This window comes from Corvus moneduloides, chromosome 26 (assembly GCF_009650955.1).
Source record: "Corvus moneduloides isolate bCorMon1 chromosome 26, bCorMon1.pri, whole genome shotgun sequence".
Classification (NCBI taxonomy): domain Eukaryota; kingdom Metazoa; phylum Chordata; class Aves; order Passeriformes; family Corvidae; genus Corvus; species Corvus moneduloides.
This window is the reverse complement of record NC_045501.1, coordinates 3,394,289-3,519,547: the sequence shown is the minus strand read 5'-3', so window position 1 is coordinate 3,519,547 and position 125,259 is coordinate 3,394,289. Positions and strand designations below refer to the sequence as shown.

Genomic DNA, 125,259 nt, shown 5'->3' with positions numbered 1-125,259 from the left:
ATTAATTGTTTTAATTAATCATAAGCAGTGTAATTTTCCACTGTCATATGCCACTGGAGTCAACATTTAGCAAGGTTTGTCATAAGCTGCTACAGTGGGAACGCAGCTTGGGAAAACTCCTGAAGCTTCAAGTTTTGCTAAAACAATTGTAATCAACCTTGATCTGCTTCAATGATCTCAGACCTGGAAGAGACATATATTGCTGAAGCTGGACACAAGGAATTTATGAACCACAAGCCCAATTTGCAGAACCCTGAGATAAGGAGGAAACTAACACAGACAATTCAGCAATTGCACCATAATCCCATTGTCCTGGGTTCAGCTAGGGTAAAGTTAATTTCTTCTCAGTAGCTGTTCCAGTGCTGTGGTTTGGATTCAGAATGAGAACGGTGTTGATAACACACTGAAGTTTTGGGTTCTGCTGTCATGTTTATCTTAAGTCAAGGAATGTTTTTTTCCTTGTCTTCTGCTCTGCCAGTGAGGAGGTTCACAAAAGAACCTGGGAGGAAGCACAGCTGGGACAGGTGACCTGAGCTGACCAAAGGGATGTCCCACATCACAGAACATCATGCCTGGTATATAAACTGGGAGGAGCTGCCTAGAAGGGCAGCTGATCTTGGCTGGGGAAGGGGGCTCTGGCATCGGTCAGCAGGTGGTATGCAACTGCATTGTGCATCACTTGTTTGGTTCCTTTTCATTATCATTATTAATTACTACTATTGTTGCATTTAACTTTATTTTCAATTATTAAACAGTTCTTAATTCAACATACAACTTTTACTTCAAATCTCCTCCCCATTCCACCAGTGAGGGGAGAAGAAGAGGTGGTTGAGCAAGCAGCTGCGTGGTGCTTAATTTCCATCTGGGTTTAAACCACAATACCTCTCTATCTGGGAAAAAGATAATAAAAAGACTGAAAATGTGGACTAATTAGCATGAGAAGCAAGAAGTCAATAACCAATAGAAGACAGAAAACTAATTAATGAAGAGCATTATGCAATTTATAGCCAATGAACATTAATTTCTTTGCTAAAATGTATAAATAGTGCAAAGTTTTGAAAGAGTGTGTGCATGTTTAGAGGAGCCCTGTAATAAAGTAATGCCTGCTTTCTAATACTAAAAGTAGTATTAGAGAGCTTGATTTATCCTGATGTTTTCAGTGACAATGGTGGGTATGACAGTTTGGTCAAGCTGGTCTCAGCATTCTTTAACACTAAAAACAGGAGACCCTCCTTGCTCAAGCTATTACTGGTAAAGTGTAAACAAGCCACAGTTGGAGCTGCTGTATCCCTGCTTAGGCAGAGTGTCCTGCTCCAGCTGGCCCAGCTCCCCGAGCAGCACAGTCCATCACTTTAGACTGTAAAATGGGACAGACTTTGTCTTGGGGTGACCTTATATCACTGCCTATGCCCAGAAATTAATTTTTGTGCCTTTCTATGCCTCCAAACTGAGCCTGAGAGGAGGAAGGAAAAAAACTGAGCAAAACTTTCTCAAAGCAGTTTGCAGCTTGTTCAAGGTCACATAAAGATAGCAGGGTTTTTTTTCCCCAGCTGGGGCGGGGGGAGCGAGGAAGCACCCGGCTGGCTGCTTTCCAGTCAGCTTTTGGCCAGTTTTTTTCCAGTTTCTTGTTCTCCGGAGAGAGACTGACAGTTGAACTTTTCCTTCTCTGGAATTTCGGATTTTCTCCCTTTTCTACTGGACTGCTTGATTGCTGTAACATCAGAGCACATCGGGAGGACTTTCCACCGGGCACAGAGGGCCTGGCCCTGGCCCAAGCCCCAGCTCTGAGGAGACCAAAGGGAGGACTCTAACGCTTTCCCAGGTTTTTCCTCTACAGCAAAAGATTTTACCATTTAACATTATTTTCCTTCCCATGTGTTTGGTAAATAAATAGTTTTATCTTCTTCACTTTCCTTTGAGGAAAATTTATTTTTTCCCGAACCTGGTGGGGGAGGGGTGGTTGTGCCTTCTCTCAGAGGATATATTTCTAAATTTGGCCAAACCGGAACAGACTTCTAACACCCCCCTTCCCCGAGTGTGTGTGGACATTCCTCCCCTGAGTGGGAACACCCAGCAAGGTTTCGCCGTGAGAAAAAGAGACTTGTCCAGGGCTGTTGGCAAGGGTCTCTACTTAATATTTATTTTCTAGCTTTAATACAATTGCTTCAATATTGCTTCCAAATACTGTACTATATTAGCAGCTATAACCATCTACACTGTGGAATAAAGAATTCTAACTAAAGCCTTTTAGTCTAATCACTAGCATCATCATCCATTTAAATAAGTTGTTCCCTCATGTCTGAGAAGGCGTGTAAGTTTGAGAAAACAAGGGCACCTTTGCTAAAAAATGCAGTGCTAATCTTCCATTCTGCTTCAGCCAGGGCCATAACCCCCCAGAGTGCCCTGAGCACTTGTTTGACATGGATCTCTGGGGCATGGAAACCCTCCTCTTCCTCCGTGAAGGGTGGTGGTCTGTGCACTGCACAAACCGTCTGCGGAGATCGTAGCCCCACTGTGAGGATCTTCTCCGCTCTGTCCACCTTGGTTGGGTTTGCTGCCGACCAGCCCTGAGCATGGGAGGCCGCCTGAAGCTGGTGTTGGAGGGCCCTGGAACTGCATTATCCACTGGGGCTTCGTCACAGTGTGGAGGACTTGTTCTCCCCCTCTTCCTCTTGCTCAGTGAGGGCTGGTGGTCTGTGCACTGCATGAACTGGCTGCGGCCATCACAGCCCTGCTGTGGGAATCTTCTCTGCTCTCTTGGTCGGGTTTGCTCCCGAGCAGCCCTGAGCATGGGAGGCTGCCTGAAGCTGGTGTTGGAGGGCCCTGGAACTGCCCTAGGGGTTTGGTCACAACATGGAGAACTTGTTCTCTGCCTCTTCCTGTTCCTTGATGAGGGGTCATAGTCTGTGTGTCGCACCAAGCGGCTGCGGAGGTCGTAGTCCCGCCGCATGGATCTGCTCATCTCTCTCTGCCTCAGCTGGGCTTGCTCCTGAGCAGCCCTGAGGGGAGCAGCCCACTGGAAGCTCCTGTTGGAAGGTCCTGAAGCTGCACCATCCCTGGGAGCACGGCCACAGCTTGGAGGGCCAGTTCTCCTCCCTGCGGAGTGGTCACAGTCCGTGGTGTCCACAAACGAGCTGTGGACATTCCTGCCCCACAGCGAGGATCTGCTCCGGGCCTGCTCCCTGCCAGTGTCTTCCATGCCCAGCGCCACATCCTGCAAAGAGAGCTGTGGAGAGTTCCTGCCCTTTCCTCCTGAAAGGACCAGAGTCACTGGGGAACCCCCAGAAGTTCTGGGAGGGGACATTTCACTGGAGGGCTGCCAAGGCCAAAGGGCCAAAGGCACACAAATAGGATGGAACCAGGTGGGATGGTTTGAGAGGAAGCAGCATTGTGGCTGTGAAGAATGCTGCAGTGTGGGAGGGAAAAGGAGAAATGTTGAGATCCTAGAAAGAAATCAACTGCTCCTCTGGTGCCCTGACCACCTCCCCAGAGTTACCTTAGTCCTACCAGGCAAACCCTGTGGTCCAATAGAAGCCACCTGGCTGCTGGCTGCCCACTGCCTGAGGAAGGAAGGGGCATATGGTGGTGCCAGCGAGGAAGAAGCCCTTTCTCCAATTTTCAGATCAGAGCATCTGGAGAAAAAAAGAGTGATCTCTGTTTTGGGCTGTTGTTGCAGCCTCCTCTGGGGTTCAGTCATTTTCTTGGAGAGGTTTCTATGACAAAGAGAAGACTTAACCAAGGCCACTAATAGAAAATTCAGCTTCCCACCCAGTCTTCCCACTCAGCCTGCTCCTATCCCAGCAAAACCTCATCTTTATACCTTCTACAGCCTCCATTTCATAAATCCACACACTTGTTTGGGTTGGAAGGGACCTTAAAGCTCATTTTGTTCCACCCCCCTGTCATGGGCAGGAATACCCTACAGTAGACCAGGTTTCTCCAAGCCCTGTCCAACCTGGCCTTGAATACTTCCAGGGCCAGGGCACCCCAGCTTCTTCTGGCAGCCTGTGCCAGGGCCTCACCACCCTTCAACTGAAGCATTTCTTCCTAATATCTAATGTAAACCTGCCCTGGCTCAGCTGAAAACTGATACCCTTCATCCTGGCCAACGCTCCCCGATAAAGAGTCCCTCCCCATCTTTCCTGGCGAGCCCCTTTAAGTTCTCTCCCTCTTCTCTACATAAGTCCAGCATAAGAAAGCAGACAAGTAGCAGGTTACATCAGGGCAGCAGCCTGAAGGACAGATACGGGGCAGTACAGATTTTGAATGGTGCAGGTAGCAATTGCATTCAATGAGGAAAACACTCAGGAGTGTGAGAAGCAAAACAATAAACAGGGAAAAGGAAACGTCTTCTGAATGCTGGTTATTACCTGGCATAAAACAGCAGGTAGGCTTGCTGCCTGAGAGCTGTGTCAATGCAACGAAGCTCCACAGACTCATCATCCATCTGGTACCACAGTCCGTCGCTGGCCTGTAAAAAAATAGGCAAGGATGTCTGCATGGTTTCTCTCTGAAAACACAGGCAGAAAATTACCAAAGAGTATGTCAAAACAAATCCAGTCCAGTCCCTAAGGAAACCTTCTGCCCCAAAACCTTGTCTGTCAGTAACACTAATGGGGAAGTTTATCTTCCCCAGCCCACATTTTTCCCCATTGGAAAGGAAGGAAGTTGCTCTTTACCTTTGTGTAGCAGAAATAGTGTCCTCCATAGCAGCTGACCCCACTGTGCACCAGGACGGCGTATAAGGAGTAATGGAGGGGCTCCCCATCTGCCTGAGACATGTATGGGCGAAGATCCAAGTACTCGGGGTACTGCACAACCTACAGAGACACCGAGGGGGCTCAGAAGTGATCCTGATCCGTCACATGAAATAGCCTGCCAAGTCCAGGGGCCACAGGTGTGTAAATACATCTTTGGGGCTCATGAACAGCTGGTTTTCCATAAAGTTTGCGTGGCAGGAAACTGTTCTTGGCCAAAGCAGCTCTGCTGGAGAAGAGCGCTTGCCTGTCTTCCCAAGGGAATTTTTCTCTCCCCAGAAGGGAACACGACTAACCCAACACGAGTGGCTTGTGACAAGGGTACTGCTCTAGGAAATCTGCTCCAGGAAGAGAAAGCTGCACACCAGCTGTGTACACACCTTGCTGATCTTCCCGCCGGTGAAACAGTCAAACCTTTTCAGACACACCGTGAGAACCTTGGGTGCACAATGGATTGTGAACCTCTTGGAGGCGGCAACATTCTTCTTACACCTTGAAACAAAGCACAGAGCCCAGTGCTGAAATGCACCCAATCCTCCCCCAAGGTGGCCAGGCAACCTTTCCTGTCTCACACAGCTTTTGCTATCCTAAGGTACTCACTGCCATATTTTAAAAAAGCTGCATCTCATTTGTGTGCAGTAAACCTCCATGAGAAGATGCCTTCTCCCCAGTGACATGCAGCCCCCTCCCACAGGACCTCATGTTAATATGTTCTTAGTAATCATCTTACTTGCTACATTTAAAGCAGTTTTCACCATCCAGGTGCTCGGGAGTCACAAAGTCCTCCAGAGCTCCAGTGAGGGACGAGGCTGCCTGGAGGAGTGAGAAATGAGCGCACTGAGCTGTGGGAAATGCCCTCACCCAAACGTTTCCCAGGAGTTCACAAGAAGACCTCTGTAGCTGATGCTGAAGAGACCCACCATGAACCTGCAAGCAGTGTTCAGAAGGAGGCAGAAGGAGAGTGGGATGCTGAACATTTCCCTGTGTCCCAGGGGCTCCTAGAGCCGTCAGGAGCTGCCTCCCTGTCCCACTGCTCAGTTCAACTAATGACAGTGTGCAGGGCCATCAGTGGTGCAAACAATCCAATCCATCAGTCTGGGAGCCAGACAGGTGTTTAGGAGGGCAAAGGGAAGAAGGATGAGGATATATCAAGGGTGCAGAGAGAATAATGCTGCTTGTTGAGCTTAGAGACAGCACCCACGGCCTCTGCAGGAGGACACCACCCATTTCCCTTCCCACCCACCACCAAGATCTCTTATGTTCACAGTCTACATTTTCGTAGACTACATGTGTTGTAGCCTACATGTGTTGACTCTGGAAAGCTACAGGGGCCTTGGGATGTCTTGAAGCACAATTGCAAAGCCTCTTACTTTGATATCCAAAGGGACATCCAGGAACGCCTCGTAGGAATCAGAAACGGCTTTGCAGCTGAAGCAGGTGACTGGAAGGAAAAATCCAAATGCTGAGCAATGGGGAGCTGACTGACATTGCCCATTTACACGTGTTTTACCTGTCCCACCTGTCCCAGGACCAACTGTAAGGCACAGGCAGACAGAAGGGCACAGGCAATGTTTAAGAGAGCAATATTTGTGGAAACGTACCTCTGGATCTCAGAAAGCCCCCAAATATTTGATGGACAATGGTAGTAGACTGAGAAGAGATGTCCAAGCTGGAAACAAGTGGTAAGACAGAGCATTATCTCCTCCAAGAATTTTGCTTTGCCTGAAAGCCCTTGGTTTAGGTTTTCCTTGATGGGAGCCCATCAAGCAGTCCAAAGGGCTCAGAACTTTGTAAGGGTAATTTGCTTGTGCTTACTCGCTGCTTGCACTCAGACAAGCTGTCTGCATGGCATTGACAGTACAGCATAAGAAGTCATGGGCATCTTCCTCCCTGCCAAGCTGAAAATGTTCTCCTATGCCTAAGAAAGAAGTTTGTAGTTCTCTCATACAAGAAGGGAACAAAACCTGTCAAAGCACCTGGAATGACTTACGTCTGAACACCTTGAGGACAGCCAGAGGCAGGATGGCATTGACAGAGGAATGCAAGACCTTGTTAACATGTGTTTCCATGATGCACATCATGCAGAAACCTTGCTGGTGACCTGAAGAGAGAAGGAGGGAAGGTCCTCAGGTTAGCAAAATACCCATAGCAGTGGGATACTCCTCCTCTTCCACTCCCACTCCAGTGCAATACTCCACTCCTCCCAATGTCCCAACGATCCCAGGGCATTTTAGCGTGCAGAAAATGTTCTTAAGAGGGATGCTAAACTGACAGAAGTTTTCTGTGCAATAAGCCAAGAGGGTTTAACTTGCAGGAATGTGTGCAGAGACCTGGAGCTAGAAAGAGGTGCCTTCATGAAGAGTACGACAGCTGCATAGGACAAGTGCCTTCTAGGCTTGAGTGTTCAAAGAACATAAACTCATGGGGATGAAAAAGGGCTGCTGTTCTCCTAAATCAAATTCCAGATTCCGGGAATCTTTGGGATTTAATTATTAGATTGGCAAGGAGATGTTCCTAAAAGCACTCACAGGCCTGGCTGTGCTCTCGGGAGAGCAGGTAGTTGGCCAGTGGGGGGGTGTAGGTCAAGCACTGCAGGACAGCATTGAGGAAGCATGTGTTGCCCACGTTGAGGAGTCCTGCTCCAGCACTCTGTCTCTGCTGCCAGACCATGCAAATCTTCTCCGGTGGAAAGAGGATTCTTTTTGGAGGAGCCATTCCCTCAGCAATGACTGCAGAGAAATTCCATTTGAAAAGAGATGAGATGAAGAACGAAAGCATATTTAAACTTTGAGCTCTCTACACAAGCACTCAGGACAACCAGGTCAAACCTTCAACTCAATATCAGGGGAAGCCTGGCACTGCCATTGAAATTTACTGGCTTGGAGAAGTCTGTCCCCCTGTTTACTTTGCCAAGAGTCCAACAAACCCAGATCTGATTTCTTGGCCTCAGGCTACCTTCCTTTCTCACTAGAGCAATAGACTGGATTATCAGGTCAAGCTTTCCCTTTTCCTGATTGTAACTTATTGAAAACAAGCAAGTACTGAACACAGAAGGTGACTCAAAGGATGTCAGACCTCTCTATGAGCAATGATGTTTCAAAGCCTTGTACATAGTGGCAAAAGAGAGACAAAAGGTGTTTTCCTGTGACTAATCATAAAGTCAAAAATCACCCGGGTCAGTCTGGCTGCTCTCAGGAAACATCCCAGAGTTCACTCTAGATTGTGAGCACATCATTCTGGGATCTGACCACCAGCCATGTCAGCTGGCTGTGGGAATTCAGAAAGTCCAAGCATGCTGGTGAAGTTGATACTCACAGGAATTGTTCCCTGTTGTGGCCATTGCCTCTCTCAGGAACAGAGGACAAAGCTCTGGATGACCAAGGACGTCAGGACACGCTCCAGAAAGAGATCAGTGTCAATCCCACCACCTGATTGCAAATAAATTACTGTAGCTCACCAAAAGTGTGAAAACTCCAAATAAACACAACCTATAGAACAGCAAATGCCATCAAGTGTTTCAGAGGTGCTCATACTGCTGCCGAACTGCAGGCTCACACCTTCATGATCAGTGCCAGAGCCCCAGTTCACAGCAGCTTCAAAGGTCCTTTTGAAGTGCTCCAGTACATGTTACCTTCTCTGAAGAGGCCCTGCTGCTGCTCTCCTGCCACTGCATCAGCAGCAGAGCTCTCTGGCTTTCCCACCTCCTATGCAGGAGTTACCAGCTTTCAGCCACTAATTTAACTACTGCCTTTGCTGCTCTCCTTTTCCTGTCTCGCTCCCTCCTGCAGCAGGCAAGGTGGGCTTTTTGGGTTGACTCTAGGCTGAGTCCAGCCCCTCAGACTACAGTCACCCCCTACTTACCTATCCGAGGCTATAGTAAAAAAACAAGAATCAGCAAATAGGAACTCTACCCTAGCCCATATCTGGTCAGCCTATAAAGGTGTAACAGCTCAGCCTACAGCTAGGAAGGTATAAACCAGCCTAGACTTCTATCCCATATCTCCTTCCTCTGTGATCTATCCCAAGAGTCAAATCATAATCACCTTTGGGAGGATGAAAGGTGAGGGGGACAGTAAACAACAAATTTGTTTAAAAGACAGGCACACGAGCAGCAGAGGAAGAAGCCGAGTGATCCTGAAGGCCAGCCTGCTTTCAGGACACCAAGCACTGGGCAGGTGAGGTCACAATCACTGGAGAGGTGCCACATCTCTGCCCCTCTGTGACACGAGGCCATAGAACCACATGGTTCCCAAGCACACAAAAATCCACATGGCTCCTCTCACAGGTGGAAGTCACCAGGACTCCCCTGTGCTGCTGATGAAGAGCTGCTCATCTGCTGGCATGAGTAAAACGTAGTCAGTAAAAGCCTGCCAAGACTAACGAGTAAAGGCCCCCGAGAGCTGTCACAAGCCTGGTCACAGTTTTGTGTGGTGCACAGGGTGCTGGGGATTTCTGTCCCACTCCTCCCAGGCACAGTCCTGTGCCTGTGAGACTCGTGCAGCAAAGCACCCAAGGTTCATTTCCAATGAATTTTATCTGCCCTCAAGGTACACCCACGGGCTGACCCTGGACTGGCACCACCAAAGGGACCCTTCAGAGGCTGCGCTGGGTGAACCTTGGCTGGCTGCCCCCACCCAGCTGCTGTCTCTCCTGGGCAGGTTTTTAGCACCTTGACATTTACTCCTTCCTCCAGGCTTGGTTAGGTTTTGATCAGACACAGCTTTAGCCATGTTGGAACCCAAAGTGCAGGGAGTGTTTCTCTGCCTATCCTGAGGGATCCATCCCCCCAGGGAAACGCTCTTTTTAACCTTCATCCATGGAGAGAGCTGCCAAGGCTTTGGGATGAATTAGAATCTACAAGGGTGTGAGTTAGATTATAGTACAATATATAGTTTGTCACAGGGTGAAAAATTTAAAGTTGTAGGTTTATTAGTATGGTAAGTGGATGAAGACAAAATGGAGGATCCCTGTGGTTTTTCAGGTCTCTTCCTTCTTCTTTACCTACTCCATTTTCTGCAGTGTTGGTAGCACAGGATGATTGGTTAGGAAATGCCACAGCACAGGCCACAAGATGGACAGTTCATTAGGCATTGGTAGAACAGTCAAAAGAATGTACATTCTTAGTGACAATTGGGTGATTTATCTTTAAAAAGGCCTTGAGTTTCCTGCATTTTGTCTTTTGGTACTTGCTCTGCTTCATGCTATTCAGCAGCATGTAAGTTACTGATAAGATACAACAAACAACCTGAAGACCAAGAAGATCCAAAAGTCCCGTTCATCTCTTACTCCTGGCAAGGACTTTCTCCTCCATCCGGGGAGGACACGCAGGGGTTGAGAACTGCCACAAGCCAGATTCCCACTCAGGGTGGCTGCAGGCAGTTTTGTTCCTGCTGCATTTAACACAGTTTTGGGCTCTCCTCTGGACACCTGGAGTTCTGACCAGCTCTGCCCAGCAGGCAGTTGGTGTTTCTTGTGCTCCAAGGAGGCAGCTGGTTGCTGTTCACCCCCACTTGACCTGGCTGCTTTGGGCCCTGCACAGCCTGGGCCAGCAAGTTCCACCCATTTCTGCTCAGGGCAGGTGGTTTTACCCAGCTCAGCACAGTTCAGCTGGCTCCCCCTCCAGTCATGGGGTTCCTTTTTTATGGCTTGGGCCATCCAGTTGGGGCACAGCCTTGCTCAGATGGCTTTTTTCATCGTGTCTTGCAATGGCTGGTTTCCCCCATCCTTTTTTTGCCCCTTACCCAGACAGGGGCTCTGGATTTACTCCTGCATTACACCTGCTCAGGTGACTCTTTGTGCCCCTGCCCTAAGCTGCTGTTTGGGTCCTGCATTGTTGCCCTCGCAGCAGCACTTTGGGAACTCTGATGGAGGCAATTAATGATGGCACCTGTGACCACTGCCCCGCTCATATGGGGGCACGGTAGTTTTTGAAATTATATAACTTTAAAAATTAACTTTTAATTATTTTTAATTACCTTTTAAATAATTATTTAATTAATCATAGCCAGCATATTAATCATAAGCAGTGTGTTAGCTTTAATTCACTTTTAGCCAGCATTTAGCAAAGCTGCTATTGTGGGAACAGAGTTTGGGAAAATTACTGACATTTTAAAGTTTTGCTAAACTAACCCTGATATGCCTCGATGAGCACAGTCTGGAGAGAGAGATGTATTGCTGAAATTGGACACAAGGGATGCAGAATTTATAGGCCACAAGGACATTCTGCAGAAACCAGAAGACAAAGAAGAGACCAACAAAGACCATCCAGCACATAACAGAAAACGCTGCTATATTGTGATTGTTGTATCGATATGCCAAGCCAAGGATTAAGATTTTCCCCAGCCTGCAGAGGGTCCAGGGGATGAAGCACCATAATAAAACTGCTCCCACCAGAGGTTTGGTCTGCTCCCTCGGAGCTGGGGGGAAGCTGCAGCTTTATGGAAGCAGGTCTGCTTTCTACACTTCATGTTGATGCCTCATCAAAACCACTGCAAGATTTAGACACAAATCAAAGGGTAAGCGACAAAGAAGGCTCCTGACTGCCTTAACAAAACAGACTTTGTATCCTGATTGCTCCCTTTAGGCTGCAGCACTTCCATGGTCAGAAAGCTGCTCGGCCTGCCTGAGGCCAGACACAGCCCAGCGAGAGCTCGGCCCTGCTGATTTACCAAGATATGAATATCGATCTAATATTGGTATCCAACTGAGATGGACAAAAACTCTCTAACAGTTTAGAGTTAGAAAGTGCATGTTTTATTTGGCACCGGGCACTGCGTGGGATAGCTCCCTAAGACGCAGGGCCCCGATCCAAGCAAACACAGTACCTTTTATTCCCAAATATTATGAATATCCAAAATACAAATGCATATTCATAACATTAACACCTCCCATTCTCCGCTTCATATGGAAATGAGCTTAAATGTCATTAAGCATGCATAGTGTGTGTCCTGAATGGAGTCAGTGGTCTTGAATTGGGTCAGTGGTCCCAAAAAAGATGAAGTAACTCATCTTCCTCACTTTGACCTTTTTGCTTCTCTGAACTTTAACAATCCTAATTACTTTAGTGACCTCTAAGTTTCTTCTTGCATGACTTTTGGAGGGGTTCCTACCAAGGGAGGAAATTGGTAATTGTCCTTGTTCCCTACACCAACTTATCAATGTTTCTACTCCTCATTCTAAGCACAGCTAGGCAAACATGCAAATGACAGATCATCTGTTATTTGGTAATCAGTTACTAACATCTAAAACCCTATTTCAGGTCCAGCTCTCCCATTTTAATTAACTCTTACTGGGCCCAAGCCTACAACTGAAATCCCAAGCCTATGACTAAAACCTTTATGTTTCCTCTAAATCTATGTTTCACTGCCCTTGGTCACCGGGCACCCCAGGCTGGCACCAGGGCCCCTCTCCTCCCTGGGGGGACCCTCCCTGCGCACAAAGGAGCGAGGCCAAGGCTGGGGGGGAGACCAGGCCGGGGCGGCGTGGGCCGTTCTACTCAGGCGCTGCGCGGGCAGCCCCCGTCGCTGTGGTGACGGGGACCTTCCATGCAGGCGGCGCGCACGATGATCCCCTGGACCGTTCTAGTCAGGCGCTGCGCGGGCAGCCCCCGTCGCTGTGGTGACGGGGACCTTGGATGCGGGCGGCGCGCACGATGGCGGCCCCCGGCTGGGGAGCTCCGGTTCCCACGGGCGAACCGTGGGAGTTGTTTTGGGGCGGGTTGAGAAGGGAGGTACCAGGGTGGGGAGAGTTCTCGGCCCCGGGGCTCCACACGTGTTTGGCAGGGCGGCTCGGGAGACTGCCTCAGACCCAAAGCGCTGGAAATTTCCTGCTCTCCGTGCCCTCTTCTCTCCCCAGCCCACGGTCCCCCGCCTGCGTTAGGCAGAGCCGTCCCTGGGGCTCTGCGTGGTCAGGCCGCGTGGTTCTCCCATCTCGGGTGATTGGGCAAAGCGAGTCCTTGGTGTGGGTTTGACATTGCCCACCCAAACTGCCGCAAGAGCGCCGGGCTGTTTTGGGGAGTTGGGGGTGTTCTGAAGACGCGGCTGGAGCCTTGCTCTGAGGGACTGGGAGAGGCCCAGCAGCACGGAGCCAGCCTGGCTGGTGCAGAGGGCCACCGAGCAGGAGACAAAACCTGTTCTGGAGAGGTGCCACTGGCCGCAACAGCAAATGAGGAAATCTTCCTCTCCCGTCAGCTCAGAGGTAGCAGTGGGTGTGATCAGCGGCGTTTGATCCCCCTGTAGCGTGGAGGTGGAGATGGGAACAGCCTGTACACGGGCTGGCTGGAGCAGGGGAGGGCTGGGGCGCTGCAGTGGTCAGTGGGACGTGGGACAGGCCTGGTCAGTGCAGATCAGATGCTCTGGCACCTCTGTTTGGAGGCACGAGGCATCTCAGGGGCTGGAGGCCCAGCTGGTGTCAGGAGAGGCTGCACTCACCGGTGCCTCTGAAGTTGAGAATCCCTCTCTGATTCCCTTGCGGCTCAGGTGCCATTTCCCAAACCTGCCTCTGCCTTTAGTGTGCCTTGAGAAAGCCCAGCTCAGACCTGCTTCGTTTTCTAGTGAGGGGATTTGTCTTTCTCCCCAGGCTGCAGAACCCAGGAGCAGGGTACCACGTGTGTACAGTTGGGTGTTTTCCTTTCAAGGACCGCTGGGGCTTTGGTCCTGTGTAAATGCATGGGGCAGAGGGTGGGGGACACTGGGATCAGGTGGCAGTGCTGGCTGCTGGAATGTTTCAGGATCCTTGGCTGCAAGCTGCAGCTGAGTGCACTCTGAAATTCCTGAACCACAGATGCTCACCTGCCTCTCCCATCAAGTGGCTTTGTTTTTTGGGGTCCTGTACTTCTTTCTTGTTTCCTTTCACAAATCCAGGGAAAATCATATGCATTTTTTTTTCAGTTCCTCCCCTCACCTAATCCCCTAGCTGCTTGTTTGGAGGCCTCTTGCAGCCCCTGATACTGAAGCAGTCTTTTTGGGGTTACCCAGGGATCCTGAGAGACTGCGGGGTGAGAGCTCACAGATTCAGTGCTGCTTGTGGCCAGGGCCTAAGGGAATGGCAAGCAGCTGGCTCGCTGCAGAGAGAGATCTCATTTCTGGCTAAGTGAACCCATTTCTGGCTCTTACTCGCAAATCAAGCCCAGGCAGTTCTCTCTAGACTGCCTGCACGTGCTTGGTGAGTGCACCTGTGTCAACACCTTTAATTTTTTTTTTTTTTTTGGACTCCATTGATGATGTGCTTGATGACCTTCTGGGATCCCATGGCAAAATGAACCTTCTTTTCAGCTGCAAGGGTAGCACCTTCACTACTCCCCTTCTGCAGGAGGTGCCGCCACATCAGCCATTGACCCTCTCCAGGCGAGTGAAGCGGGGTGGACAGGAGAGCACAGCATTTCCCAGAGTCAGAGGCTGTGGAACCTGAGCTTGGGGAGGCAAAGTGGAGTTCATCTCATATTAAAAGCCTCTGTGGGCTATGGGGAGACAGCAGATCTCCCTCTGGAGAGCCTAGGTCAGGAATATGCCACAGCCCAGCCTTCCTGGGTGCACTTCAGGTAAGGTGGTGTAGGAAGGATCTTCACCCAAAGCTTTGGGTTTTCCCACTGCTTCTCCCAGATGCAGCAGGATGTCAGAAAAGGCACCAAAGCACAGAGGATTTCCAGTGAAGAAGACACTGGGAGGAGTTGGACATGTGTTCTTCCACTCCATAAAATGAGGAAAACCAGGGGCTAGAGTGAGAGCTGAGGAGCTTCTGAAGTCTGCTAATCTCTGCTGACTGCCCTCCCTGGCATGCAGGGATCCAGTGGCTCTGGCACAGACCCCAAAGCTGTGCTGCAGATGATGAAGGTGAATGTCCTGGTTCTGGCCAGGATGGGGCATGGCCAGGACCTGGAGGTTATTCTGTACCACCTCACATCCCTTTCCAGGGACAGGGGAAGAAGTCCCCTCTGGGTCACATGCTGGTGGCCTAGTCAGGTATTGCCAGGCTCTAGGGGCTGGATGGTTGCATGTGAATTGTTCCACTCCCCTGTACACTCCATTATTAATATTGGTGCTGATACTGTTCATTTTCTTATTTAATTGCTGTTTCCAGTGTATTGTTCTTGTCTCAACCCATGATCTTTACCTTTTGTGCCTCTAATTCTCCTCTCAAGGCCACTGCAGAAGAGAGGGGAAGGGGAGAGGGGAGTGAGCAGCATGTGGTTTGTAGTGTTCTGGTGGGAACGCTGGATTGGGGAATACCATTCCTAAATCACAGCAGTGAGTGCATGAACATTCCCCATCTCGGCCCCTCGTGCTCTGCAGCCACGACCCCCAGCACCAGCCTCCAAAACGAGAGGCAGTGCTGAGGCATTTGCAGTACTCACCCTGCTCCAAACATGGAAGATGTATAAAGAGGCTCACAAGGGCTTCCCTATGGCATTGAAACTGCTGTCAGCTTCTCACACACTCTGACACAGTCAGCAATTTCTGTTGCAACACTCAGGAGTTTCCCAGGTTTGTTCCATTGGCTAAGGCTCATTTGCCTTAACACATCCCCCCAAGTTGTTGGCATGTGGCATTGTTCCTTCCTGTCCTCTTCCTAGCCTTGATGTGCCAGTTTTCACCATCCTGTGGTGGCTCTGAGCACCCTCTCTGACCAAACACTCCCTTTGGAGAGACCCTCTCCCTTTGTGCCAGATTTGTCTGCCCAGGGCATTGTTTTGCAGGTGCCAGGCACGGGACTCCCTTGCCTTGCCTTGAAGGGATCTTCAAGGTCCCTTCCAACCCAAACCATTCTGTGGTTCTCTGAGGCTGTGGCCTTTCCCTGCCCTCTGAGGGCACCGTGCCCAGAACCTGGAACCAGCCACTCTGTGACATCAGCCCCGTGGCCATGGGTGCCATGGGCCCTGCAGCTGCTGCAGGCACTTGGGTCAGTGGCTGCACTGGAAGAGACAAGCTTTTGTTTCTTGAAGCTGACACACGCCACGGGCAGTGATGAATCTGCTGTACCTCTTCATCCTGCTGGCTGCGTACAGGCCTGCACAAGGCACCTGGGACACCTGCAGGTACGGCCCCGGGCTCTGGGAGGGTGCTTGTCCCCCGTTGCCACACCCCATGTCTTCCCAAACCCCTTGTGGAGCCTCCTTGCCCCAGGTGCTGGGACAAAGGCACAGCGTGAGCAGCAGCAGCCCGTGGGCAGAGCACTAATGACCTTCTGCTTACAGAGGCACCTGCGGGCTCCGGCCCATGGCTTCTGACTATGACTCCATAGCTTCTGACTACAGCATGCCACACGTCGTGGGTGCCACAGGTGCCCAGCCAGGGGCCTGGCCCTGGATTGTCAGCATCCAGGATCCCAGGAAAATAGGCACCGGGCATACATGCGGAGGGTCCCTCATCAGCCCACGATGGGTCCTTACAGCAGCCCACTGCTTCATCCGGGTCAGGTGAGGAGGAGCAAGTGATGAGGACATCCCCACAACTCAAACAGTTGCCCAGGCTGCAGCACCACATACTGCTCCCATCCCGTTTCCCTGCATTGTGCCCAGCGCCTCGGCCCTGCAGAGCCCAACTGAGGGCCTGCTCGGAAGGCTGGGCTTGTGCCACTGCTGCCCAGCAGCCTCCAGCGTGGCATTCCCGGAGCCTCAGGCATGCTAGGGCAGTCACACTCTCTGCTGCTCTGCTTTCCCCTCTGCCTCGAGAAGCAGAAGGCAGGGGGGTGCTGAGCTGCCACGGCCCAGGGCTCTGCTCCCTCTCACCCCTCTCTCTGCCTTCCAGGAATGTCACCATGTGGCGAGTGCTGATCGGGGCCACCCGGCTGACTCACCTGGGCCCCGGCGCGCAGGTGCGCCACGTGAAGCGGCTCCTGACTCACCAACACTACGCTGCTGCTTCACAGCAGAACGACATCGCCCTGCTGGAATTGGACCAGCCCGCGGAGTGCAGTGAATACGTCCAGCTTGCCTGTGTGCCCAATGCCTCGCTTACTGTGTCAGAGCTGAAAACCTGCTACATTGCTGGCTGGGGTTCTGCCAGTGCAAAAGGTGAGTTCCCAAAAGGGCCCTGTGCCCTGCAGGCAAGCTGAGCACACCGGAGAAATGGATTGGGCTTCCTGACAGCAGAGACCAAAGTCAGGCTGTAGGATGTACGCCTCTGGAGAGATGGGCCTGGCCCGCTCCCCAAAGCCAGACAGAAAGGACATGGCACTTCAACAGCTGCTCCAGGGGCAAAGCCTTAGGGAAGGACTTCACCCCCAGACCAGGGAGTAGAACCAGCAGCAAGCTCATTCCTTCCTGTGCTCACAGCTCAGGGACCAAGTGATGTCCTGCAGGAAGCCAAGGTCCGTCTCCTTGATATCCAGCTCGTTAACAGCAGCCAGTGGTACGCTGGGACCATCCACACCCACAACCTGTGTGCTGGCTACCCACGGGGTGGCATCGACACCTGCCAGGTATGAGTGTGCTGTGGGTCAGCCAGCCCCCAGCTGTACCCCCCAGTACCCCATCACCACCATGCAGGCGTAGGCCAGCATGTGCTTTGCCTGGAAAATCACTTTTCCAGCCCTGGGTTCCCTCCACTGGTGGAGTTTCCTTCCCCTTACCCGTATCTGTGGGTCCGTGCCCAGTGCCCGTGTTCCCAAGGCCTGGCACTCTGCCACAGGTCCAGATGCTGGATCATCCATGCTCTGCACATCCAGGATTACTGTGCAGATACAAGAGGGGGCACTACTTCACAGACACCCAACCTGTTCCCAGCTAAGGTTCTGGAGACTCCAGCACCTGAGCAGAGCCCTTTTGTGCTCAGAACACACCTGTGGCAGGAGCTGCAAGAGAGAAGCAAACCTCTAGCGCTGCCAGCAGCCACCCAACAGCACCCTAATCCTCTTTCATCTGCTGCAGGGCGACAGTGGAGGGCCTCTGGTGTGCAAAGATAACAGGGCCAGCTACTTCTGGCTTGTTGGAGTGACCAGCTGGGGAAAAGGTTGTGCCAGAGCAAAACGGCCTGGAGTCTACACCTCCACTCAGCACTTCTACGACTGGATCCTGGTCCAGACGGGCCTGTGCCCATCTGTAACAGCCACTCCAGCACCAGAACCAGGCTTCATCTCAGCCCCCTTTGAACAGCCAGGGCCAACACCAACAGAATTGGGCTGCTCTACGCCCACCCCACATCCACAGCCAGTTGTAACAACCACTCCAATGCCAAAGCCAACCTTCACCTCAAGCCCCTCTGAGCATCCAGGGCCAACACCAACAGAATTGGGCTGCTCTACGCCCGCTCCACATCAGCACCCAACTGTAACAGCCATGCCAACGCCAGAGGCAGCCTTCACCTCAACCCCCTTTGAGCAGCCAAGGCCAATGCCAACGCAACCTCTCCAGCTTCCATCCGCTCCACATCCATACCAGGTACTGGTGCACTTCTTAACGCGGGTGCACGAGATGCTGCAGGACCTAATGGGAAAAAAGACGTGAGCAGCAGGATGAACAGGATCCAGTGCAGGCTGCAGTGCACCGTGACCATTTCTTACTGGGGCAGTGCCTGCTGATCCAAAGACAGCCTCAGGGTCAAAGGCATCCTCTGTCCTGCCCATCTTCCTCCTCTGCATGCACACAAATGCTGAAGTTGATTTAGCTGTGGAAATAAAGTTGCCTATTGTCACTGTTAGCATGTCCTGTGCAAGGCAAGGAGTCCCTGGCCGGGCACCAGCAAAACGAAGCTGTGATGGGAGAAGGGAACACAGGTCACAGGGGCTACAGCTCTTGAGGACAGCAGCTGGGAACAGTTTTAGGCTGCCCATCAGTGGGATCCCTGGGTGTGGGACTTGAAACTGAACTCTCTCATGACTCAGGGGACGTGGTTTTAGAAAGACTCAAGGTCTGCACCAAGGACTGTGCAAGGAGCTTGATATCCAGCGGGGAGAGAAGAATCAGGGAGAATTGGACTGCGGGAAAAATGGGAAACCAACAGCACCTTCTCCTCCCACAGCGCCCCGCTGGGAGCCAGAAAAGTGCAAGAAGAGAAGCCACAAGAATCACATTCAGTAGACACACAAAATGATTAGAAGCTAGAAATTACAAAGAAGACCAGAAAGTTGACACCAGGAAAGATGAGAAAGTAGAATACAAAGCAGGCACTAAGAAGATGAATAGAAAGTAAAATAGAAAATATGTATTAGGTGAATATCAAGATATATTCACACACAGGTACCACAGCCCTGCACTCCCTTCAGTTTATTCTCTATTGTCTTGGAGGTGTCAGCTGGTTTAGTCTCAAGGGTCTTAGAGGACTAGCTGGCTTTTATATTTTTTACAATGCAGTTTGCTTTTTAACCCCTTTTTATGCTGCTTTGGGTTGTAACCTCCCTTTTTTGGAGGGGCCCTGTATGACCCACCTGCTCCCCCCCACCCACTCCTCCTCCACATCATCGCTGTCCCAGTGACACTGGGGTGCTCCCAGTGACACCCTCACCCTCCCAGGCTCCCCCATTTTTACTCACCTCCAAAAAAAGGCAAAAAATGACTTAAAACTGCCCTGGGCAGCACCTTGCTGATCTAATAATCTAATCTAATTAATGTCATTTACATCTGTACATGCCTCACCCCCACAAAGGGAGGGAAGCCCCCAAACAGGGGAAGCCCCCCCAGTTCCTGTCCCACAGCAGAGGGGGAGTGTGCCCAAGGATGGTGCCTCATCTCCTGGAGCTGCTTTGCTGTCAACATACACATGCACATTCGAGTAAAGAATGCTTGAGACCCAAGGTGGTTGGAATTTTATTTTGTAATAATTTTGGCAGTTCTGGACAGTAGGGAGAGTCATCATCATGTAAGACTTCATGCTGTCATCTAAATATTCCATACAAATACAGTTGATAAATGAAAATACAGATTTGAGCACATATGTATTGTTGAAATTCATGTTGAGAACAAATAAACAATGACAAGCAGCAAATCTTATGGCTGCACAAAACGCCATTTTCCAGTTTCACACCGTAGACAGATCAAAAGCAAGAAATAGTTATGCAAGCCAAGCCACTCCTAGCTTGGATACATCACTTTACCATCAAGGAATGCATTGCCAAACAATATGGCCACTGCCACCCCTTTTAAGTTTGACTGAATTTTGTCCACACAACAAGAGCAGAATTTGATCCTTCTATTGGAGACTGCTTTGCTGGTACTGGTGTTCTGGGGATGAACACCCTGTAAGCTGAGCTACTGAACACTGTTCACAAAACAGCCAGGTGTGTTTATACTTACTAACAACCAGGAAAGAAAAAGCCTCTCTCACAGACGGAGGTGGATTGAGCTGAATAGCAATAAATATCAAATTTACAAAATTATTGAGAATCATATATAAATGGAGAAAGCAAATGTAACAAAATGAAAATCAGCAACATCAAAGACATTACCATTAATTAGTAAAACTCTGAGATGTGTAATGACAGAGCATTATTTAGCACTTTGCTTTTATTTACTTACCATGTCTCCAAACTGAAATTTCATTTAGTTGCAGTATAAAACACACCATTAAGTTGAGCTACCAATCTCAAGTTTCCTTCACAGTGAGTGGTGATATAGTCATTAAAATTCAACACGGGATCCACCAAATCAAATGCTGAGGTCTAATTCTGGACAGGATAAATGATCATCATGTTTATGAGAGCTCATGTGAGTCCAATGACCCAAAGGTTATTGCACACTGCTTCCTCCACCTGAATGATCATGAATGAGACACTGGGAGCACAGAGCGAGCATGCCACAATCACTGGGAAAGAAGGATGCACCAGGAAGGCCACTTTGCAAAGGGGTCACTGAGAGAGAACTGAACTATGGCTGAGCAGTGTCACATACTCTTCTTGTGTTCAGCTGTTCTGTACACCAGGAACAGTCCAGGATCTGAGCTGCACAAAGCTGTGTTTCAGCTGATGTTACGCCCTTCTTGGTTCCATCTCGGAATGTTTCACTCTCTGACTAAGCATCTGATCCTGGCTTTGTGAAAAAGCCTCTGCATACATGGAAGACAGTGTGGATTTGCAATGAGCATGCTGATAAACATCATCAGGGCAGGAATCTCTTTGGCATGAAAGGGTAACCTCACTGCACCTCAAAGTCCTAGTATGCTACCTAAATTAGATCTGTACAGAACAATTATACAAAAAGGATCATTCTTCCTGAAAGTGGGAAAACCAAGTTATGACTTTACTGTGGAACAACTCTTTCAGGCCAGCAGTCTCAAATGCAGTTTATCAGCAACAGCTCCTGTTTCCTAGCTCTTGAAAGACACGATCAGAGTTCATTTTTCAAAGTTTGGCAGGAAAATTATCTTCCAACTTCACCTCTAGAGCGCCCATACTTGGAAAATCCTTCTGTGACTCAAGATCACTGGTAGACTGAGTCAGAGCCTTGGCCTTTATTTTTAAGGCTTTTAGCTGCATCCTGTCATCACTGTCTTCACCATCATAGATGGGACTCATTTCTTGAATTTTCAAGAGATCTCCAGTACTGGAAGTCTTCTCTGTGTTACTGGAACTCATTCTCGGGGCTCTTTGTGGAAGGCCTTCCTTTCTCGAGCTGATCTTCTGCAGTTTAACAGGAAGCTTGTTCTTCTCTCCTGTAGTATCAACACAGTCAAGTGGACAAACCTGTTCTCTTCTGGTTTTCTTATCAAAAGGACTATTCAAAAGAGATGACTGGGCAAGGTTTTCTTCTTGCTCTTTAACACTGTAAGGAGGAGTGGGGACTTCAAACGTGGCATGAAACTGAGAATAATCAACACGGAAAAAGCCATCTTCCAGAGACATTACTGGGAGGAACCTATGTCCCCAAAGAACTTCATCTTCTGTGTATGAGGTCCTAGCTTGACACGTCATTCCTATGGAAATGGACAAGAGCATGGCATTCTAATGTGAGCAAGCAGAACATAGAACAAAAAATACATGGTCAGGCTGGCAGATAAAAATCAATTGCTGCCAGTAAGCCAACAATTTTATAGATTATAAAATGGGGCAGTTGTTCCTAGACAATCTTCTGACAGTCAGTGGAGTGCCTCTAATTGACTGACTAGATTTTTATGCAAATACTGGATTAAATATTACAGACTTGCAACCAAGCAAAAGCAAAATGTAAAATTAGAACAGTATTAGCTTGTGTGCTGGTTTCAGCTGGGATGGAATTGATTTTCTTCACTGTGTCTAGTACTGGAAGCCTACAATTAGGTCATCCCAAGCTTCTCTTTTCCAGGCTGAACAATCCCAATTCAGCCTTGAGAGAGTAAGTGATACTGTTTCTTGGGAGAAAGAACTATTGCTTGGCAGAGGCTTACAGAATCCTTTGGCAAGGATCAGGTGTTGGGGGAGACAACACTAAATAAAAAATGTAATCTTGCATTTCTTCTGTAGGCTGTGTTACTTTTTCTCCAAACAGTATGTCAAGACAAAAGCTGTGCAGAGACACTGAAGCTGTCTTTCATGCTAAGACACAGGTGGCATTGTAAACTCATTGAAGATTTTGTTCCACTTAGTGCAAACATACATCAGTGGTAGTATTTACATGTGTGAACTCACAGCTAAAATGTGTTCTAACCAAGCAAATCTGTTACCATCTCACCACAGCAGCACTCACAATAATTTATACAAATATCCCAGGTGAGCAGAACTTTAACACTTCCTGTCATGGTAATGTCCAGAGACAGAACTAGCAATCAGTAAGCCCAAATTCTGATTTGCTCTCTGGTTACTGCTATATGGATTCTCAAGTGTAAAATGTTTCCTTTCAAATATCCAGACAGGTAACTGCATTCGGGGAGGTTATGAATACATGCTTATCTAAAATAAATGGTTCAGCTGCAGGGTAAGATGAGGCCTCTGCAGGGATCTAAAGACTGCCACACTCAGTGTGAAAGAGTGTTCTGCCCCAGAGGTTTGTGTATTTGGTTAGGGCCAGTGAGTGGAGAGTAATCAGGCAGTGAGATGACTGCACATGGCTGCACCAAAGGGACATCAGTGTTTCCAAGGCAGGAAGGAGGCAGCTGCTAACCTTGCTGAAAGGCCAAGGAAGCTCTTTGGTTAACCAAAGTTTAACAAACCCTCAAAAGAAGGAAGAAGAAGATCAGAATGCTGATGACCATACTGACTGATTTGGACTTTAGCAGTACTCATGGATCGTTGATGAAGAGCTCCTTATACAACTGGAACCCATTTTCACGGGATTCATAGAAGAATTGAGTCCTCAAAACAGAAGGGCACAAAATCAGCTGCCATCTGGACAACACCATACCCAAATTAAAAAAATTTTAAAAAGCCTTCTCACATTTGCCAATAACCACTTATGCCTACAGTTTTTGTGACTATGAGGTCTGTATTTGCACTGTAAAACTGGATTTCTTATTCTGAATTCAATTCAGTGCAAACTATGCTGAAAGAAATTTTGCAGAAATTTTGAAGTTCAACTTTGATTTCAGAGTGGTTGTCCTTAAAACAGAAGCCTCCTGAGAGCGTTGAGTTGTTCCACGTGCCATAGTCAAAGAGTGGCAGGCTGCATCTCTTGCTGGCCACTTTGGGAATTGGTAATGCAGAGCCCTGTGGGGAAGGGAGGACTTTATTGGCCAGTGAGAGCCACTGAAGCTCTGCAGCATATGGTAGGATATGCTGGAGCATCCAGGACTAACAGCTGCCTTGCTAAAAATATCAGCACTGAAAACAAAGACTGAAAATTAGAGCATGCATATTATTCTAAGTCTTACCGGTAGTCTCAACAATTCCTTCGAGGATGACAACTATTTCAAATTGCTCACTTCTCAGTGATCTTTGTGACAGACAAAAGAAGGGGCTCTCTGAGTTAATTTCATGACAGATGGTTAAAGGGGAAACTAAAAACAGCTGGTCGGCTCCAGTTCCAAATCCAACATCCAATTCACACTGGTCTAGCGGCAGAAATTCTCCCTCTGGTGTCTGTCTGGACTAAAGATAAAAAGATGATTTAGTAATCACCATGTGAGGCAAAACATGGAATCAGTGCAATAAAGTTTAAACCCACCTTCTCCATGACATTACCAGCTACATGTATTAGGTCTGGGGGCTTCATGATGGAGATATAAGTAATGCTAAATACTATGAGGCTACTTTGCAAGACCAATTTTGACTTTTCTTATTATGCCAGTAGATCTCATCACCACCTACAAACTCTACTATGACACACACATATATATATATATTTATACACTTTGACAAAAATGTCGTGTACCACACTACATGCCTTGTAATGGATGTTCAACATGAATATCCTGTGGCAAAAGCTCTGTTAACAAGACCAAAATCTGCAAGCTGGGCACATTTTGTTCTGTTGTTTGAATTCACGTTTCATTATTTTTGTATGTTACTCTCTTCTGTTTGGCAGACACTGTGATGTACTAACTCAAAGGTAAACATCATAGTAATTGCACAGTACATCTGGTAAGTGACATTTTCACAAAACCATCTGAATTGATACTGATGATGCTATCACCCCTTGCATATTCCACCAACTGGATATTGACCTTAATAATGAACTTGTTATTAAGCTAAGTGCCTCATTTTTCTTTCCATCATTTCATGGGTCCAATAAAAATACAGCTATGATAACTTCCCTCCACCCCATAGTGCTCCCTCCAAATTTTCCTGGTATTCAAAGTATAACTACAAGTTACATCAGTTGGCCAGGCAGCTCCTCACCTGATTGCTTTGAAGGTCTCTGGTGGAAATTGCCCATTAAAATTAGAAGCTTTGCACAGCTGATATAAATCCTATTTAGAATCCTTTCTGTTTATTGTTTGATTAAAAAGCACTCTTTAAGAAGCTGACTATTGATTATAAATAAATATTATTGTAAATTATATTATCGTAAATGAATAAATAAATAGTTTTAATTGTGTTGCATTTGTATTGACAAATGTACTGGTTCCACTGCTTGGAAACATCATTCATTGAGAGCAAGCCAAAGGCAACAGCTTTGCCATCAACTTAGATCTGACTAGTATTCTTTTAAGAAAGCTTCTGTCTTTAAAGAAAATCCCCAAGCAACTCGTATATCTTCATTTTGTCTCTCCTCTTCACGTGTATCCTAAAAATGCTGACTTTTTAACTGCCTGGTATTTACTGGAGATTACATAACCAGCTAGGTAGCTGCTGGAGTACAGCTCCTTATTAAATACAATGCATTATTTCATTTATATGCTATGTGTTTGTTTTGCCGTTGAGGAAAAAACATTCTTCCTATGTAAGTAACAAAGCTCTCCCCTGCACAAGAGGACAAGAATCAACTTCTCCAGTATTGATGAAAACAGAGAAAACATCAGCTGATTGCGTGTGAAAGCATTTTCACAAATTATTTATGATTTGAAACGTAAAAAGGCTATGAAATAAAAGCCATCAAAACTACTGCTGCATACCAGTGGTGACAGTCTCTGTTATATGCAAAGGGGTAAGCAACCTACTGCAAAAACATCTTTTCTCTTTTCCTGAGGCAAGCTGCAGACTACGCCACTGCTTTTGTTGCCTGGCTACTGTTCCTGCAGTGGGTGCACAAATTGATTGGCCGTGTATGAGCCTTGCTCCAAGGTAACGAGCCTCAACATGAGCTGTATGAACCAACATCTAAATCTCAAATTGTCCCCAAGTCTTATCAAATACATTTACCTGACAAAAATGTGCATATTTGCACAAACTGCTGCCTGACTGACTTAAGAACTGTTTGATCTACAAACCATTTTTCTTTGCGGAAGAGTCTTCGATCAAATCCGTTCAATAATAAACAAACCCAGCGAGGGTGATTAGAGGTAACAGATCTGGGAGAAAGCAGAAGGTTGTGTTTGAGGTATTCAGTATCTTACATACAGGATTGATTTATGCAGGGCATGGAGGATTCTTGAAAAAAACTTGTTTGTTGAATAAAAAGATGTTAACCTGAATGAAGAGAGCTTAATAGCCCCAATACATCCAGGTTCCTAGCCAGTGACCTTTGTTTTACATCTTTACTCAAAGGATCACAAAATAAGGCAGAAGACTACAAACTGCCAGCAGTAAGTCTGGAAGGAACACTTGTGATTCTTTATTTTGACCATCCACATAACACAAAGACAAGCAAATTTTGCAGATTAATACATGTTGAACAAGGGCACAATTACTTAGAAATGCCCTGGCTTGCAATTTAAATGTGGTCAGAGATGGATAATCTAAAGGTCTCAAAGAATTTCCCCAAAGGTAAATTTTTTCACAGCTAAGAAAAAAGAAAAAAAAGACTTCTGTGTCTTTAACTTTCTGCCAATGGATGTTTTGGTTTTTATTACAAGGCAGACTTCCACTGCACTTAGGCTGTTTCAGTGTCTGAACAAGCACATCACGCCCTTCAGATCTTCCCTCCTATCCTTTATTCATTCTCTTTGCTTTTCTAAACCCTGTTGTTTATGCATCTCTCTTTAAGCGGACATGATGCAGTTTTATGATTATTAACCCTCTGTCAGTTCACTCATTAGAGAACTCACATAATTATGTTTTGATATCCAGGTGAACTAATTAAGCACTGGAGCAGAAAAAGTGGGATGCAAAAGATGCAGCACCATCGAGCTTAATATTGTAGCATGTTGTAGAGAAACGAATCTAAAAAATGCTGAACTGCCCAGCTTGCAAGAAGAGTTATTGTATTTTATATTACTGGAATAACATGATCTTGTTACTTTGATATCATTGCTAAAGATTTGTGTGGAGCTTTTTGGTTGTGACCCTGTACCCGGAGCTCTACTGTAGATAATTCCTAGGATCAGTGCTACTTTTTAATGCAGTTTAGTTTCCCCATGCTGTAAATATGACCTGTGTGAGCTGGGCTTGTTCAGACCAGAGAAGAGAAGGCATAGAAGGGGATCTAACAGAAACATTCCAAAATCTGAGAGGAAGGTGATCAAGAAGACAAAGCCAGGCTTTTCACAGAGGTACCCAGCAGTAACAAGAGAGACAACAGGTGTAAGATAAAACAAGGGAAGTTTGGACTGGGTTGAAGAAAAACATTTTCATCATGACAGTCAAGCAGAAGAAAAGCTTGCCCAGCAAGGCTGTGCATTCTGTTTTCTTAGAGGTTTCCAAAATGATATTGGAAAAAGCCCAAAGTAACTTGGTTTGATCTCTTAGCTCACCACACTTTCAGCAGAAGGTTGGACCAGAGACTTCCTGAAGTTCCTTCCAATCGGAACACTTCTGTAATATTAAAAAATGTATTTTTTTGCACTTTCTGCCCTGCTTATCAATTTATTGAAATCACAATATAATGGGTCTTCTTACTTATTTCCAATGCCTGTCACCTGCCATCTGCCAACCTTCTGTCACAATTGTTTGCTTTCAGTTTATTTAAAGCTGTTAGTAAGTACAGCCTAAAGAATAGGTGCCTGCTGGTTCTAACCCAAAGCTCACTGCCTCTATGGCTATCATGCTTCACAACTGTATTTTTAAAACTATTGTTAGCACATGTTGAAAACAGGCTATGATGATTTTACATTCCTCAACTTTCTGAATCAAAATGTCCTACACTACTAGCTGAAACACTATGTAGATGACTACACACCAATACTAGTGATATCAGCACACTAGTAAGGTCCAGGAATCAACAGGCAGAAAAATACAGTTCACTGTGACGTTTAAAAATCCAGGACCTGAAACTGCACATTTTCAGCAGCTAGTTCCAAATAGCTTTTTTGCTATTTCTTACCCCAGGATTTTGCTTTTTCCAGCTTCTGTAGCACTCAATGTAACTTAGAAATATGTGGGTTTCTGGAAAAGTTTTTGCTGAAACACACAGAATTAGTCTTGTACCTGTTTTCCAAACTCTCCACAACTCAGTCAAAAAAGGGCCTCAGACTTTTGCATGGTATCACTATGCCATGCTGCAGCACAGTCCCTAGACCCAAAGAAAAGCCAGCCCAGTGTGGCAGCACCATTGTAGTCTACTGAATGTATTAGGGGAGGTATCACACTGTCAGTAATTGCCATTCAGACAGACTGAGATTAGTGTACTTTCCTTACAAAGGTAAATCCTCAGAGCTCCACTGGTCTGAGCAAAACACTACATTCACTACTAAATGTATCTCCTATCTCAAGTACGAACATGTGATGTGTTCCTTCATATTCCTTCACTGTGACACCAGCACAAAAGAAAATTCTAGCTACCTAATCAGGTGCAGCAGAAGTATGGCAAGATCAGCTGTTAGCAGCACTGCAGGGAAGTACAGGGGACAGAGCTCTAATCACAAAAAGGCAGAATTTGCTGAGGATAGCAAGTGAACTCTGGCATATTCACCACAAGTTTACAGGACACACAAAGCTACCTCAAAGCATCTGATGTAAATTCAAGGGCGATCTGAACAGCCACCACCAGCTACTAGAAAGGTGTGTCCAGTTCAGTGACGAGGATTTACAGAAAGACATGGGAACTAATACCATGCTGACTGAGGGGGCAGCTACTGCACATTCACTTTTAAATCTTCCTCTCTTCATAGCTTGTATTTGCCAAAGGTCACAAAGCAACTTGAAGATAACACATGGGCATGATGATCATACAAAAAAAAAAACCAAGAACTACTCAGTGATTCATCATCTGGCCTACAAAACAGCTATCCTAAGACACAGTGGTCATGCAGGTCCATCAAATGTCCTTGAGTTTTCTGTCCCAGTCATCTGCACACCAGCATTGTGTAGCAATAGAATTGTCAGCAGAAAGGACATCAGGTTGTATACTCAGTGTCTTATTTCAAAAGAAAATGAGTTACCCTCTCTGTAAAAACACAATGTGATACCACTTTTATTCCACTTTGACCTGCATTCCATTTTAAATGATGGAATTAAACACTTTAGAGGGGCTTTCTGCTAGAGAGCAACAAAAAACATGGTTCAGCAGGCTTTCCAATTCCTACCAAAATTGCTCCAATGTAACTCATTACAGCTTGTTCCTATACATATCTCCAACTTCTTTTTAAATCTTAGCAGATTCTCCATTTTAAGTGGTAATCTGTAGCAAGAAAAATTAACAGCTCAGTCTAGCATTTGGCACAGAACAGAAGGAAAACAGCCTTTCATATTTACCACTGCCCCGTCACCTACTGCTTCATGCTTGTTTATGCAGATTATTAAAAAGGCCAGTTGCTCCAAAGAGAGGTTTACCAGACAGAGTACAGAACATTTATAACACTCAAATATGATAGCCTGAAATTAATGTCATCACTGGGACCCGGCTTCTGACAGCTGAGGAGCTTCGGACAGAGCTCCCCACCAAGTGTGCTCCCATGACAAGACAGAGCTGCTGTGAGATGCTACATTGCTGAGTCTCAGCATGCCATACAGTGCTTTTCTTCCATTTTACTCCAGCCCAATTTATCTTCTGGACTTTCGTGCCTGCAAAATTCTTCTGTCCTCATAATTTTATTTTTTTGGTTGTTATGATCTCCTTTGAATTCCAGTTTTCTTGCATTCTGAGTTATACTGACCATTGCCAGTGATTAATAAACAGATACTGGTGACAATCAAAGGGTGTTTCCACTAAAGCACCTATACAGTTCCTCTGAAATGCTGTGAGGTCACTAGCTGGAACACTGGGATAAGGAACTGCAAGTTAAAGCTCACCAAGTTTCCCCAAGGGGAAGAAGAGGTCAAGGTTGATTTTTATCCTAGTTTAATATCACCACAAATCAATTCCTTATTCCCAGCCATCATCTGCTAAGCAGCATGCCTTAGTACCCTTCCTTGCAGCTATCCTGCATCCTGACACATCCATCCATCCTGACCAAATCCACTGAAATGCCCCTGGGAGGTCTCTGATGAGACAGTTTTCCCCTATGCCTGCTTGGCTCTTTCACGGCTCCTACTATGGACAGCTACACCAAATTCTTCCCTAGTCCTTCATACCACCCCAGTCACACCCTCTCACCCGCATGCCACGGGACCGAACAGCTGTCCCTGGGGCAGGGCAGAGCTGCCAGCAGGCAACAGCAGCAGGGGCTGCACAGGGGAAGCCTCACGCTACCTGCCCTGTGTGCACATCCCTGCACCTGCCCATATCGCCCACTGCCACTCAGGTGCCCTATGCCACCCACTGTCGTGGCAGGCCTTACCTTGATCAGCTTGCAGCGGATCTGGGCAGACACCATGTGGCTGTTGCGGAGGTTGCCGACACGAAACATGAGGCAGAGCTTGGCATCCCGCTGCGAGATGACCGCGGCACGGCTGAACATGAGGGTCTCAGCTCGCTTCTTGGGCTGGGACATCTTGATGAACATGCAGCCGATGAGGAACGCATCGACAACGGAGCCCAGCAGCGACTGGAAGAGGAAAAGCACGATGCCCTCAGGACAGCGCTCCGTAATGTAGCGGTGCCCGTAACCAATGGTGGCCTCGGTCTCTATGAAGAAGAGGAAGGCGGAGGGGAAGTTGTACACGTTGGCCACGCACGGGCTGTACGCGTCGCCGTGCGCCTGGTGCAGGTCACCCCGCAGGTAGGCGATGCCCCACCACATCGAGGCCATGACCAGCCAGGCGACCGTGTAGGTCAGCAGGAAGATGAGCAGGTTCCAGCGCCACTTGAGGTCCACCAGCGTGGTGAAGAGGTCGGAGAGGTAGCGGCTGCTCTCGCCGCCCAGGTTCCCGTGCTGCACGTTGCAGCGCCCGTTCTTGTCCACGAAGCGCTGCCGCTCTCTGCGGGCGCTGCAGCGAGCGAGGCCCACGGCCTGGTACTCGTCCCCAAACTTCCTGCGCACGGCTGACATGCTGCCGGCTGCCGAGGTGCTCCGCGGGCAGGCTGAGGATGCGGCGGGGCGGGCGGGGTGACCGCACCTCGCTGCCTGCGCGCAGCAGCCGCCGGACGCGGCCCCCAGAACACGGGGCGTGCCCGGATGCCCGCGGAGCCGGAGCGCGGCGCTGCCAGCCCTGCCCGCTCGCCAGCAGGGCAGGGGAACGGCCGGAGAAGCCGCGGCTTCAGGGGGCACACAGCAAGGACCCGGCGGAGTGAGGCGGGTGGGGCGGGGCGAGCCGAGCCGAGCTGGGGCGGGGTGAGTGGGCCGGGGCGGGGCGCGCCGGGTACCGGGGCGGGTGTAACGCCGGGTACCGGGGCGGGTGTAACGCCGGGTACCGGGGCCGGTGTAACGCCGGGTACCGGGGCCGGTGTAACGCCGGGTACCGGGGCCGGTCCAGCGTCGGGCGTGTCTGGCCGAGCCCCGGCGGGCAGGGCGGCGGGGCCTGGAGGAGGCACAGCCGGAGGTGGGTGCTGCTGCGGTCCGGGCGATGGATCGCCGGCGGCTTTTTGCTGACAGCCGCGTGCGATCAGCGCCTCGTTCCGCCTCAGGGACCCCCGGGGTGAGGCCGAAGGGTGACCGTGCACAGCTCGGTTCACCCTGACGCCCGGCAGCGCAGTTCGGGCTGCCGTCGGTGACAGTGACGATGTGCGCGGCACCGAGCCCTCCGCTGAGAGGCCGCGCTGCCGGCAGCAGTAGGAATTTTAAAGGGAAACCGTGAGGTAGGTCATCTCTTAAACAAAGAAATGCAAAGGTGCTAATCTTCGGCCCGCATTTCAGGTAAAATAAGTATTCCAAGTAAAGCATAGTCTTTACCATAGTGAAGCCTGGTCCATCGGAGTTAGACTGGAATTATGTCTAGGCATTCCTGCTTAACACAGAGAAGCTATTCTAAAGACCCTTTCCTAGATGCTTAAGCGGCTACAATGCAGCTCTCCTGTTTTTGCTGGAAATATTAAATCAGCAGTGTTAAATATTGAAGGCATTATAAGCTCAAAATGGTGCTATGCAACTGACTTGCCCCTCCACCGCATTTATTATTTTTAATGTCAAAAATAATTAGTATTTTAATTCTCAGCTGTAGATGAACAGGTTTGAACAGCTAGAATACTCTGCAAGCTAAAACTCCTCTGTTCCTAGCCTGTTTCCCAAATAATACAATTTCTTTTCTCAGAAAAAAAACCCCAACCCTACCTCTGTAGAGTCTAGCAGATACTGTGATTTTTCGTGACCCTCACTTTCTGTCTGTCCACTGGCTACCCCCTTCGTTGAGTACAGCTTTTTGTCTTCACCTTTAAGGCCTGGATCGCTTCTTGAGCATGCCCTGCCATCTGTCCTATACGGTCAGCCCGTCAGCTTCTGCTCCCTTGATTTCTGGGCACCATTTGCCCACGTATTTTTGAACACACTTCAACGCCGTGCCCCCTTGGGATGAATCCCTCTATTAAATAAAAAAAAAAAAAAAAATCGGAAACTCTCTGCAGGGTCCTCTAAGTCTTGCAAAGCCACAGCACACCTAGCAACTGCTAGCTAGTGCACTAGTCGGCGATGCACAACACTCAGTCCCCAAGGGTGACTTCACCAAAGGGGCCTCTGGAAGCCGAGGCAGCGCCCAGGTCCGCACGGCGCCCCGGCGCTCCCCCACGGAAAGCCGCGTCCGGAGCCGCCACTCCCGGTGCGAAACCCCGGAGCGGAGCTGGCAGGAGCTAAACGTGACGGTGTGCTCACGCCCCGATTTCGCTGCGAACCGCCGGCGTGCACTGCAGGACCAGACAGGCGGGCTGCACCAGCCCCGGGCAGCCCGGGCGCCGAGCAGGCGACTGGCATCTTGGGGGAGGGAGGGAGGCGTGCGTAGAACGGCTCTGAGGGCGCATGAGCGAGGCGCGCACCGGCTTACAGGGAGCTCCGCGGCCGGCCGGGGCCGCCTCCAGCGCCGCCGGAGCCCAGCCCGGGGCCCGCTCCCGCAGGTAAGGGCGGCCCGGCGGCAGCGCTGGTCCCGGGGCGCGGCGCGGTGGCCGCAGCGGCGGCCGGGGCGGCGCCATTTTGCAGCCCGGCGGCGGCGGGCCGGGCTCCGGGGCTGCCTTCGCGGCGCGGGCCCGGCGTGACGGGAGCCCGCGGGTCTGCTGGGTGTGCCTGGCGAGCTCAGTCCGAGGCCGAGGGCTTGGAGCTCTCCCTGGTGGATGTGGGTCCGGAGTGTGTTCGCCGAGTGCGGTCTCGCGGCTCGGGAAGCAGGTCAGGAGGGGCCGTCTCGCTCCTGGCGTGCGGGAGGTCCGGTCCGGAACGTAACCTCGCTCCGTGCGCGGTCGAGCTGTGAGGAGGTCTGGGCCCGCAAGTCTGGCCTCCGGCAGAGTCAGTGGGACCCGAGCTCGGTGGAGCTCACATAAAGCTCTCTCCGGGGTGGGAAAGCCCTTCTCGGGGTTGCCTCGCCGTGCTCTGCTCGTGGGGTGTCAGGCAGGACCCCAAAGCGCCGGTCGCGGGCTGCGCTGGGCCGGGAGCTGCGCCCCTGAGGTGGGGGCTCGGAGGAAGAGTCTGGCCCCGTGGTGCCCAGCAGGGAACGATGTACGATTTTCTCCGTACTTCGGTCAGCCACTGAGTAGTCTCTCTTTTCGTGCTAGAGCAGGTACGGTACTCCGAGAAAGACAGCTTCACTCAGGTTTGGACGGGAGGCGAAACCCTGTGTGGCGATCAGCTACATCAGCTATGGCCCGATTAGCATACGGATGTGTTTTCTGACAGGATCGCTAGGGCTATGAAAAATGTTAAAACTGCTGTTGCTTTCTGAAAGCAACTATAGTTTTGAGTGGTACAATCTGGATTACAGAAGCTTTATGTTGTGTTAGGTTGTGAACCACAGTAGGTTTATTTTCCAAGGTAATGGGGATATGCCAGATCATACTATGCTTCTGTTTAATCTCCTACTTTGACTCCATGGTGAGCATCAGTTCAGTTTATTTAGCCCTTTCCAAATATTAAAAGTCCTTTTCCTAGATAAGAAAGGTGCTTCAGGCATTCAGTCTTGGGAGCGGTTGGGCAAGGAGATGTGTGAAAAATTAATTAGGGTTTAGGTAGATATTTTCAAAGACAAAAAGTGTATTTGAAGCCTATTCATACTACAGTGATGAGAGGACAGATTGATGGTTTTGAGACCCATCTTGCAAAATATCTCATGCTGGGGCTGATTTTAATACCTTTGAGAGTCAGCCCTGGGTATGGAAAGCTTTTCATCCTTTGGAGTGTTCATTCCAGGCAGTCCTGTGTAACGGGATTTTTACAGAGCATGGAAGATGCCTCTAGGGGAAGCCTCCATTTTGATTGCTGTGCCTAACTCGAGTAATTCTGATGCTCCCGAGTTTGCTGTCAGGTTTTTAAGATGATAAAATGTGTGTTTTCCAGATTCCTGTGTAGGCTGCTTTTTCACCAAGAATCTGGAAAATTACTTGGCTTTTCGTGGGGTTTGGTGCTAAATAGGTTTGACTGTAGGAAGCACACGTTATTGCAAAGATAAAGCATGCAATTGAAGTTCTTTCTCTTAAAAATTTGATATTTAAATATGTGTCAAATGAAATGCCATAGTCAAGGAGCCAAAGCAGTGGAATGAGTTGCCTGTACATTTCTTTTGGCATGAAGTGTGTGTGTGTGTGTGTCAGTGAAATGTTTACTTCTTCTAAGCAATGGGTAATAAGAGTGTTTAAATAAAGGTGTGGTGTATATATAATCCACTGGAGTACAATCCATGGATTAGAGTGAAATTTCAACACTCATTTCATTTACTTAGGGAACTCCAGTTATGTTTTGATGCCCAGATGGATTAATTAATTGTAGTGGTAGAAAATACAGGGTGTAAAACACAGGTGACTGTTGAGCTTAGTATTTCACCAGGTTGTAGAGAAATTCGGGAATCTGGAAAATGCTAAATAAGTCTATGCTAATTTGCCATGCAGTACTATGGTATTTTCAGGCAGCTAGTCAAAAAAATTTGCATTGGCAGACCATCAAACTTGTTTCGTACAATCAAAATATCAGAGGCTTATCTACAAATAGAAACACAAGGAGCATCCTTTATTGTATTCAGCAAAGAGTTCGAGTATGTGTGCTGTTACGGAACTTTATTTTTATGCAAATATTAGTCTAATGGATTTTATAAGCATAAACAAGATTATAAGTGCCCTGAAACAGAATGTCTCATCTTGGACTGGCAATTATAAGCATAGATACAGTTTCGCTTTTTTTACAAATTAAAAAAAAAATTGCTCTGGAGTCATTTGCTCTCAGTGGCAAGAGAAATCTGCAGCAGAAGTATCTAAAGAAATTTCTGAGCAGTAGAAGTAGCCTTATTTTTTATAATATCCATAGTAGCTGTGCCCAAGGTTGATGGAGTGACAGTCCTGCTAGCCTCAATGAGCTGCACGTAACTGTAGCGTGGTCTTCATCAGAATCCCAGGGACATGGAGATTTCTTTGAGATGTGCTTTTAGGAAGCTCCAGAACATCTTGTCACGTGGCATCTTCCTGCATGCTCTGTTTCTGCATTTGATATTTTTCAGTGCTTTTAAACAGCCCTTCTTTTCTGTTTTTTTTTTTTCAGACAGTTATTTAGACCTGTTAAAACTATCTGTCTTGAGAGATACTCTCTTCAGCCTCAGCTTTATCCAAGATACAATATGGTTATTACATAACCTAGTATTTTTCTTTTTGTTACTTGCATAGCAGAATAACTGCAGAACTCGGCTTGATTCAGGTTAAACTGAAAACTGGAGAGAAAGAGGTTCAAGGGATTTGCTATTTTTACATGCTTGACATTTTTCTCTCATGATTGAGCTTAGGTATTATGTTTGCCCATTTCAGGACTGCCTCTGAATCGAAGTCCAGAAAGAAGAAACAATCTGTTGGTTTAAGCTGAACATTTGTCTCTAAGATTAAGAGCAAAGCCATGCCAGTGCTTTCGGAAGACTCAGGTAACTAATCTGCATGCTTTCAACAGAACAGTGACTGAAATCTTACCATATGTATTTCACACATAAAGTTAATTCAAATTGGACTAAAATATAATAGAATTAAGATAATTCAACTGGTAATTTTTAGCAATTACCTACATAAAGGAAGGTGGAGTGTAAAAGATGAAAATTAATGAAGCTGGCAGGAAACAGTTTCCTAAGAACCTTAGAGCACTTGAATATATTCTGATAGACCTGAATATATTCTGATCGACAGGCTCAAGTAGACAAACTTGGACCTCTCAGTGTAACAGTGCCTTCTACACCTGCTTAATAAAGATCAGCCCATATATATCTGCTGCTTGCTGTGTCACTTCTTAATATTTTCTGAACAGGGGTTGGTAAACTTTGTTAATATTCTTCCTTTTAACTTAAAGTAACAGTGACTTCATTCAAGGCCACTTCACTAGCTTGTCCAGTATGCTACCCAGGGTGAAGTCACGCATCCTAAATGATACTTAGCATTAAAGCAGAAGTGAGTTTGAGTCTCCTGGATCAAAATGCACTCTGAGAATAGCCACAGGAATAGATTTGAACCCCCTCCCCCTTTTTTTTTTCTTTTTTTATTTCCTGTTTTGTTTTGGTCTTGTCTTCCCAGGCATGGTTCACCAGGAAAAACCTAGCATTTGTCTGGCCCTGTGCACTGCAAAATTGGGATATTGATGATTTAAACACTTTTTCAGAAAACTAGCCACAAGCTTTGCTTCCACCACAATGAAAATCTACACCAGTCCTTTCTTCCTCTGGTCAGGCTTCTTGCAGGTGCCTCAGAGGCAGAAAGGGCAGGATAACACTTTTAAGCAAAGTTGCTGGGAAGTAGAGCTGGTACCTGTGCAACAAAGGAGGTCATTCAGTCATTTTGAGAGCCTGCTGTGGCACTAAAAATTCAAAGTTTGTAAGAGGGCTAGTTGTTTTGGAAACAAAGGGTAATAAACATGAAGTGGGAAACATGAAAGATAATGTTTTTCAAGATAAATATTGCTTTGTTAGCTTTTGCCTTGATATGATGCTGTGTTTGCCACTTAGGAAGGGAGCATTGCAAAATGAGGGGTAGGTAAACACAAGTCTCTCTGCAAACTTGATGGTCACCAGTATGGTACCCAAGTAAACGTAGTGACTGCTAAGGCTGCAGTAGAAGGTCCCATGAGAAATGCTGTGTAGAATGTTTGTGTTCTGTCCTGAACCTAAATTTAGGATTGCATGAAACTTTGGCCCTTTTGACATCTCAACTAAGACCCGATTCAAATCATAAAGAGGAAATGGGATTCCTTAGGGATGTCTTCAGTGAAAGGAGTCTCAGCTACCTGATGAAGGTAAAAGTTTACATTTATGTATGTACATTTTCCTTACAGTTTACTTTTTCTCTGTTCCCTTGATTTATCAACCATTTACTTTGCCAAATTTTTTTTTTTTTGAGAATTCTGTACCAACCAAAGCATATGTGTGTTTAAGCACAAGGATTAATAATGTTTGACAATTAGCATATTTTGTTCAGAAATAAATTTTTCTGCTCTTCTTGCTAAAATGAAGATACAGTGCCCCATAGCTAAAAAGTAGTGTGAAATGGCTTCATTTTTTCCTTTATGCTCCTAAAGTCTTAACAGATTTTCTGACTGTCTGAAACTACCATGAGCAAAAAGAAAACTAAAAGACTCCTAAACAAAACAAAAATAACCCAAAGAAAGATTATTTTCTGACACATCTCAGATAAATTATGTTCATTAAATAGAAAAATATTGCAGTGTAGGTATATTTAGAAAGTTTTGTATCTCTCTGTAGAAATATCCCTGCATAATCTTTTTTCAGATTCATGAAAAACTCCGTCATTATGAAAGACAGAGTCCAACTCCTGTTTTACATAGTGCAGCAGGATTAGTTGAAGATGTGAGTAAAAACTCTTGTCTCATAATTTTCCTGTTATTTCAGCCTGCTTTTCTAACAAATCAAAGCTTTGCAATTGTACTATATGTGAACATATTTCTCATCTTCCCCAGCTGCATTGTAATCTGTTGGCCATGATTAATCAAGGAAATGAGAGCTCGAAGATTCCAAGTTATTAAATGCCTAGTGAAGATGGACACATTCATGCAGAAGGAAAGGATTTTATTAATGGCCTTCATGAGGGAGAGGCTGCAAAAAGCATTCAGTCCTTTCTTGACAATAGGCTATCCCAGCTAAGCACTCAGTCTTGCATTCAGACTTAAAACCATTACAACCCAAGCAGCATTGCTGTTGACATAGACTGGTTTGGGTTGGAGGGACCCTGAAAGGTGATCTCATCTGACCACCCAGCCACAGGCAGGCTCACCCACCACTAGATCAGATCGATCAAAGCCCTGTCTAACCTGATTTTGAGTATTTCCAGTAGTGGGGCATCCAAAACTTCTCTGGGCAACCTTGTTCCCAGCATCTCACCACACAGATGTTCTAGCGTATCACCACCTTCATCATAAAAAAATTTCTTCCTTCTATCCAATCTCAATCTGCTCTCTTTCAATTTAAAACTGCTGCCCCATGTCCTGTCACTACAGGCCTTGGTAAAGAGCTTTTCTCTTTCTTGTAAGCCTCCTTTACGTACTGAATGACAGCTGTAAGGTCTCCCCAAAGCTTTATCTTCTCCAAGCTGAACAATCCCAACTGTCTCATCCTTTCCTCATAGGAGAGGTGTTCCAGCCCTCTGAGCATTTTCGTGATCCTCCTGTGGATGCACTCTAACAGGTCTGTGTACTGGGGACTCTGGAACTGGACACTGCTCTAGGTGAGGGGGTCTCAGGAGAACAAGAGGAGAGGGAGAGAATCACCTCCCTTGACCTGCTGGCCACACTTCTCTTCATGCAGTCTGGGATACAGTTGTCTTCCTCGACTGCAGGCACATATTCCCATTGTGTATCTGATGTTTCATCTACCGGGATCCTCAAATCATTCTCCACAGAGATGCTCTCACTCAGTTCATCCCCCAGTCTGTTCACAGAGCAGAGTTGTGTCTTAGATTTGTGTGAAACACGATGCCATGTGCCTGAAAAAGTGAAATTTATGCTGCATTTGATGACTCTTTTCTACCGTAGTATAGGAAAGGGTGGTGGAAGGTTTGGGAGCTTAAATATCTCCCTTTTCAAAGTCAGGAGACCCCAGTGCCCCATCTAAATGTGCAGCATACCCCCTCTCCCTGTTCCCAGATACAGTGCACCACCTCCACAAAAGTCTCAGCATTGCTACCAAGTCATACAAAATTTCCATCTTCAGAATAGCAGAGAAGTTTTTTATAGAACTGTATGACTTCCCTATTTAGAACCCTTAACAGGGTAAGGAAATCTCTTTTGCCTCAATGCATTTTCCCTTCCTCCTCCCTCCTCTGCTTTCTTTCTCCTCCTACCCAATCAGCCCAGTGCAGGAGTGCCTCCATTATTTCTCTAACCTTTTGTTTAAAAGGCCTGAGACTCCAGGGCATACTTTGGTATCCACGTTTTGCAGGGGAGCAAGGGAAGTGATGTTGTATGTTCCACACAGGTAATACAAAATGATTGGAGAAAGGTTTAAAGTCTTTTATCAAATAATACAAGCACAGAAGTGTTGTTTCAGGGATCATTTACGTATTCCATATAGATTTGAAAATTTCAGAAGTCACTCCTGAAATTATATTGATGGAATAACTCTTAAAATGTATGTTTAGGGATCATGATTCTGATTCCTAATGCTGTCTTCTGTACTATCTAATAAAAATAGCTGAAGAAGCTTTGGTTTCTTTCAGGTTTCATGCACTGTGGACTGGGATGGGTTTTGATCTGTGCGCACTGCTTTGATGGATGATACATGTTAGCAAACACTCGGCAGAAATGTAAATGCATGATCTTGTTCGGTGGACTCCTTTAATTTTGAGGTTGTAAATTTTTATTTTAAAGGTAATAGAAGAGTTGCAGACAGCACCAGTGAATAATGAAGAAAAAGAGCTACTTCAGCTGTTGTCAACACCACATCTCAGGGTAAAAAAACACATTGGAGACCTTAACAAAATGCCTTTGCAGAATTGCAGTAGAACATTTTGTAACAGAAAAGTTGTGTTGAAGCATCCCTAGGAGAAAGGAAAAACCTCCTTCAGAGTAGTTCTATTCCACTGGGATTTCCTGCACAGACTTTGGGATGTGAAGGAAATTGAAAAGAGACAGCATTGGCCTTTCCTGCAGAATGCACCACGCTGTCTTCCATTCCTCCCTTCCTTACTGTTTTCTGAGGGACCAGAAAGGAAAAGGATACCTTCTTGCTTTTCGTAGTCCACTTAAAATTTTTTTAGGCTGAGCTTGATTGTTGCCTGGATTTATTTTAAATAGTGACATATACCAGTATATGGTTTACATGATGGGTAAGATAATTGCTCAATCTGTTTTGGAGGATTTGTGGTGAGGGTAGAAAGGGGGAGGTTTAAGTTTGCTGTAATACTGGAACCATGAGAGCTGGGAATTGCAGTATTACTCCATTACATGACTGTTTTTTATTTCCTTTATGCAGGCAATGCTTGTAGTACATGACACTGTAGCACAGAAGAACTTTGACCCAGCCCTTCCACCTCTACCTGATAATTTTGATGATGATTTTGATGAGGAATCAGTGAAAATTGTTCGGCTAGTGAAAAATAAAGAACCCTTGGTACATATTAGATAATCCATCTCCAGTCATAAAACTTTATAGTGCAAGAGTGTTATTGTGAGTATGCAGGAGATACCTGAAGATGTCATCAAATGGCCTTCAGAAACTGGGAGTGTTCTGAAGCTCATAAAATAACATAAAAAATTTGGTAAATGCACCTTCAGAATTGTGCATTAAATGGTTTATGGGCATGGGTTTATAATGCCAGTTAGCACAGGAAACACGATGAAGGAACTGTATATTTTGAAGCAATTATGCTTATTATATGTGTTAATTCTTTTCATACTGTGGCTAACTTTCAATGACATATTCACTTGCATGAAAGTCAGTGATATATGGCAAGAGTATGTTTGATAGCTGTATGTAAGCATTATATTGTCAAGGTGCTAATTTTGTACAAATGGAAATGGAAAAATTGATTCCCTAAGAAAAAACAGTTGTGTTGGGAAAGAAATCTGCTTTTTGTGTATTGCAGTAGTAGAAGGGAGCAGTGGCTGAATTCCTGATTAAAGCTTTGTATTGCCAGCAGAGGTAGGAGGAGGAAAAAAATCTCATTACTTGGGTTTTGTTGTTTTTATATATAAAAGTGCTGACTATATTGTATAAAGACTTAGAAGAGGAAGAGAGAAAATGTGTTACAATAAGCTGTTTTGCACACTTGAGTGACTTTGATGACCACAATAATGCAGGAAGTGTAAGCACTTAGCAAAGTCAGCAGAAAGGAAGGTGTGTGCACCTTCCCATAATCACTTTGCATGGGCAAAACTTGATTAATGGTGGAGATCATCAAGGAGAAAGAGAAAATCCATAGAAGAAATTAATTCCAGTTTAAAAGACATAATAGCATACACGTTATTTCACTGGTTGCTGAATTCAGAGCAAATCTCTTACGGTTTTTTGGGTGGGGGGTATGTTTTATTTCAGGGAGCTACCATCAGAAGAGATGAACATACAGGAGCTGTGATTGTAGCAAGGATCATGAGAGGTGGTGCAGCTGATCGCAGTGGTATGATTGCAGTAGTAAATTTCTGAAGTTGCATTTGTAAACCTCTAAAGTTTCCTAAGCATGCACTTAGCATTTCTGTATCTCATCAGTAAGCTGTTAATATAATTACATACAATTTTTTTATTAAAATGGCCATTAGGAAAAAATGAAAACAGATGGAAGAAGTAGGTTTGAGCTTTAAAAGAAAGCAAAGAATGTTTTTTAATCTAGTTGGTTTATTCAGTGTATCATGTGTTGTTTTCTGTTTGCTTTACTGAGACATTCTTTTATGTCAGTTGACAGTAGCTATATATACAAGTACCACATTTCTTATTGAACTGGATAAACAAACCTAAAACTTGCAGAGCCTCTTCATGGCTTGTTAAAAAAAAATTTAGTCTAGCTTGCTTTCTGGGACTGTGTAGTATTGATCTGTCAGTTGACAGACATGTCATTCCTGCCTTTATAGGCAGCAGCGTGTCCCCTGACTTTATAAGACTTGGTCACACTCATTAAACTATTCCAGTTTTGCATGATACTTAATACTGATCCTAATAGTGATTTTCCAGAGTACACTGCCACAAGTTGCCTGTCTGCATGCTGCTCTTCTTTGAGACTGTGCTGCATGGAAAGAAAGTGCTGTAAGGAATAAAGGCAGGAGACTTCAAGGCACTCATTTCCAACAAAGGCACTTGGCTCTAGTACTAAATCCATCAGTCTGGATGAGGGAGGAGAGGAAGTACATTCTAATGACTTAGGCTCGACATCACAGGAGTGGTGCTTTCCAGTCTTTAGACCTATTTTAATTTACTTACCATCTTTTCAGGTCTTGTCCATGTTGGAGATGAACTAAGAGAAGTCAATGGTATTACTGTGCTTCACAAACGACCAGAAGAAATAAGTCAGATTTTGGTCTGCACTGATTTTCATTTCAAGATCTTTTCTGTTTGGTGATCTAGTAGTTACAGTAGATGATGAAATTTAACCATGAGTTTAAAATATAGAGCTAAAAGATGCAATCCCTGCTTGTCTTTGCATTAAGAGTTTTTCTTCTCCCAGTGGATTAGTCTTCTCCTTTTGACTTCAGAAACTTCTGCGAACTGGATTGGTACCAAGTAAGATACAAATACAAAGTTAACGTGTTGCTCTGTCAAGAACTTCCCTTTAATGCTTTGTTTATGACAAGCAAACTGCAAAGTAGAAGTACATTCCTAAAGATGATTCGTAGTGTGGTATGTTAGGAAGCTGAAGAAAGTCTTGTCCATGTGTTCAGTAGAGCTGTCAGTCTGTTCTTTACCAGCAGATTCCTGGTGACATGAACAAATTCTTGCTTCAAGCTTCTCTAACATGAACACCCACAAATCTTGGTAGAAAGTGTTGTAGCTCTTCCGCTTCTTTGTCTCTGACTTCCCTCTTGTGGCATGGTTCCCCCTTGTCTTGGTGTGGAGTGGAGTTAGGGACACAGTAAGGAGACTGGCAACACAGAAGACTGGCATCAGTTCCATCACCTAATTTCAATTTAGATCAAAATAATCCCAAATAATGACAATGACTGCATTTAACTTGGGGGGCGGGGGGTTGTTAAAACCACTTTGAAATAGTGTGTAAAGTTTTATTTATGGGGACCTTGGGATGCTATTCATCTGTCCTCTGTAATTTCTAATTACATCTGTCCCATGTGAACTAATGCCTGAAGTGTAACACTTTCCTTTCCATGGTTTATTTTTTGAAGAAAAGCTACAAATGTTTGGCTGTGTTTGCTTTTTAGTCTGTGCAGAATTGCAGGTTTATCTACAACACAGTTCATCTCATGCGAAATAAGGCGTCTAAAATAGATAAGATAAACCCATTCTAGACTTCTGAAGGACCTAGAAGTGCTTTTTAGTTCACTGTAACTAATTATTGTCATTTACTAGTAAAGATTTCTAGAGTGAAAGTAGGTGTTTCTTTTATAGATGTTTACATTTCACTCTAACCAGTTAGAGTTTTCTCCAGTTTTATGGAGAAAACACAGCAGTATTTTTCAAAGCAGCATTTTAAAATTATTAGTCTGCAATAATTTAAGTCAGTGTCGTACTAAAAGCCACAGAAGTATTTAATGTCCTGTGAACTGTAGCCCAGAAATTAATGCAGCTGCTAAAAGCAAACAAAGGAATTTTAGTGCAGGTCTTAATATGTTTTAGCCCAGTAGTTCCTGTGGATGTCTCCATGGGCAAGACACTTTTGTGGAGTCATTCAACATCATGCTAGTCTCTGTAATGCAGGTAAATAGTGGATTAGCTTGTCCTGTTAAGAGTTTTGAGAAGGAGACGTGCTTAACAGGAGCATGAATAGTCTGCATTGTATCCTTGTCCTGCTTTCAAAGTAAAAATCCATTTCTGTTTTTCTCAGGCTCAATCTCGAGGGTCAATAACATTAAAAATAATTCCAGCCATCAAAGAAGAAGATCGTCTGAAGGACAGCAAGGTATGCAGCTGAAATACTGAAGCACATCTTTACAGCCTGGCATCTCTGTAAATGCACCATTCCTGCTGTTCCAGTGGGAAGTGCCACAGACACAGAATGGAACTACAAAGATAGGAGAGTGGTTTCTTGTGCAGTACCCTTTTATTCAGTAGAATTACTTGCATGACTCTTCTCCTCTTCATCTTGGCACATGTTCTTTTATAACATTTCTGAAATCTAGCCTCTTCTTTTTGGTTCATGTAATTAAATTTGGTGTTCTGCTGTCTCCTCTTACCATGGCAGCTGCAGTCTGTCCATTATCTCTGGGCATTTTGCCACTCACTTGAGTGAAAACGGACCTCTCTGCAAACAGAGCTGCATCCATCATGTGACCCCATCAGCCCACTTCATCTGCCCTCTGTGGCCAGCAATAACTTACTGCTCAACTGCCCCTTTACAGGATTCCTCTGTCAGTCTCTCTGCTTCCCTGCTTTTGGTTGCTGAATTTTTCCCTGAAGCCCACAAATCACTTTCTAAAGTGGTTCTGCTGTTATGTGTTAAATAGTTTAAAGATACAAATCCAAAGTTGAACAGTAGATTTTGATGCATTAAAGGAACACTTTAAGGACAGTCTTTACAGCTGGGCAACTTTGCCATAAATCCATTTTTATTGTTTTCTCCCTACCCTCATTTTTTTTCAACCATTTCTTCATTGCATTTTGTACTTCATGTAGATTGTGATCTGTGTTTCTTGGGACTTTAGTCTTTTGAGTCTCATCTTCCACAATGCCAATATATAATGACTGGGTGTGTGCTGGAAAGTTAATTTATTTTTCTGCATAAGCTTGCTAGGTGTCTGTATTTTTGAGTGCTTGAAGGAGGGATAAAGAGTATATATGGTTAGCAGTGTTAACATTGGGGAAAACCTTTCAAAGGCAGTTTGAAATTCCAGATGATAGGACAAGAAGAAATGACATGTTAACTTTCTTTTAAAGGTGTTTATGAGGGCACTTTTCTGCTATAATCCCAAAGAAGACAGAGCCATTCCTTGCCAGGAAGCTGGGCTGCCGTTTAAAAGACGACACGTCCTAGAAGTTGTAAGCCAAGATGATCCCACGTGGTGGCAAGCCAAGCGTGTCGGGGATACCAACCTCAGGGCAGGCTTGATCCCATCTAAACAGTTCCAAGAAAGGTTTGTCAGCAAAGATTACAGATTTTTTTTTTTTTCTTTCACGTGGATATAGTGTCACATTGATTTTGTGCTGGGTTTTTTTCACAGAAAATGAAGGGCATGGTCATGCCAGGGTAAATACAGCTGCTTAGAGGAAAGTGCTAAAAAGCTGCATCTTCTCCAATTGTATAATAAACTTCCTAGCTTGATTTGGGTAGTTTGCCATTGACTTAATGCTTTGTAGCATGAGGACAGAAGCACTTGCTAAACAAACGTGTATAAAATGAAATGTGGAATATCAGTCTCTTAACCCTCTTGGCTTATGGAGACACTGTATTTCACAGCCTTGTACTTGCACAGATTTATTGTAACTCTCTTGAATTTATGCCTATAATAATAATAACGAAAACTTTATCTGATCTTTCTTCTGGCTCCTAAGAGAGTATTTAGCTTGGACTGGGATACCTTCTAGAGCTTGAAGTTTCTCTGTTTTCACAGCAAGATACGTGTATCTTCTAAAGCAAAAATATCCCTCAGTTCTTGTCTTTACAGTACAGAAGTCCTGTATTTGAGAAGGAATCTGTTTTAAGCCACTGGTCTCACTTTGTGATTCTTACTCCACATCACTAGATATGTCATCCTTGGATTGTGGGTGTTAAAGATGTGGGGTATCCAACAGCTGAGCACATCTGATGCTGTTGCCTGCATGCCTTCCATAAGGTTTCTAATTGAGGTCTTGGCTCCACTGCATGAAAGCTCCTTTGAAACGTTAGGCAAATTCTGCCTGAGCAGCTGTTTCCTTCTTTCTGGGCATGCATATATGTCAAAAAATGGTGCTGCACTGCTGCACTGCAGTCTTTTTATTTTTTCAGATGTTGTAAACATGTAAAAATGTGGGAATATAGAAATTGCTTCGGTGTCTGTTTCCCCTGAGTGACTGTATAAATGCCTGAGCAGCATCTTTTGTCTGTTATAAATATTGGTCTGTTGCAAAAAAACACTTTGGAAGAAATTGTGGTTCCAATTGCCAGCAGTGAGGGGTTTCTTGAGGGCTGGATTTCTGTGCTGGATTGTTGGGGTATTTTTAGTGTTGGATTTTTGGTAGGAGGTGTTGAGCAAATAGGAATTGAGATCTGCTTTGTGATTTTAACACCTAAGGAAATTTTACTTGAGACTCTGTTTGTACATTTTCATATAAGCTGGGTAACTTGGTTTGTTTACTAGTAAATAACAGAAAACTTTAAATTGTTCTGGAAAAAGGTGGATGATTTCTATGTATGCATAGCTGCAATGACTGTTCTGGCCAAAGGTTATCCACTTTTCTTAATGTTGCAAAAAAGATCATGTGGGCAAAAGGGAAATAAAAAAATTGGATTGATAAACTATTGATTTCTGTGCTCTGATATATGAAAGCATAAAATGTTTTAGAATCTTCTCTCTCATTCCCTTATCAGTAACAATCTGTGACTGTCAGTTTTAAAGAAAGTCTTTTAAGTAGTTGAATCAGAGACATTTTAATGTTTTTAAGAAAGAGCACTATTTCATTCTTTATTTTCAATGCTGTGTGTATAACATGCTATAAATCTCTATAATTCTGAGTTTACATATCTAAAATACAATGATTTTCTATTCAGACGACTGATCTACAGAAGAACAACAGGCACTCTGCAGAATTCCAGAACTCCAAAGAAACCATTATGTAAGTCTGTTGTGTTCTTTCAGTGGTGTTTTAACTGATCCTAAATTCTCAGTATTTTTCTGTTATTTCAATAATGATGTGTTTGAGTGTATTTTACCACTGATTGATATTTTGAATACAATCTGCCATTGGTTGATATGCATGGACCCAGGCTGCCACAGGGGAGGATTTGGGTTTGAGCTTTATCCAGTGTTGCTAGTGTCTGTTGTTTTCAAAAAACATAGCTGCTTCTCTTCCTGCTCTCAAGAACATGAGGCCTTATATTTAGATGCCTTAAAATTTGTTAGTGTTCACACTTTTTCTATGGTTTGAAACTTGAAAGTTTCAAGAATAACTTAATGCATACTTCTTGAAATTCTTATATAAGTGCATGAAACTACTTTAAATTCATGTGACTGCTCTAAACTCATATGACAATACAGTGTACCTTTAAAGAAGAGAAAAATCACTGGAGCTGGAAATACAATCTGTATTTCAGGATTAATGTTACAGAGGTGGTCTTAAGTAGACTTCAGAGTGAAGTCTCTGTCACTGAATTAGTCACAAAAAAAAATGCTACTTGTGAGGAAATTGCCAGTAAGTGATGGAAAGCAGAAGATGGTATGGTTATCCCAAAATGTGTTGCTGTTGCTCCTGGGTGCTTCAGCACAGGCACTCTTGATGTGGGGAGAAGCCCTGTGACTGTGTGAAACCAGGATTGTGCTAGGACTGCCACCCTCATGGAGACAAGGAATCAGGAAATTGTCCCTCTTGAGTAGTATAAGTGAATTGGTGCATGATGAGATACAGGTATTGTTACACTACAAGGAGGGAAGATGCTCAATCAAATTATAAAATAGCATTACTGATTTAAATGAAGCTTTTCCAAATTAGTTTCCATTGCATTCAAATTAGGAGGCATGTAATGAGAATTGCTGCTTAAGCTTTATCTCAGATGTTTTTGAGACAATTAGGCTGAAAACTGGTTATAATGCTAAATTCCAGCCCAAAATTCTTTAATCAGTTGATGTGGGTATTGTACTGCAGTATTTTTTTTACACTAGAAAAGCCTGTTAAGCAAATCAAACTAGAAGAACTTTCCTTTCCATTTTCTCTAATTTTGCTCAATTATTTATCCATCTTTTAATATCTTCCCAACTCTGCCTTTCATGCTAACTATAGATGATCAGTCTTCTGACAAAGGTAGGTACTCTCCTAACTCACTTTCTATCCAAATATAAACAACCAGTGTATTGTCTAAAATACTTGCTACAATTCCAAAGGGAATAGTAGATGTATTGTTCCTAGGACATTTTCTTCGTGAATTATTATTTAAACTAATCTAATTCAGATTGATGACTTTAAGTAATGATAACTTCCCAGTTTGCTTCTGATTGAAAAGATTTGTCTTCTGATACATATTTACACATTCTGAGGTTCAAAGTTAAATGCAGTCTTTCTAGCTGGTATGTTTAAAAAATAAAGAAGTATTGGGGTTTAACATTTTAGGGCACCTGTACCAATCCAAAGTGATTTGTCTTCATTGTTCATTTGGACTGCTGTGTTATTTTCATTATGAGCAACTGTGTTGGGCTTAAGCAGTTTATATGTCACTGTACCAGACCCCTTCCAAATATCAGGTATTTCCTGTTGAATTCTGTATGCTGTGATTTTTGTTTCACATTACAATTGCTTCTTGAGGTTCATATTCCAAGCATTAGTATTCCATCGCTTTGGTGAAAGTACTAATCATATTCTGTAATTAGAGTATAGCAGTCATGGCCAGCTGTCAAAGCACAAGTCTGAAAGAGCCTACCTTCAAGAGCAGAAAATAGCTCTGATCTTAGCTATGGATTGATGTTATTGCTATTTGTACTTTATCTTATGTAGGCATAATGTTTCAGGAGTACACGTTGGCATTGCTTGATTACAAACCTGCATGCAACTGTTCATTAAAAACCAAAAGCCCTCTCTTGACTGGCACCTTTTGTTAAAGGTTTAAGCTGCATATATTTTTGCTTATGGTTGGGTTTATCCCAGAACCATACACCACCACCTTAAAATGAGTAGAGTTCTGCAGATATTGCAAGGGCACAGGTGCCTAAATGTTAACAAACCAGGTACCCCTCTTTCAGGAAGTGTGAGAACTCGGCAGTTGTCTTAGGATTGCAGTGTATTTTATTGCAGCTAAATATCATGGTTTTGTTATGCACACTTTTAGGGGCCTTGGGGGTGGTTGTAATTTGAGGAGGAATAGATTGGGGATTTGAAACATGTTACTTTACATACATGCATCTGACCAGAGCATTGTATCTTTTTAATAAAGAATTAATAAGCAATGATAATTTAACTTGGTCAAAATGAAGGGGGTTAGAGTTCCTCTTTGTCATTTCTGATCCCTTTTTTTCAAGCCCAAATGATAATGAAATACCAGAAGAGGCAATTTTCTTACATAATCTACTCATTTATAAAGTTACTCATTAAAAAAAGAGTTCTGTGTTTGTGGAGTCTTCTTTTTTACCTAAGGCTGAGTATCATACTTTTACCAGCAGCACTAATCAAATGTCATGAATGCTGAAAAGCATAAACTCTGGGAACTGTAAATACCAAGATACAAAATTCTCTAGCTCAATATCAAAGTCAAGGATTTTTTCAAATACAAACCACTAGCCAAGGCAAGTATTGTTTTGGTATCAGTAATGTTTGTAGTAAAAAAGTATGTGCAAACAATGCAGGATATTAAATTTCTTTTCCTTGCCAATGAGGCAGACTTGTATCACACGCATTGTCTAAGATATCTCCCTCCTCCCTCTCACTCTCCTTTCCCCTGTCCCCTACCCTGCACTTCCTTGCTTTTTAATTTACAGAAGACTGTGACTGTGAAGGATATTTCAATGGACACTACATAGGTGAGTAACCAAAAACCCCTTACATCTTCCCTAACGCACCCACCCCAAACCAAAATGAAAACAAAAAAACCCCACCAAATAAAACGCCCCAAAAAACCCACTTCCACATTAAAAAATTAAAACTGGACTATGTCTATTAATTTCCCATTAACATTACATTAATAAACTAGATTATCACTGTGAAGAGGCATAATTGGACTTTGGCATAACCAATTCTTGACAGGTTAAGGTTATATGAGGGGTTTTTATTACAGGTTGGGTGCTTGGTTTTCTATCCCATATGCAAACATTTCTCCTCTAATATTAGCATATATGCACTGATTTGATTATAAACGAAATTTGTGGGCATAACTCATATTTGAAGACAATAACTTGTAGCTGAACAAGCTTCAAAATCTGGATAAGTGGAGACATATCAATATATCTTCTGTTTTTCTGCACAGCTGGTTTACGCAGGAGCTTTAGATTGAGTCGTAAAGAGAAGGAGAACAACGTGAATGAAGGCAAGCAAGCAGAGCAGGCAGATGGAGCTGAGTTCCTAACATATGAAGAAGTCACAAAGTATCAGCAACAGCCTGGTGAACAGCAAAGGCTGGTGGTTTTGATTGGTAAGATACCCAGTTGGTTCAAAATTTTTCATCTTTCTCCCTCTTCCCTTATCCTGCACTTCCAGAAGCTTCCTTTAGATGTTTGGTTTGGGGGTTTTTGTGGTTCTTAAATGTTTTTTCTGATTTTTGTCAGAACTCACTCTTTTATTTTAAATTACATTAAAAACAAAGAAAAAAAAACCAAGGAATCAAACTCACCAAATCCTTGTAAAAATAATGATGCAGGACTATTTCTCATTTTTCTGATTCACTTTCCTTTGGTTGTTACTCCAGCATTTAGTTAGGCTGTCAGAACTACTGATGAAGAGGTAGATGTTAGAATTATCTAACAGGATTTTGCATGCAATTTTAACTCAGCCTGGTGTTGAGCCAGCTTCCCAGGATGCCCTAGAATTCAAAGGTATCTCATAGAACCAACTGCTGAGATTACAGATTTTTTGACTTAAGTGTCTGCCAGAGGATTGTCCAGCAGTTGTTCAAGGAATTCAGTTTGTTCCTGATGATGTTCTTCAAAGCAGAGTATGGCAGACCAGGTCACGAGGTCTCTCATGAAGTGGTTTCTTCAAGCACACTCTGAATCATACTATTTGTGTGAAACTGATACATTTATTTTCTGCTGTATTTCATTTCACATAGAAATCTATCAGTCAGTTTTGTTTTATTAGGTTGCTTGGGGGCCAAGTTAAGTGAGCTCAAGCAAAAAGTTGTGTCAGAGAACCCACAGGAGTATGGTGTTGCAGTTCCACGTGAGTAAAATTTACTGACTTGTGTTTGTTGCATCTTTATTCCCTAATTGCTGTCTAATGAATGTGGTGCCATCTGCACTGATGATAAATTGTGTTCTGACTACTGATTTTATGCATATTTATGAAGTACTTCAAATTATTTTTCTCATTGTCATATACTGTGTCTGCCTTTGATAGCTGAATAAATCATTATGTAACTTGGCACACATGCATTTTGGAATTCTGTCAGCTCAGTGGGGTTTTTTTAATTGTGTTTTCCTAAGTGGGCAGATTGCATTTTGCAGGGTCTGTTAAAAGAATGAAAAACCTAATACAGGAAGAAAAAATGGAGTGTGACTTGCAGAGAGAGCTGGTGTGATAAACTAGAATCTTAAGAGTCAGCCAAAACGTTGTGTGTTTAAAAGAGGGTGATTTTTCTTGAGAATAGCATTACAGCTGCAGTTAAAAAAAAAGCAGACAGCAATAAACCAAGTCAAAATTTGGGCAAGATTTTAAGTTGTTGATTAGTATATCTAGGCTGTTCAAACAAGCCAGTCAAAGTAATAGAGAAATGAGTGATTCTTGCGTGGCTTTGTGGCTAGAGTTACACTGAGTTTCTTTTACTGGATTATTTTCTAAAAAAATAGGAATTATCAGACACACACAAAAAAAATCCATTGTTATTTGTATTCCCCAACAAGCTACTTTTTGAATCCAGAAAATTAACATTGAGGGCACTGTTTATATATTATTTAAGACCTTTAAAAAGTTTTTCAGGCAGACTTCAGTAAGTTAGCAGAAGAACTCAGATGGGTAATTCCTACTTGAATTTAAACACATACAGAAAAAGAATAGCAGACATTACTTTAATGGTCAGGCACAGATTTGTAGAATGATCATCAAAGCTTCTCCTACAGTAATAACAATTACTAAAAGAAATTACACCTATGAGAGTAAGGGACTCTCATAATTATGCAAACTTCACAGTACTTTGGGAAAACAGCCATCAATATTCTTACTGTAAATTCAAAAGCAGCATAATAGAACTTTATATATGTCCTGGTTTTGTTTTTGAGTTTTCCAAGAAAATGAGAGTCCAGAATTCCAAATAGTTAAGTTACACTGTTTTCTGTAGGATATCCTCTGCTGCATCTACCAGGTGTAAGAAGGATGCTTCCTAATTTCTTTTTGCTAGTTACAGCACTATTGGGAGCAAAACAACTTCATTTTTGGTCATACAGTATTTGAGATTGAATTTAAAACAAAATGATACGGTTTGATTTATATTTTGTTCATTTGAATTTGCCACTGTGTAACTTTCTTGTTGGAGGTCGTGAAAATGTGACTGGAACTAAGTAGAGAAAACGTTTGCAAAGGCTGATATGTCTCCCATGTCTTGCTTCCCTTCTCTTCTAGATACAACAAGGTCAAGGAAAAGTCATGAGAGAGAGGGAGTAGAATACAATTTTGTTTCTAAGCAATCATTTGAGACAGATGTGCAGCAAAACAAGTGAGTTAATTTTAAAATACTGGTATAATTGACTATTTAAAAATATTGCTTGTCCAATCTTACATCATATGAATACCAAAATCAGGTGGCCAGTTGGATTAGCTGTATTAGAAGGGTTCAGCTTTCCAACTAAAAAGCTCTTTATTGAGTCTGGACTGTTAGAGCAAACTCAAAAATTTAGCTAGAAGCCATTTAGGAATAACATTAGTAGGAGGCTCCTGAGTTAGAATTTAAACCTGCATAAGTGCTGTGATTGGTCAGAATTTATTCTAGTGAAAGTAACAGGTATTTAGTTGGGCCTGCTCACTCTCTGTTTAATATGATGGGTCAAAAGTTTTATTCACAAGTCTACTTGAAAGTGTGTGGAAGAGTGAATCTGTGGCTATACTGACCATTCTGTGAGCCTGAGTGTGTTTCCTCACAGTTCAGATTGTTACTAGTCTCCCAAAAGATGGAAGAATTGCAGTCCATTTCCTTGCCAGCTTTGTTCTATTTTCTGTGAAAAATATCCTTTCTTCTTCCCCTTTTTGTGCTGATTAGCTACTAGTGATACATGAAGAATTGCTACTAAGCAAGGAAGGGGGAAAAAAGTGGAAAAAATTTAAATCCCTACCCACCTACTCCTGATTTTCTGCCTTTCTCCTCCCTGTTTGACTACTGTGACTTCACGAAACAGCTGTTAAATGTTCTAAGTTAAATATTCTTAATATTTTTTGTAGCTGGTATTTAAAAATGTATTGACTTTTTAGATTTGTGGAACATGGAGAATACAAGGAAAATTTGTACGGTACAAGTCTGGAGGCAATCCGATCTGTGATGGCCAAAAAGAAGGTTTGTTTGGTGGATGTGGTACCTGAAGTAAGTTCTGCAGCTTATTTCAAAGAAAGCAAATATGATTTACTGCTGGCTGACAGAATAGGGCTCTTGGGAAAGCAGTGCAGTGGTTACAGTTCCTACATGTCCAGCTGGTACAGCCTGGATGTCTCTTTAGTAGTTGTCACTGTGGGACTTTTCCCTTGCTGTGGGACTGAAGTGCATCACTGTCCCAACCTGCTCAGGTCCTGGACAGAATACTTAGAAGAGAGTTGTTTTTTACATTCTAGTTCTGGTTTTTAAAAACACTGGCCAACACACACACACAACACACACCCAGGGCTCTCATTTGTAGGACCTCAAAGATACAGGAACAATTTTTGGGTGCAGATATGGAATACAGTAACATTAGGAATCACCCCAGGACACTAGCATTGTAAGCAGTGCCAGTAGACCTGCTCTTAATACCTTCATGCTGTGAGTTAATACTTGAAATTTTGATTCAGATTTTGTAACTGGGCTAGGAAAAGACTCGTGGTACTACCTCAGATGAATTCCAAGTTTAAGATTTGCAGTATTTGGCTGCTTGAGAGAAGCAAACCATAATTTGCCCATGAAGTCAGGTTTTTTTATACTTGCCTCAGTATTTTTTGCCATGTCCTCACTCCTTGGAATCACAGTGCAAAGCAAGGCAGGTGTGCTGTTAAGGCCATGTTCCATGCACACAAGAGTGTGTTAGCCACTGGCATGAACCTTTGTTTGAAGAGCAAAAGATGGCTGTGGTCAGATGTGTAGTACACAGGACTTCACAGTGTGTCAGCTTGTACCAGTGAAACTACTGAAACCAGTCTGAGTCTGTCATTGACATGCAGCAAAAAGAAGTCTGATAACAAAAAATATCTGTTCACAGGCAGTAAAGCACTTGAGGACTCCTGAGTTTAAGCCTTACGTTATCTTCGTGAAGCCTCTCATTTCAGAAAAGAAAAAACACGTCTTAAAATCTCCCATGTCAGAAGAAATCTCAGCCCCCCTTGTAAGTATTCTGATTTCTAATCTCTTCTTTTTAGACATGAAAGAAGTATTTGGGCTAGCACTTCTGTTACATGAAAGAGCTTCTCTTCCATGACAACAAGAGTTAAAGTGGGACCCTGAGTAGGTTCTGTGCACATACAGCCTTTCAGATGGAACTTTAGAATGGAATTTTTGACTCCTTATATACTCAAGTTTTAAAGTAACATGAAGCCAAGTGCCAGTCTTCCATATGGATCTGGGTACATCATCAAGGCTGCAGCAGGGGAAGTTGTTACTGAACTCAGATAAACCAGTAGTCACTTTACAGTTCTGCTGAGCAGCACCAGCAATGGTAATGCTAGCCAGCTATTTCTTATACCTCCAAAGTGACAGCCACACCAGTGTCACACAGTGTTTTAATGGTGTGCACACAAAACAGTATGTGGATGTCTTCTGAGGATCAAACCTAGATCAGCTGCAAATAGGTGATGTGTAAAACTGAACAAAAACAGAGTGCATAATGTCATTACTTTGGTAACTTGAACTTAAATTTATGTTACAGTAAGTTTTTGTGTAAGCCCTCAAAATTACTGAACTTGAGACAGTGCATGCAGCATTCCCTTTCACTTTTTGAGGAGTGTGGTTTCCATGTCTTAGGTTAGGGCAGCAACTCTGAGTACATAAAGTGCAGCATCACCATTTTATGTCCCTCCTGTAACATATTTCCCCCCTTCCCTAAGGTCTCCTGCATTTTTTGGAACAGCTACCAGTAACATACTGCTCCTTGAGCTCAGTTTCAATATCTTCAATACCTTTTCCTAATGGTAGCAGCTTTTGTTCCATGTTCTTTTCTCACAGTAATGACTCATTGTGCTAATATACTTTAAAATGCTAGTAACTAGAAAGACATGCTGTAAATGTCATACCAACATCTTGTGTTGATCAGCAGGATGAAGAGCAGCAGGAAATTATTAATTCAGCAGCATTCATTGAAGAGCAGTATGGCCATTTAATTGACACTGTACTGGTGAAAGAAGATCTCCAGAGTGCATGTAATGAGCTGAAAAGTGTGTTAGAGAAACTAAACAAGGATTCATTTTGGGTGCCAGTCAGCTGGGTTAGGTCATAGCTTGTTACCATGTTTAAGGGAAAGATTGTATAAAAATGTTTTGTAAATACTTGAAATAGAAAAGGGGAATACGTTGAATTTGCTTCAAAACTGCTGGTCTTATCCAGAAGGCAGTACATAAAGACTGTATGAGGAAAAACAACAAAGTCACAAGCTGACACTGCCTTTCTGAGTCAAAATTTTGAATAGCAGCTGTCCTTAAAGAAGTCGATACTCAGACTAAAGAAGCCAGTCCAGTCTTTAGACTGTAAATAGTGCATTTTGTTACAATGGAGTTTTGCAGAGGGTCCCACACTTCCAAAGCATTTTCGTGCTGAGACACTGTGGCTAGAAAAAAAACCTCAGAATAAAGTACCCTTTGGGAACAAGCTTTGGAAGAGTGTTCTTTGGAGAGTGGTTACACCGTGTCAGTTACTCTGAAGTTCAACTGGCCAGGAAAACATGCTTCCCTTCACACAGAAGCATTGATTGGAAATCCTTTCCAGTTAAGCACTAAAAACTAGGCCAGCTGTAGAAGGGGGTTTTGTATGTCCATCACACTTCCCAGTACTCCAAGTTGTCTTGCACCAGTGTTAGGCTGCTCATCTGTAGCTTATGCCCACTTTCCCCTTATCTTTCCACTGACACAGGACAAATGCTAAACAACTTGTGAGTGTACCTGTATGGCTGGCCAGCTCATAAAACATAGATTTTTATAGTGTACATGAAAACAACTGCATATGGTTTTAAAATAGGACATTTAAGAAGCTAAGTTTCTGCAAAACATCTTTGCCTGTGCTACCTGATGGGACACAGCCTTGACACCAGTGGAACAGCTCTAAAAAGGGCACTAAAAGGAGGAGCCTGAAGTAATAAATTGCTGTGCTACAGCTCAAAATCATCATCCTTCCAGCATTTATGACTTTTGTTCCAAATCTGGTAAAGGGTTCCAGAGTATCTGATTGGCCTGAAGAAGAAATCTTAACTGGTAAAGGATCTTGTATATATTTGAGGAGACTTGAATATACAGTATTTTTAAGTGGGTCTTAATAAGAAGATGCAGAGATGGTTCTGGAAGTAGCTGTGCTTTATAACTGGGGGATGTGAGGGGAGAGCATTGTACAGGTGCATGTTAGCTGCAACTAGTTCCTATTCTCACTTGCCTGCTGAGGTCTAATACTTCCTGTGTATTGTGCCCTTTAAACAAGACCTCTTGGTGTACCAGTCTTGTTCCTTATATCTTAACAGTATGATGTTACTCTTTAAGCAGAACTAAAAGTTGCATATTAAAAGCACATTTCTTACATACCAGTGTCACTGAATCTACATTATGTCTAGCCCAAAAAGTTGTGTAGAAGAGTCACCCCATCCATCTTCTCCACCCCTATCCATCCTCTCCAAGTGGCAGCTTTCATGGATGGTCCTGCCTGTGAGCATTGAGGTCCCATTCCCACTGCTACAAAAAAAAAAAAAAAAAAAAGAACGTTTTCCAGTCAGGTCTCTGCACTTGTCAGTGCTGCAGCCTGGTGGCCTCAGCAAATGTACAAGGACTCCTTCATGTGCAGTGGACTGTCAGCTCTGCAGCCGTGTTCCAGCAGAGCCACCAAAAGTAATTTGGCTCCTTAGAGAGGCAATTTGTGACAGATGTACCTTGAGCCTATGAAAAACTGAGTGTAATATTCTAAAAACTATTTCAGTAACAGCATTTCAAACTAAGTCATTTTATGAAAATATTAAATGGCCAGATTGATCTCATCCTCAATCTGTATTTTTATAGTCTGAAAGATTTTTATAGTCTGAAAGACATAAACATGTTTAGAAGATTCAGATTTAATTTAAATAAAGCTAAGAGTCAGAATTTATTTAAAGCAAGGTTGCTATCCTAACATCTTAAAATATTTTGAACGACTAGCAGTAAGTAAAGCTGTATGTTTGTTTTATGATCTAACAATCAAATAGTAGAAAGATGCATTAAGAGAAGCAAGGCACAAGTTACATATAAGGTACCTTAAATTTTCAGTAATTTTAATATAAGTTAGCAAAATACAATATTGCCATTAAAAGTGTAAAAGGTAAAAGTTAACTTCATAATGGGGTTGGTGACAGATTCATCCTAGTGGAAAGTCTTCCACAGGCAGCACATTTTCTATTAAACTGAGTTTTATCACTGTGGTTGCTGGAAGAGGATGAGGGTTTGGGTTTGCAGAGAACCACAATGAGTGCAAAACCCACAGCCAGGGTGTGAGGCAGCCCAAAGTGATGCTGCCTGCATTTCATCCTGATCCTTGGTGCAAAGTGTGTGAGAACAGCAGAGGGTCACCTACAGGGCATTGTACAGGAAGTGGGGATTTTCCTGACAAATGTTAGAAAATACATCCTCTTCATGACAACCCGAAAATTAACTAGTAAGAAGTCAGCTACTATCTGGGGCCATGTAGCAATTCTGACTTTTTAAAACCATTCAAAATCGGGAAACTATGTCCACTGCTCAGGGTAACTCCTGATGGCCAATCACATTAAGGGAACTTGGGTGCCTAAAAGCCTCCCATGCCAGCCCAGGGAAGAGAAGCTTTTCAGTAATATTCCAGAAGTGAATATTACCTTATTTATGCTAAGGCAGGAATTCAGCAAAAGTCCATGCTGAATGTCATAAAGCAAGAGCACAATGCTCTAAGCAGCACTATGATTAAATAGTGAAAAATCTGAGAGCTACCAGAAAAATACCTGCAGATAGCAGCAGTGCAGAAGGGGATGGAGAAACTGTATTTTGTTAATGAATAAAAATGTATTTTGCTAATGAGTTTGTGTTTTGGATCTGCACAACTGATGGCACGTCAACCATGGCACAGATGAGTGCTTGGTATCCCGCCCCCACCCCTTTGTTTTGAGTCCCCCCAGTCAGGCAGAACAGCCACCTGTACATTTAAGTAAGAGGACAGAATGCCCCACATAAGCCTTCATCCTGCTGTGCTGAAGATTCCATTAGCTGGACTCCCTGCTTCTCTGTGCTCTTATCCCAAAGACTTGGTGTCTGCAGGATCTTTATGACTAACTCCTCAAAGGCATGTTGCACTCCTTCCTGTGTCTTTGCACTGGTCTCTGGAGGAAGGGGGGGAAAAAAAATATTTTATCTTACTTGCAGGGAGTATATTCCACTTGGTAAAAATTTATTTTGGGACCACAGAGAAGATGGGAGTTTTTTAATGAGTGAGCCTCCTCTCCATTCTCTCTTATGTTGAATAGGATAAACAGGAGTGCATCCCAGTCTGAAGCATCACATTTTTCCACATAAAAAAACCCCACAGTTCCCCATTTTCTCCATGATGGAGAAATAGAAATTGTTCTCAGGTTGTGACAGTAAATCTAGAAAATAATTATTCCATAATGAAGCTGAGAAGCAAAGAATAGAGAGGGAATTATATGTTGTCCCCCTATGTGTTTCAGTTTCTCCTAGAAACCTTTTCAAGAAGCTTTCTCTGTAGAAACTCAGTTTTTCCCCCATCTTTATATCTTCACATTGTACATTTTATTGTTGCTCTAAGAATACTGTCTTTTATGTAGTTGCAACAGAAACCTGGAAATGAAAGATCAGACAAGGTCCTTGCTGACATCAATAAGGAGAAAAATTCCAGTCTTCTGGGCTCTGAATTAAAAAATCCTGTTAGTTTCAAGAAAATATGAAATTCATGTCTGTACAGTACATGCAGTAAATCTGTTTCAGAGAAAAGTGCTTCTAGTTGGAGTCAATGCAGAGCATCTCTGCAAAAAGTTGAAACCTACATCCAAGCATATGAATTACAGCAAAAGGAACCCATATTAATTAGGCATTAAACATATTAACCCATCAACCTGAAATACAATTGCACATTCGTGCTTAGCAATACCAAAATGAACATATGAACACGGAGGTTTTTGTCCCAGAGGTGCATACCTATAAAAAGCAGTGAGTGTTTCCTAGCAAACTGGAGCCCTTCTTTTCTCTCTACTTCACGATCAGGCTGCAGAGACAAATGAAGAACATGACTGAAATAAGCTACACTTGCCACTTTTTAACAAGTCCCCAGAAAAGCACCACTGCAGAAATGAGGTTTTGTTGAAAGGGAAGAATGTCTGTAAATATGTATTAATGAACTCGATTTTCCCACTCGATAGCTCACAGCCAGGCTGGCTGTTAGGGGGCCAAACTGAACAGCAGCAACATCAAACCACAGAATCACAGAATCTCCTGAGCTGGAAGGGACCCACCAGGATCAAACTCCAGCTCCTGGCCCTGCACACCACAGCCCCAAGAACCACACCATGTGCCAAATCAGCACGAAATGAACGTGTTGCTATGTTCTGACTCAACTAGAAGCAAGATACATGCCAGAAAGGCACAGCAGTTAAGTCAAAAAGGCCTACCAAAGGTTCTGAAACTGAGCACACTTGGAAGGGGGCAGAGGAGAACCCAGTTCAGAGAGCCACACTGAAAGCCTCTTGTTGCAAGGCAAGAGAAAAGCACCTCACTGGTCAATAGGCATCTAAATGTGTCAGAACACCCTAGAAACAAACAGCAAGCAGTGCAGCTCACAGCCACATCACTGCACACTCTAGAGCCATCCAAAGAGCTAAGCTCCCCTTCCCCACCACGTGTCAAAACAGAGTCTGGTCAAAAAGAAAGCAGCTGCTGTGCTGCAGTTAACTTCAGGGTTAGACAGCAGTTTTTGGGCAGACCCTTGCACCATCTTAATGCAACATCATCAATTGCATCCCTCCAGGAAAGTTTCCATTAAAATCTTTCACAATATCTGCTTCTAAAATGGTAGAAGTGGAGCCTTCCCAACTAAGTTGCCCAGTATATTGTCTCCTCACACAACAGATGTGTTACTTACAGCAGTTGTCTCACATTGACACGCTCTGATGAGTAAATAATCCGGGGCAGAATGTAAAAGGATGCATTCCCAAACTGACCTTATCAGTTTTATTGCCAACCAACATCTTCACAGTGTTGCTGTTGTACATTTCCAGCTCATTCAGCCATCCCTGTAGTCCTGTGAAAGTGTCTTTCCTTGTAACATCATACACTGAGAACAGAGGAAAAGGAGCTTTACAGCTGTAGAGTCTTGGACAATGTTTACTTCATTGTGACAGAACTTAGTCCACACTTCCTAACTATAAAAACAAAACAGTACTAGAGAATTACAGAAAGAGGCATCAACCTCCTTCTTCCCAGAGCTGGAACACACTGGGCTGTGCTCACCCAAAGTCACTTGAGGATTACAGAACACAAGCAGCTCTGCGAGTGAAAATCAGACTTACCAAGAGAAATATTCTACCTGTTGGTAGTTCTGAATTGGGCCACACGGAATATTTTAAAAGGGGTATTTTGTCACCTAATTTAATGTGTAAGTACATGCACACACTGCTGCTAAAAACATGGACTGAGTTAAAAGCTACTTTTGGGCACTGGTAACTTGATAACTGTAGCTACATAAATCACTAAGGTTTAAAAATCATAGTCAGAAAGAGTATTTTGTACAGCAGGGTAAGGGTTTCACAAGCCCTGAAATTGAGAATCCCTTTGTTTTCTAATTGCTGTTGTCACACAGAAAGGGCCTAGCTATCCATTACCTGTGTACAAACCTCAAGTGATACCATAATCACATCAAAAGTGTCTGGGGGGGAAAAAAAAAAAGTGAAAACATCATGGGGAAAAGAACACAACACAACCCCGATTAGCCTTATTACCAGAAAATAATCAAGGTAATAACTACAAAGCTAGTAATTCATCCACTCAACAGCTTGCAGCATATCTGTCTTTTTAATTTAAAATGTTTTGAAGCAGCAGTATTTCCTGCCAGTGGTTTTGCATACTCAGTATTTGAGCCAATGAGCAGTAATGTTGTAAAAACCATAATTATTTCTCAGCTGTTCTCAGACAACCTCCTTTTGTAAGAACATGCACATTTAGGAGAAATAAAGACCACGATTTCTGTAATCATGCTTTTCTTCCATTTACTTCATACCTAAAACAACTCCTTGAGCTCCTCGGTAATAGCTGGGAGTCAGAGTTCTAAAGCGCTCCTGTCCTGCTGTGTCCTAGAGAGGGAGGGGGAAAAAAATCCCAAACACACAACATCAAATACATTTAGAACAAAAAAAGGCATTTTAAACTAAACAAGATGAGCAAATTTAAAATTTTCGTGACCAGTAAGGATACATGAAACATTAAGCTACAAGAATGAGGAAAGCAGTCAAAAAACAGCAGCAGCAAATGGCTAAGGGTAGAAAAACACGGAGAGGACTTGACTGAAAGTAAAAAAGATAAGCAGCCACCTGTAACATGAGTGAGACAATAGGAAAGTTAAAAGGGACTCCAGAGAAATCCATAAAAGGCAAGCAGCCACACAGCTAGGTGTAAATGCAGCTGAAATGAAGGAGGTGAGGAGTAACTGATTTTCCAGTGACAGACTCTGCAGGAAAGGAGACAGAGAGGTTCTAAACATCTCCTGTTGCTCCTCTGCCACAAGGAAGACAAATCTAGTTAGACAGAACTACTTCAAGACTGCTACGAACCTAAACAGGTAAGAAATTTAAAATCAGTAGTTTCATTCAATTATTACTGCAGTATGTCTCACTTAAACTCATGAATAAGTAAGAATAAGCAAGGTACTAAGTACAATATAAAATTTTAAAAAAACCCTCAAAACAATAAGGAGGCAACAAATCACACAAATATTTTTGAAAAAAATTTATTTCCTTTTATGTACAGTTTACAATTGATAAACTAACAGCTATATTGTAATTTATTTATTGTTTAAAAAAAAAGAAACTGAAATTGGGAATATACGTACCTAATTCAATTCATTGTTACTAAGGAGATTGTATTTAGGCCCAATTTCTTAATTAGTAATGGCATTTTCTTTCTCGAATACCTATGAGCATACACATAAAATCTCTCCTTCCTAAGGCTCTTTCATTCCCCTCAGAAGAATTAAATATTTGTTTTATATTATAAATAACCCTGATCACACAGCTGCAATCTGATTTCAGTCCGCAGATGCTGAAAATACAGCATCAGGAAGTTCAGGACAAATGCTCGAGCTTCCCACTAAATCTGAATGAACCTTTAAAAAGTTCAAGAACAAGGGGTTCTCTGGGGTTTTTGCATGCTTTTAACCAAAATAAAGCATCTGGTGTAGTACACACACAGAGTTGCTACACAGCCCCTACAGGCAATCATCCAGCTCATTACCCAGAGCAGCACCTTCCTGCGGTTTACTCGCCTGCCGTGCTTCTGGGTCCCACAGGCATGGAACGCCCGCCTCCCTCGCATGCTAACATCTTCAGAAGTGTAACACTTCACAGAGCCTTTGAGAAACAGCAGGACGGAGTAGTCAAAGCCTCTATAAAACTGAAGGAAGTCCCAAATTTTGACTAATGAAGCCTTTAGAGTGGGGGGTTTTTTTGCCTGCAACTACTGCTGTACGATCATGACAGACGCTCATTCCACACGCATTGCAGCCTAAGTACATAATCTCGACATGCAGAAGACTTCAGCAAAGACAGAGGAGGAGAAAGAAAGAGGGAGGGGGAAAAACCCACAAAAAGAAGCTCCTGAAGCTTGTACATCTCTCAAAACCCAACATATCCCCATCTGTCCGGACCAAGACCTACCCATACGGCCAGCTGTACTGCACGGCCCTCCAGAACCATTTTCTTCACTTTAAAATCAACACCTAAGACGTAAGAAGGAGAGGCTCGTCAGCAGAACTGTCGAACGCCCGTTCTGGCCGCCGCCTCCTGCCGCCCTCCCGTCCGCACGATCCCAGCTCCCCTCGGGACCCCAACAAGAACAACCCCAGCCCGCGGGCGGACCCCGGGCTCACCGACGGTGGGTTTCAGACGCGGCTCAAAGGCGCCGTCCGTGAACCTCCGCAGGAGGCTGTGGGGAGAGAAACCGCGGGCTCAGCCCGGGAGCGCTCGGGGCCCCCCGTGCGGGCCGCGGCAGCACCTGGACTTCCCCACAGCGCTGTCTCCGACCAGCAGCAGCTTCAGGGTGAGGCCTGCAGGCTCCATCGCCGCATTGCACCGGGCCGGCAGCCGTGTCGGAGCAGCCCCCGCCAGCACTGCACGCCCGAAGCGAACCGCTCGCTCCTCTCGGCGATCCGGCCCCGGCAGCTGACGCGGCCCCGCCTATGAGGCGGCGGCCGGGGCCGGGCGGGGCGGGAGCGGGCCAGGCTGGAGCCGCAGCGCCGAGGGGCTTCTGGCTGGCGGCGGAGGCTCGGCCATGGCCGATTACCAGATTTCGGTGGAGGAGCTGAACGACCTCTTGGCTAATGGGAGCGGCTGCTACAGCCTGCCCAGCGCGCACAGCAACGAGGTGGTGCCGCGCATCCACGTGGGGAACGCGTGAGTGCGCCCGAGCGGGGCCCGGGCAGGGCGCGGTGTCCGGCAGGCGGAGGGGGCCGGGCCGGGCCGGGCCGGGCGCGGTGTCCGGCAGGCGGAGGGGGCCGGGCCGGGCCGGGCCGGGCGCGGTGTCCGGCAGGCGGAGGGGGCCGGGCCGGGCCGGGCCGGGCGCGGTGTCCGGCAGGCGGAGGGGGCCGGGCCGGGCCGGGCCGGGCCGGGCGCGGTGTCCGGCAGGCGGAGGGGGCCGGGCCGAGCCGGGCCGGGCCGGGCGCGGTGTCCGGCAGGCGGAGGGGGCCGGGCCGGGCCGGGCCGGGTGCGGTGTCCGGCAGGCGGAGGGGGCCGGGCCGGGCCGGGCCGGGCGGGCCGTGAGGCTCAGGGCGGTCACCGAGCGGCTCCTGGCGCTTTGAGCCGGGGGCGGCCAAGCTGCAGGACGGGATCTGCTGGATCTCTGCGAGCCCTGTGGGGTTTATTCTTTGCACCACATCATGATTCAATTAACTGTTCCAACCCTGTCCTATCCTGCTGATTCTCTTTTCCCTTTTTTGTCTATCTTTGTGCACTTTTTCCCAGTGAAATTTGGGATTGTTTTTTTAATACATGTGTAGTATACTGGGTTCCTGTTCTTATTTTAAGCTTGTACCTCCTAAAGAAATATAAGTCAAGATCATAGACTGTCATTAACTTCTTCCTAAGCCAAACCAAATTATATTTGTTACTGCCTGTTGATGCAGGACATGCACGTCTAGAGATGGGACTGAAATCATTCTCTCAGTAGCCAGTCTGGTGTCTGACAGCCACCATCTCCTTCATATTTGTAACAGTGACCTGGAAAAAAGCAAGTCATAGCTTAAAAGCTGATTTGCGCAGCAAATAATTACAAAATAACTTTGGAGGCAGTTAGCTACTACAGAGTCGTTTTCATTGTTCAGTAACCTATCTTAAATATAGAGTAGGGACTTCAGTATGTTCAGATGCAAGGGTGCCCAGGAACAGATAATGCATGTATAAGTTGCACAATGGAAAATCTCTATCTAGTGGAAAGCTTTACTGTTGAGAAGGACTTTTTATGTAATAACTGACAAACAAAAAATACCTGAAGCACCACTGCAGTTTGTGGCCTAAGAACAGTTCAGCTGCTAGTGGCACAAACAGACAAAGTGCAGTTGTATTGTCAGTGCTTTTAAAAGAATGCTGAAAAGTTGTGGAGGGTAGCTAAAGCAAGAAATAACTTTGTGGCTGAAAAAACTATTTCACAACAGGAACAATCTACTTAGTTTGTCAAGACTTAGGAGGCAGTAATATCTTTGAAGCATCCACAGAGAGTTAAGGTAATGCTGAGGTCTAGTTGAATAGATGGATTTCCATTAAGACTTGGGCACTGTGTGGTGAACTTTGATATTCTCAAACTGGAAATAATATTAATTCTTAAGAGGATTCTTTGTATCCAGTGGAGTTGTGGTATATACTGCACTGTAAGTAGCATTTGCTGTATTAGTCATTCTGAAAGAATATGAATCTGTTTTCACATCATTTTGAGCTTCATGCCCTGCTTTTGTACTCTTGTTGTGTGCAATACAGGGTCACGTTTAGGATAACAAGCAACAGAGATTTTATAACAATTAAAATTCACAGAGCAGCCAGAGCAAGGGGATTGGAATTTCAATACATTATATAAAAACAATATAATTTGAGCAGGAACTCACAGGAAAAAATTAAAACCTATGAGTGAGATTCAGGAACTTCTGTTGGTTACTTTTTAGAATATTTTGCACAGGGGTGCTGCTGTCTCTCCTTAAGAGTAACTCATCTTTAGGTAAAAATGACAACATAGAGACATTCAGGCCGGTGAGATTAAACTGGGTCATAGTGCAGAATAACAGTTTATCTGTCAAGTGACTTCAAGCAGGGCCAAAGTAATCAATTTTGCAGGCAATACATGAAAGTTAATGAAAATGCAGAGATAAAATGATAACATATTTTGGAAATTATGGGTTTCCACATTACCATGGGTAGTTCTAACCTCTCAAGAAGATCAGACAAAATTTGTGAAGACGAGTAAAAATGTGATATCCCTAAGACAAGAATTTTATAGGTGATAGACTAGCACAATTATATATTTTTCAAACAATAACAAAAGAACAATTTGGGATGCAGTGCAAGTGCACATCATTTTGTGTTTCTGTATAAGTGAAGATGTGTTTCAGTGTAACATTTTAATCTGACCAGAAGGGTTGGAATAATTCATTTTTGTCAGGGTTGTAGGTGACATCAGAATGGGGGCAAGAGGGAGCAGTCAGCACACTGGAGGGTGGTAGGCTTTTTATCCAGAACAACCATTCTTGTGAAAACCAGTGTTTTGCCTGAAAATGAGCAGGCTTAGATTCCTGAACTACTGACTAAGGGAATTTGTTTGTGGGGTTTTTCCTGGGAACCTGCAACGATTCTAGCCATGTCTCCATAACTGTATTTGGTAAAAATGTTCTGGTTATGCCTGCCCAATCTTAGTTTTTCTGTCTGCTTTAATGTATGTGGGTAACCCATGAAGTTGTTCTTTGTTCTTAATGTGCCACAAGTGCAGGTGTGTTGTAAGGAGTATGGAGGGGATTCGCCCAAAATTAATATTAAATTTAGTGACTCTGAGGGAAGCGTTGGTAAGAAAACAATTTTGCATGCACTGGACAGTGCAAATTAAAATGTGTTAATAGGCTGGCGTTTTTTGCCATTAAAGACTTGGTTGGTTTGTTTATAATTCCATATGCCCATAGTTCATAGCCTCATGTATCCTTAATTACTGATGAATGGTTCTCCAAAACCTATGTTTTGTGGCTGGTTAAATAATTCTTCTCTGTTCAAAGGGAACACTTCTTACTAGTGTTACTCACAGGACGAGGAACTGTAAATCTTCCATATTGAGAATGGACAAGATTCTGTGATTTTTTTTCAGGAGCCAGATGAAGCTGATGTTAGCATCTCTCTGCTATTTGAAGGAGCTAGCATTTCAACATCCAACATGATGCAGCTGTAATGAAATGTTAAGGATGAGAGAGATCCAAGGACTGTTTGAAAAGGGAGAAACAAATGGCATACAAATTCTCTCTTTTTCACCTCTAGCTATGTAAGAAAATCATCTGTAAAATCTGCAAAAATCATTCACTGGGAATGACTTTGCCTCCAGGGAAGCCTGTTGAGTCTGTTGCCAGATTCAACCATAATTTCAGAATGGGAGTTCCTGTTGATCCTGAACACTATCAGATATATGCTGATCTATATAACATTAATTAAACCATATTCTCACCCTACTAAGTGTATGCACTCGCCGCTGAATTAACACATTTTGGTTTGGCCTTGCTCTGTAGGATTTTTGTGTTGAAAGCAGAATTCTCCAGACACTGAAACTTCTCCCCTGGCACAGATGATGTCCTGCCAGATGGAAAATCTGTCAGCATTTGTTTGGGTAATGAAGTCTTACAAATACTTGGTTCATTGCCATAGTTGCTTGGCACAGACAGCAGAAAATGTAGAAGCTTCAGTCATGCATAAGTCTTCATCCGCTTACACTAGAATTTAAGGGGTGTGCAGTCATCAGGAAGAAAGGAATTCTCAGGTTATTCATGGCCTCGAATTACATCAAAATTCTGAGTGAATGGACTCAGAGATTCATATAGATGTAAATTGACTAATTTGGGTATTTATTTTAAATTTTTTGATTACCTAAGTGCCCAGCCAGAAGCCCTGGATGCGTTGCCATCTCACAGAAACTTGTCCAACATGATACTGCACAAATGCTTATCTGGAGTTCAGCTTAATATTAAGACTTCTTGTATTGGCAATTTATGAGCTGAGCTGTAGGGAGTTTTTAAAAAATACTTCTGTTTCCACATCCAGTTAGACACATACTGAAAGCTGCTTTTAAAAACAATCTGTCTAGGCTACCTCTTTTCACAAAATGAGCAGGAGCTGAGTTATCCTTCAGCTAAAGCCTTCTGTCACATTCTGCTAATGTTGACCAATGGGGCTTAGATTTTATTAGGAGACCATGTAGTGTGATAAAAGATATGGTGGGGTTTTTTTCTTCCCAGGAAAGGGAGGCAAATATTGTGACTGACATATGGAAATAATCAGACTCAGAATGAATGAAAAGTAGTGGGTTTATGGCAAAAAGGAGTCAATGCTCTCCTCATATTATTTAATGGTTAGCTCCTCTTACTATAGATTGCATTCCAGGGCACAAGCAGAGATTTGTGCATGATCAGCTGTGTTACTGAGCAGATGGATTGTTTGCCATTGTACATCCTGGAGCTTTTATCAAAGCTTATGGCATTATTACTGGATCTAATTAATTGTCATTGTCAAGCCTGAGAGGCATGATTATTGTGTAGCATCCAGCTCAATTGTTCACTAATAGGGTGGGTCGCTCTTTTAGCCACCTAAAGATGGAAGCTGGTGGTTTTGTTACAATTATTGGAAAAACTGAGGAGTTGGAAAGGACTTAGCTGACCTAAAAGTACAGAGTGCTTTCTTAAGCACTTCAGCATCTTAAACATCACTCATCTGGATTCTTTTACATTCAGATATTGATTTCAGCCAAGACACTGAAAATTGTGGTGAAAACACTGAGTCTCAAAAGTGAATTATATTTCTGTGTTGCTGGCCTCTGGATAGCCTTGACAGATCTTTCCACTACTTCAAAGGTGTTGAATAGCACAGGGCATAGGACTACACCTCTTAGTAGACCTCAGATGAGTCTTTTGAAGATGCAGTAACATTTACTCAGTTACTTTCTTCCTGTGGCCTGATAAGGAGCCAGTGCTGTTTCACAGTGCTTAAAATTGCCCCCTAAAATGTCAGTTTGTCTGGACTGTCTGCTAGAGTAGCAAGTATTGCTTATCAAGTTCTGCAACACTGGTACTTGACAGTAGAGGCTTTTTGTAACTGGTTTTTGAATTGTTTTATGTGGATAACAGTTAATCTCAGAAGTTAATGTGTTGTCATCCCCAGTATTTTCCTACTTTGGTCAGAATTTTATGTTCAGAAAGTTACAATTTTAAGCCATAGCAGAATCTAGCAGATTTCACTTCCATGTGTGCTTTCCTCGGTCATCAGCCAAGAAAGCAGCGTTCTGTCATGCACAAGCAGTCACCATGGCTCTAAATATTTTTGTGAATTTATCACCAGTAGCTAATTCACTCTTGGGCACAGTATATTTGTCATCTATTAACAGAAAAAAATCAAAGGGTTTGGTTATCAATACCTTCTGAGAACATCATAAATACTGAGATGATTCACCAAAATCTAATCATTTTCTTGACACTTTTTGTCACACAGGTTCATAGCCAAGAACATTATGAGGCTGCAGCGTCTGGGGATAACCCATGTTCTCAATGCAGCAGAGGGGAAATCATTCATGCATGTGAACACTAATGCAGAGTTCTATGAAGGCACAGGCATCAGATACCATGGCATTAAAGCTAACGATACACAGGAATTTAACCTCAGTCGCTATTTTGAGGAGGCAGCTGATTTTATTGAGAAAGCCCTTTCCCAGAAGGATGGTAAGGCAAACTGAAATATCTTTCTACCATGTTTTTTGTGCACTGCATATGTTTCTTAGCAATTTACTGTTGAAAATGGTTCTTTGCTCATATTATCAACAGAACAATCAAGTGAAAAATTCAGATAATGGCCCTGCATCAAAGACACAAGAATACCCAATGAGGCAGCTTAGTCTTCTGTTTATACATTTAGGTCTCCAGTACATGGCAAAGGGAACTCTGTCACTGCAGGGTTAACTTCGAAATGGGAAACAGCTGCTGCATCTTATTACAGTTTCTTTTGGGGAAGATATGTTTTTATTTTTCCTTAGAAGTGTTAAAGCACATTAAAAATATTTCTTAAAAAGTAAGTTCAGGGTCAAAAAGTTGTTTAAGGATATTAGAAATTTAAAGGCAGAAGTGATACAAGTAATGCAGGTGCTGAAGAGTACTCACATAACCTGTTACATGGGGTTTTTTCCAAATGTACAATAAGAATAGAGACTGTCACCTTACAGTTTTTATTACATTAAGTCATTACATTATTTTATGTGTTGATTGCCTCTTTATTTCTTAGGATTGCAGAAAAGCTGAAGGTTATATTTGCAATGTTGTTTATTGCCACATTTCTCTATAGTATGTTTCCTCAGAGCAGAAATCCTAGGACACAGTGCAGTGGGACAGATGGTGTTTGTGCTGTCTAACTATTTCAACATACCAGTTATTTCTACACATGCTTAATTTCTTTCTTGCTTCGTGACTGAGCATTAAATAGGAGTGATGAGAACTGCCACAATTCTAGAAGTTTTTCCTCTGAAATGGGCAAAGGGGTACTGGAGCTGTGATGTGGGTTTTGACAGATGAAAATAAAGTTTACATCCAGTTTGGTGGAGTATGAACAATTCTAAAAATGGAAATGCAGCTCTTGCAGTTAGCATTGTGACTCACTGGAACAGGCTGCAAGAGGAAGGAAGGGTTTGCTGTGCCTCCACTGGACCTGCTCAGTTTGATCTCAGTAGTTGCAGAGTCAATCTCAATTTGCAGCAGCTCTGTTTGCTGATTCTTTCAGTCGTAGTTGTTTTTGTCTACCTTGCCCAGCACTGTTTTCTTAACAGTGGTAAACAAAGAGGAACTTCGGAGCTGGGTGATGTTGGAGCCAGTTTTAAGATTAAATAGGCTAAAGGCTGCTGCAAATAGTTTGTTTTGTTTGACATTAAAGTGTAGAGTAAGGGTAATGAAGAGAAGAGAAGAGGGGTATAATAGTATTCTCCCTCAATTTCATTTTAGTGTTGCAGTGCATGAAGTTCTGGAAGGCAGGTCTGGTATCCTGCAGGTCTGGAAGGCAGCCCTTCAGACACTGCCTTTCACAAAGAAAGGCCAGAAACCTTTTCCTTCTGACCATTTTCAGAAAAGTCAATTCTCTTCCATGTATATAATCAAGAATCTCTAAATTTTGCTTATTTATTACTACAGGCTCTCAAGAAATGTTGAGAATTAATTGTTTTAGCTCTTTACCATGCTAGTGGTTTGCCTTGAGCTGAGAAGCTTTTGCTGTTTAAGGCAAATGTAGTAACAGGATTTCTGTTGGGGTGATTCAAAGCAAGTTGTGGTTATGATAAGAGTGGGTGTGTATGGTTCAGATGTTTTCTTGTCTCAAAAAACAGTTTACTCTGGAGAGTAGACTGGGGCCACATGTCCCACTGCATTTGGGAAGGGGGAAATTTCTGTGGCTGGAAAAGCACATCAAAGCAGAAGCAGCTGAGAAACAATAAAATCAGGTTAGATTTCTCAAAGGGAGCTGTGGCCTGCTTTTTTATTTTTGGACACCTCACTATAGGATTTACCCACGTGGTGGGTTAACCTTGGCTGGATACCAGGTGCCCACCAAGCCGTGCCAGCATGTTCCCTCCTCAGCTGGACAGGGAGAGAAAAATACAACAAAAGGCTCCAGGGTCAAGATAAGGACAGGGAGATCTCCCAGCAATTACCATCACAGGCAAAACAGAATCAACTTGAGGAAGTTAGTTTCACTTAATACCGATCAAATCAGAGTAGGATAATGAGTAACAAAACCAAACCTTAAAATACCTTCCCTCTACTCCTCCTTTCTTTCCATGTTCAGCTTCATTCCCTGTTTTCTGTACCTCCTGATCCCAAGCAGCTCAAGGGGACAGGGAGTGGGAATTGCAGTCAATGCACATTTTCACCTCTCCTTCCTCTTCATTCTCCTCCCCTGTTCCAGTCTCACCCACAGGAGACATCCAAGAGCTTCTCCATCGTGAGGCCTCCCCAGAGGCTGCAGCTTTGCATTAACTGCTGCAGTGTGGGTGCTGTCTTCCATGGGGGGCAGTCCTTCAGGAACAGGCTGCTTTAGTGCAGGTCTGCCTCAGGTTAGCACGTCCTGCCTGAAAACCTGTTCCAGCATGTGTTCCTCTATCCATGGAGCCACAGGTCCTGCCAGGAACCTGCTCCAGTGCAGGCCTCCCACGGGGTCATGGCCTCCTTTGGGTGTATCCCCCAGCTCTGGCACTGCCCGTGGGCTGCAGGGGGATGTCTGCTCTGCTGTGGCCCTGCATGGGTCACAGGGGGACAGCCTGCCTCACCACGGTCTGCCCCATGGGCTGCAGGGGAATCTTCTCCCCCGTGCCTGGAATACCTTCCCTTCTTCAGTCTTCACTGACCTAGTCTGCAGAGTTTTTTTCACATATTCTCACTCCTCTCATTCACCTGCCATTGTGCAGCAGGTTTTTTTCCCCTTCTTAAATGTGTTACCCCAGAGGTGCTACCACTATCACTGTTTGGTTTGGCTTCGGCAGGTCCATCTTGGATCCAGCTGGCTCTGGCTCTTTTGGACATAGGGGAAACCTCCAGCATCTTCTCACAGAAGGCACCCCTGTAGCCCCTCCACCACCAAAATGCTGCCATGCAAACTCAATACAACCCACCTAATATGTAGAATGAGTTCCCTAATCAATCAGCTGGAAGCATTTTGTTGGTGCTGATGAGCAGCATGGTTAGATAGTTCTGCCTCTTGTTTCTGCACAGTGGCAGCTTCATCTACTTGAGTGTTAATGTGGCTTCGTAAGTAGCTGGAGAAGTAGCTGGGTATGATGCAACATGGAGTTAGTGTAGCAGTTGGCAGCAATGCAGCAAAAAGGCTGGATGTCTTTGAAGAGATGCAGTACATGGCAAACAGCATATTTGTCTTCAGTGTATTTTAAACTTCTTTTATTCGTGCTCTTTGGTACTGGTCATCTTTAGGAGCAAAGCTTGCCTAAACCACCAAAGACTGGAGAAGTGCAGTAAATAGACACAGTTTGACTCTTGTGATATAGTAGCAAATACGTTTTAGTGAGATTGTTTGATATGCAACCTATTATTTTTTTCTTTTGCATTATCCTTGGTCACAGACTGTGTAGCTACTAACAGAGTGACAGCACCTTTCTTCCAACTTCTCCATGTCTCCTGTAGCATTTGGAATTCACAGTTCTCAAGCTGCAAAAGGACTAATATTAATACACTTCATATCCTAGCTGTTTCATATTGCTTTTCAAACATACATTCCACTATAACCCAAATTGTGACCTGTCTCCCCTGCAGGACAAGTGTTTGTGCACTGCCGTGAGGGCTACAGCCGCTCTCCCACGCTGGTCATCGCCTACCTCATGCTCCGGCAGAACATGGATGTCAAGTCTGCCCTCTGCACTGTCCGGCAGAAGCGAGAGATTGGCCCCAACGATGGCTTCCTGAGGCAGCTCTGCCAGCTCAACGAGCGATTAGTGAAGGAGGGCAAGCTCAAGCCCTAGAACAGAGCACTGCAGTATTTTTTTTTTTAAGTTTCTCAAACGTTTAGAGGATGTCTTAGGTGCTTTAGAGACCCAAATTGCAACCACCAACCTAAAGCGAGACAGAATTCCTGCTTGTCTAGTGCAAGTATCTTTCTTGAACTCGGTGACTGTCTTTCAAGATGGTACAAAATTGTGTCACTGTTTGGAGCTGTTGCCATAAAGAGATGTTTTTAGAGGGGTAACTCCAGTGATTACATCTGTCTTCACATGTATTTCAGTGCCCCTGCAGACTCCATAGCATATGTGGTTTGCATTGACATTGAATGTGATTTATTTAAGGTTTGTCTTTAATCTCACCACAGCCCCAGTTTCTGGAATCCCCAACACATCTCTTCACTCGCTCTTAATAGGAGCACTGTAATTTCTAAAGCTTCTTTTTCATACACACAGGTGCCTAAAGTTTGAATGTAGGAGCTTCAAGGAATGGAGCAGCATATATACAAATGCACAGATGCACTCACTTAGAAAATGAAGTGTATGCAGTGTTTTGTGTGGATTTATGCAATATGCAGTGTGTGATAGTAAAGCCATTCAGAGCCCATGCTTGATGCACACTGTGTTTCCAAGAACAGTTGTATGTCCTGCTGTTACAATTGACATGAATAGTCTGTTACTAAATGTACTTTCATTTTTATTTCGAAATCATACTAGAAAAAAATGTCAAGAGCAAATGCTGAGAGAAAAACTTGAACAAGGAAGAAATAATATGACTATTTAGAAGTGCTTGTGGTGGATGTATAATTAAGTCCTAAGTATCTGAATATAATGGCTTTCAAAGCTTGTATGAAACTACAGTGTCTTTATCTCTTCTTTACTATCACTGTTTAGTAACACAGAATGGAATGACCACACATGCAGATTACTTCCAGCACAGGTGTGCTTACAAAGCAGTTTGCAGAAGAACACTCTTGACTTCTTGGATTGCTTGCATGGTATCATTAAATAGAAATGAGCATTGTAATGTACCACACTGTATAGGAAATATTTACGTTCTATTAAAATAAAGGATGTCTTGATTCTGTTTGCCATGCAGATGAAATGAGTCATTGCAGTGTTGGGAGAGGGAACTTTGTTTGCACTGTGCCTAAGTGTGTAAATGTGTGCCTGTGAGTTACAGCACTGTCTTGATGCAGATGATCTCCCACTGCAAACTTGGGATTGTTGGTTAAACCATCAGAAACCGGGGTGGCTGTGTTCCATTCTTACCTGTGCTTTAATGTAGTTCTAGAATGAAAAATCTTAACACAGTTTTAAACAGAAACACTGTGTCTTAGTGACACATGATCCCAGGTCTAGTTTTGTCTGCTCAGTTTAGTAATCAGAAATCACAAAGGACGTCCATACAGTGTTTTACTTCTGTTGCTGGGGTTGTGTGGTTTGGAGATGTGGGAGTGGCAGGGGGAAGTTCTGTGTACCAAGGTAACTTTCTTGAAGTTAAACTGCATTATTCTGCTTGAGCACCAGTCTTGCTGTTGCTCCTTCCACAGGAGGGAGCTGCCACTTCAAGTAGCCTTTTCTCTATTGTGTCCTTCAAAGTGACGACTGGGGACCACTCTACACAGTGTTTCCTGTCACATCTCCACTGTCAGTCAGTATTCAGTGTTGCCTTGAATCACGATGGTTCAGTAATAAAAAGCAGTCGTCAGTTCCACTAGCTAATTACATACCTGTCTGCTTTCTCCCATTAATTCATTTAATCAGGAGTAAATGCTTCTTCAAAATTCCTGGTTGCTAATTTCATGTTGTGTGAAATAGGAGTAGTGGGTTTAGAAATAGGAATACTGGCCTTACCTTTTCTACAATACTGACTTTTCATACTGCAGTCTAATTTATAAATTACCCTTTTAAAATTTTTACTATAAACATAGATTTTTTTGGTCTTGTCTCACACCATGTATTCTTAACACCTATTTGCACTATAAGGAAAAAAAAGGGAAATTCATGTGGATGCACTTTGTCTTTCATCTGTTACTTGGAAGTCAAAATTCCAGTCCATTAAAGAGCTAAGAAACCATCAGGCATTAGACCTTTGTTACTCTTGGATAGATTGTAAGAAGGCTGGTAGTTGTCAGATTAGAACCAGAATGGTTTATTAAAATTGAGTCTGTTTATCTTATGGCTGTGTTTCTGTAGTTGTCAATATCAAGAAACACTGAAAATCAAAACAAGGGGGAATGTGTTCTTATATTTAATATAATCTTTTACTTCATGGGACACTGGTCACTTTTATGGTAACTCTGGCTCATTTGTCTTAGTAAAATAAAACTGGTTTAGCAAATGTTTTGTAATACGAGGGTGGAGAGGCATAAGTAAGACAATGTTATAAATTAGTTTGGAAGGTGAGACGATATATCGTATTTTAAATTACTGATAGGCAACTCAGTAATGAAACCATTTCTGCTTTTAGAGCAGGCTAAAAATAGTTAGAATGTCAGCCCACTGCTCTATTAATGGATCATACCCTTTCTCTTTTAGTTTTGCTCTCCAACTACAGTCACGTTCAAATTCCTCTGCCCGTTTTAGCTGGCCAAGAAGATCTTGTATGCCTCTAATCCATAGTGATATGCTGTATACTTCTAAATTTCTCCTTCTGATTGTAGAAGGAAAGATTGCATAAAACATGGGAAAGAGAGCTTTCTTTCCATGTAATATGAAATTGAGAAAGTATTGGAAGAAATAGAACTTTTTATTCCTCTGAAATTGCTGTGCACCTGCCCTTTGCTGTGAGCTGTTTCTTACAAGAACGCTAATTTAGGAAGATACATTTTAAAAGAACTGTTTGTTGCAAACAGCAACACTCTGTTTTTGGAGTTGAAACTCCTTGGCCACAGCTAAAATAGAGTCATCAGAATTTACATTAATATGTTTGTCCTGAACAGTAGTGTGGTAATTTTTGTGCAGGTAGTACCGTGGAGAAGGGATGGTGTCTCTATAAAATATGCATCTATCGTGGAATGAAGATCTCTACCTTGCCAAGTCTAGCACAGTGAAAGAAAAAGCAACAGCTTAGAGTTTTTCATTCTTAAGAGTTAGTGAAGTTAGAGAGGGGGGGAAGAGAGAGGGTGAGAAGCTACTCATACTTTACAACAAGGAACAAAGATGAAAGTTCAGATAGACAAAATGATGATCCATGTAAAACTAAATTCACTTACACTGAACTCTTTCTTAGCTGATGAATAAGTACAGGAAAGAAGTCTGTAACTAAAAATAGCAAACTAAACTAAACTAAAACTAGTGATTAAAAATCAAAAATAATAACATTTTATAGTTCTTTTTTCATCCCTTGGTCCTGCAGTGAGACTACAGTGTTGGCAAGTGTTGTACCTGGTATGCAACTCTGCACCATGGGTACTGCCAGAAACCACTTCATGAGAGAATGCTGCACTCCTGAAAAGTGAGCATTTCATTAAGTTATTTCAAACTTAGAATTAATAATATCTGAATGCAGAAGTAGCAGCCACAATATGATGTATTGTAATTCCATTTTTGGGTGCCTGTATTAAAATTGGACACCCTTTTCTTCTCCAGTAATTATGATTGGTGATGCGAGTGATGTGAGAATTAATCTTCATAAAAGGCCTTGGAGATGAAAAGCACTGTGTATAAGAGTAATGCATGCTCTCTGAGTTGAAAAACAAATTTGTGTCAAATACACTTTCCTCCTCCTCAGCAAAGAACAACAGCAGAAAGAATATTAGCAATGTTTGTTTTCATCATTCAGATACTTTCGTTGAGCTGCCTTCTGTTGTCCAGAACTAATTAAATCTCTGATGCCAGAAGTAGAAGCAGGAGTTTTTACCTTCTTTTATTTTTTATATTAGTTCTGCTAGTTTACTATGATGTTTTAGCACAGAGAGACTATCTAGTGGAATCTTTCTTAGTTTAGCACAGAGGTTTCTTCTAAAATTACTTTCTGAGCTTCAACAATGAGTAAAACCAGAAACAGAACAAGCCTGAGAGGTGTCTTTTAAGGACTTGCTGGTGAGAATTAGTGTCCTATTAATTTCTTCTGCAAATAAATCCTGGAAATTATCAAGTGTTGGTTGTGTGTTTTAATTCCAATTCCTGTGTGTCGCTGGCTGGCTGACTCACCAGATGGAGCTGTAGGCTTGTTATTCTTCCTGGAGAGTCATCACTGAGTCCCTGAACAATGCTGTTGTGTGAATCCAGTGTATTCTTATCACTGAAAAAGGCAAGCCACCAGAATGATTTATCAGTCTCTGGTAGGAGAATACTAAGAATCAGTTTGTTTTGGCTGCTTGCAGGAGATCACACCGCAGCACTCAGGCTGTTACATTCACACCGTAGTATGTGACACTGCAAAATTCTTCTGAGCTGGAAGTTGATCGGGAAAGGCTGCATCATGGAAAAATAAACAACCTGTTTGAGAAGCAAAGTTCTTGATCATGTCAAAAACTGAATTCCTGGGCAGTGTGTGAAGCATTGTCACACTGTCCGCAGGTAGCTCAGATTGCACGTGTACAGCTTCGGGCTTGGATGCTGAACAGAGCCCCCTTTGGCCCAGGTGTGGGCAGAGCAAGCACCTGAAGCTGGAAGTGACTGAACCAATTTAAGAAACTGGTTTAGATGTGCCTACCTTCGTTGTAGGGTTGCAATGCCAGCGTTTCAGGACAGATGCTTGAGCTCAGAAAGCAGCAGCAAAGGATTCAGGCTAAGTACAGGATGCCAGTTAACGCCTTGTACCTGCTCCCCTGATGTGTCTGATTCGCTCTAAGAGCAGTGTACTGGTTTTGGCTGGGGTAGGGTTAATTTTATTCCCAGTGTCTGCTAGGGGGCTGTGTTTAGGATTTGTACTGAAAACAGCGATGATCTTACAGAGATGTTTTTGTTACTGCTGAGCAGGGCTGCCACAGAGCTGAGGCCTTTTCTGCTTCTCGTAGGGCTGTGTTGGGGAGGGGGCAGGGGGTGTGGGAAACTGGGGGGAGACACACTGAGGCAGCTGAGCCCAACGGGCCAAATGGATATTCCAGACCATTTGGCACGGTGCTCAGCATATAAAGTGTGTAGTGATGGTGTTAGTCCTCCCAAGTAACAGCCACACGTGGTGGGGTCCTGCTCTCCTGGAGGTGACCGAGCACACCTGCTGCCCATAGGAGGAATTAATGCCTTACTTTGCTTTGCTGCATGCGTGGCTTTTGCTTTTCCTATTACAATGTCTTTATCTCAACCTGTTTTTAGAGCCTTTTTTTAGGTAAGAGCTTTTACCCTTGGGACTCTGTCCCCAGTCCCAGTTGGTGGGGAGTGAGCGAGCGGCAGCGTGGGCTTGGCTCCTGGCTATGGGCAAACCACAACACGTGACTGAGGATGGTATTTTTCAGCTCAGAAAACAGCAGCTCAGTTCTCAATAGAAGGGGTCCAGTATCAGTCCCACCCTGGTAGCTGAGGGCTCATTCTGAGAACACACTATCCTTGATAACTCTTTTTTTTTTTTTTTCCCTGTGCTTCATTAAGAGTACAAAAATCTTAATTTTTGTGGGGTGCTGCAGCACAGACCATATCTGCTATGCTGCAGAAAGGACTGTGAGCAGGCAAGCAGCTACAGTATGTGAAAGAATGTTTTTGTAGTTAAGGAATCTGAATCTGTGAGATTTGGGCTCTTTTCTGGCATCTATTAGGCTGCCCTCCTAGCTTATGGACAAGAAGTTTTAAGCCACAGGCTAAGTATAGCTTCTGATTTTTACATTCAGAAATTTTTTTGGTATTATTTCTCCCAGTGGATTATACAGATAAATGTTAAGACAGTTAATACAGGGGATTGTTTAAGTGCTCAAGAGAAACTACATCAAGAAAATTTTTATGTTTTATGTGACAGGTGATTAAATGAGATTCTCTCTAGAAGGCCTACACTGACAATGATAGCTTTTGGAAATATTCTTTAGGCAGATGTTACATGAAAAGAAATTAACAGAAGCTGAGCTTTGGTGGATACATATAATTCTGAAGGCATTTAAACAGGGGAGTAAATAGGTAGCAATGATTCAGTGATTACCAGTACTCACCTTTCTCCTGCTCTCCTGTTCTGCTTTTCAGCTGTGCTCTGTGATGCCACAAGCTGCCATGTCACTTTGGACAAGGTCTCTATTGGTGGATATCCACACCTGGTGGTATTCCTATCTGACAAAAATAATACCAAAATCTTTGTTTAGTTCCTGGTCCTTCAGGACTTCAAGTCCTTCACAACTTGTTCAGTTTAGCTCTAAGCTAAAAATAGATTTACTTGTAAGTAAGCAAAATTATGTTTAGAAGAACGTTTGCAGTAGATGAGAGTTTGGGTTTCCTGTATTTGTGAGACCATCATTAACTGCTTTGACAAAAGGAGGAAGTTAGTAATGAAAGAAAATCAGTGCCACTGATGATGATGATGATGATGATTATAGAGGAAAAAGAATCAGCGTATCAGAGGCAAATTACTTGACAACAGTCTGTATTAAAGAATGTATTAAGAATATAACCTGACTGGCTGAGGAGAAAAAGATCTTGTAGAAAGAAAATAGTCTGTTGTATTCCTCCATAAAAACAGAGTCATTTCTGAGGTGGTAGGATGCCTAGGATGTGGGCTGGGGAAGGGAGGAAGGGGGTCTGACTGTAAGGGCACACTGTTGCATAAAACACAATGCATGATTTCTTTTAGACATTCTTTGGTGTATTTGGAAAGGAGAGCACTTCTGAGAAGGCTGATTTCTAATTTTGAGCTGAGCAAAAGGCTAGCAATGAAACACCTTACAAGATATTCCAGATGCCACTGTTTTAGGAAAGGACCATTGCAGAGAGCAGCTGTGCTAAAGCTCAGCCTCAGTACCACCGGTGCATCTGCTGGCTGTGCCTGTGTGTGTGTGGCTGAAGAGGTGAAATGTCCCCAGGTCGTTGCTGTTGCTCATGATCAAGGGCACACCGAGGGAGAATGCACCTACAGCTTAAATTTGGTGACACCTCTTTTCTGTACCTGGTCAGGGGAATTGTCAGAATGGAATGCAAGCCATTCTGAGTGTTACAGCAATAGGGGGAAGTCAGACTGAACCATTTTTGAGTCTCTTCTACAGGAAATATTTTTGTGAGAAAGTATGTGACAAGCATGGCAGTAACACACACGTGTCCCTGTACTGCTTTAAGCAAACATTTTGTTTTCAGTAGCTGTGATAAGCTCAGTGTGATATCTAATCTTACTAAAGGCTGAGATGCTTTCTGATTAATGTATTCAGCCTAACATCATTTGCAAATCACTTGAAAGTGTATGTGGTCTTGAGACACAGAAATTATGATATTTTCACCACTATCATCTTGTTTTTGCAAGGAAGAATACCATAGATGAGATTCTAAAACATGATACATAAATACATCTTAGGCGCCTTAGACCTAAAGTCATCAGTTCTCTCTTTTTGTTGGTTATATGATGACTGGAAATCAGTCTGGCCATGTTCTTGTGTTTAAAATAAGCAAATGTCCTGTTTTCAACACTTCCACAGGATGTCAGCAGAAGTAGTAGTGTGTGATGAATTTAAAGCAAATGCAAATATGTGTAAGGGGTTTTTTTCCAAGAGTAAAAAATGTGAGAAAGAGCACATCAAAAAGTATGATGTACAACATTCTGGCTGTTTAACCTAAAAAACATATCCCAAGTAACTATTTTAAAGGAAAAGTAAACACAACTTCTCATATTGAAATGAAGCTCTTCCCTGTTTCTTCCAGTATATCTGTGAAACAAAATGTAAAGCACCTTGATTTGGAAAGGGAAAAAAAGCTACCCTAACCCTAATCATTCCCCTGCAGAGGCTGAAAAGCAGAACTCCTGAGCTACAGTTTCTAGATTTACTTACTTTATACAGCAAGCAAGGGAAGAGGAATAACAAGAGCAATAGCAAAAAGTCTGCAAAACCTTTGGAAAAGACAATAGCCAAAGTTCCAAATACGGATGGAGGCAGAAGCAGGTTTTAATTATACCATTGTTAAAAAAAAAACCTGCAGAAAGACTTGTCAGGTTGCAATTCATGGTAGTCTTGTCTATCACCATTTGCTGCCAGGCTCAAAAATTAAATGAATATGAGAAGTTTTTGCATGAAAGTTGTAAAATATTGTCACTAACCCACCCCCACACACCCATTTTATTTCACACTGACAAAAGCTGAGATGAATGAGTTGTTGTCTGGCCCTTCCCACTTTGTATAGTCATTGGCTGGCTTGGTTCTAAAAAGGATTTTAAAAAGGGGAATAATGTGCCTTTGCCTGGGATCTGAGACTGTCAGGGTGCTGAAAAGCTGATCCGTGAGCTGCCACCATGCAGATCTCTTGGGCTGTGTGCGCTGTCTGCGTCGTGACACAAATTACATTTCAGTCTGCTCAAGGGTGGCAGATGTTTAAAAATGATGCTACAGAAATCATTCCTGAGGTCCCTGAAAATACAGAAACACCGATGGAGCAGACTTTCAGCAACAACAACACAATGAATCAGGCAAAACATGGAGGAAGACACATACAACAAACTCCAGACCTGAATGGTAAGAAAAATCTCATTATTGTTTTGGATCATAGCAGAAAATTTGTGAAAGAATACTTAGTATCATATGTGTTTGTTTATTAACACTTTTGGGTGTGGCCCAATTGCTTTAAGTGGTAGGGATTTACATCTACTGTTGAAGAAGTATGAATATAAATATTCGAAAGAATATACTGGAGTTTGCTGATGAAAACATTCTCTGTTGAACATTGCTACTCTGCCCAGCTGCTCTCTGCAGACAACTCCAATACATAAAATCTGTAGTAGATATTACTAACACTTCTCTGTGTTTTGTGAGGAAATATCACAAGTCATCTTTCCCTCTTTAATATTAGGATGGAGCAATGGGTTGACAGTGGAGACAATAATATAAATTCTCAATATTTAGGAACATGCACACCAGTTGTGATTAAGATCACACATCAAAAGTGGCACACTGAGGTTGTGCTCAGTTAAATGAGAGAAGTGTGCTGCTCACTGTCCTTTGCTAACAGACAGATCTTCAGTCAGGTTCCAGCAGCCAAAAATGCTTCATGAATACATGTCACTGCACTTGACCAAATGTCTAACTTTAGCAGTGGTGCAGAACACAAGGCTTTTGAAGGAGAGACAGAGGTTGGAAAGCTAACACCAAACAGAGAAAGGTAGCTTTAAAAAAGTTTTCTGCTGGAAAATAGGGCAAGCTTGGTCCTCCAACACAAAGCATAAAGCACACAGAGCAACACAGCAACAGACCAAACTTAGAGTTTCCACAGTTGTGCATTGCAGATCTCATTGCCTCCTTTTTCTGGGGACAACTGGAAGGCAATTGTGAATTTCTGCTGCAGCTGTCAGTTAAGGCATTTAAAACCACAGGGTTAACAATATTTTAAAAGAAAAAAAAAAAAGTAATGCTTTTGAGAGTGGGACCTTAAAAGGTTCTTAAATTCCTAAGAGGGAGGGTACTCTGTTTCTCTCAGGCAGCCCCACCAACCACCTGGTCAGAGCAGGTTGGTTTTTTTGCCACATCTGAATATCTTCATTTTCTAGCCTCTTACTACTCTGACATCCACTGATGGGAACCTGCCCCTCTGCTATGTGCGTATTTTTTGAAGTGGAAAGGACATTACCTTAATAAATCGAAGAGTGAAGGAGACTGGGCAGTTGTTAAAGATCCACAATGGTCTTGAATACTTATTTTGTCATCTTTGACATAAGGAATCAAAATTGTGATCCAAAGGGGCCAGACCTTTCTGGAACACAGGACCATGAATGATTGTGCACTGTGTTCAACCTGCACACTTACAGGACAGGATATAAATGCACATAATATAACCTAGAGAGCTGAGGAAAATGCCTGGATGTTTAACTGTCTGTGCATTATGGTGGTAAAATACACCTTATTCAATGTTTGGTTTTCTTATTACAGACAGGCATCATTTTCTTAGATGCTTAGGGAACTTGGGAGTATTAGACTAAGTGCACATGGAGTTCAGTTGCCAGTATTTTTGTCACAGCTGACAAGGATTGTTTAATTTCATTAATGCAGTCCTTCAAACTTTTATAAAATGAAACCTTGCTAGCTGTACTTAGACAAATATAAATCTGAGCACTAAAAGTCCTGTTTCTGTACTTCACATTTCCTGAGGTTTTCCTACCAGAAGTTGAAATGTCTGTACAAATGCTGTTCTGTCATTAATGATTCAGGGTCAGAATTCTCTTTTGCTGAACTAAACCTTGTACACAGTGAGGAGAATGGGCCTAACAGACACAGCCTTCTCTGTGAGCTGACCTTCAAAGGCTTCCACCACAAGTAATGTTCCTGAGTTAAAACTCTCCTTTTGACTAAGAGAAGAATATTAATATGTGTTTATCTAGATTAAGTTGTTTGATAAACACTTAAAAACCAAATATTGTGTCTTCTCAACAAGTCGATTAACCAAGCATGTCATTTGGGAAAAGAGACACTTTTGGGAAAAGTTATGTTCCTATACAGTTGGAAAGTTTCTTAATACTTAATGCTTCATTTGCCTATAGTTATCCATTGAGAAAAAGGAGAGGAAAAAATCTGTAAGGTTCCTAATAGGCAGAAGGTGCCCCTAGCTGTCTGAAGGAAACTATGTGGGACATGTGGAATTATCTCAGAGAGTAGTAAACTTGGAAAAGCTGGTGCCTGGATAGTGGGAATTCCTTAGTGCTGCTGTTACCTGCAATTTCTCTAACCTGGAACACAATATGCAAGATAAAAATCACTTAAGGAACACTTTTTTTGTTGCAAAAGAATTTAAATCTGGAGTCAACATCTGAAGCCAATAGAGTTAAACGAGAGCAGTGGGGGAAAGTGTTGCTCACAGGAGAATACTGTCAAAAAATCCCAGCTGCTGCTGGGGCTGGGCTCCAGCAGCTCCATTTCCCCCCTGCACAGCACTGACATGAAAGGTACCTGGTGGATTTTATTCACCAGTTTGTACATTGTTGTTCAAGGGTCTCACAGCTAGAGCAGCCAAATAGTCAGGAACTGCAGGAGTGAGTCCTTTGAGATATTTCTCCTGAAAATCTGCTGTTCAAGACATTCAGCTTGTATCTAGCTCAGAGAGGGATCTGCTACAGAAACTGTCGTGTTTGACACTGGCCAAACACCAGGCACCCATGAAAGCCACTTGCTCACCCTGCCCTGCCACAGCTGGGCAGAGGAGAGAAAAATTAACTAAGGGTTCATGGGTTGGGATAAGGACTGGGAGAAAACACTCCAAGGGCAAAACAGGCTCAGCTTAGAGGCACAAAGCGAATTCATTACTAACAAAACCAGAGGAGGATAACGCGAAGTAAAATAAGCCTTTAAAAACACCTTTATTCCCAAAACCCCTCCCTCCTTCCCACCGACAGCGCAGGGAGACGGGGCGTGGGGGGTTTGGTGGGAGCTTTCTCAGGGATGGCAGGGAAAGCAGCCAGGCATCATTAACGCGTCCCTCCTTCGCAGATGCCTCCGACTTCAGCTGCCGGGAGATGCGCACCACGCGCTACGTGACGGACGGGCCCTGCCGCAGCCTGAAGCCCGTCAAGGAGCTGCTCTGCTCCGGCCACTGCGAGCCCTCGCACCTCCTGCCCAACTCCATCGGCAGAGGCAAGTGGTGGCGCCAGAATTCCCTGGATTACCGCTGCATCCCCGCCCACAGCCGCACGCAGCGCATCCAGATGGCCTGTCCCCACGAGGAGACTCGGACTTACAAATTCCGAGCTGTCACGTCCTGCAAGTGCAAGCGCTACACTCGCTACCACAACCAGTCTGAGCTCAAGGACTTCGGGAAGGAAGCTGCCAGGCCTCAGAAGAACAAGAAGCCCCATCTCTCCAGAGCCAGGAGCAGCAAATCTAACCAGCACGAGTTAGAAAATGCTTATTAGAAGGTGGCTCTGGGTGACACAGACTAGCAGCTCTGGATGTTTTGTAAACCATCAAAAGGCACTCAGAGGCCACAGCATGATGTTCTGACTGCAGTAGGTTCCAATTCCTTCTGCTAAGCTGGGTCAAAGGCTCACATAGGCAAAAATCTATCAGATTATGGCACTTATGGTCTGATAAGAGAATGAGATAAAGCGAGCTGGAGGTAGCTGGAGGTACCCCTTGGAGGTTCACGGGAGTTTGTGTGTGTCTTGTGCGAGTAGGAAGGCAGAGGAAAGTGAAGCTGTTATGGTGACAATCACGCTTTGCTAGAAATCATTCCACTCACTTTATGTGAAAAGAATATTGAGATCCCTTTCCCAGACAATGATGCAGGACAAGCTTGCAATTAGGGAAGCACCAGGAGAGTCAGCACTCTCTGAAGGAGCCATAGAAAGTTAGGGGTAACAGGGATTTCAAGTTATGGTGAATGAAATCAAATTGTTGGGAAATTAACACACACTATCAGATGTCCTCGTGCACCAGGTGTTTCCTCTCAAACACAGAACTCAAAATACGACACTAGTGTTCTCAAAACAGAAATAAAAGTGTGACAAATCTGTTTCATACTTTTAATTAAAAGATTATGGGGTCAACAGATTCAAAACTGAGATCTGGCAACTAAAACCATATTGATTTAGGAACAATGATTTGTTTTAGGGACAATTCAACAAATTCTAGTAAGTGGAGCAGATTTATGAAAGGGATGCTCCTCTCAAACCAGATGACCTCACTGATGTTTGTCCTGTAAACAGCTGACAATATACATAGTTTAACATAGAAGATACTGATTATTCCTTATTTCCTAGAACAGGTTCGACTTTAATATCAGCTTAGATACGTCCATTTACATTTTCTGTTCTGTAGAGTTTGAATTATCTGGCCACACACTCTGTAGCACTAAAACTGTGCAAACCAAGCTCTGTGAGTAAGGTGGTGGTTCTGCATTAAAAGTGAGCCTCTGCTAAGTCATGAATTCCTCTAGAAAAGTCTTTAGTAGATGCAGCTTTGGTAAGACTTTAGTTTGGCAGCAACTTTCCTTTACTTGGCATCTCAGCACTCAGACTAATGTTTGTGTTTTTACATTAAAGAATATTGTTAGAAAGTGAATTGTCACATAGTGTATACGTCCTGTAGAACTTATGCTGAAATAATATAAACTGTGGAAATTTGCAATGTTGATAGGTTTTTCAGTTATTTGATGTGGGACCAGAACCTAGAGAGAAAAGGTATCATTTCAGAGAGTGAATTACGTATTTATTTTTTTTCCCAGAAATTATTTATGCAATGTTTTAACTTGTAGAGAATGAGAAGTAATACTGCTTTAAAAATATTAGTCTGTTATTTTTAATTTTAAATACATTGTTAATAAAGTAGAAAGAATGATTAATTATAGAAAGACTCATTGATTTTCAGCTACAGTATAAAGCTGATTTCCTGCAAAGCCAGTGATTTACAGAACAGTCAGGGTGTCAGCTCCAGTTTCTGTGATGGAAGGTGTCGAGGTCCTTAATTCTAACAACCAACACATCCCTAAAGAAACTCCATCCCAGAACTCCCAGTTCTAGTGCATGATGTTTCTCATGGAAAAGGTCTTCCTGGGCAGATGAGTAGCTCAGAACTATTTCTGTATTCTCATTTCTGCTCGCCCTGGGGGAGTGACATTTCCTGATTCATATGTTCACAACCAGATAAAGCCACTGAAGAAAACAATAAATCTGTGAACAGTCAATCAAGATTTCTTGATTGAAATCTGATTGCTTCAGATTTCTTTCATTGAAAAAGAAAAATGTGTGGAATCCCCTTGCAAAGGCTGCCAAGCAACAGCTAAAAATTTTTAGTTTGGTATTGTAAACCTATGCTCATTTTCATTTAGTCTTTAAGAAACATCTTCCAATAAAGCCAGAGAAAACTGAGCTTGGACTGGACATAGCATGCAGGTCTTTCAACACAGATGTAAAGATGAACAGCTTTTTCAAGACAACCAGTATATAAGGTGTCCTTTTGTTACTATGATTTGATACCTCATATAAAAACCCCAAATAAACCATTGTCAGAACTGCAACAACATTTTCCTGACTTGTCTTTGACGTCATGAATTTGACACTTGGGGCTTAATTTTCAGAATTCAGTATGAGCACCTGCAACTATTGCTGAAGTGAGAAAAGCTGTTCAGTTTTCTGGGAAGGTGTTCCACAGTCTCACAAAGTCACTGGAATATTGTTTTTAAAGTGTTGGTTGTGATTAGCCAGTGAAAGAGACTTGCTCCACTTCATCTCAGACTTCATCCTAGGTTTCAGGCAATTCAGAAGCATCAGGCCTGCTTCAGATGAACCAGTAATGTCTTTCTCCCGAATATTTCACCTGGAAGAGAGCCTCTTCCTCCAGAAAAATGTGTTCTCCCACACAGTTCTTGTCTACCAAAAGTGCCAGTGTTTCCTGCTGGTAAACTGCCACTCAGAATCTTGCATTTTTCTGACTTACAATGTCAGGATTCACTCTTTGCAAGTTATAAAAGCTTTTACAAGGATCCCAGTGGACGAGGAATCCTGGGGCACTTTTACTGCTGTATTTCCTCTCAACACCCATCCCGTTTGCAGTGACTTCTCACTGTTTTACCACAGGTTAAAGGTGGATGAGATGAGCAGTCTGCAGATATGATTGGTCGTCTGTAATCTTACTCCTGAAACATTCACCTCCAACCACCACTTTTGCAATTTATGTTATCAGGAGAGGAGTAGGAAATAGTAGTGTTTTGCTAACAGCTGGAAAAATCAAAATATAGGGTGTTTCAGAGGTAGACTGCTGCTTTCTCCTCCACCCCCACACCCATGTGGGTTCTTTTCAGACAGAGAATTTGGGCTTGTTTATTCATTTATTTATTTATTTTTGCAATCACCCTCATTTTTTTAATCTCTAATATAGATGTGCATGATCTGAGAGGAGATAGCATCCCTAACTGTGGGTTTGAGAAAGTATCTGTAGGAAATCTGAGTTTCTCTTTTACACAGAATTATATCCTTTCAGTTCTTTTCAAAGAATGGACAGTGACCTGCTAGGTGCTATGTGCTCCTTCTACAAAAGCATTAGATGGTTTTTCTTCAGAACTATAAACTCTTCAAACAGGAGTGAATGTCTTCATTGTAATTTTTGCAATAAAACAGCACAACTGTGCATTGTTTAGGTGCTGCTGGGATATAAGTAGTAACAGGTCACTGCTTTTACCTTCCCTTGGCTGGAGCCAGCTGCCTGTCAGAGCTGAACAGCTCCCATAATGGGCAGTCCTCAGAAAAGCAATCAAGTCACTTTTTTTCAGACAGAATTCATGATTTCTCCAAATCTGCTTTTCCCCCCCATTTTTATTTCCAACACCTTGTGTAGACCGTGGCACATTCCCTGCAATATACTCACTGGCTTAAAATAGTCAGTGTGCTTACTTCATTTCTTTTCCTGGCAAAAATACAATTCTGCTACTATTCAGTGAAAAGTAAATCTACCAGCAGAAGAATGAGCCTGCTGGTATCCACAAGGCCCCAAAGATTTTGCACAAGGTTCATCTTTTTAATTAGAAATGGCACAATAAAGAGCATAACTTTATCCTAGGCCCAGAAAACACATTACATGTGTGTTCTGCAAGTGTGGTTGAGAAAGTCAGCATTGTGAAACACGGAAGGAATAAACATGTATTTTTTTAGCCATATGACATCAGCTTATAATTAGCTTGTTTCACTCAAATTAGTGCAGCCTATGGGCACACAGAGCAACTTTTCTATAATAAACAGCCTCGAAAGCCTTAAATTATCATATAATATATTTATGTGCAGCTGGAGTTTGGATTGAACAGACTGTGCAGCTGTAACTGGAAATTTGATAAACTGGAACTCCCCTTGACAGGCCAGTAATGGAAGTCCACTTTTAAAATAACTCAGCATTTAAAATACAGCCAGCACAAGTTGCAGAACTTGCAACACATGCAGCCAATGTTATTTAGTTACACAAAACTGCAGCTGCTCCCCTTGCAGTCCTAGAGCCATCAAAGGACAATTCAGCTCAAAGTTTTTTCAAGGGATTGACATTCCTCATCTCTTCCCAGAACTGTGGAAACAGTTTTAACACTGAATCTTGGAGAGTTGTAGCATCCAGCAGCAGAGTTTCATGGACAGGGCTCATGATGCCTCATTGCCATTTCATTGAATTAGGAACATGGGGCTTTGCTGTATTTTTTTATATTAGTCGCCAAAATGAGTTTTCCACTCGCTAGAGTGTAACAAACATGTAACAAACACAGTGTGTCTGAAGGCCAAAGGGAGGAAGCAATGCTGATTCTTCTGTCTGCCTTAACCATTTCTGATGCTGTATCCTGACCTGGTTATTTCTTTCAATCCTAAAAGCTGTCATTGTTCTTTTATGAGAACAAGTTCTTAGCATTAAAGGAGGATAATAAAACTAATCAGTAAAACCTGAACTGAGGCAAAACTCATCAGCACACGCCCTGCTAATTCTGAAGTGAAAGTATAACACAAAGAGAATCTTCAAAACATCTCACCTTTACCACATCACAGTGGACAGATAAATGGGACACTTCCAGGCATGGGGCAGCCACAGCTTCTCTGGGCAACCTGTTCCAGTGCCTCACCACCCTCACAGTGAAGAACTTCTTCCTAAAATCAAACCCTCTTCCAGTTTAAACCATTGCCCCTCAATCTATCACTCGACTCCCTGATATAGAGGCTCTGTCCATGTTTCCTGTAGACCCTGTTTAGGTGTTGGAAGACTGCTCTAAGGTCTTCTGGAGCCATAAACATCCATTTTAGCCATTCCACGTGAGGCAGTGTGTGATGTGAATCAGGGGTTTTTGCCCCATATTGGCCACTTAGATTACAACTGATACCAGTGGGCCTGTCAGGACACTTGGGAACTCACACTTCAGATTGAAATTGTGAATTTTCTTATGAACTTGTGCTGCACCCATGATGTGAACACATTGGTCTGTTCTTGGTGTCCATAAGGGTAATACCATCATTTTCATCTCAAAGGGGAGCAGCTCCAAGTCCTCAACTGAGTCCTGAGTCCCAAATCCTTGACTGAGTTACAAAGCCAAGGTCATGCACGTCCCTACTGAGGACCCCCACATCAGGCTGTTTGCAGTATTAACCCTAAGGCTCAAGCTTTCTAGTTCATGGCTTTCCAAGCAATTTAAATATACTAAAAGGGTATTTATTTCATGGTTATCAAGCCCCTAAGTTAAACAGACTTCATTATCACTCCACCAACAATTTAATGCTTGTAGCATGAGGTTATTTCAATTACGAAAACAGCTCAGCTCTGGCTAAATAAATAAGTGATGTCATTCTTCATTCAGACCTCCAGATTCTTTGGTATAAAAACTTCCCTTAGGAGAGGTTTTGGGACACCGTGGCTCCTCTGAGACTATTTACATCTCTCAATTTCTCTAATCCCTTCTTCCTTCCTTCCTCCTGTCTATTTCCTTCCCTTTCACTATAAACTGGCCAGTATTTAACTCTAATGCTTCCAGTCTGCCCAGCATGCTTTTAGAATTGGGTGGTTGTTGGTTTGTTGTTTTGTTGGGGTTTTTTTATAACCAGAAATAAGGCTTAATTTAAGGTAATTACTCTCCCATTTGGAGAGTTTTGCTATTTGCAGGAACTTATTTTTTTTCCCTAGTCAAATTAGCAGGAGAAGTTAGTTTTAAAAGTGATAGTTTTCTCCTAAAATTGTTCTTCAGATTAAGGGTGGCACTCAAAACCAGAAACTTCTCACTCATGTTGCATTTCTGCATGTCTAGAAACAAAAGTAGTGCTATCAGAAAATTATTGAGGGGAGGAAGAGGACAAACAATGACATAGACTTCCATTGAAAATACAATGTGTATTTAAGCCTGATCACCAATTATTATGGGCTTCCAAATAAATTAATCTTCAAACCAGAGGTGTCCAGAGTCCTCCTAGGAGTCAAAAATAAGTCCATTTGAAAAGATACTCTTCTCTAGAACTAGGTTTTTTCAGTAACATCTCTAATATGGTGTTGAGAGCTCACAGTCAGTCATAAGGATTGAACTTGCAGCAGAACAACAGGACTTCGTGGGATGAAAAGTGTTAATAAATGCAAATGTTCAATGGAGCACAGTCCACTGACAGGAATAAGTGAATAGGATATCCTTGGTGGGAAAACCGGCATAATTTCAGAATTCAAGCATCACGTCCTCAAACAGATCCCTTTCTCCTATTTGGAGTGCTGTCTGTCTAACCTGTAAGGATTTTAGCTAGTTTTTCATTATTTTGGGGGTCTGGAACCTCAAAGGGGCCATTGGATGTGTGTGCAACTGGTTTGCAGCACAGTTTGCATAAGAGCAGTAAACTCAGATCGTTTCAAATTTACTTTTCAGCTACACAGCCCTCAAATCTGTAATTCTGGTTTGGTCAGCAGCACCATCACTCTGTGTTCCTGAAAAACACCACTATCATTTTAAAGTAAGTATTACATATAGACATGCCAAAGGACCTTGAATTTGCTTGTATTTCTCTGCAAACAGTGGAAATACAAAATCTAATATATATTTAGAATGCTCTGCTATTTAGAATGCAGATAGAATGACACATGCCAAAGGGAATTCAAGCAAATGTTTTTTATGGGTGGTCTTTGGGGAAATGGCAGGTAGGATAAAATTTATTTGCACCTGGCTATTCAGGGAGACCTCACACACAAGTCTGGTGAAAGGCTGGCCCAGAAAACTTTAAAAAAAAACCCCAAACCAAACCCAAACCCAAAAAACCCCAATATAAGTAAGAAGAAAGTCATGCCCAAGAGATAACTGCAACTGATATGGGTTTCAGTGGAGCTGTACTGATTTTTGACATCTGGATCCTAAGACAGTATTTAAAGGAAAATCACCCAGATTGCATTTGTGCAGTTTCAAAAATGATCTTCTATGTATGAAAGGCCAAAAAAGCCATATTAATCAGACAGAACAAGTACATGTAGCAGTAATAACAGAAGGATTTTTCATATCTGCAGCCCATGGCAATTTAAAATTAGTTAATATTCAAAAAATTCACTGTAAGTTACTGGCCAGTGTATAGACAGACTTAGCTCCAAGTAGCCCAAACATAAAGGATATAGATGTGAAAGAAATAAATGAAAGTAGAATAGGATAAATATATTGCAGTTGTGTGGCAATGTGTTTGTTAAGGAAGAAAAGCAGCTGGAATATTGGCAAGGCAAATCAGGAAAGCTGAAATGGGGTCTGAGTTACTAAATCCATTTTGTTTGACTGACCAAAGCCTTGAGTCCTGTGCATTGTGGGTGTTTTGTGTCCTAAATTACAATATCTGGCAAGAAAAAAAAATCGGGTTTTGTCTTTGATCCTCAGTTAAAGCAGACTGAGAAAATCCCTTAATAATTGGTTAATAGTTCATGGGGCTAAAATTGTTGTTGTAGCACAATCTGTGGGAACAACACAGGAGAAACATTTCCTGCAGAAAGAATGCTGAAGTTTAATTACTACACATCACATGAGAGAGAATTTCAATTTTTAGGGCCCTGTGTTCAGGCAGTTACTAGGTAGCCAGCTTGTAGTGGAATATTGATGCTTTAGTCTAATCTCTGCTGTGCCAGAGAACAGTGGAGAGGCCTCATTCTCATGATGGGGTAGGAAGAATGCTACACATTTCTTAGGTCTTATCATCATGTACATTGCTATGCCAGGCAGTTTAATTAATAACTGTCGACATCTTGTCATTTATCATTACTGAAACAGGAGGTGAGGACCCTTCCATGTGCATGCTGTACAAATAAATTAAAGTTGTCTCCCCCCGTCTCACGGGTTTGCTGCTGTCACTCACTCGTGTTGTCCTTCCTGCAGTTCAAAGAATTGCATCTTATCTTGCTCCCAGGACTGGGCAGCTATTTGTGTCCTGTAAAACAAAGGCACATGCAAGCCTGGTGGATAATCAACCAGCAATATTGCCAGAGAGAATTAAATTATTGAGTTCACCGTAAGATATTTACCACTAGGTTTTAAATGGACAGCAAGGAAGACTGTTTCACAAGCAAAGAAATGCACAGAAATGCGTCCTTGAGATAGTGTGGAAACACCACAGGCAGATAATGATGTCAAAATAAGCTTTTTCACTGACTTCAGGTGTCATTAGAGCAACATCACAAAGCTAAATACTAAATAGCTCAGTATAAGTAAGTTACTCATCTTTATTTGAAATCACATGCACCATTCTGCACATGAATACTCGGAATGGCTCTGGGTACTCTACAAGATTTTGTTTCCAACAGTCAAGCCTAAAAAACTTTCTCCCTGTGATGTTTTACAGGAAAAACCAACTCCAAGTGAAATGACAGAGGTAGTGTGATGGACACACTTCTAAACACTATCCATTTTTGGTAAATAAAAATAAAAGCTTTATTAGATGTGCTCTATCTTCAGGGACACAGCATGCCGGGGACTGTACCCAGGGACACAGGAGCTCCACAGATAATTGTTATTAAAGTTTAAAAAAAACGCAAACTGAACTCCATTTACTCCGTACAATACATTGAATTGTGAGAAATGTTCATGTTAACTTGTGATTGCAGACAGAGCTTCCTGTGTCTGTCGAAGACAAATGATGGAGCATCTCAGTTTTCACTTTGCAGGCACGTCTGGCTGGCTGATGGAGCTGCCCCTTTCACGGCTGCTGAAGGGCAGCAGTAAGTGATGGACTCCTGCAGGGACTGCCAGAACCTCCCAGACAGAAGGAGGGTGCTGGCTGCCTTTAAAGAATCATATTAAGCTGCAACTCACTAAAGTATCTATTAAAGCCACTGGGATGGTTCAGACCACACTTTCACCAGGAAAACAGCTAAGAAAACTGTGGGATATGGCAGTGTGACCCTATCAAGTGTCCCAGCTCTGTCCCTTAAACTGACTCTACATTCAGGAGAGCTTCTGCAGCACTGGGTAGGATGTGTTGCTTTCAAACTATCCACTAAAATTTCATGAAGAGAAGACATGCTCAAGCAGACACTGGCACACAGGTAAGTGCAAACAAGAAAATCGTGCACCACAGCTTGTGAGATCCTCTTGTCTGAAATGTCACAGGGACAAAAAGCATGAGATGGACCAAAGGAAAGGGACCATTCACACACCAGCCTGAGCAGAAGCCCATGGCAGACCTAAAGAGCTGAACTGTGAGTGCATTTTAATAATGTGAGATGTGGTAATTCCAGCCCCTTCTGGCTGCAGTAAATTGCCCTGTTTGGCTGGAGCCAAGCTGAAATAGCACGTTGGGCATGCATCAGGAAATTACCTCAGAATATACGAAGCCTCAGCCTCTAGGTGATAAGTAAGGGCCCAACAAATTAATCTCATCATCTGCATTCATCTTTGGATGCTACTCTGTGCCAGGCCACAGTGTGTGGGCTGGAGCCTATTTTTTTTCATTTGTCTAACTTAAATGGGTAGTTTGAGTTACTATGATACAAATGTTCTATTCTGTGCTGTCTGCATCCTAGATTGTTCTTACTGAAATAGGAAGAATTATCATGTCATATTTTACAGACCTGTGGACAAATGATTATGAGCTTTCTTTTGTCAACATATTTTGAATTATACATTATGTAGGTCTGGTGAAGGGAATTTATGGACATCCTCAGTCTGTTTTCCTTTAATGGCAAGCGTCTTTATTAATAATTCTAACTTAATTATTTTTTATGCCTTTCAGAATCCACTCCCTTCTACAGTCTATCTCTGAATTGCATTCCTCACTGTATTTTCAAGATCAAAAATCACATCTAAGTGAAATGGAAAAAACACTTGCCTTACACTCATGGTTGGAATTTCGGTATGCTATTAAAAAAAAAAGAAAAAAATAGCACATTACTTCATATTATAGAGAACAACCCACCCTCCATTTCAAAGAAACACATTTCTTTTTCCAAAATATGTCAGTAAATTTTGCTTCCCTCTGAATGTTTCAGCAGCAGAAAGAACAGAATCATTACAACTCTCCCTTTTTTCCCCGACACACACAGTGACTCTATTGCAGACATAAAGAAGACAGGCAAACCTTTCTTTTGCCTGTATTCTATCTTTCTTGTGTTCATTTTAGAGATAGCAAATGGAGGATTTGGGTGTTTTCTCCAAACCTATTCTTTATTCTGAAAACTCAATGCTTTTCGGCACAGGAAGAGCAATTTGTGTGCAGAGTTTTTAGAGTTTTTAATAAATTTATGAATATGTGCTCAAAACACAAAGACCCCACAGATTACTGTGAGAAATAATCCTTTTACTGCAATATCAGTCCTTAATGATTAGTTTCTAATCCTTGGCAAATGATAAGAAGCATGACAATGACCAGAGGAGAATACATGTAATATCATCCATTTTGCCAGCTCCTTTTCTTTGTTCTGCAAACAGGAGCTAACAATCTATTTAAGAAGTCATCCCCAAATGGTGGTTACACACGATAGATGTACCAAAAGTTAATTTTCTGTTTGTCTCTACTTTCTAGAAAAGGGAAATTCTTTATTGGATGAAGTCTAAGGCATGCAGAGATGGGAGTACAGGCAGCTTTTACTGGTACAAACACGTGAATATTTCTATTGCAAGAGTATTGCTTTCATTTCTTCTGCCCTTTATATTTGGCAATAGATTCTTACTCTACAAAACCATTGAACCAAATGCCTCTCAAATAAGAACACCCTGCTGGTATAATCCCATGGAAGGAGGCTTCCAGGCAAAAGCCTGTAGCAGATAGCACAGAACAAAAAAGAGTTTTTCTTGTGCTAGTGAGTTGTAGGAGACACAGTTTGTGGAAGGATTCTTTCTGAAACGTTCCTCAATATCTAACTCTGGTAGTGCCAGCCATAGGATCTTGTATAGCTCTGCTAGACAAATACAGAATTACCTGGCTTCCAAACTGAGCTGGAGTTCTTAGATGCACTAACTGCCTAAGAAGAAACAGTAGCAGAGAAAAAATTCCATAAGAGAAAGACCCTGTTCAGCGTTAACTCTGTGGGAAAGCTAGAAGTTTGGAAAACACACCATTATCTATCATAATTTATGAAAAACCCCAACCTCCAAGGTACCTGAAGGCCTAGGACTGATTCCTTTGGTGAGAAGATGGTCCTTGGGGAGAGGTAATTCTTACTCCTGCAAACTCAGATCTAAAGTTGGTCAAGGTATGAGAAGTCATACATCTAAGATTTTTTTCTTTGCTTCTGTGGTTATAAGCAGCTTAACACTTTATACTAGGAAGAATTCTTCATGTTCTAAAGGAAATTCAATATGTTCAAGAGTATTTGGATGGCTAAAGAAGTTGAAGAATAAAATGTTCACTATTTCTTCACAGTGGGTGAGGCAAAGCTACTACCTTAAAAGTTAAAGAAAAAAATTAAAGTGACCCTTAAAATCTATACACACTAATATTCAGTCCATGATCCCCTACTGATGATACATAAACCAAACTGATTTATTCATGGCCTTCCAATGTTAGTGTGATATTGAAGGGGGATAGTTATTCCATCTATGGAAGTCCAAAGCTCTGTGGCATGGAATTCCACACTTTGTCTACAAGGCCAGAGACAACTGCATTTTTGCAAGGAAAGGGGAGAGAAAAGGTCAGAAGCCGATTAATTCATTAGCCTGTAAAAGAGCATAACACTTTGAAATTGTAACTGAAATAGCAACTGCAGCTACAGGGACTAGAATTCAAATATTAGGACAAGAAGTTTGGGTTTTAATTCTCTGGGCAAGGGAAAAATTCAGGTTTAGCTTATGCTTGCTATCCTTTTGTTTACACTTCTGTTTGCTGAAATACCCTGCACCAGCCTTGTATTGGTCTGGCTTGGTCACCTGCCTGTTACCCACTGGGGTCACCGTGACATCTCAGAGAACACCAAACTGGTGAATTCACAGTTTGCTCCTTACTCCAGGATCATGTTGGTAGAAGCCTCTACTCTCTGCATTGTTCCTCCTGCTGGGTCAGCTCCTGGGAGGGGACCAGGAGAGCCAGAGGCTTGGGGACACACCCTCAGGGCTGCTTCTCTTGAATGACAACCCAGCCAGTTTGGCTTCAGCAAAAATTCCTGTCTTCAAGCCCTAATTACTGCACTGGCACAGCACTCTGAGTGGTTTTTCTAATTGTTTGTATTTATTTGCAAAGTCTCTACTGCACAGGGTCCTGTGATAAATATAATTCCACTCATGGCTAATTCGATGCTTTTTTGGGGGTAGAAGGGAGAGTAATTTCATGGTAAACCATAATTACTAGTACAAGAAGTACCTTAATTGCCAATCCAATCTGAGGGAGTAGCTGAGGCTCGAATCAGCCTAATTAGAATTCTACTTGTTCATAATAAATGAGCGGTAATTACTAATTGGATCTAGCCTACAGTATTCTAAAAGTGTGAATTTAATGTCAGTTTGTGTTTAATTTTGGCCATTTCCTACTTGGATTGGACTGACAGTCTAGCACAGAACTGAACAGAGCAGACATCCGAGTCCTTCAAGTCTTCTCCTGCTGTTGGCTTCTAGTGGCAGAACAGACAACTTGATAATGCAACCTGTCACTGCTGAGTGCTGAATATCCAATTCCAACTGTAGGTGCAACACACAGACACCTCCAGCTATACGGTAACTCAATCACCATGTGGGAAAATCTTTTTAGATTTCAGGTCCCTGTTCCTCACCTTTTCTGATGAAACCACGCTGGTTTGCATGTTGAAAACGTCTTATGTGATTATTTGGGTCATTCGCAGCTAGAAACCATGGTTTCTGGTTGCTGCCAAATCAAAAGAGGAACTATTATTACAATATACTGATAGCTTGACTCCAGCTGTTTATCAAATATGTATTTAATCACAAGCCTAAATCACATTCTGCATGAAAGGAGGCTGTAGCCTAGTGGGGGTCAGCCTCTCCTCCCAGGCAACAGTGACAGGACAAGAGGACACAGCCTTAAGCTGCACCAAGGGAGGTCTAGGCTGGACATTTGGAAGAATTTCTTCACAGAAAGGGTGATGGGATCTTGGGAGGCCCAGGGAGGTGGTGGAGTCACTGTCCCTGGCGGTGTTTAAGGGAAGCCTGGAGGTGGCACTCAGTGCCATGGTTTAGTTGGACATGGTTTGACAAGGTGGTGGTGGTGGGTCATAGGCTGGACTCGATGATTTCAGAGGTCTTTTCCAACCTAATTGATTCTGTGATAACAGAAGGATCTCTCCCACACTTTTTCCCACATTTTACTGACCTACATAACTGAGATACTCTTGTGGGCCTGAAACAACACTAAAAGGCATAAACAGAGCATCATAAAAGTATTTCTTCTGTGGGTTTCCCTCTTATTTTTTTTCCTAAGAACTCACTAGTTGGTAATGGGAATATTATGTTAGACCTACAGACACATCCTAACTTGTGGCTGACAGATGTGTTCAGCAGATTTGACAAATAGAACATTATAGTAATAAAAATTCAGTCAAAGATTTTTCATTCCCAGTGAACCTTACCAGTCTACTGAAGTTTCTTTGCTACTAATGGGGCACTGAAGATTTTTTAATTACAGCAGGTACAGGTGCAGCAGTTTTATGTCTTAAAGAGTCCCCTGAAAAAACATGGGTAAGAAACAACTGTGGGAATCAGAACAGACCTACTGTGGCATCAACCTGGTCTTGTAGGGCTCTCTCCAAGGAGTAAGAGTAATATTAACCAGTCAGACTGACTAGCCAAGAGACAAATATCCTATCCAAACCCCAGATGTCAGGGTGTTTAAGTCTGTCAGTAGCCCTGTACCCTCCTAGCCAGTCACAGTGTAACACATACTTTGGAATCAGTAGCTCCTCCTCACCCCAGTTTTAGCTTTTTTCCTTTTTTTCCCTTTTTTTCCTTTTTTCTTCTTTTTTTTTTTTTTCTATTTTGAGTCCTTCAGAAATAAATAGAATTCCTTGGGGTGGTTTTTTTAGATCAGTTTCTGTTCTCATAACTTCTGGGCAAATAGTTCCTTATTTGCAAGAGGGCTTAAGGCCCTGGGAACCCAGCAAGGGGCAAGTGGAGGAGCTGCTCACACTCTTTCTTACCAAGTTAAAAATCACTTTTTCTATCAATCAAACCCTACATGAGGCCTCCTTCAACTTACAGGCTCCTCACCTTTGTGTTATGATCCTGCCAGTCACTGTCATGGCAACCACAGAGACCATTCCAACTGAGGAAACTGCTACTTTTTTGGGGTAGCCAGTTGCTTGGCACTTTGAAAAATAAAGCATCCACTAGAAAAATTTCACCTTTTTTTTTTTTTTTTCCATGCATGGAACTAAAAAGAGCAAGACATGTAGTACACAAGAAAATGTGAAAATCAAATTTTTTCTCCATAAACCATAAGGGTTACATCCTGAGTCACAGCAGGAACCATGGTGCCTCACTGTCTTTGAGCAACAAACCACAGGAGTGACTGTCACAGTCACCTTCCAGCATAGAATTTTGTTCCTCACACACATTTCTCCCACAATAGCAACAGTCCAATGACCAGAAAGAAATTAACAGCTGCCCTCACTCCTGGACAACAACCTGGCAAACACACTTATAATTTGCTGCAGGGACCTGGATTGTATAAGCATAAAATGAAACCAAATGAGGAAACAGCCACAAGCCAAGGACTACAACCAGGGAGAGGGGGAGCATGAAGGCCACAAAGCTGTGGAGAGCCTTGTCCCTGCACCCAAAGGCCACACACCAAAGGCTCAAGGAGTCTGAATGTGCCCCAGCTCCTGGGCTTGTCCTTGTTCTATTGCAAAAATGAGTCTTCAAAACTCTCTTTTTATAAATCCTGGGTTGTCCTGCCAGAGCCCATGATTTCCCTCCTCCTTTGCCATTAGCTACAGGGGAGGGTGTGTGACCTTGTGTGCTTTTGTTGGCTCTACACTTCAGCATGGGCCTTTCCTAAAAGAATTGCTCCAGCTGTGAATTTATGAACTCCTCCCTGTGCTCAGGTGTGGGCTTCTTTCACACCAAGCAGTTCCTCGCTGCTTTTTCTTGCCCCTCAGCTGGAAGCATGCTCCAGCTCTCAGCTGCATCCTGAGGCCTGGGCAAGCAAATCCTGCCCAGGGGCTGTGGAATACACTATGGAAAATCCATGGAAATTCACACATTCGCCAAGCAGTGGACAGCTGCTACAACTCAGTGATTTCTTTAAAATTATTTTTTATGTAAGCCAAAAAAAATAATGGAGGTCCTTGATAAAGCATCATCATACTTTTAGCCTATACTATTTTATTTTGTTTATTTATTTTTAAGTGGAAGGAGCGGAGGGGGAAGGCACCATTTTATTTAAACCTCAGCTACGACTTCTCAGTTGTGTCTTCACCCAGAATTGCAGGTAGACATCTCCACCTCGTGGCGTGAAAACAAAGTATCCCTCGAAAAATTCTGAATTGCTGTTTTATGCAAATGCAACAGGCTAAAATGACTTTTGTAGATTATTTTCCAAGGCAAACTGTGCTCAGCAGCAGCACACTTACACAAAAAAGTCAGGAAGGAAAAAGGTTTTATAGACTTTTGGCTACATATAAACATAAATGATGGTGCATCATGTAACATAAGCATGCTGCATTCAGTTACCCTTTCTGTATTCAATCATCCATATCCTGCACAGCATAAATAGTTTTCTATAGCCTTGTAACCTCTTGGGGGATAGATTATCAGGCAATGGAGCAAGGAAAATCTGGTTCAAGGCTTTGGCTACAGAGAAACATCTCAAGAGGAAGGCCAGCACATAAACTCTGCTCTCACAGCAGACACAGCCTGCACCCCTCAGGGCCTTTATTTTCAGGACACAAGCTGACAAGCTGGTTAGTGTAAAAATTCGCTTTTTGTGGGCTGTGTCTTACAGTGTCTTGAAAACAGTGAAATTGGTGCAACGAAATGGAAACTTTCCTTACATTGCATTTAAAAATGTACCAATAGAGGGAGATACTCCACCATAACAATTAATTCCTTCACAGCAGAACTTACTGGAAAAGAGGATTTAAACTGAACAGAAGTAAGTCTGCTCTAGTTCTAAGGTGTAATACAGCACAAGGTGTTCTGTGGTTTCAGCAGAATTCCCTAACAAAATGGCAACTGACTGAACTTTAATTACTGGATAGGATCACATAGGACACCTTTAATACCAGAATTCACTCTGGTATCTTCGAAACTATAGACATTCTGTGACTACATTCCACATAATAATAACTTAAAGAATACTTCCATAATTCAGGGAAAAAAAAAAAAAAATCGTTTTCCATTACAGTCTTTCAACGTAGGAATGAATTTTGGCTCCTCCAAAAATCTTTTACAAAATTTTCATTTAATTGCCTTTAGTTCAACCAGCTCCACTAAAAGAGATCACAGAGCACAACAACAAAGGCAGCAGCAAAGGGTGGTCTCAAGAAAAGTAGTGCAGACCTCTTGGCACTGAAGTTTATCACCTGTCAGATAATCCTACAAATGTATTTATTAGGATCTCCAGAAACATATGGGATTCTTAATACAACAAAAACTCGAAATGAAAATGTTGCATTCTGCTTTGCCTCAAAATATATGAACCACGCACTGAAGTCTAAGTGTAGATTTGTTAATCAATATCCACAAAAAATGGTTTTAAAAGGCTGAGTGTTCTGTTCCTCTCTGTTCCTTGGGGACGCCATGATTCCTGTTTCTTTCATGTCATCTGATGAAAACAACAGAAGAGTTTTGTAATCTGCCAAAAGCTGAGCTAATTTTGTATTTTGCGAACTATTTGCCAGTCAAATTCTTTAACTGTTCCTTTGCTGATCTTTCAAAATATTCTTGGTTTAATAGAAAGTTTCTGCTGCCTTGGACCTTGTTCAGGACATTCAGGTCTTCACGAAATGGCTACAAGAGCATGCACAACATAAAGACAGGAGTCGTTAAAAAAAAGATGATTTATCAAAGATTTTGGCAAATGGTTTTTCCTGTCTTAAGGATTAATGTTGTAGCTGAGACAGTATTTGCTTTTATGACCTTTCAAGGGAAGGATATTCCTCATCTTCACATGGTACTGGGCCTCAAATCCACAAAAAGTACTGCAAGAGGAGAGACAAGCAAGGAATACAGAAGTTGTGTCTAGACTTGCAAGCCAAGATCTTTGCTCCCTTAGCATACAGCTGCTGAAAAAACTGAGCATACTTTGCTTCCTCTAATTGCTACATTTCAGTCAATATTATAAACATTTCTCTATTTTCATTCATACCCACTTCTTAATAGTAGATAGAAACCAAAAGAGAATGTGTTAAACAAATTGCATTAAAAAATCCCAATTAAGTGGAAACAGATTCAAGGTATGTATGCTTCGACCCATCCTAGAATTTATTGTGTCTAATTCCCCATTTTCAATGACAGCAGCACCATCTTTCTTTCTTTTTTTTTTTTTTTTTTTGGGTTTCATGTCAATTTTTAGGAACAAAACATTGTGCAACATTGCAGCAGCTCCCAGCTAGTGTTTTTTCCTTTTAGTATTTCTGCAAACTTAAAGCTGGCCCCTCTTTCTTCTGCTTTATCTCCTAATGCTCTCTGTTCTAAGATATATTATCATCTAAGTGTCTCTTACACTTCTTGATGTTTCCTCCACCTGAAGCAGGATTTCTTTTTTTTTTTTTTTCACTACTGTGAAGCCATCAAATTTAATTAATACCGGAAATATTGACTTAGTGCTAAGGGAAATATTATCATTAAATTAGAAACACTTGTGGGGGTGATGCCAGCTCCCCGTCTGTAGAGCAAGGCAGACACTCCATCTCAGTAAGTGTAGCACATTTTAGGTAGAATTCTTTGGAGCTAAAAGCATCATTTACTCACTCAACTTCATTATACTACTTCAGATTGAGGAGCTGGTTGTTTGGCACCTTCTCTTAAACACTGTTTCGCTGGCGTTACATATAATTTATGCTTGAAAACTCCCTACAAATTGACTGAAAACTTGTTCCTAGAAAGAGAGATAAAGATATCATACAACTGTGATATTACTGTTATATAATAGCTGGGGTTTAATTTTTTTTTTTTTTGAGAAGGAATGCAGACTTTATCTAAATCTCCTCATTCAAATTATCAGAACTCTAATACTGAATTCCTGCAAATACAGGCCTTTTAAACTCGACTAATTTGTCATATGTCATTACATCAAAATGCAAGTTAATATTTCATGACATTTTCTCCAATATCTAATGTCTTTTAATAGAGCTCTTCAATCACATGGTTCTTTAACTCTCATTGGTAGGAGATCATTTTTCCCTTCTAGGTACACTGCCTCTATTAGTCTGAGCTTTACACTTCTTCTATTATTTTATTCTTTCAGAAAGGCTGAAATGACATTTTATTGAAATGACTGATAGATACACAGAGCCCATCTCTGGGCTTGGTATTTCTGATGCCTTTTCCTGGTCTTAAAATCAAGAGTCACACACGGTTAGAAGGGGAAAAGGGATTTTACCTTGGTATTTATTTTAAGGATCCTTAGGTGCACACGTCCAGGTCATGTGCATCGAGATGCACCCCGCCGAGTCTTTCCCTGTGTCTGTCCCCCCTCCCCAACATTGGGTATAACATTATAGGCTTTACTAATTAGCAGATCTATCAAAGATTCCCCAATGAAAGGTTCAAGTGAGCCCCCCCTCCCCAAGGAGCCTTCTCCTGGATGGTTCTATCTTGGTTTACAGAATGTGTTCTGGAGAGGACCTTGGGCTCTGGGGCACACTGATCCCTAGCTACAAAGCTTCTAAAATGTTTAGTCTCTTAGCTTGACAAACAAGTCCAAGAATGTAGGCAAAAAGCACTAGGAGTACAGAAGTTGTAAAAAGGTATAACAGGGGTATAAAAGAAAAGGCAAAAATCTTCATGGCATCATTTCCTTCCCATCTCTCACAGCTGCTGTAGCCCCCTTCTCCTCTCCTTCACAGGTGCTTGCTGTGTCTGCCCTTGAGACTGCTTCTCCAGCTCTCCTGCCCTCCTCCTGCTGGGTCTGCTCCATACCTGGGGAAATCACAGAATGGACTGATAAAAAGCTCAAAGCCAAATCTCCACTCCCAACCTTCAGCTTTTTACGGGAGCGTTCTTCACAAAAACCCATCTCCATGCGAGCTATTTTTTTTCCCATCCATTCTTCAGTGCCTGACTGAAGAGATGTTGACTTTACGAAGGTTAAAGGTGGCTGCCTCAGCCAACAAATGGGGTTTGGCAAGAGGGGATGATTGTTGTTGTTTCGGGAATGAAGTGTCAGGAAGATGCAGCGGTGCCGCGGCCCCCGCTGAGGGGCCGAGTGACAGCAGCAGCTGCCGGGGGTGCTGCAGCCCCAGGGCCTGAGGGTTCCCACGTTGGGCAAGCCTGAGCCACCTCCTTTTCCCACATCTGAAGCTGGAAGAATAACAGGGAGAGCCCCGTCAGGAAATCAGAGTCCGAGCAGTTTAAATGGGAACGCAAAGTGATGTGCAGGAATTCGGCTGGGCCCTGCTCAGACCTCACAGGGGTCCTGGGTGGAGGCCTAAAGCTGGTCCTGGCCGATGTGAGACTAAGGGACAATCCTCCTCTCCCTCTATCCCTGCAAGGACAAATGTTTGCCTAATTACAGAGATCTTTTTCTAGACTGAAGGCAGGACTGAAAAACAGGATTAGTCTGAATTCATACAAACCCCGAGTAACCCATGGAAGTGAAGTGTTATATATGTGACAACACACACACACAGAATATAAATTAAATATTCTGCATTAGCAGAAAGTTCTGGACTCTGACCTAAATTCTGGCAGTGCCTGAAACATTTGCAGCATTCACAAATTGATCATAACCTGACCTTTCAAAAAAAGAGCAGTCTGGGGGTCTTCCTTCTGCCAGTGAGTAGGAAGTACTTTTAAATATTTATTATTTAAAGGAACACAGCAACAGATTTAAATATTTAGGTAGGTTCTTCCTAGAGAATGAATTAGGTATCAGATATTGAGTATTTTGCATGAAAATTAAGATTTGTGCGATAGAAAGGAATTTGATGTCCTTGTTCACAACGATCTGAACTAAAATTACTTGATTTCCTGGAAAAGGCCAAGTTCTAAGAACCAACAGTATAACAGGATAAACACATTCCCCAGCCCACCCAGATTCCATGACATTTTACAATTCTGACTTCTACAAAACCCAAAATAACATAATTTCATCTCCTGTGAAGAATGAAGACTCCATGTCTGTTAGATCTCTGTGTTCCTGAGAGAACACAAAACCCAGCACCAGTGGTGGGAGAAGGGAAAGAGGCTCACACAACATGGAGCAAGGCCTGGGGAAACAAGTATTTGAGATGGTTGCAAGCAGATGCTGGAAATTCATACATAAATTGTCATTAAAAATATGGAGAACAACCTTGAGAGGAGTTGCAGTAACCTTGGCATAGCAGGGTTTGAGGCATTCTCAGCTGCCATACTTCTGTGAAAAAGGGATTGAGAACAGATTCCCGGTTAATGTGTTTTCAGCTGAGAGGGCTCTAGGGTCTAGAAATCTGCTTTCTGTTAGGAAAAACTATAAAATGCTCAACAAAAGATGAAAAACATGTCTTTCATTGGCATAAAATTAGGAGATTTCCTTGCAGGAGGGTGTATTAAAAATTCCCTAGAAAGTAGAATACGGAAAGAGTAACTGCCACTGGCAGCAAACTCCAACTCATAGCAAATACATGTGTTACAAATCTAACAAAACAAACAAACATCACTCAAAGCCTTGCATGTGTGTACAAGCCAGGTTTAATAATTCTTTTTAACCTTAGGATTGGGCCTTAAATTATATATAATCCGCGAAGTCCTTTCTTACTTCTATATCCCACTTCAGTTCTTGAAAATTGGTGTCTGTTGAATTCTCTTTTAGGGCTTTTTCTAAACCCAAGATGGAGAATTTTGTTAACAGTGCAATAAAAATAACTTCATAGTGTTACAAGGAAACATTAAAGACTTTTTTGTGTGCTGCTCTTTCCCTTAAAAAAAAATACAGACATTATTTCTTTAAAAGGCTCCATCTGCAAATCCCATTAGATGTGCATATAAGGTTTCAGATGATTAATAGCTGCCTGCTTTGCTTTGGTTGGAGGGGCTGAGGGTATGTGTGTTAACCCCTCCCTCCCCTCGCTCACATTTCACTTCACAAACTTGTCACTGTCTCCCCAGCACAGTATTTAAAAAGTGTTTCACTCATGCCCAGCACTTCACAAGGAAGCTGCTCATGGCAATCCCTGCAGAAATCTGGTTGCCCCAGTCAGGGCAATGAAGACATTTAGAAGAGTTACCTGCAACAGCATAAAACCCACAAGCAAACTGTTGTTTAGGGAGGAGATCTATCCTGTAAAATTTGGAAGAGTTTCCCCCTGCTTCTCTTCTGCTTTTGAAGGCTGAGCTGTCACCAGCCACGAGCGCTGAGGTGTGGACAGGACTGGAAGCAGATGGATCCCAGCAGCAGCAGCTGCATGCGCAGCCCACAGCCTCCCACCCCGCTCTGGGGCTGCATGAGGAGCTCCCACACGGATCTGACCACAGCTCCAGGGCTCAGCCACTACCCAGCAGCACCATTCTCCTTCCAGCAAAAACCAGATTTTGCTGCTTACTCTGATTTCTCAGCCTCCTGCCTGGTGACAGCTCCCCACAGCTTCCCACGTGAGGAGCGGGCACTTGTGGAGCAGCACCCCTCTTTCCAGCACCCTGACTGGCACCTGGCAGCCACTGAGGCCAGAAGAGGAATAAACCCAGGACTGGCCTTGGCTTCTGGGGAGTCAGAGGGCAGCAGCCCAAGCCTAGTGAGTGCAGCAGTGGGTGTGGATGAAGATGATGAGGCACCAGCAAATCCTACAAATGACACTGGGAAAAAGCCATCCAAAAGGAAAAAGGAAAGCTCAGGTAGGTGATATGAAATCAGGGTTGTGGTAGAGTGCAGGAGATGGAATGAGAACACCTGGTGAGACTGGGAATTAGGAGAGAAAGCTGATGAGCAGAACATTTCATAATACTTGACTGGGGAAACTTTAGACAGTAACAGCACTGTAACAAACTGTCTTGTTCTTGTTCTGGTCTTTGTACTTCACTCCTGCAGATCTTGTGTACTGAAGCAGGCATTTTACTCACCAGCACAATGCACATTTGCTGTAACTGAACAGCAATCACACGGCAGGTACGCACAGAACTGCAAGTCCTAGGATGTGGAGTTATAAACCCATACCTGCCATTTGTCTGAGCAAAAGAGAATGGCAAAGAGCAAAGATCCCTCACCTTGAGCTGCCTCTGGTAGCTGGAAATGCCATGCTAGGATTTTGACATCTTGGTTTATGGTAAGAAGTACAAGAGGAAAAGTCTTCCTTTAAGTATAAATTCTATTTGTCCTCAATAAATGTTAAATATTTTGACCTCAAAACAGGAGGTACTAAAAGTTTGCCCATCAGTACAACGTCCAACAGTGCAGAAAACGGACATCGTTTTCATGGTGTCATCCCAGCTAGCAAAACACATTCTTTCTACAGTGTAAAAACCAATAATTTCATAGTTATGCAAACTCTAACTTGCTGATGTCTCAGATCCAAATATGTGAAATATGCATAAAATTTCTTTCTCTTAAGGAAGCTATTAAAATTTAAGATGCTTATATGCATTCAAATGCCACAGCATTAATTTACAACCTACAGTGTGCATTTTCCCACAGCACTGCTACCAAGTGGAGAATATTTTCCAGTAGCCCCATTTGACAGGCAGAGAATGCAGGGATAAAAATATTAATTGATTAATTTCTGGGTTTTGCAGACATTTGTAGAGTTTAAGTTCATTTATACTGAAAACACATGTTGAGTCAAAATTTTCCCAAATGCAAAGAAGGTTTAAAAAAGTAATAATTTAAAAGGTGAACAATGTGTTCATGAAAGCATCAGTTAGTCACAGATAAACAGCAGATTTCAGCTTACTCAGATTAGAGGGATATCTTTATTCTTAAAGAGACTGATTCCAAAGCACATCTCCCTGGTTTAAGTAGAAGGAAAAAGTTCCTTTATTCTCACTTACCAGCACTCTTCATATTTTCTTTTCACACTTGCTGCTGTCCCCTAGACTTTTCCTTTCAGGGAGCTGTAAGCAATGACATCCCTGAAAGGTCTGAGGTTCCGCCTTCTAGTGACCATTGCAACCCTTGGGAGAGGCAGCTGTTAAATTCAACCCAGCACTGAAGCTGGTTGGAATCCTGGAAGGATGCACAATCCATAGGAGAGACACATCTGCCTCTGCTTCCTAAGCAGCATCTTTTTCCCTTCCCTTCCCTTCCCTTCCCTTCCCTTCCCTTCCCTTCCCTTCCCTTCCCTTCCCTTCCCTTCCCTTCCCTTCCCTTTTGTCTTCCCTGAACTTCCCTAAATTTCCCTTCCTCTCCTCTCTTCTTTTAAACTGGCAGTACAGTAGGAAAAACCTGCCCAAGATGATTTGTCCTTTCACACATTTGTCATTTCTCACATTCTACTGTCAAAACTGAAGCAGCCAGGCCACATTTCCACTTCTGGAATATCTCAAGACCTCAAGCCATGAGTAAGGATTACATCTCTTGACAATACCCTGTGGCACACAGTGTGGATGAGAGATTCCAAGATACACATCCTATTCTGTTCCCAAAAATATCCATTTAAAACTATTCACACTGTCTTTTGGAGATGCAGACTGGTGAAACTGCCCCTTGGAGAGGGTGTCCTTCCCACAGGGCTCTGATGAACTCACAGGTACATCCACTTGGAATTAGCTGCTTGTCTTTAGTTTCTGCCATGTGCTGATGGTATTGGGGAGCTGCTTCAGCCCTCCACGTGTCTGTGAGGGGAGCAGAGACCCCAGGGGAAGCCCCTGAGTTCAAGGCTCCCAGAAGCTGGTGGAGAAGTTCCCAGCAAGAGATCCATACTTCAAATCCTGCTTCCCTACTGCTCCCTCAAAAGTCACACTTGTGAGCCTCTGGGAAACCTGTAAGAGAGGATTTGTGAGGTAAGGGGTGAGAACAAAGGGGATTGCTAAACTGTAGGCAAAAACATGGGGAGACACTTCTGGAGTTTTGTTCCTGTACATTCCCCAACTTTATTTGTGGATTTCTGAAGCAGCAAAACCAGTATGGAACAAACCAGACTAATTCCCTTGGAATGGAAAGCAGCCCAGCTGCAGCAGGTGACACACCGGTCCCTGTGTGCATTACGAGTAACAAAAGCTCTGTTTGATTTCTCCATTTCTGATGGACAGAGATAAGGTCAGATCAGTCACAAAGCTTACAGTCACACCTCCCAGATTTCTCCAGTTTTACTACTTTGGCAGCCAAAAGGACACCTAGAAGATGAAGCTGCACATCATGCTCACACTGTTACTATTTTGCTTATCATTGCTATGTAGAAATATTATGCTAGGACACACAGAACTCCGTTGCATACTGGTTACACACAAAAATTAAGTCATTAACAGCATAACAAAACCCCTACTAGCATGTTTAGTTTAGGGAATCTAGCAAGAGGAGCAGGAGGAGAGAGTCAAGGAACTCGCAAAACTGACTCCCTGAAAGACTGGCAATTTGGGCTTTGCTCACTGAAAGAAATGCATTTTTCCTTGCATTGCATTGAGATTCTCTGAGCACCAACTTTGAAAGCACAGAGAAAAAAATAAAAAGAAAGGAAAAGGAAAAAGTAAAAAGAGAAAGGATCAAAAAAAGTGAATAAAAGGTTGCCACAGTCTCAGGTAAAGTCAGCTGGTGCTTGCTTTTTATCATAATTGGTACAGAATCACTTTGGCTATGGCTTGAAATTTGGCTTTGAAATACAGCTCTTGACCACATTGCAGAAATGTACACAAATAGCAAACAGGTTTTTCAGGACAGCACAATGACAAGGATGATACTGGGGCCAGTCAGGTACACAGATACCAGATCTGCTTGGAGCTTTCATTTAGCAAGGATCAGAAAAGTTAGAAAACTGGAGTGTTCAAGATAGTTCCAGGCCACTGCAAAAACCAATGTTTCTCTGCTTTTGCTTGTTTTACCACCCCACATCCCCAGTATTTCCAGGCCATACACCACAGCTGAGGGTGCTGCTCCCTGAGTGACTTGTTCTTGTGTCCTGCACCAAAGCTGGGCACCATACACTCCTAACATGTTGCTTGTTTTTGGCTGCCTTGGATCAGGGGAGGGTGAAAATACATATATAGGGAGTAAAAGTAAAAATGTGGGGAAGGAAACTATTTTGATGCAATGACAGCAAGGAATGAGAGCTTCTTTCGCACAGCTACTGTTCTGTGACTGTGCAGACCCAGGCAGTTCTGAGAACACTCCCCATCCTGAGTGAGCTGTCCCACCTCTGTCCCCTCAAAACCAAGGCTGGCCACACCAATAAGTCACGCTGAGCTCGAGGGGGCATAAAGCAAACATTTTAAAACTTCCACTGAGCACTTCAAGGGGTTGTTTATCAGACCTCTGCAACTGCACATGTTCACAACACATCAGCATAACCACAAATTACACAAGTGTGTTTGCCTCTTAGAAAACCAGAACTCAAGCAATAAGGCAGAAACCAGCAGCAAATCACGGAAGGAAAGGACAGCTTTCACTAAGGAGCAGCTACGGGAGCTGGAAGCTGAATTTGCCCACCATAACTACTTGACAAGGCTCAGGAGATACGAGATAGCTGTGAACCTGGATCTCACCGAAAGACAAGTACTTTCCAAACCCTTGTCTCCCCAGATCCTTCTTCCTCCCCCACAACTTCTCTCTAATGCTAAAAATGATATGTTACTCGAGGGTCTGCTTTTCCAGTGGCACAGAGGTATTTTCAAACAAAGCCTCCACATTCTTTCCAACACCTTTGTTACACATTTCTGTAAGTAGTTAATAAATTTAATTATGTTTCTCTAAACTAAAGATTGACTTGGTAATAGCTAGTCTCTACTGAGTTCTTGTTAACCACCATTCATTGGTGCATATTGATATATCAAGGCTTACATATGGAATGTGGATATCACCTTAGACTGTGACTAATTGTTAGAATGACATGTTTGATACATGCATTCTTCCTGGGTCAGGTGGTATTTTGAGGTGATAAAGAAAGACAAATATACAGAGTTTTGTGGAGAAAGGTATTTCTGTTCTCTCATTGTCATCTCAGTCCAAGTTTCCTTATCAAGGCTAAGTGGGCAGCAGAAGAATTGCATAATTATGTGAGGCAAATTAAAATTCCTGAAGCATTAGATTGGATGGCCTAGATATTAAAAATACATGAGAGGCACTGTGCTCATCGTGTTGACTTGTTTATTTAACATGATGACAGATTCTAGGCAAAGCACTTGTACTACCTTTGAGGATTTCAGAGGAACATCTGTGTAGAGCGTTCTAGAAGGAATTGTTCCAGTCTGTGTTAGAGAGATGGCTTCATCAAACTTGTGAGGCTCTGTTCACCTTTTCTTCTAGAATTCCACAAATCATCTGTCTATTGATACACACATATATGCACAGCTCTGCTTATACAGCTCAGGTTGAGGCAACAAGTAATTGTTTTGTTTTTATCACCCAGGTCAAAGTGTGGTTTCAAAACAGAAGAATGAAGTGGAAACGTGTTAAAGGTGGGCAAGCAGTGCCCCCACATGAACACGACACAGAAGATGTGGACTCTGCCACCTCCCCCAGCTCTGAGTAGCCCTTGCAGCAATGGGAGAGGAGATGGAGAAAGTCATCGATTGGAATGTGGATGCAACTGCTTAGAATCAGCTACACAATGAGCTCACCCTGCCTGCAAATCCTGTAGCCCATACTCTAAAAGGTGCATGATGCTTGAGGTTACAGAGGCAATTAAAGAGCACAGGGGGGGAAAAAGCCAAAGGACAGCATGATTTTGATTTTTGTCTCTCGAGCTCTCTTACTACCACAGATGTGTCTACAGAAAAAAACAACACTGAATATAAAACAGGAGTAACGTTGTTGAAACTCCCAAACATTCAGAAAATATAGACTGTTAGTCAGCAAGTGATAATGCAGCTGCATCCTCATCCAGCCTTTCCCTGGTTACACCTATTCAGTCTGCATTTGGACTTGACAATGCACACATTCCTTGTGCCCTACTTTGAGAGAAATAAATACTTTGATAGTCACTGATTTTTCTTGCAAAATGAGTCGAACACCTCTATGACTAGGCAATAAGATTACAAAATAAAATGTGAGACTAAAAATACACATACACAGAAGTCTGCTCACCAGTTTCAGAAGAGATGGCTTTCACACTGACAGTCCAAGAAGGTAGGTGCCTTGTTGATGGCAGCAATTTGCAGAGGGAGATTTCTTCCAAGCTTATTGTAAATCCTGAAATTAAATTGCTAGATCTCAGTTTCAAATATTTTTTCAAAGCAGTCATTACCAAATGTCCCAGCAGGCACAGCAGAGATTAAACTCTCAACACAACAGCTAAAATATCACTATTTTGTTTTCAAGTTTTCCAATAAACTGCCACAGCACCACCAGAAGTCTTAAGAATGCTGCCACTTGAAGTTATCCCCACTTTCAACCGAAACTTGTAGAGTATCAAATTATGATGATTTAGAAAAGCATAGTGCCTGCTCCCATTTCTTGTATTTTTTTGTTTCATGTACTAATGCCACATTTTAAGCAGAATTTTACTCTAGCATACCACATTATGACTATGGAGAACACTGAAACTTTGGTTTAAATATTTCAAAGGTAACCACTATTTGCAGCTAGAGCACTCTGCCTTCCTTTCACCTTCCTCTGATGCACTGCTATTGTGGGTGCAAGTAAACTGTAGATATACTGGGTATGAATTTGTATATCTGGATTATATGTTTATAAAGCTATTAGTGGTAATTCCACTTGTAAAAGGTCTCAAAATAGATAAATATCAAGATTTTTTTTAACAGAGGTGCTGTATTCTTTTCAAAGAGCTGATTATTGTCTCTACTAAGAAAAAACATACATTACATTCCTTCTTAACATTTCTAAACTCTGATTGACAGATGGAAAAATCAACAGTTTAGAGTATATATTTGTGCAAAACCAATTTAAAAGAACAATTATTTTTAAACAGAAATTATTTAAAAATAAAGAAACTTGGGCAGCTTGAGAAGCACTGAGGAAGTGAATTAGGTTACTGTCTGGTTTCCCCTACTGTGCTACTTGCTCTTACCCACTTTATCCAAAAACAACAGTTACCCAAAACAAAATGCCAACACTGCTCTGCTCCTGAACGAAAAAGCTACGAAAACAGCAGCAGTGATGTCTCACACAGGGCCTGTCCACAGGCTGTTGCAATCACAGCATGGATGTAAATCCTGTGAATATAATAATTACATATAATCAGTTATAATATTTAGGAGTTATAATATTTAGGAGTATGCATGCATGAGCTAGACCTACCCCTGACTCTTCAGATCTTTATGGTAAGGAAAAGCTACCCTCAGCTTCCTCCTGGGACACTTGTGTGTGCATGGTAGATGTTTAAATGGAAGGGGGTACAGACAGGGAGTTATGGTTGGATCCCAGCTCCTTCAGCAGTGATAAGCTGAGGTGGACAATGACAGAACACCATTGTTTTGGTGTATTACAAACCTCATGTTAAAAATAGGCTAATAATCTCACTACTCAGGTGACATAAAACTAATTGGCTAAAAAAATTGCCTATGCACAGATGAGAAGAAGATACAGTTCACAGTATCTTTAAGAACAGAAAATGTCTCTGACTCTACTTCTTAAACCTTGGTTTTCTGATTAGACTTCTGACTAAACTCAGTAGTTTGGCTCCTGCCAAAGCCTAAAGAAAGATGTGTTTTGTGAAGAACTCTGGTGCTCAGATATCCTACCCTCTTCTCCTGGAACACAAATCACCATGGAGCAGGAGTTCTTTTTTACTTATATCCTCATAACCCCTTAAGCCAATTAACACTGTACATCACCTCCTCCCCACTGTGGTTAGAAAGTTTGCAACCTGCAGAAGCAGCTTATTTTGAGATGAGAACTTTTGGGCTCTTGGCTACTAACATAAACCAAAATCAGCTCCTCACCCAAATGAGAGACTAATAAATCTTTCCTTTCAAGGAAGCTGTCAATGGTAGCACATTGAATCCTAATTCACTTAAAAACCAATCAATGGGATCTCGGTCTGTACCCATAATTGCAGCTCCTAAACAGTTCTTGCTCTGAATTTTGAGAAATAAGCTATGAGTCACCTGTGAGATCTTCTTGTGCTTAGGCAGTTTCTTCGTTAAACCATCTGCTCACTCTAAGATTTTGGTGTTTTGAGAAGGAACATTTCACTCCTGACATCAAAGCATTTGACCTCTGAACCTCTGGTGCCAAGAATCTTTCAGGGAAGGCCTGTCGTCTGGGAGCAAAGTCTTTGACCTGCAATTATTTTTCTCAGAAATACACTTCAGGCTGTATTCTCCTCACAGAAGGGAGGGAAGATACCTGGGGATGTTTGGCAATGTTTTCCATGCCTTATTCTCCATAAATAATCTGAGCACACAATCACCCCATGGCATCAGGGAAGTCTGGCAGGAATTCCCCAGGAAGCACATGCAAGCAGGGCAGTGAGACTTTCTGCCAGTGCAAACAGCCCACAGGGAGTGGGGATATCTGTATAAACACAAAAATATGTGCTGTAGCCCTTTATATCTGTGCTGCCTCTTCTAAATAGAGGGAGAGAAGTGCTTTCCTTAGAGTCAGAGACTTTATGGACTCTATCCATCTAGCCTGATGCCAATGCAGCAGAGGCCCTGATTTGTTCTGGTTCTGTATCTATGACTCCTCTGTTGTTAGTCCTCAGTTTCTGCATGTCATTCTACAGCTTTAAGCTAATGATTTTTCCACTCAGTGGAGCTACTTAAACTCCAAAGATAACCCAAGGCCAGTCCAATGTTGCCTTGAACTCCTCCAGGGATGGGGCATCCCCAGCTTCTCTGGGCAACCTGTGCCAGGGCCTCACCACCCTCACAGTAAAAAATTTCATAGGCATGCTGTGAATATGGAACCAAACCCTCCAGTTCACACTGTCTGGAAAACAAGAGAGCCCTTTCAGCAAACATTTCACAGCCAGAGATTTTGACTGGGACACACTCTACACGAGCAAAGCTCGCAAATCCTACTTCCTGTAGAATTTCCTACACAAGGAAACAAGCACACACAACAAATCAGGGCATTTTACAGAACACACAATTTTTCAATTACCCCATTTTGTTCCCCCACCTCTAGCAGTGCTCATATTAAGTTTCATCAGCCACTATCTCATATTTTGGGTAATTCCCTTCCCTTGAGGAAAGTGCACAGCCCCTTCAAGACGCATGACTGCATTAGTGACTGCACTCAGCACACTGGATCCACACAGCTCTTCTAGGCAGATGGACAGGAAATCCACTTTCTTTCAGTGATTACAGCAGAAGGGCTTTTGTCTGACTGGAATTTGCCCGGTGTGGCTGTAAAACAACCTCAGGCTCAGGCTCTTGCGTTTCAGGCTGTATTTGTGAGTTACGATGGGGCAGCTTCCCCTGCAGCTCTGGGTGCAGGTGTCAGCAGAGCCCTGCGGCTCCCCGTCCCCACCCTCCCCACACACACAATGCCACATTGTTCTAGTTTCTACATAAAGGAAGGATTTTCGTGCAGTACCAGACTCTTACACCACTATTCCCTTCCTCTATACCATAATTGTTATTTTATTCTTTTAAGTAACTCTTAGACAGGGATAAGCAGCCGGTTGTCTGGAAGCTCCTTCGGGAGCAGATTGCAGAAGAGATAATGGGAGTGAGTAACAGAGAGGATGGTGACTTCATACCACGGAGGTTTGAGTCATGTTTCTTCCTTTATTAAAGAAGAATACAGTTTTTTCAAACCTCCCTCAGTCATGCTGTATATCCCTGGCTTTGCAGCAGGAAATAGACATGTGAATTGACACGCTTTCTTGTAGCCTTTAATTTTTAATTCAGTGAAAGTTTATGATGGCCCACACTCACACCCCAGGGTAATTCGTCAGCCAGAATGCCACATGTGGAGTATTTCCAACACCCAGGAATTTATCACCAGGTGAGTGTTAGCCCACCAGTGCTACAGTTGAGTGGATGGTTGGAAAGACACCCAAAAAATGCATTGTTTCTTCCTTTCAATACTCACCACAAAAATCGTAACAGTTTTATACTTCTATCTACTTTTAATTCTATATTTCTATATTTTAAGCCTTTTCTGTACAACTACATTTCAACACTTCCCGTTGTCTATTTCTTTCATGAGGGATGATCAAGGAAAGTGATATAACTGTTGGGAATCTGTGCAGTTTCCAATTCAGAAAACAAAAAAAAATCTATCAGATCTAATTTAATTGCTCCACCCACTTTTCTTAGCTGAGGAGGACAGACCCCTAGTCCCAGTGTCAGGGTATCTAACAAATCTGGACAGGAAGTTATTTTCCAGGGAATAAAAGTATCACTCTCCATAATAATTTTCCACAGTTGTTTCTGTCTGAAGTTAATTGAAAAGGAGATTCTGGGGAAAAGTGTAGCTCAAGAAGCCGATTTTCATTCAAGTGTACAAACATCCATTATACCTAGAAATGGCACAAAGTATAAAATGAGGCCTCTTATTTTAAAGTCCTGGCAGCATGGACTTGTGTCAGGCTACCTGCTGTCTTCAATTCACCTGTATCTAGCTGGGTTGAGTTATAAACTTCTATAAAGTATGCCAATAAAAAATAAATCTATTAAAAAGAGAATAAAATAATGAGGTGAGAAATTGTCTGTCTCAGGAAAACGTTTTAGGCACATCTCTGACTGGTTTATTTGCAGAAGAAAACACAGACACAACTGGAGTATGTTTCACATTACAAGACTTAAGGGCTCTTGTCTGCACTGAAGACATGTTTATACTGTTGGGTTCCAGTATGAATCTGGTTTATATCCTGTGAATGCTCAGAGTCCTTCACACACTCTAGGCAGGAAGTCTTTAATGCACACACTGAGAAGACATTTTCAATTATTCAAACATTAAATAAATAAGCCTGGAAAAAAACCATTCTACTGCAATAGTTAAATTCTTCCTGTGCCTTTACAAGATTTCTGAAAAAACAAGCCTCCCAATCCTGGCAGAGCTGTTTGAAAAGTCCAAGAAAGCCATAAGGGAAACAAACTCAGGGGAAAACCATCCATTTACCCATTGCATGTTGTAGCACATTCAGATATTATTTAAGACCAGAACCTTGCAGTGTTTGGCTCAGAGCAGGCCTTGTCTCAAAGGCATTTTGTCATTTAAAATAGGCAAACATCAAGAAGAAAACCAAAACGGTCATATGGATGTATCGTCCTTCCCAAACTGTAAAGTGGGGACCTGCCCAAGGCTGGAAGAGCACTGGTGAAGGAACTGAGACATCTGGAGTCCTTGTCTGGTTCAAAGCTGATCTTCTTCAAGAGATTAAATATGGCCCACATTATCTCATTATTCTTACACATCATGGTTTCTTTTCTTGGTGCATTGTGAGAATTTCTCAGCCAGTAACAAGCTGGCAGAATAGCTGGAGAGGAAACTGTGCCTGAAATTTTCTAGAGCTTTCAGAGCACTTAACAATATTCTTAGTAATATGCTCCAACTTTTGGTCAGCCCTGAAGAAGTCAGGTGGTTGGACCAGGTAATGCTTACAGGTCACTTCCAAATGAAAAAATCTCTTCTACTTGCAGTTGCTTTGACATCTTTTATGCACATGAATGTGTAGGAAGAATATAACTCACCATATGGAAAACAATGCAAGGGTTGGATATGTATCTATTAATGTTGGATTTGTAATCTGTGTATAACTTCAAATATGGAACTGAGCTTGAATTTTCACTTTACTTCACAGTTGCCAGGGCCAACTTGAGTAGCATTATTTTTAAGAGAAAAATGATCTCTCTTTTTACAGTCTTCTCTCTGCTGTAATTTCTTTGTGTCTCTGCCAGAATCAAGATGAGGTGACGCCAAGAAAAAGGATGAGCTCATTGCATTTAATGGTATGAGGTTTCACAAATAAAAACTACATTACTCAATTGAGAAGTAGTCAGTGGTATAAAACAGGGTTAAAAGCAGGTAGTTTTAATTGGAAACAAAAAGAATTAATTAATTTCTCATGCTTGTTGTCATTAGAGAATTGGTCTGATTAGTCTTCCTTAGGAACAGAATTTTAGATTATTCACCATTATTGTATTGTTACTGCACATTTATGATAACATTAAAAGAACAAGATAAACGTTATTGGTAAAACAACATAGTGAAAGCAGTGAATTATAGGAAAGGGTCATTTGGATCTTCCTGCTGAAATCCAAGGTATAAATGTCAGCCTCTGGAACAATGGATTCAGCACTCTTTCCACACCTTTTTGATTTCTAGTATCACATTGAGCTCAAAAAGGTCTTATTCCACAGAACAGTGAATCCTTCTTAGTGGTGCCGTACTGTTCAGAAGAATCTCTCAGACCTGTGGAATCTATTGACCATCAGCTCTACAGCAGAGCATTTTCCAAAAAAAGCCAGAGGCACCGTCCCTTTTACAAGACCCGTGCAGTCTTTGCAATGCGTCACATGAAAATGGAAGAGCCTTCAAGAGGGAAGGACAGTTCAGGTGCCTATGATGGACATCTGAGCTCATGATGTGTTTGACTGGATTTTTGCACAAGGTACAGCTAAATCATCACTCTTCCTGCAACATAGCTGGATCAGAATCCCTGTGGTGTTCCCAGTGGTGTCTGCTCCAGTGTCTCACTGACATAGAATGACCTAATTTGTTATGGCTGGTGAGAACGGAGAGAAATTAAATCCAGGTCTGTAGTTGATTGGGGTCAGGTTGAGATGATTTATGACCTGAGGAATGTACTCACTCACTCACTATCATACAAAAAACAGTATCAGTTGGACTCAGCAACCCTTGGAATCAAATTGAAATTGGGATTTTCCAAAAAGTGAGTAGTAGCAGAGGCAAGACCCACGGGAGAAGGCAAGCTGGTGGGCAGATGAGGCTGTATCTGAACACCAAGCCAGGTACCTTCTCTTCCCACACTCACAATCAGTTAACCTCCAAGCCCTGATTTATTGTGATTCAGAGGAGAGATGGAATGGAATAGGTCTATGCCAAGGAAATTTCATCTGTCTGGAATCTGACAGGAAGAAAAAAAAGTTTGAAAATTTTTGAGGAAGCTGGGATTTGTCCCAGTTACAGTGTCTCTGTGTTCACTCAGCCAGCTCGTGTTAGCAAGTTAGGCTCACTGAAAAATAGTGGCAAATGCTTTTCCATCAATCAAGAACCTCGAGTTTGGTCCCAAGTCAGTGGCTGTGCAGTACAGCCCATGACCCAAACAGCAGGAGCCTTCAGCAGCTTCCCCCATGCCTTTTGCAGGATATCTAACATCTTTCTTTTCTTTGTGGACTTTAGAAAAGGATAAGAGAAGAGTTACTCTATTTTCAAGTTCAAGGCATTTTATCACACTTCAGCAGTTAAGTAGAACCTGAAAATAAAACTATTCAATACTGGTTTTCTTTGGGAAAACAAATCAGGGTTTTTTCCTTCCCTAATTAGGACCCTGCTTCTTCATTTTTCCTAACTTCATGTCCTGTTTTTGATTCTTGTGCCCAGTGAAACTAATCACTGACTGAAACTAGTCACTGACTGGGTTGCTTTTTTTTAAGTAGAAAAATCATCTCTATTCTGCTAATGTCTATCAAAATAGGCAGAGAAAGTGAAGGAGAGAAAGAAAAATATCTGCAATCCCAGGAGCGGTGGTTATAAAAACCCTCTCCATGGGCTTCTGTGCTTCTTATCGAATGCAGCTTTGCTCACACACACCTCAAACAGGCAGCTAAGTGAAAGTGCATCAACCCTTTACCTTCCTGTTCCCTAAGAGAGTCTTTGCATTCCACAGAGATATGAGCTCAAAACATGTAAAGCTTCTTAGGAAAAAGAGTGGCCATTACAGAAGGGTGCAAAATGCTGGGTAAGGGGCAGGTATGACCGACAATGCACAAACCTGTCTGCATGGAATCATCTCTGCTGTACCCCAGAGCCTTCATCTAAGAGCACATGCTGAAAGAGCAGATGTTGGGGTGGCTCAGCCTGCTCTCAGGCTGAAACCATCAAATATCAGTCAAACCAGGGCCATCCACTGGGTGGATTTCCCCACCCAGGACAGTGGATCGGAAAGTGGACTAAAAGAGGTCACTGAGATTTTAGGTTACCTCCCCCGGGTGGCTCCCAATCCTAAATTACCTCCCCCTGTTCCAGAAAGTTCTGCCTTTCTTATTTATTAATTGGTTCCCTGCTATGACTCCCACCTCCCTGTTTTCCCTATTTGTTCTGAAAAATTGTATCCTCCCCTCTGCTTGTACCCCATTGGTTGTTTTCTCTTTCCCCGCCTTGCTCCACCCCCCCATAAAGGGGATAAAGGGGTGAGCCCGCTTCTTCTCGAGCAATTTCTGGTCCCTGGACCCTCCTGCAAATGAAGCTGCTGGAACTCACACCAGAAGCCCCTCCCGCCTTCTTTGCCTCCAGGCAAACGCCAGCCTGATCATCGGCCACCCGACGTGTTTCCTCTGAGGAGGAGCCAGGCACGCACCCATCCCACGCCGATTCCACTGAGCCGTGCAGCGAGGACGCTGTGGAGGCCAACACTGCGTCCCCTCTGCCCGAGGGCACGCCGGGGCTTGTGGCTACAAGCCCCCGGTTGCGTTAAGCAGAAGGGCATCGAGCTGAGACATCCCCTGCACTCAGTGGAAGCCCAGAGAGCTCCAGCTGCAGCACGGTGTCATACATGAAATCCCTAATTGTGCCTGGTCTTTGCATATTAAGAGCTTTAATTAATTAATTCTGAGTTAAATATTTTAAATGTTAAAATTAACCCATCAGCCCAGGTACAAAAATCAAGTTCCGTTATCAGTGTTTTCAATTGTTCAAAGTAGCTTATTAAGAGAGTTGCACCATTCCCAGTTAAAAATTCCCCAGTTAAAAATCCCCAACTTATGCTCCCTTTTCAAACTTCAAACCACGTGTACACCATAAGAGTTATCTTTCCTGTATTTACTGTATACTTTTACAAGTGTTTTAAGATGCGTTAGATGTATTTTAATTTTTTTTTAGGTGTTTTTCTTGCACTTTGGTCCAAGGGCTAACTCCAAAACCCCAGTTCTAACAGCCAGCAGCTATTTTTAGCCCCATAGCCATTACCCTGCAGGCAAGCTCCATGGCACCCTGAATTTTAATGAGGGCTTTTTAGCACCCTTATCTCAACTCTGACCCCTCTGACAACGATGAGCCATTGGTGGACGGAGATGATCTGTCAAAGGGAAAGCACCAATCAATTTAAACCGAAGGGGCGGGCTGGGGGCGGACTGGGGCGGAGCAAAGGCACTATAAAAGAACGAGACCGGTCTCAGAAAGTTCAGAGAGTGAGAGAGTGCCTTCTGCAGGCTGGCTGTGGATGTCAGTGCTGGGCATTAAAAGCCTTACTCCTATTAAGGAGCCTTTAATAACTTTTTTTTTGACTTTTGGACCAGCCAAAAGCCAGCTCAGCACTGCAAGACCTTTTTCTCTACCTGAGGTCCAGTGCTGACCCAGCCAGAAGATCTCATGTGAGAAATGAGAAAACTCTTAAAAAGATTAATTTATTGAAAACAGAAAAATTGAAAAATTACAGAAATCAATAAAATATAAAAATTTGGGATCCTATGGCTCGGTAGATGGTATGCCCCAGGAGCGCAGGGATGTGAGATCTTCTGGCTGAGACAGCACTAGACCTCAGGTAGAGAAAAAGAACTTGCAGTGCTGGGTTGACTTTAAAAAAATTACTAAAAGCCCCTTAAAAGGGGTAAGGCTTTGAATGCCCCAGCACCGATGTCTCCCACAGCTGATCTGTCGAGAGCAAGAGGGGAAAAGAGACCCCACCTCTTGGCTTTGTCCTTTTTATAGTTTTTGCTCCGCTCCCAGTCTGCCCACAGCCCGCCCCTTCGGTCCAAAGCGATTGGTGCTTTCCCTTTGATGGATCATCTCCATCTACCAATGGCTCATCGTTGTCGGGGGGGGGGGGGGGGGTGGTATTGGTCGAGATAAGGGAGCTACAATGCCTTCATTAAAATTCAGGTGTTCAGGTTGCCATGGGACTTGCCTGCAGAGTAATGGCCGTGGCTAAAAACAGCTGCTGGCTCTTAGACTGGGTGGGGGTTTTTTTGGCCTTGGAATCAGAATGCCAGTGAAAAACACCTACAAAAAAGTATTAAAATACGTCTAACACATCTCAAAACACTTGTAAAAGTCTACAGTAAACACAGGAAAGGTAACTCTTATTGTGTACAGGTGGTTTGAAGTTTGAGAAGGGGCAAGTTTGTGATTTTTAACTGGGAAAATTTTAACTGGGAAGGGTGCAACTTTCTTAATAAACTACTTTAAACAAATGAAAACACTGATAATGGAACTGGATTTTTGTACCTGGGCTGATGGGTTAATTTTAAGATTCAATTTAAAAATATTTAACTCAGAATTAATTAATTAAAGCACTTAATATGCAAAGACCAAGCATAAATAGGGATTTCATGTATGACATCTCAGATCCCTGCACTCCTGGGGCATACCATCTACCGAGTCAAAGGATCCCGAATTTTTATATTTTTCTAACTTCTGTAAATTTTCAATTTTTCTGTTTTCGATAAATTATTTTAATTTTTTATTTAATTAAGAGTTGTCTCTTTTCTCACACACAGGAAACACCAGGAATGTGCCTTTGCCCTTGTAAATCTTTCTGACTCGCTCTCATCTGTGAGGTTGGCAGTGGATGCAGAGTGTGGCAATCACTACATTTGGCAGAGCTCTTTGCTACCTGCAGTGTAACTCCCAAGCAAGCAGGCTGCAATAACACTGGGTGTTTATTCAGCTGTGCTTCTCCGGTGTATCCTGGGGAGAAAAGGTATGTTCTGGCCTCTTTAATCACTTCATTCTTTGCTGGAGTAAACAAGAGGAGCCACAGGGGGTTGTCTTTGCTTGTGAGGCTCTGCTGTGCACAGGGCTTGCTGCAAGAGACACCTTCACTATGAGAGCACCAAGTTCCTGCTCTGGCAGGAGGGAAAGATGAGCTGGGGGGACCACAGATGCTAGAGGGAATCCAAAAAAGGACAGAATAATGGTCCAAACAACTCTTTTCCATCCCTACCAACAGCCTAAGCACCATCTTAACTGGTGCACCCTGTGCTGCATCCAAGGTGGGACATGTTTGCTATCACACAGGCTCAGAAAAGGATGGGATCAGTGGAGTGAAAGCTCAAAGCAACCCAGGGCTCTGCTGAGTTACTGGTATGTAGAGGCAGGCCCTGTGCTCCACCATCCCAGCAACTTTCAGAAGGGGCCACTGCAGCCTCTTATGAAGGGAGGTGCTCTGAAAAGGAGAAAAGTGCTTCAATAACGTGAGCAGAGAGCAGAGTTGCCTAGAAGTATCTGGCCAACACATTACCATGAGTTTACACTAAAAACTCTGACAAACAAGTAATTGGTAGGTGCTTTAAAATATTGTCAGAATTGGCTGGGAAATTTGTGGTTTTTTCCTTTCTCATAAGCCCTGAAACACTCTTACATGCTGACAGTTATTAAGGAAAAATAAAGGTTTATTTCAAAACTTTGGATTATTGTTTTTATTCAGAGCTACTAAGAAAGAGTACTTTCAGTTGAGTTCAGAGCTGAGGAATTTTTGCGCTGTTGCTGCCCTTTACACAGAAGGTGAAGACAAAAGGAAGTGTGGGGTCTGGCTGGGCAGGCAGAGGTGCAGGAGTGCCTGCAGCTGCAGCAGGATGTGGCCTCTGATCTGGTGGAATGAGGCTGTTCCTCTGCATCTGCTGCTCAGGAGCCTCATCATCCCTGCACTCCAAAGCATGCAGAGCTGCCCCCTTCCCCTTCTCCAGGCAGGGCACATACCTTGGCCAGTGACATGTAAGGTATTAAATGTAAAAGGACAAGTGCCTCTTACCAATGTTTACAGTCAGGTTGGTTGCCCCACATAAATATACCCAGAGTCAAAAAAAGGAGACGCTTTTTACTCCTTCAGAAGCAAGAGTGGACTATTCTATGAGGCACATTTATGTGATTTTAAATGGCTTTTTAATAGTGAATTTAAAATTAATTTCATATATAATACATATTATGTTTGTCTATCTTTAGGTTTGCAGTATGACACACACAGTTTGTCTGGCAAAGCAGCATGAACCCCACCCCAGCAGGGGCTTCACTCAGAAAAGGTCGAGTGCTGCAAATGGATCCCTCACTTCTTCCCCTCACTAAGTTCTCCCTGGAAGCCCACTTGGCCAAACAACAGGACTAAACGCTTTTTAAAGAAAAGAAGGTAAAATTCTGATGAAGTAGGATCCTCTTTTCAGACTCTCAGAATCCGAAGTTTTAATATAATGATTATTATGGGCAGAAATACCTCAGGTCTTGTAGCTCAATGACCTTCCAATCCCACGGCAGGTTCTTCAGAAAATAATTTTTCTCAAATTGTAATTCCATGGATTTTTCTTGCCACTTTCAAAAAGAGCAGAGGTTACACATGTTTTTCACACAGTCTTCCAGTGCATATAAGCTTTCTCCCCCCATCCCTTTTCCACTTATATGTAATAAAAAAGTCAGAGGTAGCAAGTAGAGATAAAGGCAAAAATGGCTAAGTGTCCCTGGGGACAGATTTGCTGTATTACTTCCAATACTTTTAAAATCGAAAATGTGAAAACACACTTGACTGATACTTCTACTTCTACATGGATATTCTTAGCTTCTTTACTGTGATTTATATGCAAGAATGAAGTCTATATTGATTGATGAAGACCTAGTTCTGGATAATGACTTTTCCTAGACACTAGACTTATTTTGCATCACTGAATTTCTCTCCATTTTTAGATAAGGAATGGGGATGGCCTAGCATTTAAAAAAAGTAAAAGTAATTGAATCAAATTAATCTTAGATGGAATTCAATCCATAGCATATTCTGAATTTTCTGATTTTCAGGAGGTCTGTGTTAATAACTTCTTTCAAGATGCTCTTCCCAGTTTTGTTGTTATTGAATTATGTTCCTGGGGCTGTTGGATCCCTGCTTAGCTTCTCAGGAAATTGCACTGATATGTCAGAAGAAACAAGGCAGAGATTCTGCTTTTTGTCTTCTAGTCTTAACAATCAATCAATACTGTCTGTAGCTAGACAACAGAAAGCTGATTTTTGGACCAAAAGAAGAATTCTATGAAAAATGGGTTAATTTTTGCCCCCAAATTTGGGTGCCAGAAACCCTTTCCTTCATAATGCACTCCTGGGTCCATCAGAATCATCTTCTGCGTTGTCCCAGGCTCAGGATGCCTTGCTAAGCATTTCAACTTCCTTCTTTGGTATAAAAAAGCTGAGTGGTAATTC

At 42.9% G+C, this 125,259-nt stretch overlaps 9 protein-coding genes across 18 annotated transcripts in view; 5 read left to right on the top strand and 4 right to left on the bottom strand.

Moving 5' to 3' along the window:
- LOC116455802 overlaps nucleotides 1-5,680 on the bottom strand; it is a 10,046-nt gene extending 4,366 nt beyond the window's left edge. Inside the window, exons 1-6 of the mRNA XM_032134091.1 lie at nucleotides 5,619-5,680; nucleotides 5,138-5,339; nucleotides 4,680-4,820; nucleotides 4,371-4,471; nucleotides 3,497-3,632; nucleotides 2,444-3,316 (exon numbers count right to left, since the gene is read on the bottom strand). Coding sequence (XP_031989982.1) covers nucleotides 2,444-3,316; nucleotides 3,497-3,632; nucleotides 4,371-4,471; nucleotides 4,680-4,820; nucleotides 5,138-5,339; nucleotides 5,619-5,680 — 1,515 coding nt within the window. The remainder of the gene's footprint in view (nucleotides 1-2,443; nucleotides 3,317-3,496; nucleotides 3,633-4,370; nucleotides 4,472-4,679; nucleotides 4,821-5,137; nucleotides 5,340-5,618) is intronic.
- Nucleotides 5,681-6,687: 1,007 nt separating this feature from the next.
- On the bottom strand, nucleotides 6,688-7,502 carry LOC116456061 (ubiquitin carboxyl-terminal hydrolase 42-like). Its single transcript, XM_032134558.1, has 2 exons — nucleotides 7,286-7,502; nucleotides 6,688-6,858 (listed from the first exon to the last, which is right to left on the bottom strand). Exons 1-2 carry the CDS (start codon nucleotides 7,470-7,472, stop codon nucleotides 6,725-6,727), a joined length of 321 nt encoding a protein of 106 aa, XP_031990449.1. The 5' UTR covers nucleotides 7,473-7,502; the 3' UTR covers nucleotides 6,688-6,724.
- Nucleotides 7,503-12,338: 4,836 nt separating this feature from the next.
- Nucleotides 12,339-19,484, top strand: LOC116456020 (acrosin-like). 3 transcript variants are annotated; one of them, XM_032134513.1, is made up of 5 exons: nucleotides 12,339-15,789; nucleotides 15,949-16,170; nucleotides 16,502-16,767; nucleotides 17,029-17,174; nucleotides 17,623-19,484. In XM_032134513.1, exons 1-5 carry the CDS (start codon nucleotides 15,719-15,721, stop codon nucleotides 18,196-18,198), a joined length of 1,281 nt encoding a protein of 426 aa, XP_031990404.1. In that variant the 5' UTR covers nucleotides 12,339-15,718; the 3' UTR covers nucleotides 18,199-19,484. The 3 variants fall into 3 exon arrangements, with proteins under 3 accessions (XP_031990404.1, XP_031990406.1, XP_031990403.1); XM_032134515.1 differs by lacking the exon at nucleotides 15,949-16,170 and having other exon boundaries at nucleotides 12,340-15,789; XM_032134512.1 differs by lacking the exons at nucleotides 12,339-15,789; nucleotides 15,949-16,170 and having other exon boundaries at nucleotides 16,177-16,767.
- LOC116456016 (G protein-activated inward rectifier potassium channel 1-like) lies at nucleotides 19,485-30,757 on the bottom strand. 2 transcript variants are annotated; one of them, XM_032134505.1, is made up of 3 exons: nucleotides 29,852-30,750; nucleotides 23,468-23,684; nucleotides 19,485-21,598 (listed from the first exon to the last, which is right to left on the bottom strand). In XM_032134505.1, exons 1-3 carry the CDS (start codon nucleotides 30,500-30,502, stop codon nucleotides 21,027-21,029), a joined length of 1,440 nt encoding a protein of 479 aa, XP_031990396.1. In that variant the 5' UTR covers nucleotides 30,503-30,750; the 3' UTR covers nucleotides 19,485-21,026. The 2 variants fall into 2 exon arrangements, with proteins under 2 accessions (XP_031990396.1, XP_031990397.1); XM_032134506.1 differs by lacking the exon at nucleotides 19,485-21,598 and adding an exon at nucleotides 21,605-23,303 and having other exon boundaries at nucleotides 29,852-30,757.
- Nucleotides 30,758-30,899: 142 nt separating this feature from the next.
- MPP3 (membrane palmitoylated protein 3) lies at nucleotides 30,900-56,429 on the top strand. Of its 6 annotated transcripts, none has more exons than XM_032134499.1 (19): nucleotides 30,900-30,992; nucleotides 35,371-35,480; nucleotides 36,714-36,832; nucleotides 37,326-37,403; nucleotides 39,419-39,499; nucleotides 40,023-40,160; nucleotides 41,085-41,166; nucleotides 41,972-42,057; nucleotides 43,537-43,611; nucleotides 44,586-44,782; nucleotides 46,396-46,460; nucleotides 47,622-47,642; nucleotides 49,307-49,348; nucleotides 49,792-49,956; nucleotides 50,622-50,702; nucleotides 52,098-52,191; nucleotides 52,941-53,049; nucleotides 53,915-54,037; nucleotides 54,962-56,429. In XM_032134499.1, exons 2-19 carry the CDS (start codon nucleotides 35,456-35,458, stop codon nucleotides 55,142-55,144), a joined length of 1,764 nt encoding a protein of 587 aa, XP_031990390.1. In that variant the 5' UTR covers nucleotides 30,900-30,992; nucleotides 35,371-35,455; the 3' UTR covers nucleotides 55,145-56,429. The 6 variants fall into 6 exon arrangements, with proteins under 6 accessions (XP_031990390.1, XP_031990394.1, XP_031990393.1 ...); XM_032134503.1 differs by lacking the exon at nucleotides 30,900-30,992 and adding an exon at nucleotides 32,388-32,493 and having other exon boundaries at nucleotides 52,941-53,022; XM_032134502.1 differs by lacking the exon at nucleotides 30,900-30,992 and adding an exon at nucleotides 32,388-32,493 and having other exon boundaries at nucleotides 54,965-56,429.
- A 504-nt stretch (nucleotides 56,430-56,933) lies between these two features.
- Nucleotides 56,934-63,289, bottom strand: LOC116456042 (ras-related protein Rab-18-B-like). The gene is made up of 7 exons (XM_032134541.1): nucleotides 63,117-63,289; nucleotides 62,992-63,047; nucleotides 62,780-62,841; nucleotides 61,129-61,201; nucleotides 60,074-60,186; nucleotides 59,055-59,121; nucleotides 56,934-58,222 (listed from the first exon to the last, which is right to left on the bottom strand). Exons 1-7 carry the CDS (start codon nucleotides 63,179-63,181, stop codon nucleotides 58,047-58,049), a joined length of 612 nt encoding a protein of 203 aa, XP_031990432.1. The 5' UTR covers nucleotides 63,182-63,289; the 3' UTR covers nucleotides 56,934-58,046.
- A 23-nt stretch (nucleotides 63,290-63,312) lies between these two features.
- DUSP3 (dual specificity phosphatase 3) lies at nucleotides 63,313-73,922 on the top strand. Of its 2 annotated transcripts, none has more exons than XM_032134542.1 (3): nucleotides 63,313-63,514; nucleotides 68,837-69,063; nucleotides 72,643-73,922. In XM_032134542.1, the coding sequence occupies exons 1-3, from the start codon at nucleotides 63,393-63,395 to the stop codon at nucleotides 72,846-72,848; spliced, it is 555 nt and encodes a 184-aa protein (XP_031990433.1). In that variant the 5' UTR covers nucleotides 63,313-63,392; the 3' UTR covers nucleotides 72,849-73,922. The 2 variants fall into 2 exon arrangements, with proteins under 2 accessions (XP_031990433.1, XP_031990434.1); XM_032134543.1 differs by having other exon boundaries at nucleotides 63,345-63,485.
- Nucleotides 73,923-78,378: 4,456 nt separating this feature from the next.
- SOST (sclerostin) lies at nucleotides 78,379-86,000 on the top strand. The gene is made up of 2 exons (XM_032134540.1): nucleotides 78,379-81,403; nucleotides 84,362-86,000. Exons 1-2 carry the CDS (start codon nucleotides 81,184-81,186, stop codon nucleotides 84,781-84,783), a joined length of 642 nt encoding a protein of 213 aa, XP_031990431.1. The 5' UTR covers nucleotides 78,379-81,183; the 3' UTR covers nucleotides 84,784-86,000.
- Nucleotides 86,001-106,087: 20,087 nt separating this feature from the next.
- MEOX1 (mesenchyme homeobox 1) lies at nucleotides 106,088-111,625 on the top strand. Its single transcript, XM_032134535.1, has 3 exons — nucleotides 106,088-106,739; nucleotides 110,372-110,544; nucleotides 111,398-111,625. Exons 1-3 carry the CDS (start codon nucleotides 106,289-106,291, stop codon nucleotides 111,518-111,520), a joined length of 747 nt encoding a protein of 248 aa, XP_031990426.1. The 5' UTR covers nucleotides 106,088-106,288; the 3' UTR covers nucleotides 111,521-111,625.
- The last annotated feature ends 13,634 nt before the right edge of the window (nucleotides 111,626-125,259 follow it).

What these genes read in the sequence shown, in the direction of transcription:
- LOC116456020 (XM_032134512.1), top strand. Translation starts at nt 16,188, where the DNA reads ATGAGGACATCCCCACAACTCAAACAGTTGCCCAGGCTGCAGCACCAC. An exon ending in GGGTTCTGCCAGTGCAAAAG is followed by an intron (nt 16,768 to 17,028) that starts GTGAGTTCCCAA and finishes CTGTGCTCACAG; the next exon opens with CTCAGGGACCAAGTGATGTC. An exon ending in GTGGCATCGACACCTGCCAG is followed by an intron (nt 17,175 to 17,622) that starts GTATGAGTGTGC and finishes CATCTGCTGCAG; the next exon opens with GGCGACAGTGGAGGGCCTCT.
- MPP3 (XM_032134499.1), top strand. Translation starts at nt 35,456, where the DNA reads ATGCCAGTGCTTTCGGAAGACTCAG. An exon ending in CAGCAGGATTAGTTGAAGAT is followed by an intron (nt 37,404 to 39,418) that starts GTGAGTAAAAAC and finishes TTTATTTTAAAG; the next exon opens with GTAATAGAAGAGTTGCAGAC. An exon ending in ACAGATGTGCAGCAAAACAA is followed by an intron (nt 52,192 to 52,940) that starts GTGAGTTAATTT and finishes TTGACTTTTTAG; the next exon opens with ATTTGTGGAACATGGAGAAT.
- LOC116456016 (XM_032134505.1), bottom strand. Translation starts at nt 30,502, where the DNA reads ATGTCAGCCGTGCGCAGGAAGTTTGGGGACGAGTACCAGGCCGTGGGC. An exon ending in TCCGCTGCAAGCTGATCAAG is followed by an intron (nt 23,685 to 29,851) that starts GTAAGGCCTGCC and finishes TTTTATCTTTAG; the next exon opens with TCCAGACAGACACCAGAGGG. An exon ending in AGGAATTGTTGAGACTACCG is followed by an intron (nt 21,599 to 23,467) that starts GTAAGACTTAGA and finishes CCATTTCCATAG; the next exon opens with GAATGACGTGTCAAGCTAGG.
- MEOX1 (XM_032134535.1), top strand. Translation starts at nt 106,289, where the DNA reads ATGGATCCCAGCAGCAGCAGCTGCATGCGCAGCCCACAGCCTCCCACC. An exon ending in AAGGAAAAAGGAAAGCTCAG is followed by an intron (nt 106,740 to 110,371) that starts GTAGGTGATATG and finishes TTTGCCTCTTAG; the next exon opens with AAAACCAGAACTCAAGCAAT. An exon ending in TGGATCTCACCGAAAGACAA is followed by an intron (nt 110,545 to 111,397) that starts GTACTTTCCAAA and finishes TTTATCACCCAG; the next exon opens with GTCAAAGTGTGGTTTCAAAA.
- LOC116456042 (XM_032134541.1), bottom strand. Translation starts at nt 63,181, where the DNA reads ATGGAGCCTGCAGGCCTCACCCTGAAGCTGCTGCTGGTCGGAGACAGC. An exon ending in GCGTCTGAAACCCACCGTCG is followed by an intron (nt 62,842 to 62,991) that starts GTGAGCCCGGGG and finishes CTTACGTCTTAG; the next exon opens with GTGTTGATTTTAAAGTGAAG. An exon ending in ACACTCACTGCTTTTTATAG is followed by an intron (nt 58,223 to 59,054) that starts GTATGCACCTCT and finishes CCCTTCCTCCAG; the next exon opens with AGACCAGTGCAAAGACACAG.
- LOC116456061 (XM_032134558.1), bottom strand. Translation starts at nt 7,472, where the DNA reads ATGGCTCCTCCAAAAAGAATCCTCTTTCCACCGGAGAAGATTTGCATG. An exon ending in CCGAGAGCACAGCCAGGCCT is followed by an intron (nt 6,859 to 7,285) that starts GTGAGTGCTTTT and finishes TTCTCTCTTCAG; the next exon opens with GTCACCAGCAAGGTTTCTGC.
- DUSP3 (XM_032134542.1), top strand. Translation starts at nt 63,393, where the DNA reads ATGGCCGATTACCAGATTTCGGTGGAGGAGCTGAACGACCTCTTGGCT. An exon ending in CGCATCCACGTGGGGAACGC is followed by an intron (nt 63,515 to 68,836) that starts GTGAGTGCGCCC and finishes TTTGTCACACAG; the next exon opens with GTTCATAGCCAAGAACATTA. An exon ending in AGCCCTTTCCCAGAAGGATG is followed by an intron (nt 69,064 to 72,642) that starts GTAAGGCAAACT and finishes TCTCCCCTGCAG; the next exon opens with GACAAGTGTTTGTGCACTGC.
- SOST (XM_032134540.1), top strand. Translation starts at nt 81,184, where the DNA reads ATGCAGATCTCTTGGGCTGTGTGCGCTGTCTGCGTCGTGACACAAATT. An exon ending in ACAAACTCCAGACCTGAATG is followed by an intron (nt 81,404 to 84,361) that starts GTAAGAAAAATC and finishes CCTCCTTCGCAG; the next exon opens with ATGCCTCCGACTTCAGCTGC.